This window comes from Amblyomma americanum, chromosome 5 (genome assembly GCF_052857255.1).
Source record: "Amblyomma americanum isolate KBUSLIRL-KWMA chromosome 5, ASM5285725v1, whole genome shotgun sequence".
NCBI lineage: Eukaryota > Metazoa > Arthropoda > Arachnida > Ixodida > Ixodidae > Amblyomma > Amblyomma americanum.
In genome coordinates, this window is record NC_135501.1 from 57,833,129 (window position 1) to 57,972,114 (window position 138,986).

At 46.4% G+C, this 138,986-nt stretch overlaps 1 pseudogene across 1 annotated transcript; it reads right to left on the reverse strand.

The window, feature by feature from the left end:
* Positions 1-15,536: 15,536 nt before the first annotated feature.
* On the reverse strand, positions 15,537-116,840 carry LOC144134719 (protein ced-11-like; annotated as a pseudogene). Its single transcript, XR_013315223.1, has 31 exons — positions 116,763-116,840; positions 115,335-115,427; positions 110,254-110,433; positions 107,793-108,015; positions 105,110-105,120; positions 100,550-100,736; positions 99,073-99,229; positions 97,895-97,991; positions 97,703-97,824; positions 95,129-95,220; positions 76,635-76,695; positions 76,443-76,559; positions 69,143-69,227; positions 69,024-69,072; positions 67,269-67,398; positions 66,761-66,904; positions 66,445-66,675; positions 64,672-64,846; positions 51,937-51,999; positions 51,214-51,322; positions 47,024-47,207; positions 43,280-43,428; positions 39,649-39,791; positions 31,485-31,704; positions 30,815-30,970; positions 28,400-28,486; positions 26,229-26,322; positions 24,097-24,195; positions 23,147-23,326; positions 19,638-19,758; positions 15,537-15,795 (listed from the first exon to the last, which is right to left on the reverse strand). The product of XR_013315223.1 is annotated as a protein ced-11-like (transcript).
* Positions 116,841-138,986: the final 22,146 nt, after the last annotated feature.

Below are 138,986 nucleotides of genomic sequence, written 5' to 3' on the forward strand. Positions count from 1 at the left end.
CCAAATACCCGTGGAACCGTCCGGTGTAGCCAGAATTGCCATCATTACACTCTTCGGCATCTTCGTATCCATCCGCTTGCCCATTGGCCTCCGTGACTGAGGCCAAAGATTTTAACGCCTTGTCACCGTGATTCGGGGTCCACCCTTCTGCATGGTGTTACGAGTGAACTTCCATCCCACCGCTGCCCACCAGTTGATACTACTCGCTGTGCTAGTATAGTGTGCTTCACGAGGCATCAGGTACAGGAGCAACGCCGCTGTGCCGATTGAGGAAGGAACGTGGGCCGGAGATGGGGAGTAGGAGAAGCGAGGTAAAACTGTATCCACATATTTAGCGTATTGTGGGGTTGTAGTCAGACAAATTAAAAGCTGAGGATATGGTTCAGGGAATCGCTGCTCGATGAATGTGTCGAGGCGCTTTTAATGGCCTCTCCTGTGATTTTTTCGCCTTTTTCTTCCAATCACAAGGTCTTGGGCGCTGCCTTTTGGTGGTGTCAACGACGCTCATTGGCTGGGTTTGCTAACTTGCCGAAGCCTGGCATTCTTCTTCTTCTTCTCCTTAGTAAGCATGGAACATACCCATGCAGGGGGATTGGCCAAGGTTCAGTGAATAATCCCAATGAGGTATTTGCGCGGGGAAAAATAGGCGTGAGAAGACTAAATCAATATAAAAATTGGAACAGTCAAATGAATTAAAGAAATATGAATCACCAGGAATAGAATCGTTGGACATGCGACAATATTTTGTAAACAGCTAACAAGGTAATCGATGAGTTGTGCTTATGTAATCATGAAGGTAGCCGCAGACACTGCTTAACGGAAATTCCTTTGCGCTCGCACCGAACGAAAGAATAATTGATGGAGACAATGGGAGTCCTAACCTCGAAAGAGGGACCTCCAAATACTGTTTTCTCTTCACTGCGAACCGCCGGCAAGAGAGGAGAAAATAATTTATTGCTTCTACTTGCCCACAAGATACAAAAATGTTTGTCGCAGTGAACCCACATCTGCATAAGGACAAACTTAAGTGAGGGATTCTGGATTGCAGAAGCGTCATTGACACCTCACAAAGCTTTTATTTACACCACCGGATATTCCATAGGAAATTTAAGTGGCTAAAATCCACGGTATTGAGCAATAGATCACTCAGGTTGGCTGAAATATGTTGGAAGCGCTGGAAACGTGAAGTTTCTATCAGAATGAGGTGAGGGACGGGATATAATAGAGGAGCGCTGAGAGCTGACTTTGACAATAAATCAGCCACCTCGTTAAAATAGACGCCCGAATGCCCAACAAAAAACCTAAGCGAACGATTCAATAAAGATTTTGCCGAATTTTGGGAAGAGACTAGAACTGAAAGGAAGTCTGCAAGAATAAGAAACTGGCATTCATTAATGGCGCTTCTCTCTCCTCTTCTTTCTCGGTTGAGTCACAGGGATAATTCTCCCGCAAGTATCATTTTCTCTGCTCATCCCCTCACCGACAAATGGGCGCGCTGTAGACCAAACGCAGTTGGCTTTCAGTTAATCAGGAGCAGACGGCTGGACATTAGGAAAATGCATCTGGTTTTCAGTTCATCAGAAGCAGAGGGCTGCAGAGGAAGCTAACCAGGGTCTTCCTGTGGCTTGGTACAAGGGCCGCCGAAGGCGAACACGTGTAACGGCGGCACCCGCGCCTTCGACAAAGAGCTAAGTCTTGGGCATAGTGGCAGCGCAAAAAAAAAAAACACAAAAGAAGAACTAGACACCGAGAGAGACAAGCAGACGCTGCATTACAACTGATACTATTTCAAGCTATCAAAGTGGAATATATAGGCTGCGTAGCGCATGCGCGTAAAAAGAGAAAGCAAGAAGGCATGCCATCACAACATCCTGATAATACATCTTATCTTGTAGCAGAAAGAAGTGCACGTTCCGAGATATACAGCATAATTGACGTATCGCTAATGCAATCACTGACCCTTTTCTTTATAAGGAAAGCTTCCAATAGCTGGCTTGTGGTCCGGTCTTTACCATCGCCTAGGACCATAGTACTTTCAAAATGAGGCGAACACTTGCAATATCTCCAGTGCTGAGCTAAGCGCACGTCCTCGCTGTACTGTAAATTTAGTTGGTGCTCCCTGAGTCGATCGTTCAGGCATCTGCCTGTTTGGCCTACATAGGCTTTCCCGCAAGACAGCGGTATCTCGTACACCACTCCTGTTTGGCAACAAACGCATGGCCTGGCATGCCTTTTCCCGCAACCTTTTTTTGCGGATTCCTTGCCGCAGATAAGAAGGCATAGCTTAGATAGTTTTCCGGAGCGGAAAAAACGGGAGGCACCCCAAACCTGCCCGCAACCTTCTTCAGGTTGTGCGAAATCGAAACTCAGCGTCTGTGCATGTCTCTCGGTGTCTAGTTCTTCTTTTGTGTGTGTGTGTGTTTTTTTGCGCTGCTACTCTGCCTAAGACAAGTAACCAACTAGCCCAAGAGCTCATTTTACTGAAGGAGCTAAGCGGGCATGAATGGCAGCAACTCGTCTCCATGCGCAGCGGCAGGCGTTGAGCGATGCATCCCTGACGGTGCTGCAATGTCATAGGGTCGTTGCGGCTGCAATGGGTACTGGTTAATGGGAACCACTTGTGGCTGGAACACATGGTGGCAGCTACGCAGCAGCGGAGGCGCTTGGGAGAATGGAGTCGGATAGACTCAGTGTCTTCGTTTGTGGTGTCGGGCGGCGCTTTTCTTTTCGGGTGACCGCATGGGAGCACGTACTCGGAGAAGAACCACTGTAGCAGCACCTCTCAATGTCTTTGGGATTGGGTTAATTGAAGACTGCCGTGGCGGAAACACAGATCCGAGGCTTGGGGGGGGGGGGGGGAGGGGGTTGCAGAGTCATTATTGTGGCTTACAGCGATGATATCCTCTTTCTTCAGCGGTGATACTGAGCAGCACTGGCAAAGCCTCCAGCACCTTTTCCAGCGTCTCTCTGAATATCTCCGGATCGTTAAGAGAATGAAGTGGGATTTCGGCAAGTCGTTGCTCGACTCTTCGGGTATCCCTCCTCTTCCGTTCAAACTGAAATCCATTTAAGAATTTCCGCACCATTCTTCAATCCGCAAACTCAGCGATTTTCTTGGCCTTGTCAATTTTTTATCGCCGCTTTATCTGTCATATTGCAGCGCCCTCAAACCATTGACGAACATACTTCAAGGCCAGGAAGCCAACTCTCCACAACTTAAATGGTCTTCCGCCGCTCTAGATTCTTTTGAAGCCGCCAAAGTAATGCTGCCCGATGTCGCTCTCTTTGCCGATCCGCGGCTTGATGCACCTCTACGCGTCATGACCGACGCTTCCGATACCGGCGTTGGAGGAGTACTTCACCAGCTCGTGGATAGTGCCTGGAGCCCTCTATCTTCTTTCTCCCAGAAGTTTTCTCCTGCCGAAGGCGGTACAGTGCAAGCGACCGTGAGCTTTTTGCCATCTATATGTCCGTTGAAGATTTCAAGCACGTCCTCGAAGTCCGGCAGTTACACGTTGCCACCTACACACTAAACACGAATGACACGAGATGGGAGGTTTATCGGTGTTCGTCCGCTTTAAAACACCGCATCGCCAGACGAGAACACCGGTAAAACAGTGCACATGATATCATAAACACCGTAGCAACACCAGCTAGAACTGACGGTGTGCTAACGAGGTCCGCAATCGTTCATCAGCCGTCTCTGACAGAGTGGTTGTCGCCATTCGGAACCTTCTGAACGGTGTAGAAAAAAACACCGTACGGCAACTGAGACGGAGCGAAGTCGAATTGCTGCTGCTTTTCAAAAGAACGCGCCAGTGGAACTGTGTACTGTTATCTGTTTCGCTTAGTTCCGGAACGAAGCAGCAAGTTTTGGTTTCGGTCGAGGTGCAATCGACAGCAGGCGGCGCAAAGGATCTGAAGACGGCGAGAGTCGTGAGTGAGGACGCTGAGACTGTGAGCGACGTAGGCGCTAGGCCTAGCAGCGCCAGCGGGGCCGTCTCGGATTGCGTCGCAGAATTGAGTACGGCGGGTTGTCTGCAGCCTCTCTTGAAACGGATATAGTGAGCGGCGACTTCGCGCTTGACACTGCTGCTTTTCGATACGCGACGGGGAAATGAAAGATGGATGCATAACCGAGTTCACTGAAGTGGATATCGTAAACGACGGCTGAGCTTGCCCCTCGATCTGGTTTGCGAATGGCGCTATGGCGCCGTTGTGAGCGAATTGAGACAAGCGCTGGCTTTGCCGCGCCCTTGGCCAGCGGGAGAGAAATTTCTTCCTCGACACTGCTGCCCGGAAGGATATTTTTGAATCCCTGCCGTCTCGCATCCGTCTCGCCATCATGGTAAGTGATTTTGCGTCTTAAATATCGTTGTACGATAAAGACGTGAGCAGGCTTGTGTGGAGCGCTGAAGCACTGTGCTGCGGAATGGAGCGAAACTTTAGCGGTTTTCTTAACGACGCGCTGCCAGTGCATGGGTTGTTTTATATTACTATGCGCCAGCGCTTGAGCACCTGCATTGTCAGTCAATCCCACTGCCTGCGTTATAAGTTCGCTTTTATTCCGCAAAGCACCGCACGAGCGCTCTGTATAAGTCTGCTTGCGTCTGCACTGAAGTACACCTCGCAAGCGGCTGTAGGTTTTCGGCATTTTTATTTTAGTGCCTTCCGAAGCATTTGTGTAATTTTAGTTTGGATATGTGCAGCATTTTTGGCCACTCTTAATTTCATGCATGTACGCAGAACGAGGTATGCGGCATCGCTATTAACATAAAAAAAATCAGGTTGCTTTTTCACGCACGTCCTCGAAGTCCGGCAGTTACACATTTCCACCTACACACTAAACACGAATGACACGAGTTGGAAGGTTTATCGGTGTTCGTCCGCTTTAAAACACCGCATCGCCAGACGAGAACACAGGTAAAACAGTGCACATGATATCATAGACACCGTAGCAACACCAGCTAGAACTGATGGTGTTATAAGTTCGCCTTCATTCCGCAAAGCACCGCACGAGCGCTCAAAGCTTCTGAAGTGCATACTTGTATTCTGCAGTCATAGATTCGGCCGCCACATTTAGAATTCCAAACTGATTATTTGTTGCTTTAAGACAAAGGCGCAATCTCTTTGTCACTGGAACACGAGTGAAAGCGAGAAAGCAACGGCTGTCAGTTCTTGCCTTATGTTCTGCGGTTCGTTGTGGCATAACTTCGATGGGTGCAGTATAAACGTGCTGTCGCTATTTGTGAAAATGTAACAGCTGCTTTAATTTAAAAGTATCACATACTTCATTGCCTTGCTCACCTATCATTATTGGAGCCAGTAATTCGAACGACATACATTTTATTCATAATGATTTGTTTGGTATCAAACCTGACTGGACATTGTTCTATACAGGTTCTAATCTATGAAGAACTCCAAGGTTGCATCAGTTTAATCTACAAGCTGTACCAAACAGTTCAGAGTTAAGTCGCAAAGAAAGATGCCCCCTGCAACATTTGTAGGTATTTTTGTGCAAATGATTGGTGGACATAGTAGGCAGGAACTGAAATTTTTGTACGAAAATAGCAGCTCAGTATTTATCTGAGCACCTGATGACTACCTTTTAGGCACAGAATTTACTCAAATGTAGGCATTGAAGTCACGAGCCTTAGCAAAGCTTGGGGTTTGTTATTTTTTTAGAATGCGGCTGGCACAAAGCCCTGGTATTTCGTTATCTTGCAAAGAGGCGGGATGCAAACAGTGACAGTAAGGAGCTGCGGACCCCCAAGTGATTTTCTTTGAAATTCAGGCATAGTTACTTGTGCAATTAAAAAAAAGACAATAGTAGGAATAAGGAGCAAGTGTGACTGCTGCAACTATGCTCAATTCTGAAAATAGAGTACTTGCATGACTAAACCAGATACAGCATACTGACACGCTGCTATTTTGGGATTTGCATTGCTACTGTCTTATTTTCACGCGTGTTCACTACCACTCTTTTCAAATAACCAATAATCCAATGTTGATATGGTAGTGGTTTCTTTAGACTTGCACCAAACTATGGAGAGGTGATCACCATTATTTGCTTTTGCGACTGTGGTTTTTTCATTTTATTGACAAATGGTAATGAGGTCTGGTTACGGTGCAGCTATCTTTTATTTTCGGTTGGAAAAGTGTTTTGTGTTGTAGTCTTCGGTGGCATCCAATCATTGTGGAGTGCTACTTCACAAGCTGTGTATAATGGCGATATACACATTGAACAACACCATACCAGTTTTGTATTTTTAGATCTTCATTATACACACGCAAATATGATTAATGGGGAGTACAGATTGTTGCTTCCCGGGCTGTTATAGGTGCTCAAAATGTGATTCCCTAGAGAACATTTGCTTCTTCGATGCTCAGCAAAAATTCCTGTAGCGCCATATGCATCAAAAGTCACGGATAAATCAAGAGTGGTAGCTTTCGTGTGCAGCTGTACCTTTCGAATACGCACTTTGTATCACGCTCCCTTATGAGCAGTGGCTCACCATTGTTTCTTTAGCGTCTAGTTCGATTAGTTAGGCTGTTGCTGCACTGGTTGCAATTAAATGAGATTGAGCAACTCAGTTGTCGTATAGCTGGAATATGGTTTTCAAATCTTTGGCAGGGAGGCCATTGAAGCATTTTGTTTAACTTTTGCATAGTTGTGGTGGCCCACTAAATGTGATCTTGGCTCTAATGGACAAATCATATGTAAAGTCGCACCTCTGTAATATGGATACTTTGCTTTCCGAGCAAAATTCTCCCAAAGTGATTCATCCATACTAACGAGTCATGAATGAAAAAGTTTTGATACAAAACTTGTCACCAAGGTCTCCTGCACATAGTGGTGGGCAATGAAGTTGAAGCTAGACAGTGTTGATAGCTCCGAGTAGATTAGCCTGGTTACCATTATCTTTAAAAATCGGTCAGTGACATGTTTGACCCTCGCATTTCTTTGACTTTATTCTTGAAAAAATTAGGTTGAGCATGGTTTTTCTATGTAAAATTTCTCACTTTGAGGAGGGGAGATCACCCCCTCATGAATTCGTCCCTAGGATAGTGTAGTCATAATGTGCATTATACTGAAATGCGACAGCATTTTTTTGCACTTCTACAAGTGTTAGAAATGTCAGTGATATTTCGTTTTTAATTTTGCAGGACCAAGCACTTACAGCATGTCTCCTCACCTATCAAGGCGCAGTTTTTCTGTTCATTGGCTATCACCGTGTAGTGAAAACCTCATCGCTTCTGTGGGGATTCTGCTTTTTGCAGCCTTCTAGGTGTTCCGTTTGGAAAATCTAAAAAAGGCACTCTGTCTGCTGACCTTTCTTGAGAGTGCTTTTAGATACTTGGCTTAAAATAAACCACGCTGCGATGGTTTTGGGCTCATCTGTTTTTTAAAACCACTTTGTCTTCCCTTCACAGCTGCCTCTTCTGCCTGTACATGTTTTACATGTCTAGTTTTTTAGTACTGTTCGGAATACTGGTAGTGGAACATAAACTGTGCTGCTATAACTTATCAATGTTAACATGATACAGTTGGCTAGAGCGGAGAAAAAGGAAAACAATATCAGCATGAATCTGTGAGAAAACTGATGTATAGCCTTTGTCAAAAAGTGCAGAGCCAAAGGGTTTGGCTTCTAAGCCGTGTAATAAGGCCTCTGAGCATCCATGAATGTCCAAGCTTCACGGTGGTCAGGGGAAGACTTTCTGTACCTTCAAGAGATCTAGAATACTAGTGGTGCCCAACAAGGCTCAGAAGCAAATTCCTTGGGCTCTAAACTTTGACAAAGGCTGTGGTTGCATTATGTTACAGCATGGAAAGACATGACAAACAGGAACAGCAACATTTTGTTGACCCTAAGAATCATCACCCCACTGGTTTCTTGTCCCTGCATGGGCTAATCATGGTTTTTATCTTTTTGCATCTAGCTCGGACAGCTTCCTGGGAGCACTGCCAGCATTTTGTAATTTTTTTATGTTTTTAATAGACTTCCCCTTCTGCCACATGACACATTTGCTAGCATTTATACATATCGTTTAATTAGAAAAGATGATGGTGATAATGGATTTGGTGAACAATTAGGTTTTCAAGCAAATATGTGCTTAGACACCGGTCTCCAGGAATTCAATTACTTACTTAATCGCAACGTTACTAGTCCTTAGTCTGATCAGTTGCCATAGGAACTTTTCTGGAATTTTTCTTCACTTCGTCCTAAAGTGAAGGTGATGAATGCCTTTCTCCCGATCAAACAATGCATGTGTCCTTAGCGCTTTGACCTTAGCCCATGCATTTTTGCTTTGCTTGTAGTGCGCACAGTCACATAATACCAGGTTGGCTAATTCCTTGTGTTTCAGCATTAGTCATTACTTTTTAGATAGATTGAAAAGCATGTGTGCATGTGTTTCTGTATGCTAATTTTTTCCATATAAGTTATCAGCGCTGCGTTTTATTTGCAACAGGCTCCTTCAAATGGGTGGCTAACATATCTTTCGGGGCACATAAACTTTCTCTAGAGCATAGACCTCTATATATTGAGTGTAAAGTTTTGTTTTGTGTTCCTTTTATGTGATTGTGTAAAATTGAATGTATGTATACGTTTTCTAAGGTTATGTTCATCCTATGTGTTTCTCAAGAACAAACACAAACATTAGAGGTTGGATACCTGTGATACTTTACTGTAGATTTAGTGGGCTGCTTTAGGATGTCTGTTTAGTATTTCTTTTACTGTAGTTTGTAATCTGCATCTTGAAGTTAGCCACTTGGAATTAGCCACTGGGAATTGTCTGGTGCATAATATAATATGGTAAACATTATTTGTCCAACGTGGAGCTGCCCGCAAGTGGCTTGTGCACCATTCAGGTTCTTAGGGATTCGATTTTTGGACCACAGTGAAGAGATGGTATACTTTTACGAGAAGAAAAATGTGTTGCAGGAATTTGGGACGTGAATCCGTTACCACGGGCTTGTTTTCAGTCTCATTGCCTGTCGTCTCCCCAACTCTGCTTTTCTTGCCCATTGCGAACCACCCCGTCAAGATACTTTCGGCTAGCGCCGGAGCCATGGTTTGTGTATTTTTCACAGAAGTGCCGTATACACAGCGGAGTCAGATTAAAGACGTTTCCTTGCCGCCGCCGCTGGTCTCGTTTTGTTTCCGCGATGTACGGCAGTACGCTGCGACGTGACTGCGACGTCGTGTGTATGCATGGCGCCACGATCGTGCAACGCAGGCATCCAGGAGGAGGTGAAGACAGCGGTCCGATGCACTTTGTATCCAGCGTTCTTGCCCTGTTCCTTACAGTACTACTTCGTAACGGCATGGACGGAACGGGGCTGGTTATTATATCTCAACGTTGAAGTTCGATTGGGCTTTGTTCATGATTACTAAGCGCATTCGAACCTGATTATTGGGATTAACGAACTAGCACCGTTCCGCCTATATAGTTAGCAGTTCTAGTAGCCCTGTAAGAAAGAGCAAAAATGCAATATAGAAAAACGGAGCGCTGTCATCACCTCCTCCTCCTAGATGCCGGCGTTGCGAAATCTTGGCGCCTGCATAAACACGACACCGCAGCCACCGCTCAGCCTATCGCCGCGGTTGAAACCTCCCATTGCTAACCGGAAGTGCATCGTATTTTTTTGTGTAAAAATCTACGCCAAATATACTTCCATTGTCAACCGCAAGTGCTTCGTATTTCTTGGTGTAAAAGTCTCCACCCAATCTGCTCCCATCGCCAACCGTAAGACATCCGTATTTTTTGGTGTTGAAATCTACCCCAAGTCTAACGGTGTATATCGAACCTCGATTTGGGAGGACGCTAGAGGACAAGCCAAAAACACCCATCTGGGTTGATTTGTGTTTAGTGTGTACCATAAGCCACTCACTTTTGCCATCAAGTCGGGGAGCAGCAAATCCTCGCCACCTTAAATCCGTCATCTCTCGTACGTGGCGGAATTCACGACAGAGAACAGACGAGTGCAAGGCCTTTACAACGCCCCAGGCGACGCACTGTCACCTGTGTCCGGTGCCCTCACGTCTGCCGCCTCGTCAGCCAACCTCGGCTTCGTTGCACTCGCCACAGTACAGCACCAGGCCGCGGAAATCAAGGACCTGTTCAAGGCACCCGGCTGGTTGTTTCTCCGTAAAGTTATCCCTTCGTGCACAATCTCCATCATTTGCGACACTGCGGCAGGAAATGCCCGCCCTCTTGTCCCCTCTGCGTTGTGTCGCCTTGTTTTCAACACCCTCCATGGTCTCTCTCTCATCCTGGTATACGCGCCACGCAGCATCTCAATACGCAACGTTACGTACGGACTGGTGTCAACAAAGACGTGCGCTCTTCAAGCTCCGAAGGTTAAATCCATTCGACGTGCCACCAGGTTTTCTCGGTCTACCTGAGCCTCTATCTGGAATTCAACACATTACCTGCTGCAGGTAATACCGGTATTAAAACCTGCACACTAGCTTCCTCTCCTCCATGAATTAACATAATTTTGTGAATACTAACTCTCTTTATGCAGAAATCATTGGTCACGCTATTTAACTTTCACATGGTGCTCGCACACAAATGTGCTCGTTTAAGCGCACATTAGCGTCAATCACTAAACAGCCGCTTATGCTGCCACTACAAATGGGACGCAACGGAGGATGAGAGCGCTTTTGCATTTTGAGGAAATAGCATAAACTCAGAAATAAAAAATAGAATAAGCCTTCGAGGCCTGTTCCACATGGTGAGGGAAAGTGCGGCACACCCCTTCCCACCCGTTTGCCACTCCCATAAAGTTTCGTTGGGGTAGTGATTGTCCCTTCACTTGAGCGGTCACCAGTTTCAGCTGGTCTACCGTGCGCAACACATGGCAACTAGCGCTGGGATTCTGAACCGTGAACACCGGCTCAGCGGGAAAAAACCTGCTTCCTCTCTTCTTGGAACCCAACTGCGACCGTCGGTACCCTCGAATTACTACCATTACCGTTCTTTCCTTACATCGGTGGGCACGAACGACGTCAAAAGTACAATAAACGCAAAAACAGATCAAAATATGTGCTCCTTGTAACATGCTATCGCACGGCAAGTTCACTTTCAGCAGGCCTAAGTTTAGGTTGGCGCACGCCTGCTCTTGGTCCTTACCTTTCGGCGGATTTGTTAAGCGCTTCTTGAAGACATCAAAGGCACGAAGTGTAGAAGTAGAATCTAGCTAGTTGCACTTACCTGAAAAGATTAACGGCACAGAAAATGCCAGGACGAAAGGACGTACTCTATGCCCTTGTTTTTTACTGTGGAAGCCCACCTAGTCTGTATACTTTACCTTCAGATATAAAAATACTGGAGTGCTGATTCATCAGTATCTTTGCATTATGCTCGTTGTTGAGCTTCGCGCTCTGTGCGTAAGCAGCACGGTATAGTGCGTAGTGGGAGGTGAATTGCGGGACTGTCCACAAGAACGGGATCCCACAGAGCTGTTGCGTAATATTCCCCTGGAAACGGGCGCAGCCCTAGGAGATGGCAGTCACCCGGTCGTGGCCGGTACGGGATCACGGGCGAGACGGTTGCAAGATTGTCGCTCTGCGCGAACGAACTATTTTCACTAGCAACAGTGTTTGACGCAAAGTTCAGGTTCTTGAAGTTGTATACCTTTGATTAAAACTTGTTTTAGCAAACAGGACAGAAAGAGAGCCATTATATTGACGGAGCGCATATCAAGCGCCCAGCAAATCTTTTGGCTTGCTGAATAAATTGAGATGGTCTTCGAAGTCTAGCAGTGGTAGAAACAATAAAAACCGGAAATAGGGCGCGTAGGTTGCCCTATAAAGAATTCCGCGGCGTCCTCCCTGCCTTTCCTCCTCCTTCCTCCTACTCCTCCGCGGCGTGTGTACATGAGTCCACGTCACACCAGATTGTTGAAAAACTGTTTAATATCATGCCAAAGCGTTGCAGTGCATCGAAGTTCACAGTCAGTCACCACAGAGAATGATCTTCGTGTCCATTAATTTTCAAACGCGAAAAAGTTATTTCTGATATATAAATAGTAGTGGTCACTCAATACTCCCTCTTCGTCAGCTACTGCCTTATGAGGGTCAGCAGGGAAGGAGTCGATTTACATATCTTTTCTACAACAGGAATATGCATGAAGGCGAAGTCATCGAAATGCCTCGTGAACTAGGCACATAATAACTGTGGGAAGTTTTCAAATGAACTTGGCTAGCATAATTCCGTACCAACTAGAGAGCACTTCATATAATGAGATCTTTAATTAAGGACACAACGTAACTTCACAAAACAAATCCTTTTGGTGAATTCAGTGGTGTAGAATAGACTAAAGGTCCGTTTATTTATGTGCATAAAGACGAGTTAGTTCCACACTAGCTCTTTTGTGTTTTCTGTACGTTATACATGTTTACCTTTGTATACTCTGGCCGTTCTCAAACATTATCGAATATTCCTTCCTCATGTGCTGATAATCATGGTATTTTTGGAGTACTTAGATGCGCAGAGCGCAACTTTCTCAATCTCAACGTCGAGTCCAAGCTTAGATATCTGACTGCCAACGGCATGTTGAAATATTTGTCCGTACGCACTTCCATGGGCTTCACCATGTTGGAACAGGGTCGCCATCTAGGGAATTGTTTGGGCACGAACTCCAGCGGCCCGCCGCAGCTGCGTTTGGCCGAGGAGCAGCAGTCGCTAGTTTCGCTGTGTAATCCTTTTCTTTTGAGCTTTTCCTTCCCAGGTGGCGGATTTTTTGACGGCAATATTGACGTCAGACTGCGTTTGCAGCGCTTGCAGCCCTTATATTCCACTGCTGTCACTGTTCCGGAGTGTCTCTGTCCATTAGAAATGCGCTTCGGACATGCAGTGCGTTCGCAGTGTGAATAAATGACATTAATGGAAAGAAAGATACGCCGTTTGGAGTATTGAAACGGGCGAAACTGTCATGCCACTTCCACATGGTCATACTTCATCATCATCATCAGCAGCAGTAGCCTGACCACGCCAACAGCAGAGCAAAGCCTTCTCCCATGTCTCTCCAATTAACCCTGTCCTTTGCCAGCTGCGGCCATCGTATCCCCACAATCTGCTTAATCTCATCCGCCCTCCCAAGTTCTCACTGCCCCCTGCTACGTCTGCCTTTTATTGGAATCCATTATCTTGCCGTGGCATTACATGCCTGCTCAAGCCCATTTCTTCAACTTGATTGCGAGTAGGATGTCACCTGCGTTCGTTCCCCGACCCGCCTCACGTTACTCCCTCACGTTACTCATATCACATTATTATTCCAAAAGCCTTGAATTCGGAACGCACCGGACATCGATTCCTAATAAATGCGAAAAATGCTATCTGTACTCTTGAGAATGCTCCTGCGTAATTTTTTAATTGCAACGTCTTATCAGCACCGAACTGGTTCTTAATATGATTTGCATTTTTGCCCTCCAATATTTCTTAGGCTGCTACGGTACTTGTGAAAAGTAACCAGACCAGAGCCGCACAATGGAGCCCTAGCAGCACACCTTAAGACAAATGGTCTCGAAAACTGAAGACCAGGGTTCTCCTTATTTAGAGAGGTTTGGAGCTTAATCAGTGCCGTCAGCACTTCGCTACTTATGGCTTCTCTACGCTAGAAACGAAACTCCTTTCTTCGTCGCAAGCGAACAGTTATCAGCAAAATTCAAATCTATACACAACTTTCCTGAATTCCTATGCTCAGCAAATAGAGATTTGGTCTAAATAATGTGGAGGCATGTACTGAATTTTTGTCGCACGTTCCGTAGAGAAAAAAACGAAGGGTTTTTGGAGTTATGCGCTCACCAGCAGCAGTTGGTGGTGCATTTATAAAGAATTTCCTAATTTCAGTAAGTTTAGGCATGAGAGAGAGAGAGAATCAAATTTATTCAAATCCTGCCGTCGGTATGGTTAGCCTAACATGGGCGCCGAGTTACCGCGACGCGGCCTGGACGTCGACACGTCAGCGCCTTTATGACTGCATCCGGGTACTACCCGCGGGTAGCGTAAGACTTGCGCCCTGCCCTGCTGAGTTCCCCGGTCGCCTAAGTTTAGGCATGGGAGGAGTTTTATCGCTAAAGCCTTCTCCGCATTTCCGTGCTCATGACACTACAGCTGGAATTTGTAATGTCCCCAACAAGAATCCCTTTATACTTCATCAAAAAAACACGTTCCGTAAAAAATGGTGACCGTACAGCATATTATTCCTTGGGATAGGAAAAATTCGGATGAAGCCAAAGTATGTTTTCTTTAATACTGACTCCGCGGCGCTGTCTAAATAAGCGGGCTAAACCAACAAAGCAGTAATGCTGCAGCAGCTACCTTAGAGCAACTTTTTATTGAGTTTCGTTCCTTCAAATTCGAATAGGTTGGCCATACTCTTGCGGAAAGCATTCATTAAGTTTCCCATTCTCAAAGATGGAGGCAGCCGAGGTAAAAGCTGCATGCAAGCAGCTTGAGGAACGCTCGACACTGATACAACAGAAGCGAAGGCATACACACACTATATGGAGCACTTTCACAATGTCACCGATCATATTGGGTATAATGTAATGAAAACATTCCATATAACGCAACGAAAAAAAACGCGATTTATTTACAAAAAAAAAGAAATAAAGCTAAATAGTAAAGCAAGTGTTGAACATATTGATTAGAGGTAACATTTCATGAGCAACTTGAATTTTGACGGAGTTTGGTCGAGAATTTCTGTGCCTCTATTGTGTTAACTATTTTCAAGTTTGGCTAGGCGAGACTGAAGCATTTGACCAATATAATTAGTACGGGACCTGGGAACTTTCCACACATCGGTGTGACTACTTAGTCGTGCAGACTGCTCCAAGTTTGCTATTCCAGTGAATGTCATGCAATGTTTTCGAGAATGGAAATAAAATTGTTTTAATGGACTTTGATCATAAATTTGCTGAATTTTAGGAAGATGATATGTTTCGAAGACAGGTTCAGTGTGCTCTGTACACGGTAGGTTTTCAATATTACGCAAGATTTTTTTGGCAATAACAGTTAATATTGGATTCCGTTGTCGAGCCCCATACAAATGGCAGTAGATCTGGAGCCGAAGTATGCTATCGGAGAACTCTTGTTCAGATGCGCTGGAAGTTCAAGAAAGAAACTGGTTTCCAAGCCCAGCGCAGCGTACGCAGACCTCGTAACTCGTCCGCTGCTCAAGCCAGTGAGAGGAGGAAAGGGCCCCTCGCCTGCACCGAGGCCCTTTTCCCCTCGGCCCCCGAAAATCACGACTGTTCGCGACGGCCGCTGTTCTCAGCAAGTGCTCTGCGAGCATTAGTTTACAGGCTACAACGAACAGATTTAGAGGAGAGTGCTCTCTGTAAAACTGTTTCCAGCTACCAGTGACTGCGCTCTTTCTGGCGTGCACACATAACTACCAGGACCAATCGTCTTAGGCCTATCTCACAAAATTATTACTGCCGATTTAACCACGTGGTTTGTAATTCGACAAGACTTTTAATGAGAATAGCGATACATGAGCCTTGTAGGTTTTGTTGGAAATTTTGGAATAACAAAAAAAGGCCCTGGCCAAAGATACAGATATTTCCAATGAGCCGAAGTCCTTGACAAATACAAAAGACACCTTTGAACTAGCATAAAGGCTGTGCGTGCAGCCTTGGTACAGTTATCGAGACGAATGAGTACAACGGAGATATCAGTACCGACGACTCAACGTCCGCTTTGAACACGATATAATTTTTGAGAGCATATCACAGCCCCGGATCTTCACGGCTCGTCAATGGCAGCAACCTGCAGGCAATTCTGAAAGATGAGAACAAAAATCAAACTCGCATTTTGGGGTCCCACTACAAGGATCACAAAAAAAAAGACGTTATACTAGTAGCAACCTGGCTGAAAATTTCTCCTCGCATCGACTTAGACCTCTTGTCATTACGCTTCTCCAAGAAGTAAGTAACTGAAAAGCCGCTTCTCCAGAACAATTAACTGTTTGATGAAAGGCGAGGAGGTTTGAAACAGCAGTTCTCCCGCTCAGAGAATGTCTGTATGCTGAAAGTGTCCCAAAGCAGTCTTCGCGCAGAAAAAGGAAACTGCGTACAACGCTGCATGCACTCACGTGACGCAGTGCCTGCCATAACCAAAAATTTATTGCGTGTAAATGTGTCCTCCAAGCTGAAAAGTTAATTCGCCTGAGTGCTGTGCAACACTGGGGTCAAGGCCTCGCCATTGTCGCATTCTGTTGCAACTTGAAAAAAACCAGTCACAAAAGACAATGGACAAGAGAAGGAGTGTACACGCCACAACGACTGGTGTGGCGTGTACACTCCTTCTCTTGTCCATTGTCTTTTGGGACTGTTTTTTTTTCCAAGTTACTATGAACCAACTGGCCCGCATTTCAACCCTTCTGTTGCAACGTTTCTCGAACAGAGTTGGGATTTTTTTTCTAGATAAACATGTGGCTAGATAAACAGCCATTTTAACAGATGCCAACAACAGCCGTCGCTACTTGAGGCCTTCTTATTGAAAAATAATATATGCACCCCATGCGTGTTCTATTATTTTTAATAAACCTAAAACAATCAAATGAATGTCCCGAAGAAATACGGGCTGTGAGGGACGCCGTAGTGGAGGGTTTAGGAATAATTTCGACCAGCTGGGATTCTTTAACGGGCAATGACATCGCGCAGTACTCGAGCGCCTTGAGTTGCGGCTCCATCGGTACGCGGCCTCCACGGCCAGGATCCAACACGCTTCGTAGGCTCAGCAGTAGATCGCCCTAAATAGAGAGTCACCGGGGCGGGGAGATAAATTTGGTACAGCTTAAATACACTGGTATGATGTGTTAGAGAACCGCTGCAATGCAGGTGCTGCGGCTGGGCTAAGTCGCTCTTTTAACTATTGTCGGCATCGCAGGCCACTTAAATCTCCTTCAAGCTGTGAGTTATCATGCTGATGCATACTGATCATTGCTCTCCTCACCGGTCAGTTCTACAGCACCCTCCTACAGGGACAGTTCTACAGAGGATTATTAGCAGCTTTGCTTTAAAAGTTGATCGCTGTACTTCTTAGAAATTTTATTTATATTCTTACACCATGTACCCAAAGGCAAATTACTGAGTACCACATTTGTCATTGTACCACGTATGCCTACTGTTCAAGAGAATAAAAAATACATCATTTTGGCCTAAAATGTTCACTTCACGTCTGTGGCGGAGGTATGTTCTTCAACACTGACCTCAGCGTTACAAGGCTTAATCATATGCACAAAGTGCTGAATGTCATAAAGCTTGAAATATTCGACATCGACACGCGTGTGACATTTCTCAACCCACGTAGTTATTTTCCCGCGACAATAAAAAATCATCTTTGTTTTTCCTGTGGAATAAAAATGTGGTCGATGCTGTCGAATCTGCTCACTGCTTACAGACAAGACAGGCGGCTCCTTCCAAGCGCACGCAACGCACACAAAAAAAAAAAAAAATCACTGCGCACAACGCAAAGCTTGCACGGAAAAAAAGGTTAAAACATTTTGAAGTTATGCAGGCGGGCGCTAGCTTCAATTAATATTTAGAGTTACTGCTTAAAAAGTGGTTTCCTACGTGTAAGGCAGTAGTGATGTGTAGGTTAACGATAGAATTTGTGCCAAGCACAGAGGCAATCTAACTGCACTTGCAAGCATCATGCCGACCCCATGACGTATTTTACGCACAACTCTCTGCATTCCATGCCTTCGAAGAATGCTATATTTCTAGCGATCTCCAATTCTTCTCGTTTTCATCGTTACTTCCTATCCCTGATAATACTGTTAGCCCATGCTGTCATTAATCAGGATGATAAGCTTCTTATTCCCTCGTTGCAAGTAGCTCCAAGTGGCGCTGGGATTGTTTATTGCAAGCCAGACCGCATTAATTAAAAATAAATATTCTTTTCTTGGTACTCGCAGGTTGTAAGCTATCATTCCGAAATTTTGACGATCTTCTCGATTGTCTTCCAGTAGACAAATATCAGCCGCCTAGAAGGCCACTATAGGCCCCTTAATTGTCTTGAACGCAAATATTCTACACGAAGATCGAAACGTACACTTTTATGCCTAATTTGTAATTCTAGGCTTGTCAGCACCCAATCATCGCTTGCGATATTTATCGTCCAGAAAACACTTTTAAAGTTTAGGGCTATCTGTGTCATAGAATTCATGCTTTTTTCCTGATGTTTGGACAATGAGGAAGCTATCTTTCAATAGCAGATCTGTGAGCTGTCACCCCACGTCAATCGTTTACTACGATTCCACTTTGCCAAAATACACCAGGGCTCTCCTTATTGTTTTGAATGCTTTTGGAAGATTTATTATAACCTTGCGGAAGATAACGATGTCGCATGTTCACGTCACCCAGAATGTACTCGCAGTCGACTAGGGCTACAGATCTGAGCGTCGTCGCTCCGTCGCCAGGCCGCTTTTTATGCGGTCACAACAGCCTGCTTGCATTTGGCAAAATCAAGACCAAAGACAAGAGAAGGCGAAAAAAAGACAACGATGGCGGTTAGAGTTTGTGCAATTGGCTTGTCCCGTCAGAAGTACCCCTTCTCCGGCCATTCACTAACTCCGGCCAGCACTGCTCTGAATCCTTCTCTACCGCCACTGAGTAAAAAACGGAGAGTGGGAATCGCCCAATATCTAAATCGCCGATCCCTCCAAGTTCATTTGATGAATTCTAGCGGGAAACAAGCATCACTCGTGCTATGAAGGTTTCGGGCGGCGGCAGTATGTATTATGCACCACACTATTATTTTTCGCCCCGTTAAGGCTTCGAGACAATAGCTGCAAAGGTCGTATGCAGGGCACTGGCAGCGGAAATTAATGGTTTTATTATCTTCACGTGTTGTGTTCAGTTTCGACTTCCTGGTGCTCTCCGGAAGTACTGGTGCGGACAGAGGTAAACAGGGGACGCGATTCCCGTCTAAGTGGAATCACGGCTCTCCTATCAGAAATGAATAAACATTATTTATCGAAGAAACCACCCTGGCGTTCCTAACACCATGCATACACTCTAGCTGGCGTTTACAATAAGGTAACGAGTAAGAAATTTTAGAAGGAGATAGCAATCTCCGTTTACTTTTCTACGCACCTTGACTGCTATGGACAAAAGCTTACCGAACTCGTATTCATGGAAACAAATTTTTTCTTTCGTTGGCTCACCAGCCGATAAGTTAATGTGTTCAATGGATGCATGCCCTCTCATGTGTCCAGGCTTTTGGAGCTTCTTTTGCATGACCCAGCAGAAATCACTGTTTTTTCACGAACTCTATCCGGAAAGCTTTCTTCCATGACTAAGTAGAGCGAATTATTATTCTAGAAGCCCGTGTCCTGTGCGATGTCAGTGCACGTTAAAGAACCCCACGTGGTCGAAATTACTGTAGCCTTTCCCTACGGCATCCCTCAAAGCATGAGTCGCTTTGGGACGTTAAACTCCGATAAACAATAAACTATGAACATATATACAGCGACTTTACCTTTGCCATGGCATCTGTTTCGATGACGGCGGTTGTGCACACTCTTAGATGTTCTCCACCGAAGCCTAGTCTCTGGTTTGAAAGTGTTAAGCTTCACAGAGAAGAGACTTAGAAAAGGAAATGAGAAGATTACTTACTGCTTCCCGGCTACATTCCTAGCGTTCCCTGGAAATTCCAGACCTCGTTGAACAGGTTACTGTGACCGGACGGCAACTTGAGAAACAGGTCGTCGGTGACCAGGCGCCATACAACGTTTGGCTGGAAAGAAAGTTCAAATTAAGCAGACACCAGTCTATCAACGTATGCTCATATTCGAGGTCATATCGTTGTGCTTATATTTCTAGCCACCTATTTCAGAAACATAACATGAATACAACAAAAATAAAGCATTCACATCTGACGCGCCCTTCCACGCTCACAGAATATAGGCCCTGTTCTTCATAAATACTGATTTATGCCCAGTTAATTATATCGTTATCATCCGAAGCAGCTTTGGGTACTAAAACCAGCTGCAGTGTCCTTTAGTGTAACGTTCTACCGCGCGACACGAAATTTTACGCCTCCTGAGAGCCCTTCCTAAAAGACACCATTGAATTTCTCGACGTTATACTATATTGTTCTTGAAAAGCGATCCGTATTTCTGGAAACAAACTGGCCCACCAGGAACTTCAGATGTTGCAAGCGTTACTGACTTCGTGTAAACGGCTCTGCGCGAATCGAAAAAAAAGTTTGAAAAGTCGTCTGCACGATCTTAAACGCCGTGCCCCAATGGGGTAAAATAGGCACACACCCGCTCCCAGTTCAGGCCGCTGTGCCGACAAGCCAGTGTTGCATTCTGAGGTAAGGAACCTGAAATGCCTCTCACCGGATAAATCTTGTTTACCAGATTCTTTGGTGCTTCGTTACTAAAGGTTGATTCTTTACACTTCGAAGTCACTTTTGGCGACTGCCCTGATCCGAAGTGTGCGCCATCAGAGTCGTGGCAATAAATGTTGCCCTGCCAGGCCACGGACTGATATGGGGCAGCTTGCCGAGGACCGTGTTTTACTGCGTTCTCTCCATAGATATTCGCTGGTTTGGAATTCAGATCTCTTCTTTGGCCGTTATTGCCAACGGGATGTCAAAATTCGCTTAAGAATTTTGCTCAACCCTTCAGATGCGTGGCCTATTCGCGACCTCCAGGAGCCGTGTAAACGTGGAGGCAGCTGTTATGCAAGAGTATCCCGTGAAAGAATTATATACCGACGACCACGATTCCTTGTGTAACTGTAACATATCAGTAAGGCTGCGATTACGGTTGCGGAACACTGCACATGAAGACCTCAGGTGGGCACTTGCTCTATATGGTGATGTACGCAATATGACAAGGGAAAAGTGACACATCGGTCACTGCAAGCAAAGCTGCAGTGTGACCTGGACGTCACAGTTCTGTTTTAACTTATGTTAAGGGGTAGCGGACTGTTCATGTCAGCGTCCAGTGAAACGCTCTTAGGAAAACAAAAACGTTGACACAGACATATCTAAGTCATCTGCTGGGCCGGAAATCTTTCGCTCTCAGCTATGATTTTCACGTTTTGGTGCTTCTGCTGCAAATGTACTGTCCGCACTTCATTTCTCGCGAACATTATCTCACCATATAGGTTTGCTAGTGGGAACACTTTTGTCCTGGTATCAGAACGGGCATTATTGCACCTATGGTGTCAAGAAAATGGACATATTAGTCGTGGTGTCTTGTTTCGAGATGCACCTCAGATTGCTTATTCTAGCACAGGGCTGGTGAATATGACATCACCTAAAAGACATCGGAGCTAACAATACACAAAACGGACGTAAATGCAGTAACCAAGCCATTATCTTAAGATGCGTGGTGCTCAGATCTGAACTATTGATTCATGCTGTATAGCCCAGCCAGACATCATAAGAATGAGCAGCCACCACTGTCGCATACATCGAGGAAACGAATGTGTCTTCGGTGGTTTTGCAGGTGAGTACAGAGAAAAAATAGGAACGCACCGAACACCGCCTGAACACTGATATGGAAGTCCAATAAGGGGTAGCAGCAGCTAGGCATCACGCCGCGAGCATGTTCGCAAAATGGCGCCGATCAAACCAGCTCTCACAGCCGCACCAAGCACATCAAGACTGTGCCCATTAAACATCGCAGTAAAGAAGTATTAGGGTGAGTTGTACGGAGCAATGCATTTCTATACCGTTCTGGGCATGGAGGACAGCAATTCGTGCCAGCTTTCTGAAAATAAAAAAAAAATCTCTTTTTCGTTTTACTTAAAGCTCTAAAGGCCAGATATCAACACGCCAAAGGGTTTGCAACGTCCTGAACGAAGCTGTAAATTCAATTTCAGGTATTCCTATAAAAGTCGGCCACACAATTCATGCGAGATGAAAAGTTCCAGCGTTATATTAAAAACACCCTGCCAGAGCTGTCGTATCACGTTTAGGTAAGCTCCTTAGGCGCTTAGGTGTCAGGACCGTCAATACCTTTGAGGCCTCGTAGTGCACATGTGCTGTCGAGGAATGCGCATCGCGCTAGGAGTACTTAGCCTTTTTCACAACAATATATGCGATGTTGAAGGCCTTGTACTCCTGTTTCGGGCCGCTCGAAAAATATGGCACACAGCCTTTTGGCTTCTGCTTGTGAAACTATTTGCGCGACGCATAGGTTGTTCGTTGGCTTTTATGTCGACTTCTATTCTCCTTGGCAAACATGGCTTGTTGTATCCGCCACTACGGCTAGACAATAAACCAAATTCATCCGTGACGCTCATCAGTGCCTACGCTGTTTAGGTGTGCGTTCTCTGTGCTTTTCATTTATTTAGCGATAATGAACAAAGCCTAACTTTATAAATGGCTTGATCAGAGTGACTTTACGGCTGTGTCCAATTTCGCCTTTCTCTCAGGAGTCCAAAACGGGTCAGGCCGCGCAAATTACAGATGTTCTGGTCGAACGGGTTCAAGTCATCATCAGCATTTTCCTAACATTGCCTTTCAAGCCGAAACTGAAAACATTTTTTTTTAAATTTTGAATGTGAACTATGCATTCGTTTCAGAAAGGCCTAATACCTTTCTAACGCGAAGAACATTTCCGTCTAGCCTTGTTTAAATTTTTTCGCGAAAATAGGCTGTTAGCGTCGTCTCCCTCTAAGGTTTGTACTTGGCAACAAAGGTACGCAATTTCTTTGAAGTAATCGCGGAAATGTCAATATTTGTTTCCATAAAAATATTATTTAAAACCGTTGACAATGAGTGCTTCAACATCTTTTTGCCGTTGTTAGTCTGGCATTTGGTGACATTCCAGGGTTCCAAATAACGTACGTTAAAGGTGGTGGCGTTTATCTGCAATCCTGCTAAGTTAGTTAATGCACCATTATTCTTTAGTATTCCCAGTTTATAAAGGCGGGATAGCTTGTAACTATATAGTGATGTAATAGAAACGATATTGTGTTTTTTAAATAGGTGTGCAGTATGGGAGCGATACGAAACATTGTATACCAGACGTAAGACCCGTTTGTGCAATATTAACAGTTTGCTAATGTTTGTTGCTGTTGTGGACCATACTAAAAAGGCATCGCTTAATGTAGAGGAAAATAAACAGTTATATAAAGGACGTTAACTAATTTCAGTGCCATACCTGGAATTTATCACCGAGAGACTCCTTGCCGCTATAGTGAACTTTCCAGAGCTCGACTTCGCGCCAGCAGTTGTCCGTGTTCATGGGGTCATCCATGTAACCACGGCGCGCGATGGAGCAGTCGACCGTCTGGTTGGGGTCGGCCGCGTCTGTCTGCTCCTGAAGACATCCTGAGAAGAACTGCAGCGAAGAGATGGTCGTTAGAAGTTATAAAACAAAGCAGATCACGTTTACAGCAAACGATTTATAGACAAAAGAAAAGACACCTTCAGATCTTTGCTGAAGAGGAAATCACACGCCTACATACTTTAAGAAATTTTTGTTCTGACGCAACTTCTAAATGTAAATGGAAAGGGGTAAGCAAGGTCGGCGTACAGTAGCATGGGTATTTTACGAGATACAATAGAAGATAGCATAAATTCTTAAGGTTATCGATATATACTCTAACCTATTGCAATGTTTATGGAGTATGCAATATAGTTCGGTTCAGTGTCGTCTTAACACATATCTACGGTGCTATTACATGATCCCGTCATACCGCTTTTGTTGGCGGTCATTCATTTATTTCACGAGCAGCGTTTAGAACCGTGGAGAACAGCAGTAGCAAGGGCTAAGTGTAATGACATTGTGAAAAATTTCAGTACCAAGAAATCCAGTTGGCATGAGTAGATAGATAGATAGACAGATAGATAAATGAAATGGAACGAGTGCCATTTCATTTATAGGCTGCCTCACCTGTAGCAATAAACCATTTGGTTGTTAGTCAGCGCTGGTGTTTTGTGCTTCTCTTGTGTCTTGTCTTTGATTGCGCTGTTTTTCCAATTCGTAATACAATAACTGTCAGTTTTCGGTAACTTAATTATATGGAGCGTAAATATAACAGGATTTGCGCCATTACTGCGGGAAAGTTACTTCGTTCTAAAAATGTTTTCTTGTTCGGCACAGCTTACCTCTTTGACCTGGTCTGCGGTCGTAATCGGTGCCCCTTCCGTGATCTTGAAGCAGACCCGCATTACACCATCATACTTCTGTTCCCCAGGTACGAAATCCTGATAAGGAAATAGCATACAACCTCACTTGCCTCTTTTAGTTAACCTCAAATGGATACGAATATATCAGTCACCGGCACAGCGATTCTGATAATCTGGCATCAGGCAAAATACGCAGATGAGGCCGATATTTCCAGCTTAGGCACTGATTGAGGCTCGAAATAAAAGCAAAATGAACGTTAAGTAAAGTTTGATTGCCTAGCATTTTTGTCCATGCCCTGAAGGCTTGTCTTACAATTTCAGATTAGCCTTTCTAAGTGGTTTTTATACGTTTCGATGTTTTGCGCAGAAACGTGCTCTAGAAAAAGCTGTCTCATTTCGCTATAAACACAATTCTATAAATAATGCATCCATATGAATATTGTTGATGAAATATAATGTGAACAGCGGCAGCACACTGTGTGAAAAGTGGTTCTCAAGCCTCATCAGACCAGCTACCTCGACAGCATTTGCTAAAGCTGCAATTATATCATTATTTTTGCCATGAAAGCGCCACTTTTTAATTTTTCTAAAAGGTAAGCGATTTTGCACAGCAATATAAAACGCTTCATCAGCTATTTTGTCGAAATGTGCGAACTCTAACAGGACACAACAAATTTCAGAAAAAAAAACACAAAAGTTTGAAGGAAGTGCAATTTGTTGCCAATTCGTACTTGGATTCTATACTGAGATGGCTGAAGTAAAAATACGAAATAAGGGTCGTTACATAACTGAAACGACTAATTTCGTTAAAAGAATTTGATCGTACAATTGAATTAGATATGTTTCAATTAGAACACCATCGCCTCCCCTTAGTCACTGCACTGCCCAGCAAAGCGGCTCCGCTGCTCAAAGTCCTAATCTGCCGTCGCTCACACTTTGTGTTCATGTTCCAACGACCTAATTGTAGCCGGCATCTGTGCTTCCTGAGGCGTGTTCTAGTGAAGGTGTTCGTAGCAAAATTCGCTCTATGCGACACGTTAAGCATTAGTTACATGCTCAACTTGGCCCAGTAAACAAAAGAGTTAATCCGTGGAATATAACGGTGTGAAAAACATAATAAATTTAGTACACTTTACGACGTATATACCAGTTAACGACTACAGATGTGAATGTACGTAGCGAAACGGCCGATTAATGCAATGAGTCTCAAGGCGTGGAAACCAATCTCCTTTGATAGACAAATTGCGCAACTTATGAAAGTCACTCTGCAGCCACTATCAAAGCTGCCAGTATCATGAACTGCTTGTGAACATTCTCACGTACGCCCATACAGATCTGCCTCCAAGAAGCCTTCCCTTACGTAATGCACCATTCTTATTCAGCTGATGCGAAGAAACCGACGCGACGTTAGTCATGGCTAAGCCAAACGATTTTTATTTTTCCGGCTAGCCAACTCATCTTTGATTGCTGAATCAGAGGTTGACTGTTTTTAGCTGTTAGATAATTACTACAACTTTACTTTCCATGCGCTGCCGCGCTCATAGCAAACTCCAAGATGTAAGTTATGTAAGCTGAAAATTGGGACTGTATTTGCTACAAAAATGCACAAACGCTTCGCCTGATTTCTATCGTGTCACCCAACCCCTATGGACCAGACTTAGAGCGTATACTGACATTGAACTCGTATCTTCACTTAATAAGGAAGGCAGCAAGTGGTGGCTGCAGCTGTCAACGTCCACTTGAAAAGAAGCGTAGAACATGGCAGACGTGTTACTCTTAGGAACGGGCGAGAGCGTGCCAGGCAGTGCAGTGGCAGTACGGGTCAAACACCAGCGGAAGTGATGTCGTTCAATTTAAAAAAAGTTTCGTCTAAAACAAAAGGGCTTCGATGAAAAATCGCCGAACAGTTATCTAAATAGGGCTTTTTTTTCTGCAACGCATTCTTTCTGTTCTATCGGAGTTGACACCTTTTTAACGACTAGTATACATGTTCCAGAGCGCCGAAGAAGGCTTTTATGTTGCACACAAATAGTGCGTGTGTTTTGTTTTTTGCGAAAATTGTAAAAACGGCCCTTTTTACGGTGGCGAGTAGTGGCCAGTCTGAGACTCACCCCCGGCAGCACAAACTGGTCTGTTCGAAATATCCTCATCAAGGCTATTTCTAGCCCCCTTCCTTGAGAAAACGACGACCGGGACTTCTGGTACCTGGATAATAATTTTCAGAAAAAGGTGCGCAGTGGAACAGTCTCAGTTCGTGTTATTCGCGAAGAAAAAATTTCTCTGTGCTCCACATAGGTGCGTGAGCCCTGTACCACGTGGCATCAGCAACGAGATGTTACAGGTTCATTACGTTAAGCCACTCAACAACCATGAGCGCTGCGCGCGATAGGCAAGATGCCATTGAATTGCGCACCACTGAAGAGTAAGCAGAAGTGAAAGACAAGCTCCAGCTTCAGCACAGCTATTTCATAAAAGTGAGCGACAGTGCGGTGTACGCCGATATAAAAGAGAGAAATCATCTCATTCTATGCCGATGAGGGGGGGGGGGAGCGTAAAAATTTAGCCACCTTTTTTATCCATAACTGGCCTCGAACCGAGGTTTTATTACTTTGAGAGGTAGTGTTGATAACTCGATAGACTACATCACATGTCGGTATGTAGTGGTCTTAAACTCACATAGGGTAACGTGACATAAATACCCTTGAAAAAGCATGTTTTTCCATTTGCCTACTCTTGGTTCTTATTAGTACTTCCCATAAATCGTGTTTTTAGAGTTGATTGGTAGCTAGTTAACAAGCAATTTTCCTCCTGTATCCATTACCGGCCTCCTGTGAAGTCGACCATACATAAGCTCTGAACCGGTACCTTTTTCTTCGTTATTATACCTGAAAAAAAAAACAGCATCGTAAATCTTCGTATCCAGCAAAGAGTGATGAAGCTTTATGGCATGTTGAGCCATGAGCGAAACTACTGTAAAGTTTACTAAAACTTGAAACTCGTCCGACTCTTCATCGATTCACGATATCGGTCTCTAACAAGGCCTCCAATAACAATAAATTGACATCGTATCGCCCCTTCCCCTCCCTCTTTGGACTATTGCTTGCAGTATGCTGCCTGCAGTCACAAGGTGCAGTGCCTTGACTGCATGCCCAACGGGCCATCGGAATACCTTGTTCGTTGGCTGTAACTTCATCGCAATATTACCCGAAAGGCACGCCAACAGCGAGACTTCAGAAAGTACACCTGTAGAGCGCTCAATGTAAAGTGCGCAGAAATCAATGTGTTTCTCTGAAATAGCGTGAACTGTGGTAAGACTCCAACCAGAGATCATGAAAATGGCGCTTCGCCTGGGGCTGACTTCGCGCAAGCGGTCTGAAGGAAATTAATTCTTTTTTACTTTCGGCAGTGAAACAGTTCAGTGTGAGCAAAGCTTTCAATGGGCGCTTGACGCCAGTTCGTACACCGAAAGAAATGTCTCGACGGCCACACGGGGTGTTGCTGGTCCGCCTCACTTGAGTGGTCATACACACAGGGTAAGCGCGAATGGCGCATTGGTAAATTTTGCTCTATGCCATACCATACAAGTCTCATTGGCGCGAAACACCAGCGAATCGCGTCGTCACACTGGCGGGCACCCGGATTGGCTGGTAGGCAGTAACGACAAATCTGACGAAAAACTACGGAAAGATTAGCAACACTGGGAATGTTGCCATTCTATTGCTACAATCTAAATTAAAGGCCTCAGTTGTAGAAAAAAAGTCACTGCGTTAGTATTCGGCAATGAAAAAATGGTTATCTAAATGAAGCTCATAAATGCTTGGTTTTTCGACTCGCAGAAAAAAAAAAGCGGCACTCAGTGTTATCGTGACCATCGAAGTAATTGAATAACTGAAATAAAAAAAAAATCAATCACATGCGCAGAAAATACGAAAGCTTTTCTCGTTTTTAGTACCTATCCAGAGAGGTATTGCAGGGTGTTTTGTTGTTATAACTTTTGGCAGTCGTTACTGATTACCCTATGCTTCATATTCTAGCAAATGAAGTAGTATTTTGCAGTCGTAAGTGTATGAGGGATTTCGCCTATTAAACGTTCATACCACCACCCCAAAGCTCACAATTAAACAATTGTGTACTAGGCAGATATAGAGCGTGTGGTCCACTGTCTCGTGAGGGCGAGTGGTGTGATAATATACGATTTTAACACTTCACTCCAGGAAGCAGCTGAATTAGAGGTGTATGAAGAACGGTTATGCTTTAACGAAGTACATGAGGTGCATAATACCTGCTGATGATGAACAGGACGTAGTGGTTTGGCCCCCAGCGGGGAAGGGCACCTTTCCCCTTCAGGCCGGTCCGTCCAGCAGGATTCCTGCCAACAATGAAACAGCACGTTAACTGCCTCGCGCTTATGACTTCACGGCTTAGGCGCCGCGAGACGTCAACTTGTTACTCGTGTTATGCCCACTGCCTCCCCTTTTGCGCACAGCAATTGCCGATTTACGCAATGAGTGCGAGGATGTAAAATATTGCGGCGAAATGTCGGTGAGGTCTGAATGCTGTTGGAAACATTTTCAACGTCAATAACTGCAACAAATTCGGATGGACATGGAGAAATCTGAAAATGTCAAGCTCTCTCAATAAAAACGGACGGACGCAACCTTTCATTTTTACCGCAATAAAAGAAATAACAAAAAAGGTATCTAAAATCACGCTTACAAGCAAAGCACTCTCCTAGAATGGAAATACATGTTAGTTGGTAAAGTATTCCAAACTTTTCGGCGTCCTGCATCCTCTTTTGATACTGTACGAGGCCATTTTAAATGCGCAGTGTTTTTTGATAACAATAAATTTTTCAGTTTTCTTTTGAAATTGCAGTTTCAATCCTCTATGAACTGCAACAAAAATTATGCTTCTAATGAGTATTGTTACAAAGACACACAACAAATTGTAACCACCTGCACATCTCGCGAAACTTCCACTAATAGATTTTCACTGAAATAAAAAATCTGGTTTTTCCATCAATAATTAATTGTGACTTGTCCCCTTTTAGTCCAGACTTATATCACCTGTTTCTTACCATCTATATCTACTGGTGCTTGCAATATTAACTAAGACGTTCACAAATGCGACGCGAGAAGTTTGGAACACATTAGATAGTTATATGAAGGCACCAGTACCGACGTATGGTATGTATGATGGCATGTGGCATTTCAGGAATGGTACCTGAAGCATGCTATATGTTTGGAAGCACATAGTGATCAGACCGTGTCTGAACACACAGAAACCGTGACTGACTGGAGACCATCAGCGTATATGAGCTACAAATGTGGAGCACTTTAACAGTCTACAGCATTGCTTTATGTCCTTTGTACTTATTCCTGATCTTCTTTCTAGTCTTTCTCGATACTCATTTTTTGCCTTTCCTTTTTAGGTGAGAGATACTACAGGATTATGGCAGAGGATGCATCTTGGAAAATTCAGCGCAACAAAAGGACGCAACAAAAGGCGCAACAAAGGAAGTAGACACAGACGAGACAGACAATATTGTTTTTTTTTCGTTTTTCTTCTGATATATTCTGTGGCCTGCCTAATAAAGATGGAGTTGTAAGACAGTGCTCGTCTGTGACTTCTTCTTTTGTACTCGTCCTTTTGTTGCGCGGAATTTTCCAAGAAATGCTAACTTTATTTCTGTGCAATATTTTTATTTGCGCACTTATTTCTAATATATCTAGCTGTTCGATGAACAGCTAGTAAGATCGCGAAATTTGTATTCTTACTGCTGCATATTTTCTCAAAAAGATGTCTATACGAAATCTATTGTTTTGGTCATTCATCTATTACACAATGATGATATCCTTATTTTGGTTCATTGCACAGCTCTTGTCTTTGCATGTATGGCAGCATAGGCAATTTGACCTGCGGTGAACTAACCTACAGCTATGACTGCTGGCTTCAGATGTATCCTTAGTACATTCTTGAAAAATCAACTTAGAATATTTTTTCATCTGCTTCAACGTTTTTATTATGATAGCTCACCGTCCTTATTAAGACAACAGAAAACTATTTTTCTGTTTATCTCCTGCTAAAAGTATTTCCAGAAAATTTACTTCACACTTTCAAGAATTATAGACATGGGACTTTGACGTCATGTTTCCTGCTTTCAGTGATGCGCGGGAGTTTAGTATACGTAGATCAGCAACTGATATTCGCCTACAACCGCTAATTCTCTCTCACGTTGTTTGGGCTCTCGTTTCCGCTGCACTGTGACGTCATAGAAAAGTATGTCACACTAGACATAAAAACTAAAATAAAATCGCTGCGTCTTCACTGTTTGTCATTCGGGTTCTTGAAGCAGATAGACCATAGCGTTGTAGCGAAATTAAAAGACGAAGCAGAGATTAAATCTGTTTTCTCATGCATTACGTCATTTATATGGACTTTTTACATCACAGACATCGTTCGGCTGTTGAATCCGAAAGACAACGCGAGAGAAATTCCATTATAAATTATTTAGCGCTCCTAGGCAACATGTCACGTGATAATAGATTAATACGAATGTCTTACGCTTTACTGGAAAGAAAACGCGCCACCAAAACATAGATATCTAAACCCCTTTAATGCTTCCCTGGCATGAAGATAAAAAGAGTTAAAAAGGACACACCGCCGGAAGACCGCCGAAAAGCACGCGGAGGCTTACCTCGGAACCCCCTCGTTTTCCAAAATGTAGATGATGATGGTGCCATCAGCGTCTTCGATCCACGATCTCCGATCTATGCTGACGCCCCCCGCTGAGGTAGACAGGCAGTTCCACTTGAGCGAAGGCAGACTTTGGGCGTTTTCGTTGGTGGTGATCCTGCACGGCCCAAACAGTAAGCAGGCCACGCTTCTATACCATGCATCAGATGCTACTCCTGAAACAATTAATCTTTATAATTACTAAGGACAACCAAGGAATTTCGGTGCCTATGCAGCTACCCGCATCAAGTACTACTAGGCACCAATGCTCCGTGCAGCACACGCATTATTTAGTAACTGCAAGAAACGCTGCTCGATGATCTGTCAAAATTTATGACAGTTATGCAAGTACACATGGATCACGTGACCGCGAACTGCGAACGCTAGGCAGTAAGGAGTATGATGCCCTGCACGCAATTGAGCTGAATGAATCGAGGCACGCTTTTCAGGTGCAGGTGCCAGCTAAGTAAAATTTAGTTGTAATTTCTAATATTGTTCATACACATGACACTCACTAGTCTGGTGAGAGCAACCAAATCAAACTGTTCGCGCGAAGAACCGCACTTTCTCCTGGCTGCTTTCAGCCACTGCGTTTCATGTGACACGCGCCGAACATCGCAGCCGCCGCTCACATGAGGATGTCTTCGTCGACATAGACCTGCAGAGGCGCCGGGAACTGTGTCCGGGGCCTCGTGTACGCCACCGGGTCGTAGTCGAGCCACATCACCTCCCATGGGACGAACTTGTCCGGCACGGGGAAGCGCTGTATCTTTGTTCCCGGGTACGGAGACTGCCGCGAGATGTAGTGGAGGGTAGTCTGCTGCTGCATGGACGTCCCCATTGACATAGGATCTGCAAACAAGATTTGAAGAAGCTTAACGCAGCGACCTGAAGGCAGATTTTTTTATAAACCTACGGTCACGTTATGCTGTTCAATATTCTATAGCAGATGCTTGAAAGTCTGGTTGGCTATACACATGGCTTGTCTTTCCCTCTTTGGAATGCAAAGGGCTGAAAATGAGTCTCTAACTCTGCTAGTGTGGTATATAATAAAAAATATCAGCCCTTTCTTTGAAGCGATGGCATGAAAACAACGTTTTTTTTTTTAAATGCGAGTGCAATGAACACCCAATAGCAGATTTTACTATCGCTATCAAAAGTTTGTGACGTCAGCATGCGGGAAAAAAATTTATGTCGGTGCAATGACGTTATCTATTTTCATGAAATACGGCAAATAAAACTACTTTTTTGGGCTAGTTGGTCTCGTTCTTGCATCAAAACTGCAGCGAAAAAGCACGTTCACATAAAAAGAAACACACAATACATGTACAAACGTTGTTCCTCGCTACTCCTATGATACAAAAATACCGCAAGGTATAAAGGAACGCGAAATTTTCTCTCTCTGCTGGTAACGATACCAACAAACTGGGCCTCGAGGTAGAGCTAGAATAATTTATTTCACACCTCTCGCGTGCCGTAATATTTTCATCGGGACAGTACATGCTAAACGCGCCCAAGAGGATTGTTTTTTCTATTTAAGCGCTATAAACAACTTTCTCGAAATTTACCTCTTTTTTCGTGCGCAGCAACGAGAAAAAGATCATTGTACTGGCTATGAACAATCCCCGACGATCGTGTACAGAGTGTTGAACGTAATTTGAGCCAAGGCTTTATAACCAAGCGGTGCACTAGGGTTCCGTGAAACTAACGGCATATTCTTTGTCGTCGTGGGCCGCGACTAAGGGCAGCTTTTTAAATTCTTCCTATTAAACTATAATTTTAAACACAATTTTGATTAACCACCGTGGTTCCGCATGTTTTTTTTATAATGTAGAGAGGTTAAAAAAACACTCGAAAAAATTTTCATACTAACGTAGCTGCTGAGTGCTACTTTTCCTCTGTTAATGAAATCCCACGAAGAATGTAAAAAAAAACTCGCCACTGCGCCATTAAGCGATGTATTTTAGCGCTCTCAACTATGTTTTGAGCAAATGAACCATGGCCGCTGCAACGGCCATTATCGTAAAAAGGCGACCGGCCCTCTCCACCTCTGGCCCCGCCGCGGTGGCTCAGTGGTTAGGGCGCTCGACTACTGATCCGGAGTTCCCGGGTTCGAACCCGACCGCGGCGGCTGCGTTTCTATGGAGGAAAAACGCTAAGGCGCCCGTGTGCTGTGCGATGTCAGTGCACGTTAAAGATCCCCAGGTGGTCGAAATTATTCCGGAGCCCTCCACTACGGCACCTCTTCTTCCTTTCTTCTTTCACTCCCTCCTTTATCCCTTCCCTTACGGAGCGGTTCAGGTGTCCAACGATATATGAGACAGATACTGCGCCAATTTCCTTTTCCCCCAAAAACCAATTATTATTATTATTCTCCACCTCCACTTCACTTTCCAGGGAGAGGAGACAGGGAAAAAATGTGGAAGAGAAAACAAGAAAGAAAGTGAGAGGGACACTGCCGTCGTTAGTCAGAGTCGCACTGTGATCAGAACGGAGGGATGTGGAGAATGGAGAGGGGTCACGCTTGTCACACTGGCATTTATAAACTGGATCATGCCGCCCGCTCGCACCGTCTCAAAACGGCACAGGCAGCAGGTGCTGAGTTTACGTATTGATTTATTTTTACTCCATGGGCCGTACAGGCTCTGCAGAGGGGAGTGGGTAGAAAAAGTTACAGCAAACGATGTTAGAAAAAAAAGGGTTCATGAAATATTAATACTTTATATACAATGTTATCTAAGAAAACAAATACATTAGTGCAGAAAAAAAACCGTCAGAGTTTATACCACGCTAGGCGAAGCTTTGCGAAAGTTCATTGTGTCAGTAATAGATACAATTTCGTTAGGAGGATTGTTTCATTCTTTAGAAGTACGGGGAACAAATGAGCGTAAGAAAGGAACTGCTTTGCATAAGGGGATGGCAACTTTGTGTATATGTAATATCGTATGTAATAGCGATATGTAATAGCGTCTATGAAAAACTTTTTGTGTGGACTGGAATAATACCATAACATGTCAAATAGGGTTAGCCGACAAACCTTTCGTTGCGAAGCCAATAACTGACGACTGAGACGAGCTTTCATTTCCCTTATACTTGCTTCTCGATTACAATTAGAAAGAATGGAACGAGCGGGGTTGTTTTGAACACGTTCAAGCGAAGTAATTAAGTAGTCATGGCGAGGATCCCAGAAAGCTGTCGAGCATTCTAGCTTTGGTCGTATTAATCTTTTATAAGGAACTTATTTCAAAGAAGATGATGCGCGAGAAAAATTACGCCGCAGATTACCTAATGTTTTGTTAGCGTTATTGGGTATGCAAAAATTGTGAATCCTCCAAGTTAGGTTAGATGTAATATGATGCCTAGGTACTTATAATAATTGACGATTTCAAGTCCACTGTGATTCAAATAGAATACTGGGGACGGATTAGCAGTACGGCATACACGCATTATCTATAATTAGTTAAAGTTTAGTTCCATTAGCCACTAAATGCACCAATAAATTATAGCCGTAAGGTCGCGTTATTATTATCGTTTATAATCTTGCGAAAAACAGCAGTGGTCGGCGAATAAATGTATGTTAGATCATATATAAGGAGGGAGGTCATTGATATCAGTTAGCTTTAGTAGTGGTCTGAGAACGGAACCCTGTGGAGCACCATAAAGTACATTAACAAAAGGTTGGTTGTAACCATTAGCGGTGGCAAATTCTGAAAGATTAATGAGAAAACTTTCAATTCATTTGAACAAGTTGTCAATTTTAGGGGACATAATTTATGAAGAAGCAAATGATGGCAAACTTTATCAAGTGCTTTTGGCATGTCTATAAAAATGCAATCAGCGACTGATAACCTGTGAAGTATATGATGTAAGCTATTTGTGAACGAAATTAGTTGAATGTCACATGAATAGGATTTGCGGAAACTATGTTGTACAGACGAGAAAAATGAATTGCTTTCGAGAAAAATGAATAGTGCAGTGCATATGATATGCTCAAGCAGTTTTCAATATGTACTAGTGATAGATATTGGGCTATAATTAGCAGCAGAAGTCTTGCTCCGAGGTTTCTAAAGGGAAGCAATCTTATCTTCCCACTTTTTCATTGTTCAGGTAGTGTGCCTCTGTCCAGGGACTGTTGAAATATATGAATTAAAATAACTTAGCTATAGACAAGTATTTTTTAAGAATTTAGCATTAACATTAACTGGAATAATCTTTTAGAGTATTAATTATCCCAGCAATACAAGCTGCGTCAACAGTCACTGGACGCATGCCCAAGTAATCATGATGATGTATATCAAGAGGACGGGTGCGGCTGTGAGATGAAAATTATTAACAAAAGTATCGTTTAATACAGTAGCACATATATTATAATGAACTGGATCACCACGCGAGTTTATCAAAGCGATAGGATTGCTAGGTGTGGGATTAATGACTCGCCAGAATTTTCTAGAATTTGTTTGTAGCATGTCCGGGAAAGTGTTAGATAGGGAATGGTCTGGCATTTTTTAGAGTCTTTATGCATGTTTTGGAGGCAGCTTTGCAAGAAGCCCAGCGCGAGTTAGTTGGTAAAATTTTGCGGTGCGATAAAATAATTTTTTCTTGTTTGATAATTCTTTGACATGAGAGTTCTACCATGGCGCGTGCAAGTTAGAGGCGATGTTGCGAACTGGAATACATTTTTTTCCTTATAACGGTCAACCTCAGCTGTAAAAATTTCTAGTTTTGATTCAATGCAGTGATCACCGGCGTTTGAAAAAAAAGATTGCATGAAAACCCAGAGTTCATTAATTATTGCTTTGAAATCTGCTCTCTTATAGTCGCATTTTTTTCCTTGGAAAGTTTGGGATGAGCTGCGTTAAGATGAAAAGTAATTAATGAATGATCACTAATACTTGGTAACTGAAGGATGCAGATACAAAATCAGGCCTAGTAGTAAGATGAGATGAAGAGCGCTTGAGGCAGTGGATGATACTCTAGTTTGGCTCCGTAATTAGCTGTCTCAGTGAAAATAGAGAACCTAAGTTAATGCATTCATAGCCCTGGACCGGAGGAACATAATGCTATACATGCTCGTCCTCATGAATCGCACTGATCATCTGTACATTTTGTTTGTTTAGCCTGCTGGATGACCGAATACAAGAATCGCCTCAACTGGCCTTTGGTTGCCTGTCTATTAGTTATTAGGCACCTTTAACATACTGTATAGCGTATGCTACCGTTACCAGAGTACAGGAAGCCCGCGCGTTGGCAATGCGCATGCGCAGATCGCCTTGACGGCGCCAGATGGCGCCAGGTACCGGGCAGCAGCACACGCGCCTGCCTTATCAGGACCAATAAGCGCACACGAACAGGCGGTGGGCGGGCTTCCTGTATTCCGGCAACTACAATGCTGGCAATGTATACGGTATGCTAAAGGTGTCTATTGAGAACATCAGTTTAAGAAAGAGCGTTGCTGGGCGAGTCGGCGAGACATTTTAACAAAGGGTACTGCGTACACACAAGGGCGAGAATGTCAACACAACAAGCGCAGATTCTCGACTGATTTGTGCAACAGAAAGAAAACACGCATTCTGTCGCTTTTCAAAACACATGCGGTTTGTTGCTGAAGTATTTTGTCTTTGCTTGAATTTTCTCTTCGCTCAACATTTGCATGTTTTAAAAAGTAGTTCTTTGTTCAGCGCACAGTTGTTTGTATAGGGACCTGTGTGGCACCCATACTAGCTGACATCTTCTTGGCCAGCATTGACCGTGAGCTGGCGCGCTGTTTTGACGTCGAAACGATTCTGAAAGTTCTTAATTTTAGATATGTCAATGATTATTTGGCTTTTTTAAAGCTCAACACACACTGTTGCCGTGGAAGAAATTATATCGATTTTTAGACTACACGGGAAAGGTCTAACCTTTACCCATGAATTACCTTATCATGACAGAGTTTTTAGATATTAAAATGACATTAACACCAGATCACGTCTGCTGCATGTACTTGCCACGAGCCCAGATAAACGTGCTTCCTTTGGGTCGGTACATTGCAAGAATTTAAAACGGGCCATCGCAACTTACTTCGTGCAAGCTGCCTTGGTTAAGTCTTGTGCGCACCTGGTAGATGTGAGCCCTAATAATCAGGCCAATAGGTTCACGAAAGCTGGTTACCTTATTACGGTCATTACTGCTGTGGCAGACAAGCTTCTACGAAAGCAGTAAGCAAGGCCGTGCAAGGATCCATGGTGGCCAGTCTAAGGAAATGAGGCCAGCTGTGCTATACCCTACATTCGCAGGGTTTCCCACAACTTGAAATATGTGGCGAAGCGTTACAGCGCGCCGGTGGTGTTTTCTGCCCCGTGCATGTTGGCATCATTGTGACCCCGGGCCATGTCCGAAGGGAAGAGTGCGCCAGACAACGTGAAGCGACATGCCACCCCTTACGTCAGGTGCCGGACAGAGGTTGTTTATGACGTCCTCTTAATTAACCTGTTAAGTGTATATATCAGTCAGGCGGGCTAATGTTTAGACGATCTTTTAAGGGAGCACCAGCTTTCGATGAAATCTGGAGCAGGGTCGACCTTACCTCTGCACTGTGTCACATGCCCGAGGCTACAAGAAAAAAGCCGTGCCTGCCTTATCTGGAAAAACAAAAAAAAAGTGAGGAGGAGCAAAGACAAGGTCGCACGTGAACTGGCCGAGGCGTTTTTCATGAGAAAATGAGACGATCACTGTGTCAGTGACCCGTCGATTATCTTGTACGAAACAGAAGGCAGATAAATTAACTTCGCGTGGTCGTAGATATGGCAGTTTAGAGCGCACAATGCGCGTTTTTTCTGTCGAACACATCAGTCGTGAGCCTGCGCTTGTTGTGTTAACTTTCTCGTCCTTGGCTGTGTGTGCGCAGTAGCCTTTGTTAAAAAGAGAACGTCAGAGACTTTGTGGGATGCGACGCTGCCTCTTTGTGCGCTCTCGGTGTTCAACCTGAAGGCGCTGACGCGTTTTCAGGTCCGTGCTGAAAGCAGCCTCATGCGCCGACTTTGGCCTGCCAGCACCGGCCATTCTTTCGTTAAAAACACGGTTGAGGTAGCTACAATAGGCCTGCGCAAGGGCGCAGTCCTACGTTCTTTCTTATATACTTCGCGGCATTACTTTAAGTGTCCAAAAAAGGCCCATCAAGGAGGTACGCTGCTGCGAAAAATTTATTGAATGCTTTTTAACTCCGTATATTGTCAACATGAAGCACTCGGGCAAAACAGAATTATTTGAAATCTTTTCAGTAATCTTAACAAAGTAACTAATTGGGCTACATAAAAAATTGTCTGGCGTGTGCCACAACGGCGAACAATTTGCCGCTAATTTCACCGCTCCGTGGTCTACAATCCTATGTAAGCCTTGGGCGAAGTCATGGGAAACACCCTGTATATTATAACATTCTTTCAAAGGCGTAGTGCCGCTACCCCTTACATTGACCCTACTCCAAATTAAGATAAAGCATGCGCTCTATTACACTTCCTACCTTATGATTACGTGTTCAAAAATTTTGACTCTCAAAATTTAATCTCGATATACGCAGTTAACAGTACCACCATTGCTTTCTTGTCAGTAGTAGCTATAGTAGAGGAAAGAGGATTGTCAGCTTGATTAGAAAGCTCTTTGAGATACTATAGAGCCAGGAAAGGCAGGCTTTCATATGTCCAAGCTGTAGTAATGCGCTTGTGCTTGATTCGTCACCATTGTTTCGTCGTGCTTGTTTCCTTATTACAACCACAGGTCAAAACGGGTGCACTGTACAAACACTGACAGCAAAACTAGAATGAGAGTAAGAAAATGGATGCATAATAAAGGTAGCCGCCGCGGTGGCTCAGTAGTTGCGGAGCTCAGCTGCTGACCCGAAAGACGCGGGTTTGATCCCGGCCGCGGCAGTCGAATTTCGATGGAGGCGCAATTACTGGGCGATGTCCGTGCACGTTAGAGAATCCCAGGTGGTCGAAACTTCCGGAGTCTTTCGTTACGGCGTTCCTCATAGCCCGAGTCGCTTTGGGACGTTAAACCCCCATAAGCCAAACCAAACCAAGCTCAATAAAGGTCTCCATGCCGCTTGGTTGTAGTTTTCAGATTATATATATTCGGTCCACTTGAGAAAAAAAAAACTTCAGCGGTTAGGGAGAATGGACACGCTCGATAAGAAATGTGTCGATGTAATCTCTATCACAGAGTTAATAGACAGGAATGCAAAGCAATTTGCTAAAAGTGCAGAAATGGAAACCCTAACCTGCGTTTTTTTTTCTGGCCATCCTTACTACAATGGCAGCAAACTATCAAGCTTCGTGCATTAAGCGCCTTTTCGTAAGCAGTTGAATTATGGCTAGCAACTACACTGTGTTACCGCTTCGCGAAGTTATTTTGGCACATTGCATTAAGCCTTAGGGCACCGAGATTTGTCTTGTTACAAAAGACGCCCCCGGAACTGTCCCTACCTTCAGGCGCAGTGACCACTCATTCACAACAATGCAGTCATTATGAACGGAGACGCTTTCTAGCTGCCACCAGCTACAACTGTGCCGAGTGAAATGTGTCCTGAACGCGAAGCAATAGGAAATCTGGAAAAGAATGTATTAAGAATTGTACTCCCATGTACGGAGGTAATCTAACGTGGAGGCAGCGAATACAATCGGGTCGACAACGCAGCCGAGGCTTATTTCGCTGAAGATTGCTGAAGCAGCTTAACGACTTGTTTTTTTTGTTTTAATCTGAAGCTTCTATAAATGTGTACCAGAAACTTGTGCCACAATACACGAAGAGGAGAATTATCACCTCCTTTCGACGAACACGCCTGCTTTAGTGTCTCCAAGTAGATCAAGGACAAGGACAGTTTCCGTTGGACTTCCTCAACTTGGCCTCGAAGCTGGTCCATAACGGTGCGTTGGTAGTCCACATCCTCCAGCATCAAGGTCAGGCTATTAGAAAGAAAAACATCATTTTAAGTGACCCATAGGGCATGCGCAAAAAAATTCTTCACGCTTTACTGGGCCTTAGACTTTTCAGCAATATTACCATCAAGGTTGAGGACTGGGCGAGTTGGTAAGTATTCATTTTAAACCAGCCAGAAGACGCGACACAAAGGAAGAAGCAAACAGGACGAGGCTGGACTAACAACTGAAGTTTTATTGAAAGGAAGAAAACAACGAAGACTCGCACTGAGATGCGCGCGCACATAAGCCGTATCAGTGAAAGGGCACACACACAAAAAAAAATTTTTTTCATTGACATTGAAAAAAATTTTTTTTTGTGTGCCCTTTCACTGATACGGCTTATGTGCGCGCGCATCTCAGTGCGAGTCTTCGTTGTTTCCTTCCTTTCAATATAACTTCAGTTGTTAGTCCAGCCTCGTCCTGTTTGCTTCTTCCTTTGTGTCGCGTCTTCTGGCTGGTTTAAAATGAATATTACCATTTTTGGACGGTTGTCCGATGCGTATACAACTGGGCGCAGCATCTTTTCGACTATCACACGCTGGTCTGTCTGCATATACTGGGAGCTCCAGCGCTTTTAATGTATTTGTGTCGCACCGAGAATGGCACGTAGACACTTCTTTTCCTCTATTCCCGATATATACTCAATGTACAGGTCCGGCCAGAATATTACGGAGCATGCTTCAGCGTTTGAAAATTTTCTCACGTGTTCTGTAGATGAGATATCAGTGTGGCTTCTGTCCATACGCGAACGCGACTTTGACGTGTGCTAAGCTGGGTAAGAAATACCTCCGAATTTTCTTTAGGTAAGGTGTGGCGAGACTTCGAATCACCGAAGCGTGCTCCGTAATATTATGGCCGGGACTGTGCATACACGAGCGCACAGTATATTATTCCTATACGTGTTCTCTGGCGAAGGTTGGCTCTGTAGACGTTTTTGCGTTATCAACGGCTGGTGCACGTGGCGATTTTGACCGTGCTGCAATCTGTAGGCGGTCTGGAAACGCTTCAGTCGCCCCTGTGGCATCGCTTGGAGTGGGCGGCACCTCTTGAAAGTGATTCCTGACCTAGAACCATTGCTAGCTTCAGTTTCTAGCAAACACTGGAGGTGTTTTAATACGTATGACTGAAGCCGCGGGTTCACTACAGGCTTGAATGCGAAGGCCAATACCTAATTGATGTTCATATCATTGAATTACTCCATGTGCTCATAAGGACAGGTGAGGGAAAGGCATTTGTATAAGTATTGGAAACAGTTTACAACGGCTGCACAGCCACCATTGTCTCCATAGAAGTAACAAAATATCAACCAGAAAGGGTGTGAGGCAAGCCAAAACTATCTCTCCGGTGCTATTCACCGCGTGTTTATATGACGTATTCAAAGATTTGGACTGGCAAGAGCTTGGGATAGCGGGAGACATTGTCGCAGGCGACAAATTACAAAGCATGATCGAGGACCTAGACAGGCAAAACACCGCGGTTGGTCTAAAATGAACCTCGAAGTACTAAAGCAATGTTCAGCAGTCTAGGAAGACAACAACAGTTTACAACAGGCAGCGAACCGCAGGAAATGGTTATGGTATGCATCTGCTTAGAAGAAATGGAAATGGGAAGGGCAGCTAATGCGAAGGCAAGATAACCGATGTCCGTTAAGGGTGAGGGTTCTTGATTACAGGAGAATGCAAGCGTAGCAGGGGCGGCAGAAAGTCAGGTGGGCTGATGAGATTAGGATGTTTACGGGTTTAAGACTGGCAAAAGTGGCATAGCATAGGCGGAACTGAAGGGACATGCGTGATACCTTTTTTTTTTACTGCAGTCGGCGTAATTAGGCTGATGGGAACAACTGCTTAGGGCAGGTGGTGACTATTTTGTCCTGCGGTGGGAGTGGTTAGGTTGATGCTGATGAAGTCCCCTCTTGCTTCCTTTTCTCTCAAATTTGACTCTAAGAGACGCTGTCGTGTGGAAGCACCATGAGTGAGTAAAGGACACGCGCTGGTCAGCTCAAGCACGCTTTAATGGCATAATCACCACAATTCAGCGCGTTTTTTTTTAAATTTAGGATGTTTTGTGCACACTCAGTGCGGATGTACATCATCATTACAAGTGACCAATAAAAAGACTAAATTTCACACGTTTATGGGTGGCACGTCGAGGGCTCTGCGGCGGTGCTTATGACCCATTTGCCTTATTTCGGAGATCAAAAACAGGTATCACGGCAAATCGCTTGATGAATCCAAAGACAGCGCGAGCGCTATGTGCCACATAAACTATGGAACTTATCTCCCACGTTCATAGTGCTCTGTTCCACCCGCTAAGTGTTTACTTTCCGCGTTCTACATGTGGTGGTCAACGACTTCTTTGAATACATACTTGTATCTGCCTTTCACAGTGTGCCGTTTCCCAGTCTTACGTCCATAATATCGCTGTTTGAATTCCAGCACTGAGTTTCAAGAGAAGCCAAATTGCAGCAGAAGACAGCCGAAATTGAGGCAGGCGAACGAGATTAGGAAGTTTTCGGGTATAAGGTTGCCGCAGCTGCCAAAGGTGCAGTGGAAATCGGAGAGATATGAAAGGCGTCTGAGTCCTTCAGTGGGCGAAGTTGGCCTGATGATGAAGCCCGTTTCCCTCCTTTTCTGCTCACTTTGACCCAATTAGATGATGTCGTGCGGAAGCATCATGAATGCGTTAAGGCGTGCCGGCAAGCTCAACCGCGCGTCGACAGACAACAATCGCCTTCTGAATGATGTAGTCATGAACAAAAATTTGCGGGATGCAGATTCGCGTTAAAAGAATACTATGTCTGCGTTGCCTAGCTAGCCATAGAGGTGGTGTTGTTCTAGTAGATGGAGACAGTATGTCTCGTCACGCTTCTATGCATTTCATTCACCTGCTGTGCCTTACCGCGCGGAAATAATTTGTTTTTGAGCAACCAGCATCCGGCTCTCTTTTGTTCCTGACCGTACACTGCCCAGTTTGAAACTTTTTCCTAATCAGCCAAGCAAAAATAATCCCGAAATTCAGCACATTTTCCCGATATTTAGGGTGTTAAGCACATTCAGCTCCTACATCATCCGCACAATTGACAAATCACAAGCTTAAATTTCAGACATACGCATGCAGCATCTCGAGGTCTTTGCGCAGGTGCCTATAATTTTGAGGATGAAAAACCACTATCACGGCAATCACTGGATGAAACGAAGAACCGCTTGAAACCTATGCGCCACGGAAAAAAACTGGATAGTTTGACACGCTCAGAATGGTGTGTTCTATCCACTCAAGGTGTTTATTCTCCGTGTTCGGCATGTGTTGTTCAACGGCTGCTCTGAATACATACTTGTCTCAGCGTTTCACGGGGTTTTGTTTCTCAGTCTTGCGTCCATAATATTGCGCTATGAATTATCTATAAATCATTTCTGGGACAATAATTTACGTCGCGTCGCGAATTGTTGTTAGAGAGCAAGCCGGCCGCATCGTACTTGTCGGACGTCTTCTGGGCGACGTTCTCGCTGGCAGAGTCAAGACTGTTGCTGTACTCCAGCGCCTTCTGCCTCCAGTAGTGGTAGTCCCTCTCGGACAACTTCTGCCCCTTGCTCATATCTTTCGGCAAGAAGTGCGCCGGCTGATGCTGCAGGAGACAAAATCGCCAAAGTCAAGATATAATTTACGCAAAAAACATACGTTGAACAAAGTCGCACGACGAGTACAGGATGCAAACCACTACTTGCAACTTTCTATTGCAGAAGAGCCTTGTTCTGCTTTGGTAACTATGCAGATAGCTAATATATAAAAAAAGCTCTTGTGCAAGGCGAAATCTCATAAAACCACGAGCACAAGAATGAAGCTACCCTGGAAGGCTAATCCTTTGCTTGGGAGCGGCAGAGGATGCACCAAAGAATGCCTCCCCGAAATGTTTATTTCATTCTGGCTTCACTTATCTCGCTCTTAAAATGTAGTCCACAAGTATATTCGATGACAACGTTACATGTTTATATACGTAGGCACGTCGACTAAGGAAAAAATCAAGTTCGGTCTTAACATTTTTCTTTCGGCGAACACTCTTTGAGACACGATACTGTCACGTCACGCAACACCGAACACTCACTCAAGCCACCTTCCTGAAAAATTAGTTTCGGAATAAAAAGTAACCGCGAGAATCAACAATTACAAGCCTTTACTAATGTCATAGTCAAAGAGAACAAGCAGTGTATATTGCGAAATACAACTCCCTTCAACGATTACTCTTCTGGTTTGATACCACAGAGATCAGCAGTTGAACATCATCAGCAAGAGCGCCAACCGCATTCGTAATTCGAGAGCATATCTTTAGAATTACTTCGCTCGTTGTGCGAAAACCCCGACGTCATCAGAAATCCCTGGCAAAAACGCGGCACGCGATGATGTCATCACACCTCCTGAAGTGTCATCGCCGCCGCCCTGGCAAGAGAGGTAAACAATCCACCTCGCACTACCTATTGCGACTCTCCCCCTCCGAAAATGACAGGTCGACTATTGCATGAATGGAAACAAGTTTTAGGGCGCCCCTCCTCCCGCCTAGCGTGGCTATTGTGATGTGTGCATGAAATCGTCGGGAGATATTTGAACGCGGTTAGTCGACAGTGGTGCGTCGGTCAGCAGAGCGCTGCGCGTGTCAGCCCAGCGTTGCGTGTGGGCACCTGCGAATGGTGTGTGCGAGGCGACGCCGACGAAGAGCGCCGCGAGCACGAGGAGCAGAGAGCAGACGTCTGAGAAAACCCAGTTGTAAAAGGAGACAGCGCCGCGGAGGTCATGTCATTCAAGCGTAGAGGTGGCAGTGGTCGGATGTTGGGTCCGTGCTGCCGTGGACCTCCCTTGGATTACCGACGCAAGCCTCCTGCGTTCTTTTGGAAGTGGCAGCCGATGGACCGAGGGTCCGTGTTGCCAACAGACTCACTTGGATAGCCTGTATTAGCTTACGGCGTTTTTTGGACGCCGTCGATGGGTTTTAGCTATGCTTCTCCTGCTGCTGCCAAGTTCCTAGGGTGGCTGACAGGAGTCCACTGGCGCCTTCCTGTGGTCCTCTCCACTCCTACTACGTCCTTGCTCTCTTCCGCCGCTTCCTTCGACGCAACGCCAACGATGCGTCGCAGTTCATCAACCCGCCTCCGTCCTGTCTGCAAGGCATCCCCGCTTCACCTGGGACGCTGAATATCTGGTGAAATCTTTCCATTTATCTGTTGTGTTGTACGCGTGTTCAGTGTGTGTTTTACTTGTTTTAGTTTCTCCGTCTTCGTTTTGTTTGATCTCATCTGATGTTTGATCAAACCTGCACTTAGTAGCGTTCTCCTTCGGAAAGTCGGGGACGCGTTACGAATTCGCGACAGCTATACTATACCCCGTAAGTCGCAGACCACACTCAAGATCGGAGCGACTTTCTGCGTTTCAGAGATCGGCGTTCATGTACAGGAATCTTCTTTCGATTCTACGCTGCGGCACGTCCATTCACGTCGTAGGAGACATGAGTCAGGACGCACGTTCAACGCTAACGTTCAACGGCGCAATGCGTGCCGATGTCAAATTTAAGGACTATATATGTCAAATTTTTGCCTGCGTGTTTTCTTGTTTAACATTATTCCTAAGACATTAATACGCATTGATCACCCCGCGATACAGCCAGCGATCGATGAATAGTTTATAATGGAATTTCTTCTGAATGATCTTATGGTTTCGGTTTCATCTACCGAAAGGTGTTGTTGGCAGCGGCTGTTTATTAATAAAATAACCATGGAATAAAAAGTTGTTGCTAGCCGCGACATCTGCCATCGAAACCTGAAGCACCTGGGCTGCGGCTAGCGGGAATAAAACCACAGGTTGAGGACAGAGCGAGGAAAAGAAAGGGGGAAGCGATAGGGAGAAAGGTTAGGGGTAGGGGTAATATACGCTATGTACAAATACAGAATAAGCAATAAATGGCGGAGTTCTGCGCCGCTATGTGCCGCAGTACCCCATGTTGATTGACCTACCTATCAACGTGCTGTTTATAGGTAGGTCGCGTGAGGCAAGAAAACCACGGCAGTATAACGGCTGATACGTCGTTTGTTGTCATTCCAGCTCTTCATGCAAGCTTGTTCAGGTGTAGTGCATGAAGACTATATATGAGCGTTTATGTTTGTTTTTATTGGTGCGACACGTGGCAAAAATGCCAACTACGCATCATACGCATCGGTCGGTTGGTGAAACCAAAATTGAAACAGCATGTGAGAAGAAATTGAATTATAAATGATTTATCGGGCGTAGGTGAATACAAAACGGTGATACATGTTCCAGTAAACACGCAACTAAAATCAGGTGCCCATAGTCCTTTAAGACTCGCCTCTCGAATTGATGCAATCACTATTTCGCGATGCACCAGAATCGACTTAGCGTTCGAGAAAATGCCTCGCACTGTGCTCAAAACACTGTACGCGTTGAGTTGTATTGGGTTTTATGGCACATAGGCAAGGCAACTGAGGCCATCATTCGTCAAGACCTAAGTACGGTGTGGATCGACATACTACACCGATCACAAGTCCATGCTACTGTCTATCAACTTTGGCCCGCGGACGCCGTCACCGCAGCCAATGGACGACGACGATGAAGAAGATGCAGCGCGCTTCAGGTCGGGCGGCGACTACGACAGCCCCCAGAGTATGAGGTGGAGTTCAAGTACGTACCTGGTGTCAACATCATGGTGCTGCTGGGAAAAACGCTGTCATCGTTCTGCAAAGTGGCGTCATCGTACTGAAAACTGGTGTCATCGAGAAAGAACACTCAGCGCTTTGAGGATGAAACACTACCTTAAAGAGAACTCCGCAAATAAAACTCTTCCGAGAGATGCCGGTATGGCCGGATTGCGGTCTTGCTTTCTCGCAACCTAGCTCATAAGCAACAACATTACACTCGGAAACATGCATAGCAGCACTACACTAAGCTGCATTTCGCCGCGTCACTAATCTCAGCGACGCACTCGGCGACAAGTAGTGCCCTCGCATTTACACATCGTAAGGATTGCTTATGTGTCTGGTTTCTTCAATGAAATGTGCGGACTGATCATGCTGCCTTCGACATCATCGGGACGCTATGTTCACTGCAGGAAAAAGCCCTCTATGAGTTTGCATAGATATTTGTGTACAAAGCGCTTTAAAAGGTTATAGACAACGGAGCCTCGTGTGACGGCCACGCTACTGATATAGGGGTTCACGTACTCGTTTCTTCCTCTTCAAGGCGCGAAAGCAGACCCTGAAGATAGCAGCCACAATGCACCACACGTAGGCGATCGCATTCAGCGGCGGAGGCAGGCAGCGCCGCATGGCGAAATCCATCACCAGCTCGTAGCGCTGGAACTTCCAGATGGCGTCCGATTCTGGTTGCACATCCGCTGCGGTGTTACTACAGCAAGGGATCCATGCAAGAGGCAGAGAGGAAAATGCTTTGATGGCATCATAGTGCCGAATTGTAATAGGAAAGGAAGATAATCGGACGGAGATAGGCTTATAAAAATTGGCCCGCGCACAAATAGCGCTGCACTGAATATCCTTTCTAGGACCGCTTGCTCAACACCAAAGAATGTTCGGAAAAAAAAGTCATTGCAATTACATTCCAGACAAGAAAGAAACACGACATGCGTGTTGAAGGTTACTGGAACACATCAGCTAACAGGGTAATACATCTTGACTGAGTACTTCGTTGTTTCTTGTTAACTGCCATAAGTTCATAGTACGCTAATGATGTATGCGTGTTTTTGTTTTTTATGCAAAAGGAAACAGTGCATTCCAGCTAGATCGAAACACTGGTAAAGTTTGATCACGTAGCATGTTTCATGAGCTGTTTCTGGATAGAAGAACATAGACGAGAAGAAATTTCAGTCCGTCGAAGACCATACTCCTCCTGTTATGCAAAAGATTCGGGAGTTTCTGAACATTGTGAGTTAACAGTAACATTAAAATCCTGCCACCCGCGCTGGCTTTAATTCTGGGCTTAACGTGTTTTGAAGATAGCAAGCTAAGTGATTTTAAAGCAGTGAACTAACTGAAAGCTGGCTGCACCGGCGAACAGAATCACTCGTGCTATGCATCGTCCTGATGGCGTAATAAGGTGGCCCCCTGCGGTGAGAGTTTGTGGGCCGTCCCAAGCCGTTGTGACTTTTCTCAGCTGCGCAGCGAATGTTCCATTCATCACCGAGTAATAGGCTCCTGTGTCGACTAGAGCGGTAACTTTCCGGCCGTCGATAGTCATTTCTAGGTCGGAGGTCCTGGCTCTTGCATTGCATGTCGCTCTTGGCGTCGGGTCACGGCTTCGTCGCGTATACGAGTCGCGGGTGGGGCGTGTGGTCGAAGCTCTTCTGGGTGGCGGCGTCGTTTTCAAGGCAGCCTGTGTCGTGGTCGGGGTTCTCATTGTGTGCGGCGTCGGTGCAGCGAGTGCCGGTTCTTCATGCGGCTTCGCGGGTGCAGCGTCTTCATGGGGTGTGGTCGGTGGAGGATCTTCGGCGTTTCGCTCTTGAGCAACCTCACCTCCAGAGGTTGCTGCCTTTAGTTTCCCCTACGGGGGATGGGAGACCTTCCTCGTACCGCGGCTGCGTAGCTGTGGCGTGGCGACGCAAAGTGCGAGGTTGACGGCGAAGGTGAGCACGTAAAGCGGTTCGGCGTGTACTCTTCTCGACGCAGGTACTCGTCGATTTCCTGCGGACGTTGTCCGAAGCGTGGTCGTGGGGCGTTAACGGCAAATCCTCGAAGACCGATACGTCGGTACGGGCAGTGACGAAGAATATGGCTGGTCTCACCGCAATGGAAGCCTTCAAGGAACTTCAGCGTCGATTACAGTCCCACCGATCCTTGCGCATTTTGATGAAAACGCCGATACTGAAGTTCATACCGACGCAAGCAGCGTGGGACTAGGCGCCTTCCTCGTTCAACAAAGCGACAGGCTGGAGAAAGTAATCGCATACGCTAGCCGTTCCCTTTCCAAGGCCGAGGCTAACTATTCGACCACTGAGAAGGAGTGCCTTGCCATCATCTGGGCTACGTCAAAATTCCGCCCCTACCTCTACGGACGGCCGTTCAAGGTGGTCAGCGACCACCACGCGCTCTGCTGGCTTGCCAATTTGAAGGACCCCTCAGGCCGACTCGCTCGATGGAGTCTGCGTCTCCAGGAGTTTGACGTCACCGTCGTTTACAAGTCCGGACGCAAGCACTCTGACGCCGATTGCCTCTCACGGGCCCCTGTAGATGCACCGCCGCCGGACGACGATGAGGACGCCTTCCTGAGACCCATCAGCCCCAGCTCTTTTGCTCAGCAGCAACGCTCGGACCCCGACCTAAAAGGCCTCATCGAGTACCTGGAAGGCAAGGTTTCTTAACCCCCCGCTTTATTCAAGCGAGGACTGTCTTCCTTCTGTGTGCAGAATGAGGTCCTTGTGAAGAAGAACTTTACAGCGGACAAAACAGCCTACCTCCTTGTTGTACCTACTTGTCTCCGCGAAGAAGTTCTACAGGCTTCACACGACGAGCCGACAGCTGGACATCTCGGGTTTACTCGCACCCTCCGCCGCATTCAAGACAAGTATTACTGGCCCCGACTGTCTGCCGATGTCGCACACTATGTGAAAACCTGCCGAGATTGTCAGCGACGAAGGCTCCTCCCACACGACCAGCAGGATTTCTGAGCCCCATTGAACCTCCCTCAAGGCCTTTCCAGCAGATTGGCATGGACTTGCTTGGCCCTTTTCCAACGTCAACATCTGGAAAAAAGTGGATCATCATAGCGACCGACTAACTGACCCGCTATGCGGAGGCGAAAGCCTTACCGAACGGAACAGCAGCAGAAGTAGCCAAATTTTTCGTGGAGTGCATTCTTCTTCGACACGGCGCCCCCGATGTGCTCATCACGGACAGAGGAACAGCATTCACGGCGGAACTAACGCAAGCCATCCTGCGCTACAACCAAACCAGCCACCGCAGAACAACTGCATACCATCCGCAGACCAACGGACTGACCGAGCGCCTGAACAAAACCATCGCCGATATGCTCGCTATGTATGTCGATGCCGAAAACAAAACCTGGGATGTCATCCTGCCTTACGTCGTCTTCGCCTACAACACCGCATTGCAGGAGACCACCCAGATTACGCCTTTTAGGCTCGTCCATGGCAGGGAGGCCACGACCACGCTAGACGCCATGCTGCCCAACGTTACAGAAGAAGAGAACGTGGACGTTTCCGCCTACCTTCAACACACAGAAGAAGCTCGAAGACTTGCCCGATTACGGATCAAAGATCAGCCGCGGTCCGACGCCAGACGCTACAACCTACGAAGACGCAATGCGGAATACAAGCCAGGAGACCAAGTCTGGGTGTGGACACCCATTCGCCGCCGTGGATTGAGTGAAAAGCTTTTGCGCCGCTATTTCGGCCCGTACAAGGTTCTTCGTCGGCTGGGTGAACTGGATTATGAAGTCATCCCTGACGCAATGCCTGCATCCCAGCGACGCCACGTACGACCAGAAGTTGCCCATGTAGTCCGTCTGAAGCCGTATTATGCGCGCTAAAGGCCGCTGCATTTCCATGCTCTATTTTCGCAAGATCCGTTTTTTTTTTTTCCTTACTAGTCGCATTATTTGTTTTAATGCATCGGGTCGATGCTTCTTTGAGAGGGGAGTAATGCCGCGAATATTTGCAGTGTGTTCGTTTTTCAAATCTGCCGCCACATCACTTTATCGCTTTGTTTGCTATGCAAGACGCGACTAGATTTATCTCGATTGATCGCAGCCAGGCAGAGCTGATTCTACGTTGTTCCGGAATGTTCTAGCAGCTTTGCGCTCTTTATCTCGAAAGTTGGCTATCAGCTTTAAATTGAGCACGGCCGACAGCGGCCGGCATTCTGTTCGACGACCGCCTAGCACGCTTGTCGCTTCGCCGCCGCCGAGTGATTCAGTCCATTTTGGGTGCAAGTCAGCCCAATAAACAGTTTTCTTTTAGAAGACCCTTTCGTCCGTCTTCATCGCTGCTTGGACTGCCGTCACCACTACGTGACAATATTCGTATCGTCCAAATGATGGGGTTACAGGCAGAAATCACCTGAACTGACAATACCATATCTGTAACTTTTTAAGTTATAACTGCGGAAATCAGGAATTATGTTAATCTTTGTGAGTGGTGGGACATAGAGTAAATGCGTAGTTAATGTTTCGAAGTATTCTGTGAAAGTTAAAGAATAACCGCATTGCCCTTGAAGAGAAAAAAATCGCGATCAGACGGCTGGCATGGGCGCACAAATATATCACGGCTACAAAGTGGAATACATCAAAATTGAGGTAACAATGGCTATTGAACGTGCTCTTATTCAATTTGAATGGAACTAGGCGATCGACAAAGAGCTTTGTCAAACTTGGGCCTACTTACAAGAATAGGGCGACCAGAACGGTAAGAAGTATGAGCTTCAGATGAACGAAGTACACTACAGCAAAAATGTATGGCCAGAGACCTGTATTCGGGCAACTCTCGTCCGAGTCTGTAATAAAAATTCAAACGAAATTTTCCGCATGAAGTACCTTTTCCCCCGAACAAAAGGAGGGTGCTGGTAACTGAGGTATTTCTATAGCTATAACCAAAAAGAAAAAGAAACGTTTTAAACAAAAGCATCTTATCAGCATGTCACTCATTGCCGCTAGATGGCGCGAGTAGTACGAAATAGCAATGCTGTTTTTTTATGTCCGTCCTTCTTTCCTTTAGAGGCGCTCGTTATCTTCGCTGCAATGCAGAAACAAGCCTTCGTCCTTTGTGCAAGTGCACCCTTGCAGAGCTTTATTAAGAAACAACCCCCCTCTTGAAAACATTCGTGACAGTCAGAGAGCTATAGACAGTGCACACTGCGTTCTTGAAAGTATGATGAATATGCTGTATTCAACAACTGTGCTCCACAAGTCAACAACATTTTTGAACAATAAAATTTCCAACGTGCTCTGTAAGATTCTCGCAAACGAAAGGAAGCCAGTGTTAGTATTGTGTGTTCTGCATCCTCACAAATGAATTTTGAAGGACCGAATTATGCTGACTACACAGCTTGCGCAACTATTCTACAATGTTAATTTTCGCTGTAACAGGAAAAAAGCAAGACATACATACATCGGCTGACAAAACATCCTTTGGTCGTGTCTGGAGGAGTGGTGTGAAAACACTGCTTGTCTCCTGGAAAGTGCAGGATTCGTAAAGGAATTAGCGCTCTGGCCTTGCGACAGGTTCTCCCCGAGTTCCTACTTACTAAGGCTAACAAAGTGGTGAATTCTCGCCTAGTTACTTCGGTGCCTGTCGACTTTCCACAAGAAGTAGCCCAGAATAAAGTTCTTGGAACCTTTAGGGCGAAAGCCTTCCTTATGAGTGGCGTGAACAGAAATTGTAGACAAAGTCTGTCCGAATACGTCTACGCACTTGTATGGTAATTAAAGTAATAAGGAAAAAAAATTAGGGCATAGGTAAGAATCGAACCTCGGCCGCCGGCGTGCGAGACGGGGATGCTGCCAGTCCGCCACGACACTTCGACGTTTGAAGCTGAATAAAGGCGCGCGTAGCGAATGTCCACTTCTTATAATCTTATCTTTGATATATGTACCGAGGCCTACATGAGTAGTTATTAGCATGTTAATTACAGATGTCGGAATCCAGCGAGTGCCAAACTTCCTGCTTCCGGTACATTTCCTTCGTGCTTGGACTGAAGTCGCAGCACCATCAATTGGCACCCACTGGAAACCCCCCTCGTAACGTACGGCGCCGGCCCAGCAGATGGCGCATGTGAAGGACAGTGCACATCTTTCGAATTTCTGCACGAAGGAGAATTAAGTGCACCTCAAATTTTTCTCTGACTCTTGGCACAATATAGTAATTGTTGCATTTGCAATCTTGCCGCCGCACTGAAGGTTAGCTAAACAATTGCGCCGGGCGAGTGGCTAAGCCAGTTTTATAATGTCATTCATATTTTTAGTTATTTCCCAAAACAGCGCGCAGCGTCGCTCCCCAGGCAGGAGAGGCTACAAGAGTAGCGTCATTACTGAGCTCAAACAAGAGACATGAGCGGATCCAACAACAGGTGAACGCAGATAGTTCATCGCTCGATGTGAAGTTGAAAGTTTGGAAGATCGATGTTTGAAGGAGTTTGGTCCTTTCAAGGTTCGAAAACATGCTTTAGAATTGTTTAGGTATGACGATCTTGTCTATGGGGGAAGCCAGTATTGTGTCTATGTAAACCATGTAAACAATTTATACCCGTCTAAAGAAAAGGGCGCCAGAAAGTTAGGTTGGCGGGTGCAATTAAGAAGCTTGCGGAAATAGGGTGGCCGCAGCTGCCACAGGACCGGGTTATTTGGAGTCCTGCAGTGGGCGTAAGTGAGGCTGATTAAATTTTAGATTAAATACAGAAATTTTTTTATTCACTATATCTCGTCGTGCTTGGAGCGGCTTGAGTCCAAGTTCCTTTAGGATTGCTAGCTGAAATAGCACAAGGGCATACATATAATGCCCGGGCAAATGATTAGGGCCCATTGTGACCTTAAGACGAAACCACGGCCCTTCACCTTTCATTTCCACACAGGTACAAAAGTCTTTATAAAGCCCAAGTTCATGCTGAAGGCTTTTGTAACAAAAAAGTAGGGAATGAACTTGAGCCGGCTGCTCTTGGTATCTGCGTGAATGCCGTTGTCGCACTCTCCATTTCTGTAGCTAGACGACGGCTGTTGCGACGCTACCTTTTTGGGACCATCTGTCGACCTTGACAACGACCCGATTTCGTTTGATGAGACTAGTAAGTATTTCGCCTTAAATAAGATACGAAGTCACCTGAACAACTTCAGAGCTTTGGTAGCGCTTTTTACTGGTACTACTTTCATAATAATAATAATAATATTAATAATAATAATAATAATAATAATAATAATAATAATAATAATAATAATAATAATAATAATAATAATAATAATAATAATAATAATAATAATAATAATAATAAATCAATCTTTATTTTTTTCGGTGCCCAGGAACAACCCAAAGGTCTTGGTGCTGGTACACCATTCACACGCACAAAATGTACATTTATTTCACTACAAAGGAAGACACTCAGGGGAGGTAATGATCACGCTTGTACAGGCGTTTGCAAAGGGAACGCAAGCGGCGAAATTCATCTGCCCATGTATCCAGCCCAGGGCGTTTCGCTTTATGGTGGGCCCGCTCCTTAAGTTTCAGCGCTGTTCTAAGTTCCTTGGAAAACCAGAACGGAAACTTGCTACGAGTAGGAGTGCGCACAGGTATGTACTGGCGCATACCATTGAGAACTATTTCAGTGAAGCGACTGACTTGTTCGTCAACATCGCTGATTTCGTTTAAGACGGACCAGTCGACACAAGAGAAAAAACTGAAGAGACCAAGATAGTCGCCAAGTGCATAAGCGAAACGGGGGGAATTCCCCGCACGATTTGAATTAGCAGAAGGTGGGACAGAAACCGAAGCCGTTATTAGAATTTGAGGATGAAATTTGTCACAGCGAGTAAGTGAGATGTCAGATGTCGAGACACGAACATTTTCAAAATTAGATAAACAAATGTCAAGAACATTACCACAATAGTTTTCAGTTAAATTGTGTTGCTGCAAGGTGTTAAAAGCTATGAAATCTAAAAGCCGGTTGCACTTACTAACTACATCATGATTGTTGTGTGAATATGTAAAGGTATTCCAGTTAATACCTGGAGTATTAAAATCCCCTAAAATGAGCAGTTTGTGCTTGCTATGAGAAGTGATAACATATTCAATAGAATGTAGTACATCATCGTAGGCAGGAGGAGGCAGATTAGGGGAAATATAGAAAGCTGCCAATAAGAGTTTTTGATGTCGAGTTAAAGTTAGCTCTAACCAGACAGATTCTTCGATGGTTTCCAGGTCGGAACGCCGAACGCACTGCACGGAACTGTCAATAGCAATGAGCACTCCTCCTCCCTTTTGTTTAGAAGCTGATTCAGGGCGGTCACTTCGAAAAACAGAATAGTTATTAGGAAAGAAGTCACCTGAGTTAACTTCGCTAGACAGCCAGGTCTCAGTAATTACTACAGCCAAATAACAAGAGGCTAAAACATTGGAAAAAAATACAGGTCCCTTAGTCCGAAGACCTCGGGCATTTTGGTAATATATATCCAAGTTAGGGTTGACTGCAATCAACCGTCAGCTCTGAACGATCTAACATACCATCCAGGAGTTTTCCACGAAAAGCCTTGAAGATGCAGCCCGTAGGCCACATCGAAGGGTCAACAAGTTGATCGTAGAATTCCGCGCTGACTGTGAGGTAGAAGGACGAGTAGGAGTCATATTTCGTTTTCAACCGCCGGCAGGAAAGGGGGGTGACGTTCACGGACTTCAGATGGTTCATAATAATAATAATAATAATAATAATAATAATAATAATAATAATAATAATAATAATAATAATAATAATAATAATAATAATAATAATAATAATAATAATTGGTTTTTGGGGAAAGAAATGCCGCAGTATCTGTCTCATATATCGGCGTACACCTGAACGGCGCTGTAAGGGAAGGAATTAAGGAGTGAGTGACAGAAGAAATGAAGAAAGAGGGGCCGTAGTGGAGGGCTCCGGAATAATTTCGACCACCTGGTGATTGTAAGGTTTCTGGCGACAGCCGGTGGTCTTATTCAGCTGCGTATTCGGCCCGGACACCTGCAACCGGGGTCACTGCACGGCGATAGGCCTCTTGGTTCCCACGGCCGGTCCTCGCGTGGTTTATTGGATTCGAGACGGAGGATTCCACTGCCGCTTGTAAACAACATTGTTCCGGGAAGATAGACCGTGCCGCACGGAGGCAGTTAGCGACCGCCAGAACCGAGCAGGGGTGACTCACCCCTTCAACTGTGCCTGCTCGCCGGCGCCTCGCCCATTCGGACTTCCCGGAAGACGTGTCCGACTTGACAGCGTGAGAGCTGTCGTTCGGACGCGAAGACAACGCTCTCTTTGGTGGGGGCGATTGTCCAGCGGCACCCTCTCTCTCCGGCGAGGCATGTGACGGGGGCGTGTCCCTATGTGAAGTGGTGTGTGTGTACGACAACGCAAGTTAGGCCATGCCCAACCTGGCGAAGACCTCCTCGAACCTGGGGAGTCCTAGGGACCGGACCCTTTTTAAACCGAACGACGAGTGCCGTGAAAAAGGAATCCTCGACCATCCTCAGATCTTCCCAGATCCTCCGACCTTCTCTAATCACCCTCAAATGGGTTCCAAAATCTTGTAAAATATTGCTACGGTTGTGCTTGTGCTTGGAACGCTCGTGCTTGGTGCGCTCGCGCTTGGAACGCGAACAGGACGAAGTGCGTTTCTGCTGCTGGGCTTCGCGTGCCCGGTTGTTCGGCTGCGTGGCTGTAAGCTGTTTCCCTGTAAATATATTTTTCCCTTTTGGTGTGCACATCTTCACGTTACATTATTGGTGGAGGTGCGGGGTAAACGTGGGCGAAAAAACCACAACATCGTCGAGGTAACATAGACATGTGGACCATTTAAAGCCGCGAAGCAAGGAGTCCATCATTCTTTCGAAGGTAGCTGGCGCATTACAGAGACCGAATGGCATAACTTTAAACTGATATAAGCCGTCCGGTGTGACGAATGCCGTCTTTTCGCGGTCATTGTCATCAACAGAGATTTGCCAATACCCGGACCGAAGGTCAATTGAAGAGAAAAATTTGGCTCCGTGAAGGCAGTCCAAAGCATCGTCTATTCTTGGGAGTGGATAGACGTCTTTTTTTGTTATGTTGTTTAGGTGCCGGTAATCAACGCAAAAGCGCCAGCTGCCGTCCTTCTTTTTAACCAGCACAACTGGTGAGGCCCAAGGGCTCGACGAGGGCTCTATGATGTCTCTACTGAGCATCTTGTCCACCTCTTGCTGTATGATGGTGCGTTCTGTACTGGACACTCTGTAGGGTCGTCTGTGAATAGGAGCTGCGTCACCGGTGTTGATGCGATGCGTGACCACAGATGTTCGAGCCAAAGGGCGGTCATCGAAGTCAAAGATGTCGCGAAAAGGCGACAGAAGATACCGAAGGTCGTGAGCTTGCCCTGGTAAGAGGTCAGCAGCAATCATTTTTGCATATTCATCAGGTGGTGGGACGTCAGAGTCGCGGCAGTTCGACGAGGGTGGGACGCTTCTCACCGCCGATACGACGCATTCGGCAGCAGGGCACAGCGTGGCGAGCGACATACCTTGTGGGAGCGGCTGAACGTAAGAGGCAAAGTTGAGAACCGGAAGGGACGCTTGATTTGCCGACATGGTGACAACTGTATGCGCAAGGGCAACACTGCGTGTAAAGGGCACATCAGGAACCGGAGTAATGATGTAGTCACCATCGGTAACATTTGCTTATAATTCGTCGCGGCATGATACCACCGGCTATTCTCCTTTCTACCTTCTGTTTGGTCGGCATCCTGCGCTGCCATTGCATACATTACTACCGAGTTCTACTGCCTCGACCACAGAGTATGCACGTGACGCCATCTCCCGAGCAACTATGGCCCGTGAAATCGCCCGAGACCGGCTCACCGCATCTCAGACCTACAGAAGTCAGTTTACGACCGCCGGCATCGCCCAGTACACTATCCGCCGGGCTCACTCGTCCTCCTTTGGTCTCCTTCTCGCCATGTCGGTCTCTCTGAGAAACTTCTACGTCAGTACAGTGGCCCTTATCGAGTTCTCCGTCAGGCGACCGACGTGACCTACGAGATTACACCTCTTCATGCTCCGACGTCGTCCACTAGCCCTTTGACTGACGTCGTTCATGTAGTCCGTCTCAAACCGTACCACACGCCTGCTACATCATCCACTTAGCACCGGGACGGTGCTTTTGCCGCCGGGAGTTATGCTACGGTTGTGCTTGTGCTTGGAACGCTCGTGCTTGGTGCGCTCGCGCTTGGAACGCGAAGAGGACGAAGTGCGTTTCTGCTGCTGGGCTTCGCGTGCCCGGTTGTTCGGCTGCGTGGCTGTAAGCTGTTTCCCTGTAAATATATTTTTCCCTTTTGGTGTGCACATCTTCACGTTACAATATGTAAAATAGACCCCCTGTACAGTTTCCTGCATAACCAAGTCCGACAACGTCATTCGGAGAAGGGACCTGCGGCGCTGAGTCAGCTCATTCAAGGACCCCTCGTCCCCAACAACTGGTTGGCAGCAGCTGGGATGGACCGTGCGACATCGTGCTTTCTCAACCGGTAAGCGTTTCGGCATTTTGCTATAGGATTCGCCAGGCTTCAGATTTTGAGAGAATGATCTAGAATCACTTGGAAGTGTATGTCAATTGAGAAAGAGTAATCTCACGACATTCTGCAGATAGCATTGCCAAAGCGGAGAAAGCGTTGTCATGGACCTTATGAAATTGTCAAAGTCGGACTTGCTGCTGTTATGCGAGGAACTGTCAATAGAAGTACAGGGCAAAATTACAAAACTTGAAATATGCAAGACAATTCAAAAACACGTAGAGGACGATCAGCTGGTAGATACGTGGAATTTGGTACAGGAAGAAAAAGAAAAAGGGAAGCGGAATGGGAAAAAGAGAAAGAACGGAAAAAGTGGGACGCTGAAAAAGAAGAAAGAAATCTAAAGCGATTGCAGCTTGAAAGCGAAAATCGAAAAAAAGGCGACATTACGAGAGCCGGGTCTCCTGAAAGAGCAAGCGATGTAGAATCATATAGAATGAACAGATTCATGCAGCCCTATGAAAGTGGAAGGGACATAGGATTGTACCTGGGAAACTTTGAGAGAACTTGGAAAGGGAGAACTTTGCTCGCAGTACATGGCCGCAACGGCTTCTGACACTGTTGCCAGGTGAAGTAGCTGAAGTCATAGCGAGACTTAGGACACAAGACGCAGCTGACTACGAAAAAGTCAAAGCCAGCCTGCTAAAAAGGTACCGGCTGTCAGCCGAAGCTTTCCGACAGCGCTTCAGGAACACAATGAAAAACGATAGCGAGGGCTATCCGGATTTCGCGTATGGCCTAAAAACGAATCTGCTAGAGTGGCTAAAAGGAGCCGAGGTTTATGAAAGCCGAGACGAAATAATCAAGTGTTTCTGCCTTGAGCAATTTTACCGAAGCATTCCCCAAGTGGTGAAACGGTGGGTTCAAGACAGGGAAAAAGTCGACACAGTTGAAAGGGCCGCTGAGCTAGCAGAGGAGTATGTTTCGCGCAGAAGGTTGAGCACTGAAGAGGGTGCGTCACACGCTCGAAACGCGATGCGAGATAAAGGGCCTAGCAGAAAGACGCGAAGTGCTAGAAGTTCGGAGCAATCGGAGGCAACGAAGGTAGCGCCAGAAAAGCGTGAAGAACAGGCGAAGAGACAGGGAGCAGACAAAGCCGCGAAAAAAGAGTTTGAGGCTAGTAGGCCATTTCGTTGCTACAACTGCAATGGTGTCGGGCACTTTGCAGCCAAGTGTACAAAGCAACGTTTGGTGTTCTCGTGCGTCGAGGATAACGACGAGAATCTAGAGCTCCATAAGCCACACCTGCACGAGCTGCACGTTAACGGGAAACCGTGCAGGGTGCTTCGTGATAGCGCCGCGACGATGGACGTTGTCCACCCGTCTTACGTTTCTGTGGACGATTTTACGGGAGAAGTCTCGTGGATAAAAGAGGCAGTAGAAGAACGCAGTGTATGCCTTCCCATAGCTAGAGTGAGAATTTGTGGACCGTTTGGAGAGCTAATCACTGAGGCCGCAGTTTCGAAGGCCGTGCCACTTCAATATCCTTACCTCTTCTCGAATCGATCAGACCAATTGCTACGCGAGAGAGGCCAGAAACTCGGAAGCGGGGTGATACAAGCTTTGAGAAGGTCGAAAACTCGTCAGCTCGCATCTCAACTAAGTCAGATTCCCGAACCTCAGGTAGCCAGAGACGCACCAGCCAGCATATCGTTACAATCAAATGAGGAGGGAAGGAAACCAACGAGGAATGAAAGCCAGACAGTGGACCGAGCAAATGAGCGACGAGGGACTTCAACCACTAAGTCGGTAGAGGAATCAGAAAACGCTGAAGGATCCGTTTTATCTCCAACATCGCGTAGTTTTGATCGCCTTCTGCAGGTGAACAGGGAGTCCGTAATAAAAGAACAGAAGCAGGATCCCACTTTGGAAGGACTGCACCTTACAGCTAAAGAGGGCATCGCGAGACGCAACATAACGATGCATGAGAAGGGAGGCTTACTATACCGACACTACCAGGACAGAAAAGGAAAAACATTTGATCAGCTGGTCGTGCCCGAAAAATACAGAGCGGACACTCTGAGTCTCTGCCACGGAAATGGCTGGGCAGGACATCTGGGAATCAATAAAACAAAGGAGCGGCTATTAATGGAATATTATTGGCCGGGTTGTTTCAAAGATGCAGAACGCTACGTAAAATCATGCGATGCGTGCCAGCGCGTGGGCAAGCCGGGAGAGACATGGAAGGCTCTACTGAAAATTGATCCATTGATCTCGGAACCCTTCCGCCGGCTTCTAATAGACACAGTGGGCCCTTTGCCTAACATGAAATCAGGCTATAAGTACTTGCTTACTATGCTATGTCCCGCCACAAAATTTCCCGAAGCAATTCCGTTGAAGGACTTGAGCTCCACAGAAATAGTTGACGCCCTTTTGTCAGTGTTTGCGAGAATAGGATTTCCGGCCGAAATCCAAGGCGATCAGGCGACAGTCTTTACAAGCGCCTTGACGACCACATTCCTAGAAAGATGCGGAATAAAATTGTTACACAGCTCGGTGTACTATCCGCAGTCCAACAGTGTAGAGAAATGGCATTCGGTGCTGAAGCGGGTGCTACGCGCTCTTTGTTATGAGCATAAAGCAGACTGGGAGGATTGTCTGCCGGCTACACTTTTCGCTTGACGAACAGTCCCCCAAGAAGCTACGGGGTTTACCCCAGCAGAACTCGTGTACGGAAGAGCCCTCCGCTCTCCCCTCCGAATGCTGAGAGAAATGTGGGAAGGGACAGGAGAGAACCAGACAGTGGTTGAGTACGTGCTTCAGCTACTGGACCGCCTTAAAAACACGAGGGAATTAGTAAACCGAAATATGAAAGCTGCCGAGGAGGCCGCCAAGGTCTATTACGACAAAAACGCGCGCCTTCGAGGCTTCACCGCGGGCGATCGCGTGATGATCCTCCGGCCATCGAGAAAAAACAAGCTAGAAGTTCACTGGGATGGTCCAGTAGAAGTGTTGCAAAAACTTTCGGAGACGAATTACGCACTAAGGGTTCCAGGCAAGTGAAAGCAGGTGAGAATGTATCATTGCAATCTGATGAAGCCGTTCGTGGAACGCAGCGGGATCGTCAATGTGACTCTAAATGAACCAGAAGAGCTGGACAGCGAGAGTAAGGGTTGGAAGGGAGCTGCGGACGCTAGTGACAACGTGAAGAACATTCTGGCTCACTCCGTGAATGCAGATTTCCTAAGCGGGACCGAGGTCGACACGCTAAAGCAGTTGTTGAGCGAATTCGCTGACCTATTTAGCAGTCGCCCGGGAAAGACACACCTCCTGACACACGAAATCGAGCTCACGTCTGATGAGCCGGTGCGGTCGAAACCCTACAGGGTATCACCGCGGCAAGAAGAAATAATGAACGCGGAAATTCAGCGCATGTTGGAGTTAGGGGTTGTAGAGCCAGCGGAAAGTGACTATACCTCACCGCTAATTCTTATTGAGGCCCCAGGGAAAGATCCTCGTCAATGCGTGGATTATAGAAAGCTGAATGCAATTACCAGGGATCAGCTATACCCGATTCCCAACATAGAGGAAAGGATAGAAAGGGTGAGCGGCGCGAAATTCTTTTCCACCCTCGATCTCGTACGGGGATATTGGCAAGTTCCCCTCTCAGAAAGCGCGAGCAGGTATGCCGCTTTCATCTCCTTAGCCCTTAATGCTTAGTTTTGGGTTGAAGAATGCCCCCTACAGCTTCTCGAAACTCATGGACATCGTACTGAAGGACATGCAGTGCTTTGCACTCCCTTATTTAGACGATGTGGCAATTTTTTCGGAAACCTGGCAAGAGCATCTAGAACACCTAAGGACCGTGTTTTCCAGTTTACGACAGGCTGGACTGACACTGAAGGCAGAAAAGTGTAGATTTGGTTGCGCACAGGTGACGTACTTGGGCCACGTTGTAGGCTAGGGAACTAGGAGCCCATCCAAGTTAAAGATTGCCCCGATCGCAGCATTTCCGCATCGACGGACGAAAACGGACATTCGCTCATTTTTGGGATTAGTTGGGTACTACCAGCGATATATTCCTAACTACTCACAGCGGGCTAGTCCCTTAATTGACGCCTTGCGAAAGGGAGCACCTACTAACGTAAGTTGGGATAACCAAAAAGAAAACGCCTTCAAAAGCCTGAAGGAAGAACTCGTGTCCCAACCCTTGCTCAGGACCCCTGACTATGGGAAAGAGTTCATAGTCCAGTGTGATGCCAGTGATAGAGGGCTGGGTGCTGTCTTAAGCCAAGTTGGCTACGACCATGAAGAACACCCAGTTCTGTACATCAGCCGCGAACTGGCCAGTAGAGAGGAAGCGTACAGCGCTTTCTAAAAAGAGTGCGCGTGTTTAGTTTGGGCAGCGCAGAAGTTGTCGTGTTACCTGTACGGAGCAAAGTTTGTATTTGAGACTGACCAGTGTCCTTTAACGTGGCTGCAACAGATGTCCCCCAAAAATGGTCGCTTGCTCAGATGGAGTCTGGCTCTCCAACAGTACAATTTCTCGGTGCGTTATAAGAAGGGGAAACTGCACGGAAATGCTGATGGCTTGACCAGACTGATGTAAGCGGGAGAACTAAGAGGAATCTCCTCCTGTGTGAGTTTTTTTTTACTTTGTTCCGAGTAATCCGGCTGTGGTAGTTTCAAAAGGGGATGTTTCGCGCTCAGTCGGCACAAAATTAACCCAAATTTGAATACAATTTTTTTAAAAGTGTATTGTTGTCAATGGAAGAAGCCTCGTGATTCTTTGGCGAAGTCCGAGCGCTTGCGGGTGGGGCAGTACTTTGCCGTTTGGAACGTCCCACCTGCGCTTTCCTTTGTTGGTGGTGCTTTGGGTTCTGCCTTGGGGGCGATGATATTGCAATCCAGGGGACCAACACGGACGCCATCTCATCTCTTCCTGCCCAGCGGTCGTCAACGCTGGAAATTCGAGATTTTTCGGGCCGCGGAGGAGCTGTAAGGTTTCTTGCGACAGCCGGTGGTCTGATTCAGCTGCGTATTCGGCCCGGATACCTGCAACTGGGGTCACTGCACGGCGATAGGCAAATTCGTTCCCACGGCCGGTCCTCTCGTGGTTTATTGGATTCGAGACGGAGGATTCCACTGCCGTTTGTAAACAACATTGTTCCCGGAAGATCGACCGTGCGGCACGGAGGCAGTTAGCGACCGCCAGAACCGAGCAGGGGTGACTCACCCCTTCAACTGTGCCTGCTCGCCGGCGCCGCGCCCATTCGGGCTTCCCGGAAGACGTGTCCGACTTGACAGCGTGAGAGCTGTCGTTCGGACGCGAAGACAACGCTCTCTTTGGTGGGGGAGATTGTCCAGCGGCACCCTCTCTCTCCGGCGAGGCATGTGACGGGGGCGTGTCCCTATGTGAAGTGGTGTGTGTGTGTGTGTGTGTGTGTGTGTGTGTGTGTGTGTGTGTGTGTGTGTGTGTGTGTGTGTGCGTATGTGCGTGTGTGTGCGTGCGTGTGTGTGTGTGTGTGTGTGTGTGTGTGTGTGTGTGTGTGTGTGTGTGTGTGTGTGTGTGTGTGCACAACGCAAGTTAGGCCACGCCTAACCTGGCGAAGACCTCCTCGAACCTGGGGAATCCTAGGGACCGTACCCTTTTTAAACCGGACGACGAGTGCCATGAAAAATGAATCCTCGATCATCCTCAGATCTTCTCAGATCCTCTGACCTTCCCCCATCACCCTCCAATTGGTTCCAAAATCTTGTAAAATATGTAAAATAAACCCCCTGTACAGTTTCCTTCATAACCAAGTCCGACAACGTCATTCGGAGAAGGGACCTGCGGCGCTGAAAGAGTCAGCTCACTCAAGGACCCCTCGTCCCCAACAGGATCTATAACGTGCACTGACATCACACAGCCCACGGGCGCCTTAGCGTTTTGCCTCCATAAAAACGCAGCCGCCGCGGTCGGGTTCGAACTCAACAGCGGCGGGTGCGTTCTTATGGAGGCAAATTTTCGTGAATCCAATTTTGACACAAAAAAACATATGATGTGGTGATTGTAATCACCGTTACCCCTTTTTATCCGGGAAAATACTCTACATGAGCGCTTCCAAAATATGAAGCCGTGCTATACTCCGCGACCACGTTTACGGCAATGGTGCGGCAGCTGGGTAGCCAGAACGTGCTACACTCACTTTCAACGTCAAATGCCGAGAAAGAAAAAAAAATTGGGGGTGGTTTAGCTGTGGTTAAACGTGGAGTGAGCTGGCCGAGTGCCAGTCGCCGGCAGCAGCAGCTGCTCCGCACGACGTGGCTGGTACGTGACCAACCACGTGATGAGCCACGGCGCCGAGCCACCGGCAGCGGCTACGCACCACGTGACCGACCACGTGACAGCGTGGCGGCGCAGCCACCGCCACGGCACCGCCACGCTATCACGTGGTTGGTCACGTGGTGCGGAGCAGCCACAAGGTGGCGGCGCCGCCACGGCGCCCCAAGCTGAAGGCGCGTAATGCTACCGTAATGTAGCTATCGCTATAAAGGATCTGTCCGCTTTATGACATAACGCTACATTCAAGATGCGTTCGAAATTCAACGCAACCAATAGCGAAACTAGAACGGACACCCTCACCTTCCAGGTCAGAGATGGGGGTGAGGTGTAGGGAGAACCAGGCCTTGTGGAATATCCTGCGGAAAAGCTCCACTGTGATTGGGTAGTCGGGGTAAAGGGTGGCGTGGGTCACGATGCCTCCGCATATGATCACCAGCAACGCCATGCGCATGAAGTTGGCAAAATCACGCAGAACCTGGAAAGAGAAAGTATGGAATTTGCAGAAACAGCTGCGAAACCTGGTGTTTGTAAAACGCATATGTTTATGTACCTGAACCATGTGCATTGCATGCGCGTTATTGTAAGTATGTTCAGTGTTTGCGTGCCTGTACAAGACTGGGTAAACAAATGCTACCCACATTCCAATAATCAAAGCACAATGTGCACTTCGTTTGCACCTCCTTATTCCTTGCTTAAAAACGGGATATTACATGCACTTTGTAGGCTGGTGCTGTAAATGCATTCCACATTTTATCGGGCTCGCTCTTGTACAGCATCAAAACATTTCATGGTTTTCGCTTACACTGGTTCGAAATTTGCGCTTCTTAATGCTAGTGCAACCAGTATATGTAGGGAGAGATCTGAAATGTCCCCAGAGATGGCTGGGAGTGCATGACCTGTAACACTCGCAACGTCGTCTCCACTTAAGTTACTCAGCTTTGGCCATAATGATCGGCCGGAGCGCTGTTATAAATCAGGATGCGAGGAATTTGGGATCCAATTAGTATTTACGCCCATTCAACAGTGACAACTGATTTATTTCAAGGTCCGCGACCACTGGTGCGGCGAGAATAACGCTATTGCAAATCACGTCGTATTTTAAAAGCTGAACGCCCCAGTGGCCCACCGCCACTGCCGGGATCTCGCTATGAGGGAACTTTGATTTTTCCATGATTTTTCCTTTGATTGCCCATTCTGAACGTATGTGAGCGCGTATAATATGGCCTGCAATTTGGAACAGTGAGTGTGGTAGCAGTGAGTTAGCGAGAAGATGTAATCCGTTTTGAAAGAGGGCACGCGCACTCAAACGCTTCTGGTAATATAGAAAAGAAAAAAGCAAGATGAGCTTATGTCCTTCGACAAAGCCTAAATCCTGTCGCGCCCCGCCGAGCCGCTTATATTTTTCTAAGCCGAGCGAATCTACTAGCCGCGCTGGGCGTCAGCTGACGCTGACGTAGATCGCTGTAGTAGAGGAATCGCTGCCGCAACGCCGGCGCGGCATTACAAAATGGCGCTGGCCAACAGTGCTGTGTGTGACTTTTTACAAATGAAAGTTTGCACGGGTTAATATGAAACACGAAGACGACGATTCGAGCGGTAATTTATCCGAGTGGGACAGGAAGACGGAATTCTATCTCGTGCATCTGATATTCACTGCCACAGGACAAAGATTGCTACCTTCCTTGATGTGTTCAAAGAACACGTTCGTACCTATCCTCTAGCAACTAGTGCTTTATTCTGGCCAAATTCACGAGTCATTTATCTTGTTCGGGGTTTCATTTGGCGCTGATAGTATGCTTGCACGTGTGAACGTAAATTATCGGGCAGATGGGTAAGTGCACAGGATGACGCGACACACAGGTAAAGATTGGCTTCAAATAAAACTTTTTTTTATTGCTGCACATATTGTAGTTTTAAAGCGATGAATTCAATCACATTCTGCAAAATCTCAAAAGGATGCGCAATGATGCTGGCATCACACGCTCTGGGCTCTAATACCTTAACTGGAAACACTCCTTGCTAACACAATTTTCTAATCTTCAGCTAGAAATGTGCAGAAAACAAACACAGTACCATGAGTTTAACTGTGTATAGAAGCGGCCCCAACTGCGGGGATATGGGCAGGTAGATGAGCGTCTGGCGGTAGTAGAAGTAAAGAAGTGCCACGCAGATGAGCACTTTCCCGTTGTACGGGTCCTCGAACAGGCCGATCCTGAGGAGCCTTGAGCACAAGTACGTGACACCGAAGAACGTGATGAGGAAGACTTCGATGCACTTTGAAAGCAGAGGGACGCTTGCGTTTGTCTGGAAAGAAAGTATTTTTTCGCAACGTTCATGACAACATTTTTTTAGCAGTCAGTGAGTGGTTTTGAAAGGATCAATGGCTTACGAGGTGCAGTCGGTAGGTGCGGTCGATCGTCTCTACGGCGATGAGAAAAATCCACGCGACGCTGATCGTGTCCAGCGTCGGATTTCCGCATGAGGGCCACAGTACAGCGATGCTCATTGTTCCCAAGAATAGCATGTAGAAAATCTGCAATAAAACGCGCGGAATATACATAGAAGTTTTGTAGGATCAACTAAAATGCCTGGTAGGAAGCGCTAATGTTTTCTTAGGCTTTGCTTTATAAAACGTAGTGCTGACTGTAAACAAAAGAACTAGCAAGATTTTTTGCTTTGATTCCGAATCCACTATCTGCACAGATATCTATGAGGATCCAAGCGCATTGCCCATTGCTTTGTTACCAATGGAGACAAGCAAATGTGCCGCTGAACACAGTTTACTGAAGGCATCTGCCTAATCTTTCATGAGCGCAAGTTTCACTGCAGAGCCTAACCCTCATTCGAAGATGAACCGAAACTCGCTGCAGACTAAGAGGTGCATTGATTAGAATTACCTGGTAGATCCAGAACTTGGTGATAGGGGCATTCCACATGACGTAGACCATCTTGTAAATAGGCGGGTTCTGTTGTATAAATATGCCTTCTTGGCCCATCGTGCCTCCGGTGTCGTAGCGGTCGCATTTCCTGCGGGGACCCACATGAACTTAGTCGAATCACAGTGTCGTTTAAAAACGAAGTTGTCAGCTATGACTAACGAGCAGCATCGCCTTATAAAAGCAGCTCCAGTATGAAAAGGAACGCAGCGTTCGGCCAATGATTACTTCTATGTTTGAGTGGTAACAGAATTCTTCTGTCTTTTAAGTGTTTTCTCTAGAGACGAATAATCTCGAAAAACTTCTGTAACTTTAGTGCGGAAATAGACAATTTCTCTCGGGAAGAGTGGCCGTTCATTTTATATTTCCGCTAGCATTACATAGCACATTGCTTGGAGCTCGATAATTTTACCGCCTTCTCTAAGTTACAAAATTGTTCTGCATGTTGTAATCGACATTTTAAGCCTAACAAGTCCAAGCCATTGTAAATATATATAACTCGAGTATTGTGAAACATCTCCGTAAAAGAATCAAAACGTCAATTATTTAGTAGCTACAAATTAAACGCGCAAAGCCTAAGGCACGCACCAAGAGTAGTGTCGCACATATACTTCAGTGAATGAGTTCACATGTCCTTAACAGCTCTCCCGTTTAAAGTAAGTTGCAGAGATTGCACGTCTATGTGCCGCTATGTAAAAAAAAAAAGCAGACAGTTGGTTACAGTCAATGTTGCAGTGCCATTGATGGAACATTTCCTCTTATAAAAGTTAAGATCATAGTTTTAATGATAGATATAATTATTTTCGCTCCAGTTCACCATGGCATGCAGTGTCATGAGTGCATACTTTCTCTACGAGGTATGTTTATAAGGTGTATTTGACTTTTTAAATGGCGCAGAATGGCGAATTGCAGCAATGCCTCAAAGCCACATTATTTCTTTATAACCGGCAATAATACCTAAAAGGACACACAGGGCCCAGGGAAGATAGCAAAAAATTCGCGTGTAGTTAGCTTTCAGGTGAAAAAAGCAGAAGGAAACAAATACACGACTGTGACTTCTATTGCTACCGCAGCGGTGGCCCTGTGGTTGAGCATCCGCCTGGCTTGCGGGAGGTGCGGAGTTCGATCCCCAGTGCCGCCGGGTACCCACCAGTGATACAATTGGCACAAGCTTCCCCTGGCCTTGTGCTCGTCTTAATCAGGGGGAAATGCTTGGGAAATGGGTCCTTGACCCCACCTTGAGCAAACTAAAATACCCTGTGCCATGGCGCTCTTTGGCCGCAGACGCCCTCGCGCTATAGAAATTCACTATCATCATTTCTATTGCTACCTTCCACGTCGAAAAGCAGTACTTATGTACCATCGCACAGCACCATTGACTTTCCCGTGCGTAGAATACTGCAATTCCACTTTCTCATGAACCTCACTTTTCCGGTACGCGGCACTGCTCAAGTCGAAGTTGTGATCCTCGGTTACTGAGAGACCGAATTGATGTCACTCCAGTAGATAAGTTGAGGTTAGACGAGTGATTTGAGCGCACAGATCCTGTAGACCGAAGGGCGACGTGCTGAGTCATGTTTAATGTGTATGCCTATCATTTGAACGAATTTTTTTCCGAATGAGGGACTGATTACCCGAACCATAATGTCTATCGCTTCAGATTACGGGTAGAGCAATCGCAAAAAAAAACAAGCAAGAGAAAATCCAATTACTTACACATTTTCTGTGATATTCTTGGAACTGTAGTCTTTGTCAAACTCTTCATCTAGAACAATAAATAATTGGCGCCTTTAAACAGGAACACTAAGGTATGAAGCCCACAGAAATCTCCTTACCCTCTCCGTACTCCATTTGATGGGGATCACTCTTGAAGCGCACCCAGATGTACATGGGCAAGACTGTGAACGCACAGAGGATGATCTGAAATCCAATGAAAACTTCTATAAATTGTGGCTTTTGTTTAAGTTGTCTGACGTGTACAGATTCTCTCTGTCAGCTCTAGTAGTCTACACAAAGCCCATGTAATGGACGTGCACTGCAGTAGTATAAATGTAAAATACCGGTGCAGACCCTCAACAGTGGGCGCGTTAGGTATGAATCGTGTAGAAGTAAAACTGAGACAAAGCAAATCAATCGTGAAGTCTTGCTCGTTGCTTAAGACCTGCAAATTATTGGTTAGCAAACCATAAAAATTTTATTAGAAATCAGCCACCTTCATATTGAACTCCCTGAATGAAACGAGCGCTGCCAATAAGAACTTCAGAATTAAATGCTTTTGCAGCCACGTGCTAATGTAGTCTAGGGCTTAGCTGAAACACGCCTGGTAGGAGATTGACATAAAGGTCGAGGCAAAACAGCGGCCTCTCAAGAAATATTGCCTTGTTCTCAGTGCGACGAAGATATGAGATGCTTGCTATATTTAGGCTTCAAGATAAGCTCCAGGCAACCGATATACGCACTAGAAAGGGCACCGTCACCATAATTAAGTGTGTTCTATATTCTTTGAATGATCTCGGATTCCGATTACAGACGACTTCAAAGATTCGTCTCCGTTGTTAGGGTGCGCGTGCTAGATAGATAAAGAGGAGGAGGGAAAGGCAGGGATGTTAACCAGAAATGGGTTCTGGTTGGCTACCCTGCACTGGGGAAGAGGAATTAAGGGACTAAAAGGAGGAAGAGAGAATGGAAAAAAAGGCATAACACACACACACACACACAACGCTGTCACAATTTGTCACTAAATCCACTCGCTCTCAAGTAGGCAAAGAGTGCCTTGTATGCCTTGAGGGCATTCGACTGCTGTGACCACGGACCGAGGATCTTTTGCTCTGTTAATGGGCGAGGATTGAGGCGGTCCAGGGCACAAAACAATGCATGTCTTGCACTCGCAAATGCAGGGCACTCACAGAGAAGATGAGCGATGGTCTCCTCACAACCACAGCTTTCACAGGCAGGGCTGTCGGCCATCCTCATCCGGAAAGCATAGTGGTTGGTAAAAGCAACACCGATTCATAAACGGCATAGCAATGTTGCTTCGCGACGTCCTAAGTTATGTGGAAGACGAAGGCGCAGTCCAGGGTCCAGTGCCTTGAGGCGGAGGTTCCAAAACTCTCCCGTGTTCCACGCTGAAAGTGTGAGCTCCAGCGCCAAAGGGCGAAGCCCACACGCAGCGTCAGGTATTGATATTGGGATCCTCTGCTCTGTTCAATGTTATGCCTTTTTGTTTTATAGTGTCCGGCGAATGGATCAGTCAAAATTTTGTTTTTAACAGCTTTCAATGGTACGTTTTCTATAGCAAACGTTAATGTACACTCCGCGTACTATTTGGCCACTTGACCTCGAGCTCATATGCTAACTAATGACGGACGTGGAATTTGGCCAGGATAGAGGGGAGAATCCGCATCGCACCGAACGACCTAATACTGCGATCCCCACGCTCGGCCGTGAGGGTTAATGAGGGCTTCCTTAATACGTTATGATTGGATAGTTGGCTGTGAATATGTAAGACTACAGCGCTGTAGCAGCACGCACAAGGCAAAAAAGGGCGAAAACACAGCGCCTGTGTGTGCATTCTTTTCTTGTCTTGTCCGTGCTGCTGCTGCGCTGCAGTCTCATTCGTTTACGAGGATCTTCCGTGTTCCACTGGCGCTGCCGTATCCTTCCTCGTCCTCTAACAAATGATTCGCGCTGTGAAGCTACCGTTTTAGCCGCAGTCATAAGTGATTAATCTTTTCTCTCTCCTTGAAGAAGGTGTTTTGTTTGTTCCATTTTTGCGACGCTTTTTAGAGCCGAATACGGCTGGTACCGCAAGTTTTTTTTTTGTGTTTGACGCATGTGGTAGCCTGCGAGTGCATTCCAGAGTTTCTAAAATGCAAAAAGCTTGGCGCTTAAAGGAATATGAGCGAAATTTATACCTTTATGAACCGTTCCTTATTCGCAAAACGGTGATAGGCCCCTAAACTTACCCTCCCTTCGCTTATACAAAAAGGCAGCCTTTTTAGAAATCGACCAGTGCGAGTGATGTTGTTGAGGCATTTGTTTCCTCTCAAACTTTCCGTATTTATTGCGACACCGCATGAAATGCAACCAGTTTTAAGCTCGTCGCTTTCTCCGTTGTTCCTTGTGCCATCTTTCTCGTCGTTTTTCTTGTGTTCGTCATAAAAACACTATCCCTCTGCAACCTTCGTTTATAGCCCTCAGTTATTTTGCGCGCTCTCTAACACTGCAAGCGGCACTGTTTCTTATTGAGCCCGCGTACACAGTCACTCGACCATATGAGATTTTAGCCACATTTGAACGAACGTGTGCGATGTGAGCGAGTCACCGACAGCGGTCAGCCACCCCGACGAGAGCACCACGCTCATGCTGCTGGAGTTGCTGGGATATTAACTTCAGGAACTGGCAGACATGAGTAACAATTATTTGATTTTACAAGCTGGAGTAGCATGCCAGCTCAACAACCAGGCAGACCTCTCCTGTTTTATTGAAATCTCTCTCGTTTCATCGTCCTCCTCCTCCTCCTCTGATTTTACCAGAGTATCTATAATGCGAACTCAGAAAAAGTGGTGCTTAAAGCAATGCGTGTGGATAGAGGCCGATCACTGCTTGGACACTTGAGAAAGTTTAACGCTTGGATGGCGCGGACGAGGACACTGCCGACAGACCGCATATAAGTGGGCGATATTAAACGTAATTGTTCACGCCACAATTTCTGCACTCTCTGTGTGGGTTTTCTGCATGCATCCTGTGGCGGAAAATTTCAGCCTTTTGTTTCGACAGACCAGTCCAGAAAAGTTGCGCGCAGGAATATCAGCAAAGCGCATACGTCGGGTCGCACTTCTACCTGGACAATGCGAAACATGAAGCCAACAGTCGGTTGGTAGGGTACTGTACGCGAAATGCGGAGGTCTTGAGTACGGATAGCAGTGGTCGCAGGTGGGTGGTGTTTCGTCTAGTTTCCGCTAAATTGTCTCCTATCTAAACAATAATTACGCCATTATATTCCCCATTTTGCTCTACATCATCACTAAAAAAGATACTCCAATAAGCCTTCTTCGGTTTGAATGATTGTTTGCTTCATCGGCGGGTAACAGATGGACAACGAAATATATATCCAGTTTAATTGCAGTGCAACTTAGTACTGTAATCAGAGAGGCAATACCGTGAGAAGCACTGTGTACCATGCATGGTACGTAGAGAAGGCAAATGATTATTTCTATGCCAGGTTTAAGGCAATAAAATTTTAAATCGTTTTCCCTGGTTTATTTACTTTTCCTGCCGATGGTACAGTCATGGACACAAGGACACGGATTACGCATCGGCGTTCCAGCCTCGCGAAAGAGAAATACAAAATGTTTGCTGCATCAAACAGCGTTTACATGCGCACTCTCCAACACGCATGATCTTTAACAAGATAATGCATCATTGGAGTTTCACCTCCAAAGTGCATCATTGTAACGAAGACAGCACACTGTAACGGGCCCCTCATTTCTACAACATTGCGTGCCCCTAACAGCAGATGTTGATGACAAGCTTCTCAAGCGTGCTGCCGTGGACCACGGAAGCTTACTAAATCCACTGATGCTGCATAAGGCTCTCTACGTGAATGGAAGGAGCAGAAAGTCGGAAGTGACACAAAGCACATTTGGGGCGTATTTATTCATGATGTTACCTACTAAAAGCTCATTCCTTAAACCGTGAGAAGCAGAGCCGGTATTCGGCAATGAAAAAAAAAATGTGCTAACTGCAGATCAGAAGTCGAACGTACAGGCATGGTGCCGACTGTCAACTTTTTAAAATTTTGATGGATATTTTCAGCTCAGTCAAGTTGCTAGCCTGGAACATTTTTGTTAAACTCGGTGACATAGCTTCATTGTAGGCACTGTTGGACAATAAAGTTTATTGTGTTTAAAAAAGAACATTCGCCTTAATCAGGGACGCGCCTTAATCAAGGATGCAAAAAGTGGAGAATTAACGCAAAAATAACTCTGTTTAACGGGCCGTACCCTTGACTGATAACGTACTAGTTTCTTTGAGCACTTTCACAAATGACGCACCAGTTTTTATGTTCACCATTTTTGTTTTTTTGCTTTTATCATGGCTGTGTATTTCTCAGGCGCAGCGCATTTAAGAGTAAAAAAAAAACAAGGTGTGAGTAACCACCTATTCTCTGTAGCTTCTGTTACCTCAACCGTGATTTCCCGCCCTACTTGCTGTGCTGCACAGCCTTGGTCAAAAGTCTTTAGGCGGCATGGTCTCGTTCTGAGTCCCATAGCGGAATTATAGCCTACGGTGGCCCCTAAGACCACGTAGTCTTGTAAGGCGCTTTTATTTCTAGACGGCTTTGGCGTTTCTACAGCCCTGTAAGTGTGCTGCTACACTGAAAAGATAACTACAGGGCACGAGGATCTTTTACGTAGCTAGCACATGAGTTTTGTTGAGGTAAAGGTGCCAGAGCTGAAGGGCACATCAAAAGCCGCAAAAGAAAAACGTGTTATGAATTTGGGTGGAGCAAGCACAGCAGGTTGTCAATACTTAGTTAACAGAGGCGCCGTTGTAGATTTTTAGTTAAATGACTTAGGATGACGTGCCCAAGCAGGGAGCAGAATGTATGCTTTCAGAGCCTTGCGAAATAGTATTTCAGTATAAGTGCGCTCTTGTACAGTAACAGGACGATGTGATGAATTAATTTTGGCCTTGGGAAACAACAGGAGCAGCGTGAATATAGGTGGACAGAAACCATAGCGGACCGAACCACTGTAACTACCATCGAATTTATTGCGAGCAAAGAGCAGCATTTTTGCATCTGCCATGACCCACTTGCTACGAGTAATCAACATGAAAAAAAACAGATCAAGAAAGAGGAAGGAAAACCCTCATGCTGGGCGTGTGGGTGCCAAACGTGGTCAGCACAAGCATACGATGTTATCTAAACCCAGAAGAAGACATGGAGGCACCGACATAACAAAGAGTGCTGAAAAAGAGCGTGAGCCTTTAGTTTAGCGTTTAGCATTATGAAAAGAAGCATTTAGCCTTGCTCATTGCAAATTTATGTGAGCAATCAGCAAGACTAAACGCAGCACAGCGAGGGTAGTATCCAAAAAAAAACGATGAAAAGCACAGTAAAAAGTAAAAATTCAATACCAATAAAAAATTGTCAAAAAGTATCAAACAAAAGCACAGTAAAAAGTTCAAATTCATCGGCAGAAAAAACATACCAAGCAAAAAAAACATTTTAAAGACAGTATATCAGTTTGCAGGGATGACTAAGTCAAATCAAGTCTTCATAAGAAAGTGGACGAAGTGATAGCTTGGGCGAGATGGTACACCATTACCGGGGCATTGCAAATACGTGGGCGTGAAGAAAAAAAATATACAGGGCGCTGAACCACATTTGTAAATCAGCGCTTTGTCTGTGCTCTCCTTTTACGACGACGGCTTTGCGCTGTTTCGATGATGAAAATATTTGTAAAAAAGAAACAGAGGCAGTCTTAAAACCAGAATAAAAATAACGTCAGGCAAAAGCAGTGTCAGTACATCAAAGCAAAAGCAGGGTAACATGATTGTCTTTCTTAAGAAGTGAGGTATTTGTCAGTCAATAAAATCGAAGCCTTGCCAATACACTGTTCTCTGGCCCTGGAAATTACTAGTGCCTCAATGGTAAAACTTTCTTTTCAGTTTGAGGAGGCGCTCTGATTTTGGTTCTTTCGTACAACTAGCCGAAATAAGAGTATGTGGCTACTCAGAGAGGTCAAAGACATACGCCAGCATTACTGCGTACAGGCAGAGGGCGTTTTATTTTTATTTTATTGAGGCATTCCTTGCCTTGGCTTACGTATACTCGTCCACACATGCCTCTTTGATGTCTATACGAGCATAGTGATGTATACATTTGAGTATAGTAGAGGTACAGCTGGATACCAATTTTTTATCACCGCTTCTGTTTTGGCGACTCAAGTTTTTACGCCAGCCTCAATCTCAAAGCATTCCCAGTAGTCCTCAAAGCCATACCCATCAAAGTGGCCTCGTTTTACCAAAGGTGAAAAAGTCAATGCACTTGAGAGCCGCTAGCGTTGCATAAAAGGGAAGAAGTTACAGCTTCGAAACAGAGGTGCAGTTGATTATTGTTTCGCTGAGCTCAGACATATATTTCATCACTTCCTTCATGAAAGCACTACTGATTGCTTGTCTTTTCAGCAACAACGTTTTTTTTTTTTTAGCGCTCAGACCGCCACGGGCGCTCGGTGCTTCTGCTCCATTAAACTTGCAAAATATATGCAAAAAAATTTTTAAACTATTTATAGCATGTTTTTGGTTTTAGATTTCCGAGCTCGATAGCGCTAGGATCGTATCCTCTGGAAGGCCGCTCCTTTGGACTGAAAAGGGCACCGAAGGCCGCCTTCGACTTCAAAGTGTTTTATGGCAAAGGCGTGACACGTGACATCTAGATGTGCACCGTGGGCTGTTGTATGGAAGGAATAGACTAGCTACGGCTTTCAGATTGCCATTTTACAGGGATATAACTCTGCTTCTGAAGTAAATGCTATTCTGGTTTTGGTTTCAAAACTGCGGCGCGTTGAAAACTGCTGTGTGTTCTTTATGCACATTGTTGTTTTCACTCTGCTCTCCCTCCGACCATACATATTTTTAAAATTTTCTGTTTGTGCCGCTCACACTGTTAGCTTTTACTTTTTGACGGGGCTTTTGCTTCACCGTTCGGTACTGCTCTCGCCTTTCTAGTTTTAGCCTTTATCAGTATTTGTCCCTTTTTTACTGTCACGTTCTAGCTTCTTTTCGCAACGCTGAGTTCATATTCCTCGGTGTGCGCCTGTTCACCGTGTTTTAGGTACACTTGGAGGACGAAGTTTTCCTTAACACCATCATTACGCTGCTGAGACACTGTACAGGTTTTACTTGGTTTCTCCCTATCACGTGTGCTACGACTGGTGCATAAATCTTGCTCTTCGCTCGCTATAAATTAGTTGGTAGCAACTGTTTTCGCATTTGGCCCCTCTATTTGTGCTGCTGCCCTTCACAAAGCGACACGATGGACATGTATCTTAGCAACGCGCCCACGTACACCAAGAGAAATCAAATAGGCTTCCATCTTTCGAACTGGATTGACAGTTGGCTTACCTTCACCCACAGGGGGACGCTAAAGAAACCCCACGTGATGTCGCGGACGCTGATTCTTCCGAGGAAGTGGTTGGTCAGCCACTTCTGGCAGCACGGGTGCGAGAGGAACTTGCGGTTCTTCGCCTCGGCAGCGATGTCCACGGCGGTTTTGTACTTCCAGTCCATGCTCTGAACGCTGAGGATGTCGTAAGCGCGACAGATGGAGTCTAGGTAGCATAAGTTGAGCACGCCATTGGCCATCCGAGCGAAATGCCTGCCAGGAGATTTTCATTGAAATTTGAGTCATACGGATGTTCAGAAAGACGAAGCACAGAGTGGCGCGCACTAAAAGCTGTAGCAGCAGCTATGACTAAGAGTGCGATAGAGAGCAGTGTCCACTGCCGTACGTTACGCGGGATTGTGGAGAGGAAGTTCAATAATTTTATGACGACGTTTAATCTCAAAATTGGTGATATCTCGTTCAAACGGCACCTACAGAGAAAACACTCGCAGGAAAGTAGTCGAGTTTTCTGGAAAGTTTCTACGTTACGAAGTTTAATGCATCTTTATGAATGAAGAACTGCAATGTGTTCCACACACAGCGCGGAAAGAAAAATAAACAGGAGCAGGAATATGAGCTTGATCGTCTCGCTCTCTGTAGCCCTCATTATGCCTCATCAACTAGATCGATAGCTTTGTTCTATCTCTGAAGCATAATAGTTGGTCAAGTGCAGCTGTCCTTAAGGTCTGTGCTTTGGCAACACAAGGAAGGCAATTTATTCCCAGGCCTCACGTGAGAACGACGTGGTGTTTCAAAGCCGCGCCTAACATTCAAGCTTGATGTTTCTACAGAATTGCATTTTGACGGAAGAGGCCGCAAGCATGGCATAGCGGAAGGAATAAATTCACGGCGGCATACAGCGTTTTCTTACTGCCTCCGTTTCTATATTGTTCTGTATTGTTTCAGTACGTGCTCCGTTCGGTGGTCTGATGATTAGTTTTAATGCTCTGGAGCATATGGTGATACTCCTTCACATCGTTGAGAAAGCATAGCGGTATCGCCTAGTAAACTTTGAGGAACTGAAGAAAACTGAGCTCATACCCAGCGAAATATTGTCGGATAAAGCGAAAAGTCCTGAGACACAGGTGAGCTCTAATCGGAGTGCAAAATTGACCAAAATTGCTTGTTTTTCAAAGTGTTGACAAAAGTTCCCCCCATTAAATAATGTTCCAGCTCATTTACATGCATGCATTGTTAATTTCTTCAAAACGTGTTTTTCCTGGAACATTCGCCGTCAGCATGAGTGAGTAGCTTTTTGTTTTCAATACAGCATGGCATCAGAAAAAAATTGCCCCTACGATACAAAACTACTCGATATAACGACCTCTCCGCAGATGTGTCTCGGGCGCTTATCCGCCGAGCTCAGCGTCATGGATTCTATCTCTACCGTGTCGGTAAAATCTCCATTTAGTTGCAATGCAGGAACGTCCGTGTATTGTCCTATGTAATCGCAACTTAAAGGACCCCCTACGTGATTTTCAATATTATGAAAACTTCCACTGCAATGTCCTTCATTGTTCGTGTGTCGCTACGGGACGTTAAACAGCCTAATTTGCACTCAGCAGTCTGTAACAAGCAATCTGAACTTAAATGGCTATGAAAATGAACTTTAGGAGTTCATAATTTTTATTTTTAAAAAGTGTTTGATCACCTAGTCTATTGCCACTATATCTCCAAATATTCAGCCTTTCATCTTGATTCCCTACGGTGATCGTGGCTTCGTACCATTCTTTCTCTGCGTGAACAGTTACCCTTACTACGGTGGCCGGAATGCAGCTGTTTCGGGATCGTTTTGTGCTGCGGCGTGCTTGTGTGCTTTGTTAAAAGCGGCAAGGCACAGAAGAATTGCAGCTGCTGTCGACACCAAAATATTTTGGGCTACTCCGAGTTTTATTTGCTGGCGCTACATGATTGAGCGAAAAGCAGTGAGGACGTGGCGCTGTGCTCCTTCTGAGCTCGTTATGGAAACACATTCTTTGTGAGGCTTTTCATTCATCCGCACAACTGACGAGAGCACGGTTTATTAAGTCACCGCGCAGCCTCCCCAACTTGTGCTAAAGAGCCTACATGCTTACAATCAAGCATTGCTTGGTCTGTGTTATCAGGCGACCTCGAGGCGACATGAGGCCCGTCATGCTGAGAAGATGGCTAACTTCGGTGAACTAGGTTCTTTAATGCGCACATAAATATCAAGGGCGCTCGCCTATTTCGCCTGCATCACAAATACGAAGCCGGGAATCGACCCCGTAATCTCGTGATGGGCAGCGGATAAGAACTCCGCCGCTATACGAGCGAGCGCAGGGAGCGAAAGGAAACCGTCAGTGCGACGCTTTAGAGGCCACGTCTGCGATTTTTTAGTGGCTAGCGCAGTGTGCTTGTAGATAAGCGACGCGAAAATTATTTGCGAAAATGCCTCTGGCGTTTCTTCGGCCGAGCTCACCTTTTCCGCCGATGCCGACGATGCTGAGCGACTGATGATCTAAAGGACAGCTACACCGCCATGCACGCGATACGATAAAACGCTTTGGGCTTTGTGGATATTGGTTCCGAGGAATTGATGTACGCCTGCAAAAGCGGCTATGCTGCCCTTAGTAATTCACTGCTAGAAAATGTCCCACCGACCATTCGAACGTCGGCGCAAATTATGCCCCCGCGTGTTATAAACTTTGCAGGCATGTTTTCTGCCTTTCATACCACGCTGTATTGTGGCATCGAAATTCAGAGTGGGTGCAAACTGCTGGAGACCATGAGAACGCTGACAAATTATTTGTTGCGCTACCATGTCATCTCGCATCTAGTCTGCCTACGTAGGAGGTTTTTCCGATAGTTTAAGAGTTACACACATACACTAGGGAGTACCCAGATCGCTTGCATGAATTGGTTTGTTTGCTGACATCGTCACCTCCATACTTTTGAACCGGGGATAGCTTGTGGCCCGAGCACTCGGCTGTTGTGCCGCATGACACGGACTCAATCCCTTCCGCGGCGAGGGCGTTTAGGAGGAGTCGAAACGCAAAAGGCACTCGTGTGCACTGTGCGATGTCAGCGCGCATTAAAGAATCTTAGGTGGTCTGAAGTAATCCGGAGTCATTCACTACGGCCTAACTCTGTAGCCCATGTGTTCCTTCCTGTTGGTAAACGGCTCAATTCTCATTTATTAACGCACTCTGGCCCGAACAGCTGTTATGTGCAACAAACAAATTTAGTAAAAAAACAGATCTGCTGGGAGACACGATTTCGTGTATTCACAGATTAGACACAAAACATTATTATTCGCGGCTTGGTGGGCAATTTTCGGGTACCCAAGGCTCCAGACTGAGGCAGCAGTTCTGACAGTCACTGCATCCGTCTCCTTGGGCAGTGACTGCGTAGACTTCTCAGAAACATGCATCCACTCATTAGGGAACTGACAACTACAGAGCAGACATGGTCTGTCGGTTTCAATACATTATATGCCCTGCGCCACATGTTTAGACAAAATCACAGCGGTGGCTCAGTGGTCATGGCGCTCGACTGCTCACCCGAAAAACGAGGTTTCAATCACGGCCGCGATGGTCGCATTTTCGTGGAGGCGAAATGCTAGATGCTCTTGTACTGTGTTACATGAGGGCACGTTAAAGAATCACAGATTGTGGAAATTGTCCGCAGCCTTGCCATACTGCATCCTCGTGGACGGAGTCGCTTTCGAACGTCAAAGTCAGCGTGCACGTAAGGAGGTTTAAAAACGCATTCGATCAGCGCAAGTCCGTTAGCCCGAACTGTAGTTAGGTACAAAGAACGCATTACCCATAATCGCGGCGTGCCTGCTTTCGAACCCGGGTAGGCTTCGCAGGTATGCCGCAACAACAACCAACACATCACATCCGCCAGGCGCATAGGCCGTAAGGACCGCCCACGGGCTCGGTACCAAACCACGCAGAAAAGCCTTCTTTCAGCAGAACTTATCAGTTCGCGGTGCCCAGAGCAGCGTAGAAGCAGGCACCCAAAAATTCTCGCATTGAGATGCACTCTCGCAGCACAAACCATCACAGCTTGGAAGAGCACCGAAAACTGTGGACGCCGCTCCGCAAGCGAGTGGCCACTCCACCGCAACGGCCCCGCACGGTCTCGGTCGGCGCATGTTCCAGAGCGGGAACAAAATTTTTGCGTGTTCTGCGCTACGGGGGGTGGTCAGTGTCAACAATTAAATATATTCTTGCAATGTGGTATCTGCAAACTAATGTATCATCCTGCGGGCGTCTGTTTAGCGACGACTGAGTAACTTGCGCGCAATAAAATCTACTCATGACCATTATGTTCATTAGGATCTCAATAATAATCGTCGGTGGCGTGAAAATTCAGCTCTGGACGCAAAATCTTTCAAAAACTAAACTGATAACTTTCAGACAAAAGCGTGAAAATTTCAAATTTACTTTTTTCCTGAGACTCCGTACTTTAAATCCTGGGCGTTCATTTAGCACCCAACTTTTCCAGAGGTCTCGGTGTCACATATATTAAGGAGCCTAAATTAAATTTTAATGGAAAGAGGTGTGAAGACTACAACGTGGATTAACCGAAGAATAAAGAAGAGGAAGAAGAAGCATTCGGTGAAGTGGAGAGAGATGATTGGTGGAGAAGAGAAGACGACGACGAGAAGGCTTACGTGGACTAACACCTGGGCTATAAAAGGGCGAGTGAGAGCGAGGCACTGGGGGGAACAGCAGAGAAGCGGAGGCTCCGGCGGGTCAGGGACACTTTGGCTGGAAGAGAGCGACGCCGGCTACTGCTCCGGTGAGTTCGCGTTCTACGGCATCGCATCGTGGACTTCCTGCTGTGCCTGAGCCCGTTCCGGGGAGTAAACGGAGGACGCTACAGCCTGCTACGGCCAGGGGTGTCCCCAGCGCTGTTGCCACCCATCCGGGTGGTGCCCCCAACGCCAACAACACCGGCATCACTTCCACGGGCGCTTGGACCGGGAGCGTGTACGACGCAGCCAGCAACGCCGCCAGCGAAGCCAGCCCAAGCGCGTCGAACGCCGCCAGCGACGCCAGCCCAAGCACGTCGAGCGCCGCCTCGACGCCGGATACTGGATCCATACAACGCCGCAGCCGCACCGAACCAACCGTGAGCACGAACGCCGACCGCTGACAGTAGAACGCTAGTAGTACACGCTGGTAGCAGTGTGCCCGGGTCGTGTGTATTTATAGTCTGTGTTTGGTGTTAGTTTTGTTAGTTTTGTGTTCTAGTGTGTGTGTCACGTAGGGTGTATTAAATGTGCGTTTGTGTGGGTACACCCGTCGCCTAGTCCATTTTTTCGGTCCGAGTGTTCTCCGGAGAGATCTGTGACAAAGATAAGTGGCGAGCCGGTGCCAGGATTCATTTCCTTTTTTATTTTTGCTTTGTCTCGGATCTTTCCGTTCTCTCGACTGCAGAAAGGATGGATTTGGCAAGAACGCAAGAGCTCAAGCTAGGGTTAAGCAAGGAAGAGGCGATGCATCTCTATGAGGAGGAGGGAAAGAGGCAGAGAGATGAAAGGGCGCAAGCACGCGTAGACGCTCGCGAAGCGGAAGAGCGCGAGGCGAAAAGAGCTAGCGAGGCAGAAGAGCGAGAAGAGAAAAGAGCTCGAGAGGCAGAGAGAAGAGCTCGCGAGGCGGAAGAGCGAGAAGAGAAAAGAGCTCGAGAGGCAGAGAGAAGAGCTCGCGAGGCGGAAGAGCGAGAAGAGAAGAGAGCTCGGGAGGCAGAAGAACAGGAGAAAAGGAGGATAGAACGGGAGAAGGAGTTTATTTTCTGGAAACAGGCGCATATCGCGGGAGGTTATGAGGCGATCACGGACAATGATCAGCGTTCCTTAGCGGGTACAGAATCTCCTAGGCCGGCCAGAGTTTGTCCAAGAAAGCTGATGGCTCCTTTCGATGACAAGAGAGATGATTTGGATGCATATCTGCAACGATTCGAGCGGATAGCTTTGGGGCAAGCCTGGGAGCGCAGGGAATTGGCCACGGCATTGAGCATGTGTTTAGTCTTAAAGGCGCTGAATGTGTTTGGAAGGATGCCTGCTGCTGATTCCATGGACTACGAGAAAGTCAAGAAGGCACTCCTCCAAAGATTCAGGCTTACGGCAGAGGGTTTTCGTGAGAGATTTCGCACCGCGAAAGCTGAGGATTCGGAAACCGCTAAGCAGTTTTCCTGCAGGCTATCCAACAATTTTCATAGGTTGCTTGATATGTCAAACACAGAAAAGAGTTTTGAAGGTGTGCGTGGCAAGCTGGTCACAGAGGAATTCTTAGCGTGCTGCAGCTCAAAGCTGGCGCGGTCCCTGAAAGAAAGTTGTGTTCCTGGAAGAGTTCGCCGGCACTGCAGACAAATTCCCCGAGGCTCAAGGGCTAAGAAATTTGAGTAAGGCAAAGGAGGAAACCCAAAAGACCCTAGAGACAGATGCGGCAAAACCAAGAGCATATGGCGGTGCATCTAAGGCGCCAGTAAGGTGTTTTCTCTGCGGCAAGGTGGGACACCGTGCAGCTGACTGTGGGACTAGTAGCGCTGCCCAGAAAACACAGGTTGTGTGTCAAGGTTGTAAGAGGAGGGGTCATGCTGTGGATGAGTGCCGATACAGAACGCAGGACCGAGCTTCATGCGTTGTCAACTCTAGAGTAGAACTTGTCACGCCACCCGAAGTTCCACAGCTGAAAGGAGAGCAAACGTCGCTGTAAAATGAGGCAGTGAGGGGAACACCCAAGTCGAAAGCAGCAATGTCTGTGGTGGTTGGGCAAATAGGGGACCGACCTATATTGGTGCTTAGAGACAGCGGAGCCAACACAGTCTTGGTTCGGAGAAGCCTGGTGAAGGACGAGGGTCTTGCAGGGGAAGCGTCGGCCGTCACTCTTGTAGATAGCACAGTAAGATACCTTCCTGAAGCAAGAATTCAAGTGTCCACGCCATATTATACTGGGCAGGTAGTGGCAAAATGCGTAGACCAACCCATCTACGATCTCATCTTGAGAAACATTACGGGTGCAAGAAGTATCGAAGACCCCGATCCAGAGAGGAGTATGCTCGACGTTGAAGAACATCCAAAGGAGGAAAGGCCTGCGACAGCTCAGACGGGTGCAGTCAGTTTCTCGTCGGCAGTGGAGACAAGAGCTCAAGCGACAGCCCGAGCAACGCAGCGTCCGCTCTCCAATCCCGTTACGATGTGCCTGAGCTTAACACCGGGCGAAAATGCAATTAGGAAAAAGGAAGACCCGAGCCTGAAGACCTGCTTCGAAAGAGCCGGGGAAAAAGTGAAAAGAAAGAAGAGTCGCAAGTCCTTCGAATATCAATTGGTAGATGGTCTTCTGCACAGGGAATGCATATTTAGTTCAGGAAGGCGGGTCCAACAGCTGGTGTTATTAAGAGATAAGCGAGAGACCGTGTTGCGCTTAGGACATGACGCCATTATGGCCGGACACCAGGGTGTTCAAAAAACGGTAACTAGAATCACCCAGGAGTTCTTTTGGCCGGGTGTTCAGAGTGACGTTAAGCGCTTTGTTCGCTCATGTGGCGTGTGCCAGCGCACAGTTCCGAAGGGAAGAGTTGGTCCCGTACCTCTGGGCAAGATGCCAGCCATCGACCAACCGTTTCAGCGAGTGACGATTGACATTGTGGGGCCAATCTCTCCAGTATCCGCCAAAAGCATTAGATATGTGCTTAATCTGGTTGACGTGGAAACTCGTTATCCTGACGCTATTCCACTCAGAACTATTGACAGTATCCAAGTGGCGGAGGGTCTTGTGGAAATGTTTTCGCGTTATGGGTTCCCGAGATAAATTTTGAGTGACCGGGGCTCGAACCTCAGATCGGAACTAATGAAGGAGGTTAACCGCCTTTTGTCAGTAAGGCAATTACTGACAACGCCTTACCATCCCATGTGTAATGGGCTTGTAGAGCGGTTCAAAGGCACCCTCAAAATCATGATCAAGAAAATGTGCCAGGAGAGACCTACTGATAGGGATAGATATCTCCAGCTCTTTTGTTCGCTTACTGCGAAGTACTGCAAACCAGTTTTGGATTATCGTCTTTCGAGATGTACGGGATAACCGTTAGAAGTCCACTTGCAATACTCAAGGAGCTGTGGGCTAATAAAGAGTTGGCATCAGATCTCCAGACAACATACACGTACGTTCTTTATTTGCGGGTGAGGTTGAAGGAAACATGCAAGCTTGAACATCAAGGCCTGGAAAAGGCGCGTGGACGCCATAAGGGATATTATGAAAAGAAAGTCATTCACAGGAATCTGAATCCGGGCGACAGGGTTTTCTTACTGCTACCAACTGATCATAATCAGTTAGTGGTGCAATGGAAGGGCCCATACCTTGTGACGCGGAAGAAAAAGGACATAGATTATGAGTTATTGATAGATGGCACTAAGAATGTTTTCCATGTAAAGATGTTGAAGAAATACGAAGAAAGGGGTCTCGTGCGGTACGATCCAAGGTAGCATGCTTGGTAGTAGCCGAGGAGACAGATGATGTTGTCGAGATGCGCACGTGCAGTGGGAAGAAAAATGCAGGAGGGGATGATGTACTAATGAAGCCCAGTGTGAATGAAGACATACGATTACAGCTCTACTCCAAATCAAAGGGGAGACGTTTTCGGATGGGCCAGGCAAAACGGAGGTCATGTGTTAGAAATTAGACTTGTATACAGATAGAGCTAACTGAACAGCTCTAGGTATATCTGGGATGTATTTTGTTGTTGCTATGTTAATGTATCTCTGTGATTTATCTTGTGGTTGCTGTTGTTGGTTTTATGTGATTATACAACGGAGTGTGTTGCGGAAACCAACATGTTTATTAAGGACTCTGTACGGACAACGGCAGTGGTGTGTTAGTATTCTGAAAACGCCGTTTGGTGTGCTGTTAGTGGTGCGCGTTTGGTGTGTGCTGGACATCTGTGGTGTGTTATGTGCTGGGTCCAATATTGCCACAGAAGATGGTCTGTTGGCTGGATGGCTTGGAGATGACGATGACGTGAGCAGTTTTTCATTGAAAAACTCTTGAGAGAGGGGGCCCTTGCCACATATATTAAGGAGCCTAAATTAAATTTTAAAGGAAAGAATAGTGAAGATGACGTGCATTAACCGAAGAATAAAGAAGAGGAAGAAGAAGCATTCGGTGAGGTGGAGAGAGATGATTGGTGGAGAAGAGAAGACGACGACGACAAGGCTTACGTTGACTAACACCGAGGCTATAAAAGGGCGAGTGAGAGCGAGGCACTGGGGGGAACAGCAGAGAAGCGGAGGCTCCGGCGGGTCAGGGTCACTTTGGCTGGAAGAAAGCGACGCCGGCTACTGCTCCGGTGAGTCTCATATATCGTTGGACACCTGAACCGCGCCGTAAGGGAAGGAATAAAGCAGGGAGTGAAAGAAGAAAGGAAGAATGAGGTCCCGTAGTGGAGGGCTCCGGAATAATTTCGACCATCTGGGGATCTTTAACGTGCACTGACATCGCACAGCATAGGGGCGCCTTGGCGTTTTTCCTCCATAAAAACGCAGCCGCCGCGGTCGGGTTCGAACCCGGGAACTCCGGATCAGTAGTCGAGCGCCCTAACCACTGAGCCACCACGGCAGGTCCTAGATTTTTCTAAAAGGCGGTTTCCGCGCTCGAGAAGGAGAAGGAGTTTGTGCAGTTGAAGCTTCGTGTATGTGCGCGCCTGCCTTGGCGCGAAGAACAAAGAGACGCAGTCTGCGCCTATAAATGAGGGGCTGCAACCGCTGTCTGTTAATCCGAGCCGCCGTTTAAGCTTCCGAGAAGCGCCCCGCTCGACTCCCGGCAGAACACCACTCGCCCAGCTCGGACCAGCGAGGCAACGTGCGCCCACCTGCGGGAAGGCCCCGTCGAGCTCCTCAGGTCGTTGGATTGCCGCAGTGCCCGGTGAACAAATCGTGTTTTGGTTGTTTGTCTCTCGATGTGTTATTGCACTTTAGGTGCAAAGGTTCTGTTAATTTGTAATCTCTCTCGATTGTTAATTTGCATGAGTTGCTTTGCATTTATAAATCACTCCGTATCTGCTCGTAAGAGTTATTGTAAAATCCTTTGTATCGTCTTTTCGCTGCATAAACTTTGTTTTGTTTTGTGAACCTTTGGCTCCGACCCATTCTCTGGCTTGCGACCGGCGAAAGCTGGGCACCAAACGACCAATCCCCTTGTCACCTGGTAGCTGGTCTCCGGCTGAGCTTGCCACGCTGAGTCGAGGGCATCTCCTCTGTGACCGAGACCGCTACCCCCACACGCTCTAAGGGTGTCCGGGAGCGCACGCAAAAGTGCGCGAAATGGTGACATATTTTGGCGTGCGCGACAGGACGTTTGGTGCTTTGTGAGCTGAGAGAACGGAGAAAGAGTCGGAAGGAGTTTACGAAGAGGTCGTAAACGAGTGTTTAGCAGCAGAGCGATATTGTGAGGTGCCGTGCAGAGTCGGTTGGATACGATTCCCCGAGTTGTGCTATGCTTGAGGCTTGAACAGATGGGACTCCAAAATGGATCTAAGAGATATTGTTCAGTTGGGTCGTCAGCTGGGCCTGGAAGAATCCTAGACTACGGATTGGGTGAACCAGGAAATAGAAGGGAGAGAGAGAGAACGAAAATAAAAACAGAGACAGAGAGAGATGGCTAGAGAAGCCGCCGAGAGAGCAAGAGAAATGGCTCCAGCACCTAAGAAAGCGGAAGAAGAATCGCACAGAGAAAGGAAGAAAGCACGTTTTGGCCCTTAGGAAAGGGAAAGTGCCCAAAAGAGGCAGTAAATTCGAAATGAAACTAGGAAGAGAATTTCAACGACGTAAATAGATTCCCGTTATGAGGGATAATGAAGAGAGAAGTAAGAGCTAGCTTCAGCTCATAGCTCAAGGCAAAAGAAGGGGCAGGAGCAGAAGAGTGCCACAGCCCTCAGTGAAATGCTACCAGTGCAAGAAGGTAGGCCACTACGCCTCGGGTTGCCGTAGCAACGTAGCCAGCAAACGAATGGCTTTTTGTTTCAAGTGTGGAGATAAGGGACACAAAGCTGTGGCGTGTCCAAGTCTAGGGAAACCACTCCAAAAGGTATCGCATGCCTGTGCATCTTCGTACGACAGAGAGGAGGAAAATGTTAGTGTCGACCACGTAGAACATGTGTACTGGGAGAAACCTCCAGTGTTATGCACCATTTCGGGCTTCAGATCAAGGTCTCTAACTGAGTGCATGCCGGTTCTCACCGGAAATATTCGGGTAAATTCGGTTTCTGTTCTGAGAAGCACAGAAAGCACCGGTGTTTTCATCAAAAGAGAATTGGTTACCAATGAAGAACTTACTGGAGAGATTAGCCCTGTGTATTTCGTGGATGGATCCGCTCAGCTGTTGCCTGAAGCCAGAGTACACGTGAACACTCCGTACTTTACCAGAAACGGGACCTCACTATGCATGGAGCGCCCGCTGTAAGACCTCATCCTGGGTAACATCAAGGGCGTGAGATCGCCGAACGATCCAGAGATAAGGGCGACCGATGTGGTTGACGAGTCGTCACTCCCAATACAGAAGAAAGGTCGGTAGGCGAGAGGTCTTCAGGAAAGCCGGCGGCACAAGCACAAGCGAAGGCTGGGAAGATGGAGCCTGATTCGTTAGCGTCTGTCGAGAACATGTGGAAGATTAACGAGCCTGATTCTCTAGCAGCCACAGAAGAGGTTGTAGCTAGCTACACAGGCCAGAGTGTGGTTGAGGAACAGCCAGTTCCCGCAGCTAAGATTGAAGAGGGTGAGGACCAGACCAGAGTGTCACTTTCCTCAGGAAAGTGATAGTGTAGCTACTACCGAGGCAGTAGGCACTGAAAAAAAGGCCAGCCTTGTGCTTCAGTCAGAGGTAACCTTATAGTAGTGGCCTGAAGTTCAGGAAGAAAGCAGGAGCTTCACCGAGAAGTCAGATTGCTGCACGCCTGAGAGTTGCAGTAGCAAGCGTGAGGAAGAGCAGTTAAGTGACAAAGAGCGCGAAAGCTCCTACATCACTACAGTTCAGGACAGCACTCTCAGTGCAAACCCGGAAACCGTTTCAAGAGAACCCTCTACAAGTGAGGAGGCCTTTCCCTCTGAGGAAGGCGAATTGCGGTACAAGCAATGAAGCACGACTGCACTGAAACAGACGAGCCCAAGAACTGATCACCGAAAGCTAAATTGAAAGCAATGGAGAATGCAACTCCAATGTTAAAAGAGTTGTGCTCCGAGCACTTGGCACGAGGAAAAGCCAACAAGAGGAAACAGAAGGAATCGGGAAGAGGAACTTCAGTCTATGAAGAACAAAAGGTGACTGAAATAGTGGCTTCATCACGAGAGCGTAGCTCGGATGATGCACCTGGAAACGAGTTTGTCTTGCCCCGAAAAATGTGGAAGAAAGTAAAAGGAAAGAGAAGTAAGTTGGACAGCACCGAAGCGGGTGAATCCGAACAGCGGAAGCCCAGGAGAAAATGCAGCAAGAAACTGCGGACAAAAGACAACCAAGCTCAAAACAGTTGAGCCGGGTGCAAGGAAGATGCACGAACATCGCAGCAAAATGAAAAGGAAGCTGCGGCGAACGAGCCCCTCTTTTAGAAGGGACTCAGTGTGGAAGCGGAAGCGCAGACAGAACAGCGCACGCCGAGAAGAAGAAACACACGAGAAGTGGAGCCGTTACGAGCGAACTGTCGTAAAATCTGTTCGCAGCGGACGCGCTAGCCGAAGGAAAAGAGAAAGAGCTCGAAGTCCGAGCAGAAACAAAGAGAGAAGCATGAGTAGGAAGCTCAGCCAGAACTGCGTTCGGTAGAGAAACCTCTGTAGAAAGAGGAAAATGAGCAGAACGCGCCACTGGAAGAAAACCCAGAGTCGCGTTAGAAAGCGAGTCACAAACGCTTCAAAAATCTCGAGTGGGGCAAGTTTATGTCGAACCGAATACATACGCCGAATATGGAAATGTAGGCACAGGAATGCCTTGAACTTGTGTGCTCCCTGTTTCTGTTAAGTTAATGTATTGCCGTGTGACAGCTTGTATTGAATTTTGCCAATTGTCAAGTGTTGTCTGCGCGCGGACATCATTGTATTGATGTGCGTATTTTGTCATTCGCCATTGATTTTGTGAGCGCAAGCATGTGCGCACGAATTTTGTGTTTTGTGAATACTGTTGCACAATATTCCTAAACGAAGGGGCAGTGCCAAAAAATTCGGCGCATGTTCGAAAAAACGGCGCTGCGCGTAAGCAATCAGGTCCGCGCACGCAAAAATAAAAAAAAAAACAGCGGGGAAGGACCCCAGGGGAGACGTAAACCTTGCGTGGGCTTTCCGCTCGGCTCGCCGGCGCGGCGCCGGGGTGGGAGTGGCAACGCGGGGCGTCGATTTCGCTAGAATGGCGGAGTTGTTTCTGCTCGTTGTCGATGGAAAGGGGGAACCTTGTCCGCGCTAAATTGGTACCCTCTCCCCTTCGCTCCTGCGCCGATGACTCAGCGTGCCGAAAATGACCTAGATTTTTCTGGAGGCGGTTTCCGCGCTCGACCAATGGGGTTGCGCGCCCGGCGCGAGAAGGAGGAGTTTGTGCAGTTGAAGGTGCGTGTATGTGCGTGCCTGCCTTGGCGCGAAGAACAAACAGACGCAGTATTGTTTGTTTTGTTTAGGGGGTTTAACTTCCCAAAGCGACTCAGGCTATGAGACGCCGTAGTGAATAGCTTCAGAAATTTCGACCACCTGGGGTTCTTTAACGTGCACTGACATCGCACAGTACACGGGCCTCTAGCATTTCGCCTCCATCGAAATTCGACCGCCGCGGCCGGGATCGAACCCGCGTCTTTCGGGCCGGCATCCGAGCGCCGTAACCACTCAGCCACCGCTGGCGGCTGACGCAGTATAAATGAGGGGCTGCGACAGCTATCTGTTAGCCCGAGCCGCCGTTTAAGTTTCCGAGAAGCGCGCCCGCTTGACTCCCGAGGGAACACCACTCGCCAAGCCCGGACCAGCGAGGCAACGTGCGCCAACCTGTGGGACGGCCCCGTCGAGCTCCTCAGATCGTCAGACTGTCGCATTGCCCGGTGAACAAATCGTGTTTTGGTTGTTTGTCTATGTGTTAGTGCACTCTAGGTGCAAAGGTTCTGTTATATTGTTATCTCTTCGATTGTTAATTTACATGAGTTGCATGGTATCTGTGAATCACTTTGTATGTGCTCGTACGAGTGACAGTGAAATCCTTTGTATCGTCTCTTCGCTGTATAAACTTTGTTTTGTTTTGTGAACCTTTGGCTTCGACCCATTCTCTGGCTTGCGACCGGCGAAAGTTGGGCACCAAACGACAAACTCCCTTGTCACCTGGTAGCTGATCTCCGGCTGTGCTTGCCACGCAGAGTCGAGGGCATCTCCTCTGTGAGCGATACCGCTAGGCCCACACACTTTAAGGGCGTCTGGGAGCGCACGCAGAAGTGCGCGATGTGGTGACATACGGCAAGCCAAACATAGTCAAATGTTTCTTAGTGCGCTCTCTGTCGCCGTTGCTCACGCCAGCGCAGCCGCCTCAGTCGTATCGCCGCTTACACTGCCGCCATTTTCTGTCAAACACGCAACGGTAAAATTCACCGCCTCGAGACTGTCACAAAAAGCTGTCAATTAGCACCTGCATAATTAGATTTGCAACGTCATAACTTCTGCCACATTCGGGACGTAATCTGCAGCCACCCATGACGCAAAAAAGCAAAATGGCCGCCGGCTATGACCTACCAATAGGAGCGAAGCTATTTGACACCTTTTGGACAAGTTTTTGACAACTTTGCTAATTGACAGTTGCGTAATCCGGCCCCTGGTGAACGTACGGGATTACTGAGACTTTCTGTCTATTCCTTTGTTCAAAGTTTTTGGGGTTCGGAGGATTTCGGCAGCTTTTCAATAACCCTTCAGCAACACTGTAAAAGACGGATTTTGGAAATCCAGCTGAGTCCAATCGTTCGATCTGCGCGAGGAAACTTTCCTGCACTCGGTGTTTGCACTACCTAGTGATGGCATTATTTATGGCTCCTGAGGCGGCCTGCCGTTTGACGGTCTTGGAGTGCGCGGAGGTGTACGAGGCACGAGGCTCAGCGCCAGTAGAGGTGCTCGCTACGAGTGATGAGCGTCACATCCAGGAAACGTAACCGCCCTTCATTCGGTAGTTCCTTGGTCAGTCGAATAGGGGAAAGGTGGGTTTCGAAAATTGCGAAAAGATTGTCCACACGAGTTGTCACGTCAATAGGTTCGTTCCTAAAATTATGAGATAATCGTCCACGTAGCGAGAAACCTTAATTACGTCCGAGTCGGTCAGCGCGTCCGGTAAACGTGTGTCGTAGTGAGCCAGCAGAATATCCCTGAGCAGGGGGGGGGGGGGGGTCGAGAGAGGCGCCTGTGCATATTTGCTCGTTCTGTACGAAGTAGTACTCGTTAAACTTGCCTCGCATGTTGGTCAGACGGGGCGCGGTATAAATGTTCGCCTCAGGGAGCACGCCTCATCCTTGGAGAACACTGTTCCTAAAAGCAACCTGGTCGCACACTATAAATCTTGCGACAACTGCGTCCCCCTTTTTAAACAGTGCAAAATTCTCAGATGCTAACCCGAACACACGAGGGAAATCTATGAAGCCCTTGTCATCGTGCGCAAGGGATCTTCATGTGCCTGCAAACCTTCTGTTTCATTATTACGTCACGAGCTGAACTATCTTAACTCAGAATGACGAGCTTGGCGCCCTTGCCATGACATTGTTGCTCTTTCCTTTTTTCCTTTTCCGCGCCTGCGCATCAGTCATTTTATCCATGTATTTATTTCGCTCTCGCACTAAATACACTCTGTTGTTAGTCAGCGCTTGAACCTGTCTGTCTTCGTTAGTTTTGTGCAGTGAGGTGTACAAAGATAGGCCTTCCCTACTTTCACTTTCCATTCCTCTGCTCTTGTTCAGAGCCATGCACAATTGCCTTTTCTTTTCTCGCATCTTCGGACGTACAAAGTCATTCATCTGCACTTCTTCGCATTATAGAACGAACTCCTCATTCAGTGGCGTCGATAACTAACCCACTTTATTTCCTTGTCCAAGCGTTTACATTTTATTACCACCACAATCTGCCTATATGTTTTGGTTACTAAGCTAGCTTTCCTTCTCGTACGTATTCTTGTATAATTTTTGTATGCATTCATATGTATTCTTGCCCATGACGGCTATGCATATTCCCATTAATTCTTAGTAATACAGTTGATCTTCTCTTAGCCTTGTGCACTTCCTAGTGTTTTCCAGCTTATTTACTGACACCTACTTTGATGCTAATGCTCAATTACATAATACCATTTGGGGCCTTCAGAGACGAACTTTGTATAAGAGAGTTTGTATTGTTTAGGCAGCAATCAATGGGGTACCAGCAACATAAATAGAAAAATAAACGCCACCACATGACAATTTCAGCAACGTTTTTTTATGTTAACAGGTTATTAATGCTAAATCCTTCCTTCACTTCCCGTCCCTCTGTTGCGGTACACGACCAGGCAACACGAAGCATTGCACTTGCCTGCTCGTGTCTAGCAGCTCCTGCTTGATGGTGCCCTCGTTGACGTACATGGTCAGTTTCTCGTAGGTCATAGACACGAGTAGAGCCAGATGAATCGGCTGGTCGCAGTTTTTCCACAGCACTTCGGCGGTCTTACGTCGGTTGGAAAACGCCGCCCACAGGGTGAGAATTACGAGGGCTTTTCTCTCAGCTGAGGCGGCATCCTGAATGCGGAATCAATTGTAAAAATAAGAGGGTACAAATGGGAAGGTGTGATCCTACAACTTGTGCTTAATTTAAAAAAATGGAGAATATTTCGTACGGGAACTGTACATCCAAATAACAACCTGCCATAAGTGTTCCTTCGTGCGTAAAATTTGTAGAAGGCGCATACAGACTTAAAGCATTATTTTCATCCATTGTTCTCTCAGCTTAGGTTCTTCAGTAAGGCCTTTGCGGCTGTAGGTGAAGAAATACTAGCCTAGTGTGTTTCTCCTCAATGTCATGCAAGTGACAGTAAACTGAACGACTACCCTACAAACCAAGGAATAAATTGAGACGACGAAGGCATTCATGCTGCATATATAGTAGGTGCCACCATTGATATAACATCAATCTACACGGAAAGCTTCCCGTTTGATGAAGCCGTAAATTGTTGAGGCAGTGTCTTGCCTTAGATCAAGTTTTCCTTCCATAGATATAAGTGAATGGTATATTTCACGCAAGCCAAGAGAATGCAACGCTTGAAACTTTATGGGGACTCTACGTTTTTGTTTCCGAGTTAGTAATTATATAGGTCTAAAAGCCACTAAGACGTTATAGGAACGCTTCATTAGCGCTCACTTATAGTTCGCATGAGAGTCGATGTTAGTTCACTGCTGCAGCCACAGTGTAATAGCATGTTTTAAGCAAGGCCCATTTTGTTCTACCTGTATATACATTCCCATTGCGGTATTCATTGACAGCTCGTCCGGGTCAATGAAGTCACGTAGACCGGTTGTCGTCTCTATTAGCCAGTTGAGGTCCACCTCGATGAAGTTTTTTCCAATCTTGGACAACTGCACACAAGAAGAAGGTTATTTTTTTAAAATAATACCTGTAAGAACTTCCACATTTTCGGTCACTCAGATTTTCAGTGCCCCCCCCCCCTCCCCCCCCCATACAGAATGCGTACTTAAGAAGTTTGACAGCCTCATATAAACACCCCAAAAAGACCCTGAATTTTAGGCCTTTGTTTATGCTGCATTGTGCAATACTGCGGCATGGTCAGGCATGATGCCAAAAACACTGGTTGGCATTTCTTTTCACTAAATCGCATAGATTGTCGGCACCTCCTTTACCAGCTGTTAAGTTACCCTTTTATGAACCATCGTTCAAGGCATATGAGCCATGCAGCTAACCTTGCGCACAGGTTTTTTTGTAGGCAAAATATAGGCACGAAGTGGTACAGCAGCAATAGATGGGATGCTTGAAAGAAATGAAATCTTGCCTTCGCTAAACAGCGCTAGCAGACTAACCCTAACACCAGTCTTGAGTCTCCGCTGTCGACTCCTTGAGATTTGAAGGGCGCGCTTTTTCAATTTTGGTAAGCTGTAAATGTAATCCAACGAACTAATAAATGCTAAGTTTACCTTCCATGAAAAGCCAGAAACCACGTTTGAACACATAGAGTGGTCATAGCGTGGCTAAGAAATGAAAACTCTTGCTCAAACATGCAAAAATCCGACACCGCAGTTGAGCGCTGCTTTGGGTACACCACTATCGCAACGACAGAAAATGCATGTAGCTTAGCGATATTGTTTCCAGCAGACCTTGAGGCTTTTTTCGCTAGAACAGTGTGTCTCGTTTGTACCTGTAATGGCTGACATGGAGAATTGGACAGGAAATGGAGGCTGGAACTATAAACAAACACAGGGGGGGGGGGGGGGGGGGGTGGCAGCAACGGCAGCAGTATAGAATTCAAGGGTAACTGAAACTATCAGTAATTTTTTCAAAATCACAAATATCAAAATTTGCCTACGCGACAATCTAACCAGCCAGACGTGCGCACATACCAGGCTATGCCCGAGGGCTCCTTCCCAGCAAACTGATCGGAAGAACTCTTCGTGCTGTATTTTTGCAAAGAGCTGCCGAAGTCGTTTGGGCGCCAAGTACTTATGAATCTGAAAACCCCGGTTGAGAAAGATATGGAGAAACTCTTCTCGCTTCGGCCTGAGCAAGGCGTACTCAAATTCTTCACGGTCGACCTGTGAATTAAACATCAAGATCATATTAGCGGAATTGTAGCTCAGAAGATGAAACACGTTCAGGATCAATGAGAATACGTAATAAAAAGTCAAACGCTACTCAGTACTTGGAGAATAGGTTCTAGTGGCGAAGTTTCGATTAGATCGCTGCGATTCTTGGTCGATGTGAGAAGGATATATTGGCTGAAAAGCACGAAGTGTGTCTATATAACCGTACTGTTCATTTCCCTCGATAAAAATAAAGTGAGACCACGTTACTGGAAACTCCGCTGCTCGTTACAAAAACTGGTTTCTGCAATCCCTGGAGCGTGGAGGAAAGCGTAACGTAAATCTATGTGCTGAGAGACGGGTGATTCTTTCATACTCTTCCGTGTCTCGGTGCAATGTACAGCTCTAACCTTTTCGCCACGAATGAAATAAAAATAACTGCAAGGCCTAAACATACTGTAGCCCATATTTTCTGTGATCTCTTTCTCTCGCATCCCAGCGTTTATTTCCACTAAATTTTAGCATCAGTGCAAGAAGTCAACAGAATCGGTGTATCGCGCGAGCAACTAATCTTGTGCAGTTATAATGCATTATGTCTTCGGAGCTATGAATTTACCGATGTCTCTGGTTAGTTCACGTTTCCACGGCGCAAGCTGCAGATTAACGGTTACCAACCGTTTGTGAACCGTCAAAGCTTAGGTACAGATAACTGGCCAGTGCTGGCACTCGTATTACATTGCTAGACCAAGCCACTCTAGACTACAACTGAAGTTCCTATACGTGTGTTAGTGATTAAGCAAAGAAGGCACCAGTCATGCAGCGCAGCTCTCTACAAGCTAGTTGAATTCGGCTTTACAAAAGCGGCACCATTAAAATCATTTCAAAGCATGCAGGTGGCTGACCTAAGCTTCACATTGAAGCAGCATACCGTGCAGGACATTCAAAGTGGCAAGCTGCTTAGTCTTTATTGGCCATACTTATTCGCCCGAAATTAGGACGAGAAATATCCGAGGTTTGAACAATATTTCCTCATCTTGCTGCACAGTGCAACGGGAGCTTAGCACATGGTAACAATTTATCGCTCGAAGTGTGAAAACGCTGGACATACTGACCTGAAATTTCAGCCACCTATTTAGCATAAGGTTATTGCCATTATCATATAACTCGTAAAGGAAACCTAATGCTTCGCCCACAACTAAACCCAATTTTTAATTCAGGATAAATGGTGCGTACCTGGGGAAAGTAACATGAACATTGTGGGGATTAACGTCTTCAATCGACATTTCGACTATCAAGGACGCCGTAGTGCAAATGCTGCGGGTCAAGTTAGATATCCTGGGGTTCATTAACTTGCAGTGCCATCTCACAGCAAACAGGTGTCTCTTGAGTATAGCCTCCAACGCATTGCGGGTGCAAAGGCCAGGATTTCTTACCGCGACTTTGGAATCAGTGGCCAAACGCAAGAGTCACTGAACCACCGCGGCGGGTGCTGGTTCAAAAAAAAATTAGCTGTGGTTTATCTTTGGTTAAACCTGGTAAGAAGCTAGAAAAAAATCTCCGTCTCTTCGTCGCTGGTTAGACGTGCCGCGTGAAGTACTTTATGTTGTTTCTTTGCAGTAGCATTCTTCCGTCGTTTCTCGACGCGTATCGCACGTTCTTCTTCTGTATCTTCGGCACGGCGTTTCTTCCTAGCTTCATTGAAGCGTTGAAGCTTCACTTTCCGGCGCGCTATCACTGATGTTGTTCTTCCTCCATTGCAAAACCGCTTTCTATCCCCACAGGCTCGCCGCTGGTACATATACACAGCTCTCCACTGACGTCACAGATGGTGGGTCTGCCCCCATTGTCAAGCAGAGTATCTATCTTCATGATTGATGTGCTTGTTTACTCAAATTACTCTTATATGACATTGCCGTCATACAGCATCGCAAGCTGCCCCAGCTCTTCAACCTTAGACCTTGACCTTCGAGCGATTTGGCGGTAGCCCACCGTCTTGGTTTGGCATTTATGCGGCACGATGGTCTACGGGACTATGTTCCATTGCTTACGTGACTGCTACACGGTTTGACCTCTAAAGCTTTTCAAGTTCATAAACAGAACTACTCTATCCTCTTGAAAATCTGGCGTCGTGTCCCAGCTCTTTAACCTTTGGCCTTGGCGTTGGAGATATTTGGAGGGTGGCCAACCATCTAGGTTTGGCATATATGCGCCACCATTTCTTACGTGAATTTGCTCCACGGTATGACCTCTAAAGCTTTTCAAGGTCATAAACGAAACTTTACTACCCTCTTGAAAACCTGGCTTAGTGAAGCTTTCGCTTCAAAAGTGTGTTCTGCGTCCAGTGAAAGGCTACTGTCTTCGCAATATACGTTGCTTCTAAACACAGCCAGGGTAGCTGCGTTGTTCCTGTGCTAAAGTTAGTTCATGATTTAAGCAGACTTGAGTTTGCAGGAAGTTTTGCTTCCTAATGACATTGTTCACGCATCGTGCTTACCAGGTACTGTTGAGCGAAATCCTTCGAAAACACTTTTGTCATGGTCATGTGCGGACAATTCCAATCCAAGGTCAGCATCAAATCCTTCTTCATCTGATGAGCTTGGTGGTGCCGCACTTGAGCTGAAGCGAAGCATTGCGAATATATATGAACACAGATGGAAATCCTGAATCATCCGTCGCAGGCACTTACATTTGAAGACTGCTTCCAGCAAGATTTCATCAAGATGCTTGAGGTTATTTCGGTGATGGTGAATATTTATCACCGTGAAAAACATCTGCTCTTGAGTCTGCGGAGAATATAGAATTGCGATACCTTTTTGAGCTGTCTTCAAGAATCCTGCACTTTCTAAATCAAGCAGATGGGAAACATATCAGACGCATAGCTTCGTCACTACTATCTGGCCCAGTTTTCTCAATCAGTGCTGCTAGCAAGAAGACTAAAATCCACAGATGGAGGAACAAAACTCAGGTTTAATCGAAATAAGCCCAGCGGATATTGTAAGGCTACTGACGTTCACCGTAATTACACGTGCATATCATTTAGGGGCACCAGAATATATAAACGAGGATTATCCACAGTGTGGCTCAACAAAGAAGTAGGCGCCACTTAAAGCTGTCAAACAAACCTCCTCTATTGCACCCATTTTCATTATATGAACATCTAGCCTATTACTGTACACTACCTTAGGTCTTTGTTTCACATCGCATTCGGACTATTATATGCTTAATTCTTTTCGACATTCTACAAATTTCCTGCTTTCAGTAAAATACGCAGCGCAGCGGTGGCCTAGTGGTTTGTGCATCCGCCTCGCGTGCGAAAGGAGCGGCGTTCGAACCCCAGTGCTGCCGGGTACCCACCGGTGGTACAATGGGCACAATCGTTCCCCTGCCTGGTGCTCGGCTTCTTTAGGGTGAAAAGCTGGGGAAATTGGTTTTTGACCCTACATTGTGCAATGAAAAACTACCTTGTGCCATGGCACATTCTGACCAAAGCTGCCCATGCGCCAAAAAAATTCATCATCATCATCATCATCATCATCATCATCAATAAAATACGGATACATGAGTTTGGGAAGTTAAAAGAACAAGAAAAGTGGCTGACTTCTGACTGAATCGGTTCCACTGAAGTTGATGTCCTCTTTCGATATTGCGTGCAACTTTATAAAACAGTTGAAAGATAGCATCAAATATACAATAAAGAACTTAAGACGAATTGTGATTGGTCAGAGAAGTATACGATTTTAACCCACATCGCCGAGATACTATTCAAACCGTTCCGAACCTGACTCAGTGAACAAAACAGCGAAATCGATCTTGTCTCTACCTTAATTGTGAGAGAATAGTCTGCCAGAAATGTAGCGCTACTACCTGGCAAGCCAGTCGCAGGCACTCGATAATTCTGTCCTTGAACACGTTCCTTGAGAGCGCGTTGTCACGAAACTTCGGGAACATCTGACAAATTCTCGAGCTTATTTCAGGCTTCAACACGGTTTCGATGAATTCCGGGTCCCATAGGGTTGAACCACTGTAGCGCACAAAGAAAGCAGCAAACGCATGTAGCAGATTCAGTAAGAGCTGACGTAGAAGTCTTACTCATAAGCAAACATTAGCACTCTTCCTTGACAAGGCATTGACAGAGAATACCGAACCAAACACTCATTACGCGCCCCCACAACTGCGCCGACTCCAATGCAGGCTCAAAGTGGTCACGTGACTACGCCGCTATTTCATAATATCTACTACTCCACTACCACATGCCTAACATTCTTGTTAACTTGCAGGTGAGAACATCATTTTTTGTTGTAATGACGCCAATCGAACGACTCCAGTCATGCGTTGGTGAAAGTCCCATTTATCGCTTACCTTGTGGAACTGAAGGAACTGGTGGTATGTTCTGAGATTTTGCTTCCGGGCTACAAAAGTTTTGAACATCCTGTCTTCTAGAGATGCATCATGTTTGGATACAGGGTTCATAAGCGATGGTGCAGTTGAATTATTAGTGCGCTTCTCAAATACCGTGCACAACAGCACGCAGCACCATTGAATACATCTTCGGTGAAAAACGCCTACTGCACATACGACACGTCAGCTTAGAAAGAGCAGCACGTCCCTTGGCACGAGAAGTCGGATGTAACTTTAGGGTTGCCTAAAGTGTCGGCGTCATCATGTGCGACGATATTGGTTTGGTTTATGGAGGTTTAACGTCCCAAAGCGACTCATGCTATGAGGGAGGCCGTAGTGAAGGGCTCCGGAGATTTCGACCACCTGGGGATTTTTAACGTGCACTGACATTGCGACAATGTGTACAAATTATGCTGCATAATTGAGTGACGTGTCTATGTTTTAATTATCGTGATCATGACAAAGAAGGGATTCGAGACCATGACTGTGATGGAGATGTGGCTGTGTTCCACACTTTTCTATTGTAGTGCTCAATTTCTAGTTAGCAAGAGATGTGCTACATTTGCGTCACATTTTGTCTTTAGCGCATTTCCGTCCTTTTTCTTTTGTGACCATCACTATTGTCTCTTTCTTGAATTCCGTGTTACCAAGACGCATAATTACTTCACAGTCGCCACTTTAGCATGAGACGTAGGGCAATTAAGACCACAAAAGTATGATCTTAAAGATCCCCCAAAAATACCATCCTCTCCTTCAGATGTAATCTGTACGAAATATAGCTAAAAAAAAGCTTAGACTTCGTTACAATGGGCACCTCCGTGCACACGTATCGTTTTAGTGGCGCCGACGCCATCCTGTCTTATGTAGCTTTGATTCAGAAATTTCTCCTTTAAATTTGAGCGTCCTTTTCCTATAGGGCCGGGGGCTGCTGAAGAACCCTCACCGCCTGTCGATCTCGTTGTAGGCGAGTGCCAGGAGGTCGGCGACTCCCCCGCTGCCTTGGATGACGAGGACGGGCAGCTGCTTCTTGAGGTGTTCGAGGACCATCTTGTTGCATCCTGTGCCCCCCTGGCACACGATGGCTATGAGCGGGATCTCGGCCGAGTAGAGGAGCGGGTGCACTGGGGCCTCTCCACCAGCCTGGTTTCCGAGCGCTGTCGGCCAGAAGCAGCAGACAAAAATGCTTAGTAGGGTGAAATACAACTTACAAATTGCTGGAAACGTTACGGTGAAGGCTGCTCAAAAGAAATGAACACACTGGAGCTCATTTTCATGAGCTCATGAAATTGTCATTTTTTTTAATGCGACAGCAGTTTTTCGCAAAAAAATGTTCGGCTTCTCTCACGAAATTTCCTTATTCCGCAAGAGGATTTTTGGAAACCTGAGAACCCCTAAATTTTGGAACTTCTCCCACCATAAAAACTTCAAAGGACACCCGAGATTTCGCAAGTAGGCGCACTCCAGAATTTGGATTAAGGTGTATAATTGGGTGGATCAAGGTGAACTGCCTGACACGATTAGTGCAATCCCATATGCTAATTCAATGGAATATACTCGAAAATTCTAGATGGTGATGACTCATACATACCATATAAAGGCAATAGTACCAACCAGAGTTTTGGCGGAAAAATTGGAACAACATTAGAAAATATTGTAGACACCAGAATAGGCAACCTAAATGCTATCGCATTTTCTTCTTTAAGAATGTGGTTAACAAGGCCCCCATGTTTTTTAAATGCATTTATTCCACACAACCGGAGCCTGACCTATGTGTCGCGTAATCTGTTTTAGGAACATTCAGTAACTATGTGCTCAAATGTGGCCTTAAATAGGGTCACCGGGATCGAGTAAAGAAAGTGGAATTAGTTGGAAAGAGCGATCAGAACAGCTGGTACCGGAGTACACAAAAAGAACTGCCTCGTCGTGTTTTCTTGCAGTTTTTTGAAAGATAAATTCGTAATCACCTGTTTCATAATTACTTTACACTAAAACAACTTTGCGGCCACAACGCTTCTGCGAACGTGCAGAGGTAAGGCACCTTGGAGCATATTTTTCAGCAGAAAGGTTCTTGGCGGCAGCCATAATCCTTCCAAATATGCGTAGTAATGCGGTTATCTGGGAAGCTGCAAATGACTGTACAGCTTTTCATCCGGTGTACGCAGATATCAACACTTTTATTGTACTCTTGCTAACAAATGTGAATAGCTGGGGCCAAATCGTTTTCACCGTGCCTACGCCAGCTGTATTAAATATTGAACCTAGCCATACGACGCCGCACAGGTAGTGTTTATTAGATATGTATATCAGAGACGAGGCATATGCGTATGTATTGAACCTCTCGAAAAGCCACCTGAATGGACATTCTGCAGGACGAGTGCCCGACATGGGTGGGCAGTTACGGCGCGTTTTTTTTTTGCTTCTCATGGAAGACTCCACCCGAGTTATCGAAGCATATACAAAAAAACTTGACGCAGTTGTTGTAGTGCACCTTCCCACGTGTCGCTCATTGGGCTCAAAATATGATGACGGAATCAGTTGCAATGCTATGAAATGTGTATTTCAAACGGCTCGCTTACAATAGATGGCAGCATCAAGATAAAACCTGAATTCTAGGCGCGGAAAAAGAATACTTTTAGCCACTGCTTCTAAAAAACTCTAGACAATACAGGTTAATTTTATAGCTCTTCTGAAGCAGTCTTTGTTGTGCGCCACTGAAGTTTTTTCCTTTTCCTGAATGGAAAAATACTGACGGTTCTCGTCATCCGCTGTCATGGAAAGATGCTGCTCGAGTTTCAGCATGAAGTAGTTGAGGCCGGTCTTGTTCACCGTGTCGTCTTTTACAATGATGAAGTGCGTATGGTCTGGATTCAGGTCAAACCTATTTTCTTCAGGGCGACTTCCACTATTTGTGATATAGATGGCTCCCTCCTGTGGAAAAAATTCAGGAAATAATTATTCAGTGACTGCTGTTGTGCTGCTGACTGGGCCCCATGAACGTAAGATACTCTATTAATTAACAGTAAACTACGTAGAAAAGCCTCCGGCTACTGGCTCTGGAAGAATGCTAACTGTTTTGCGTGTTCAGATGTCATCCATATTCAATGTAGCGAAAACAAACTTTTCTGCATGCCCTGCGCATCTAAGGCCAGCTTCTGTTTACTCTTTCTGCTGGTTCCGGTTGTGTTCCATCCAATAATAATTTTACTGTTGTGCTAGCAGCAGCGTCCCCAATCCACCGCCGACTAATGGATGCAGCCGAGCTTAGCTCGACGCTCGCGTCAGTGCCACGTACTGGACTGTCCCGCTCAACCGATAGATACATAACGCCCAGCGGGTATAAACCGAACGCACACTCTCTACACACGTCACACAACGTCATTTCAGCTGACGTCACACCTAAAAGTAAGTAAACGCGACACTGTGTCGTAGCGCAACAACAGTCTAAAGCTCTATTAATGCGTAGTTCTTATTGCCGCACTTACGAGTAATCAACAAATTCTTTTCAAGACAAGAGATAGGAAGGCGGAATCTCCCCCTCCTTTCCATTACCTTTTACTCCCACCTGAAAAGCCGGAGACACCAATGTTGTTTTCCGCATGTGAATTCACTAAAACAGTGTTATAATACAGCTTCTTTATTGTGAGAGGAAATGCAAGTTCAACACAGTAGGTTTTGATTCTTACCAGCACTCACTGCAGGCAATTAGAACGTACCTATGAAATGGCACAAGAGACCAACATAAGGTTTTGCTAAGGCAAGAAGAAAAAAAGACAAGAGACTTCGGGGTAGAACATTATGCATAAGCAAAATACGCACGAAGTACAGCCTGGTTCAATGACCGTGCACCCAAGACAAAATAAAATAAAATCTTGATGAAGCCATAACGAATGAGAGACTGAGTGAAAAGCTTTAGGAGAAAAAGCATAACTATTGTGTGTCATTCTGCACCATTCATTGTTTTATACCGATATTCGTTAATCCTTTTCCTGAATCCTGAAGTGAGCCACACAGTTAAGTATTCGAGCTACAGATAAATGGAACATGGTGCTTTTCGGCATAAGGAGCTATGAAAGGCTGTTTTATTCACACCCGAGAGGTGGTACTGGCACTTTCTTGGTGATGTTGCTGGCAGAAACACCCAGCAAGTCTCAACTAAATAACATTAGCGAAAGTCATAGTGAAAGTTTTGGACGCCACACGGCTAAGGTGCATTCATTTTAGATAAAAAATCTGCTTAACACTGTAATTCAGTGCAAAATGCGAATAATTTTAAATACTTGAATAACTAACATGCCTGCAGGAGCTGCGTTTTTAACACAATTAAAAGAAGCAAGGATGAAACTGTCAGGTGCCAGCGACTCAAGACGTGCGCTGAACTTTTATGCAATAGATAATCAAGAACAGAAAAGATCCTAAACATTCAGTGTTCGTACTGCTGTATACAGAGGGCCCTCCAGTTTACCCCATTCTTCCACCCTGAACAAAATTGTTAAAAATCGAGTTAAACTGGATTCCGTCTCCTGAAAGTCTCTTTTACGGAACACATTTTTCGTGCACAAGTCTCAAAGTGGCAAAAAAATTAGCGGATAACTTGTGCCTCCTCCTGAGGGCGTTTTCGAAAACTTAATTTAGGGTATTCTGCAGAAAAGTCTGAGGAGTGAGTTTTAGAACGCAACTGGCTGTAGCACAGGTACTGTTCACACATCTCAATAAAGTTATCAAAGCTTTAGCATAGCGCGATCCATATTCCGCTACCGCTATCTGTTCACGCGGTATCCAGCTGGGCCGCGTTGAGTGGCGACTGTACGCTCCTCGGTGTCGCCTGCGCGTGCGCGGATAGCTCCCAATGGAAGCGGATCGCGGTGGGCTAAGACTCTCTAGAGTATAGAGTGCGTCAGAGAGCTGCAGTATCTTATTTGCGCTTTACAGGATATAAGAAAGTTGCTGGGCTTTGCTGTAAAAACACAACAGCGAGTAACACCGGCTCTCTACAAGTGGCCACTGCTAGCCCCAGCCTCTGCCACTTCATCGAAGCAAATATTCGGATCTCCTCAATCGGCAAATATTTTGAAGCCTCCCTGTAGAGGGATATGCATAAATGCGCTGAGAATCGCAGAATGCTTCTGAAAAGAAATAACTATTAGTAGTCGAAATTTCTTTGGACACGCAGCTTACTCATTGAAGCGCACAAAGAGTGAGAAAGTTATTGCTTGGCTGGTCTCGTAAAAAATTGAAATAAATTATTTAACTGTTCAGGAATTACAGTTGTTGTGTATTTGTTTTTGAAACTCACGAAGTGATCGCATTCGTAGCCTATATCATTTTCTAGAATGCTCGCAAAGTACACCATTGCGCCAAGAGTCCCCCTTCAGATATCCGATTGAGCCCCCTTAAGTACTCTTGCAAGGCAGTGGCAACATGGGAGACACTCTTCCTCGTGCGAAGAATATTTGGCGGCTGACGTTTATTATGAGAACAGCGTAGACCATTAGGAGCAGCTAACAGCGGTCCCTCCTATGCATTCAGTGAACGAAATAGTATGAGCGCTACGAGCAGCAGCTGCGTAACACTAGCCAGGAGTTCCGTGCCGATGCTCACAGCTTTGCTGGTACATGAAAGAATTCAGCTGAAATTTGGAGCGCATACCGGGCATACGCGTGATGGTACGGCTGCGGTGGCATGAGCGGCTGCGGGGCCGCACCACATGGCTGCTATCTCGCGCTACTCGGCTGTGGGCATGCTGTTCGCTCTCGCGCTGGTGCTTGTCACGCTTATTAAATCTCTGGTGCGGCTTGTTGTGCAGCTGCGCTGCTATGTTGCGACAAAGGGATTACGCATCGCGATTAGTCAAACACCCGGCTAAACATAAGGGACCAAAGCGAAAGCTTGAAAGTTAATCCTGGTTTGGCTAGACTTGGTTGTTGCTTGGTGATAATGACTGACGGTTAGCCAAAGTTTACTAGGCTTAACTTTCAAGCTTTCGCTTTGGTGACTCTCTTCGTCTCTGTGCGGCAGCCTCTCGGCTAGCTACGCCCACTGGATGATCGGATTCGGCCTGTCGTCTACGCAACCTCTGAGATGCCGACAGTTGACGAGGCGTCTCGCCTGAATCATCCATGACGACTGCTGCCTTTAAATCGCCGAGAGTTGTTGCAGTTCGTTGGCACCGGCCGAGAGGCAGCGGAGGTTATCTGCACTGAGCGAGCGCACCGCTCTGGCGTAGCTTCGGTTGAGTGACGTCATGGTTGTAGCGTGACTAAGCAGAGGCGAACGCTCGGTTTCGGCGGCGGCGGCTTAGTGACGTCACAGATGTCACGTGGTTTCTCCTTGGTTCAAGGCCAAACTAGCGCTTAAGGCGTACATGGCGAAGAAGCTACGAGGAGGGTAGTAAAAGCTTTCGCTTCTAAAAATGGAGACACGATTACGATAGCCGGTAATGCAAATTTTGAGCGCAGCTATTCACTTGTCACGCCACGGCTGGCAGGTTGAAGTTGAAGTTGAAAGTTTATTAAGGAATCCAAGCAAAGTTACAAGCGCATACAGCGAGAGGTCCCAAGGTACAAGACCGCGGGTGGGGTCTCGGCGTGTTACACTGCTTGCCATCCTCCGGGATCTTTCCCTGGCAGCCACCTTCCGCGTCTGAATTCATCCGCTCTCGCTGTGGCAGGTAGCGTTTTGCTCTGCCACCTGCCACCTGTGAGGTGTCGTGTTACACTGACTGCGCCGACAACGCCGACGACTACGACAGTGAATGCAGGAACGGGTTCCAAGAGCTGCGCTCTTAACAGAAGCCGGCGCACCGTTTCTTGAAAGAGTAGCGGTTTACTGCCGTGCGACGAAGGGCAATTTGCTCCACTGCATTGCGACTGCGGGATGCGCTCCACTGCAACAATGGTGCTGTTCTTCGTTGCTGCCGTCTACAGGAAAGCAGCCGCACGCCGCACTAGGAATTTATCAGTCGTGAAAAACCACCGCGCCAGATCGAGGGTGAAGTTTGTCGTCACTCCGGGCACTCTGGCCATGATCGAGCGGCGCGACATAGTAGGCGATTTAATCTCACCGAAAGGGGCCACTGCGCATGCACAGACTGGCTTGAGGCTGCCAGATGGCGCCACGCTCTCTTCAACAGCGAGCTCGCCTGCCGCGTCAGGACCAATCAGCACGTGCGCAATGGCGGAGCGCGGTACGCAGTGAGCTAACATATCTCCTCGTAGCGCCATGATGCGGTATCGCAGCCATTTCTGCCGCCGGAGCCGTGGTGCATCGACTTTTCCGGCTGGTAGTACATTGACGACCGTCTCAGAAATGTGGCGTTAATTTCTTTTGCTCATTTCAGAATATTACCAACCACCTTTCAAAGGACAATGCAGGAGCTGGCTAAGTTCAACGTGCACAAGTGCCTGTGTTGTACACGTGCATTTGTAGCCACGTTTGCATGAACACGATAGCGGCGGGACGAGTCAGGGGATCGAGTTGAGGAAGGCCAGCCCACTTCGACGACTGCGCGTTTACATGAACACGATATTAGGGAATCGAGGCCGGTACAACAGCAGCGACACCAAGCTTACAGCAGGCAACGCGAGAGGGCAGTGGCAGTCCCAAGATCGCGGAATGGCCCCGCTGTCTCGGAGGCCATCCGCCGGAAGGGAAAAACAGGTTCGCATTTATCATCTTTCTTTCCACTAACCCCACATTTCGACTCAATCCGGCTTACATCGTTATCTGCCGTTGGAGTCGAGCGAGTGAACCTACCCCTGCAGCGGAGTTGACTGGACTCGCTCTCTCGGCTTCCGGACACGAATTTGTGGTGTTTAAATGAATCCAGTAAACCGTTTTCAACTCAACTCCTCAACTCAACCCCGTTATGCAAACGCCGCTTGTGAGGCAGAACAGAAGAAAAAGAAATTGATCAGATTCTGCCAGCTTTCAGGCCTGACTAAACCTCTAGAAACAATTTTGCATTGCCAAGGACAAAAACACTAGTCGCTAAGGTCTGCGCGTTTCACTTGGCTTTAGTTAGGAAAGATACTGACGACCGTTGATTGTTACGTTGTGAATGACGGCCTGCATGGGTTACATTGGAAACAAACTTTTGTCCTCAGTTCGCGGTTTGCTTTTAAAATCACCCTGAGCGCAATATTGAAGGTTCTGTAGAATGTTGTGTGCAGTCTATGACATGTGGGTGCTTACTTTGCTGGCCTCAAACTTGTCTGCGCACGTGAGGAGGTCTTCCCTCACAATACCCAGGAGGCAGAGGGGTGGCAGCTTCACGAAGTCGGTGTGCGGGTGTCGGTGGCAGCGCATGATGAGCCTCTGCACGAGCTCCTCGCTCACCCACGAACCGATGTCCTTAGCAATGCCTGTGTTGATCCCGTTCGTCAATATCCACATTGCCGTCGTGTTGGCCGCCTGCAGGCCAATCAAACCGAAATGCACTTCCACCGAAGTGTTTAGATTTTCTACTAAGCCCGCAGATACTGACAGGTTCCAGGCAGTAAAGAGTGGAAACAAAACTGCTGATTTTATTTATTATTTATTAAAAATTCCTACACCACCAATTAATAGCTAAGTTCACAAGGGAGGAGAAAGCTTCAGGAAAGCACCCGAAGGCTTTTCCCTCTCTTGCTCACTTTGTGATAAGCGAGAACCATCTGCCCACCCTCTCCGTACTGCTGCACCCATTTGGCATTATTTCATAGTTGTTCAAAAATAGAAACGTAAAAAGAAGAGCGCGAATATAGACACCAAATCAACCACACTTATATTGACTAAAGAGCAACAAAGGACGTATCTTTTAGATTTCGAATTAAAAGCGATTTACATGGATTTTCAGAGAGAAGAAAAATTCACAACGTTAAAGGCTTTGCGGTGTTGTTTGCACTAAAAAAAAACGCCTTGACATGAGACACCTGGGTAAAAAAAAAGAACAGATGCGTTCCTACATGCACAGCAACATAGTATCATGGATGGGCGGTTACAACAACACAGTGTCTGCTGAATATATGGATATACACACTGTAATGCGTAAATGGTTAGGCGTGTAGAAGAGCGTGCGAAAATATAGTGCGCCTAGTTTTATCGAACCTTTCTTAGCTATATTGTTAAGCCTTCGTCATTACGACACGGATAGTTGCACTATGAAGATGGGTCATTTTTGAGGGTCTAACACCAATAATGCCTGGTTTCGTATTTTAGCCGCAAGAAGTGAATACAGCCTCACCTCCTGGACGAAATATCTGTGACAAAGTATTTATTACATAATTAAGCTCTGCACGCGTACGCCGGCGCGCAGGGATACTACACTGAATTACAGCTTGAAGGAGTAGAGACACAATGTTTTTGGGCGTCCTTTTTTTCTGCTTTGAAAGACGCTTACGGGCCTAGTAATTATGTAAATGACCTCAAAACATTAAGGCACAGCGTTAAACAATTACAAGCGATTTGGTACTGTCAGTTTTTCTCTCGGTCGGCGACAGCGCTGGAGTGCACCTTGACGTCACGGCCTACCGGCAAACCTGGGCTACCAAATTCGTGATGACTACAGCGTCGTCGGAAAAAGGAAGTGCCGTAGTGAAGCCTCTTTCTTCCGACGACGCTGAAATCACCGCGCGCGGTTCAGGTGTCCGCCGTTATTTGAGACAGATACTGCGCCATTTCCTTTCTAATAATAATAATAATTGGTTTTTGGGAAAAGAAAATGGCGCAGTATCTGTCTCATATATAGTCGGACACCTCAACCGCGCCTTAAGGGAAGGTATAAAGGAGGGAGTGAAAGAAGGAAGAGAGGTGCCGTAGTGGTGGGCTCCGGAATAATTTAGACCGCCTGGGGATCTTTAACGTGCACTGACATCGCACAGCACACGGGCGCCTTGGCGTTTTTCCTCCATAAAAACACAGCCGCCGCGGTAAGATTCGAACCCGGGAACTCCGGATCAGTAGTCGAGCACCCTAACCACTGAGCCACCGCGGCGGGTTTTCCTTTCTCCAAAAACCAATTATTAGTATTCAGCGTCGTCGGCAGGCACAGGTTCATGTGCACAACCGCTGGGTTCGGTGACATCACAGTAATTTCGGCCAGTGCATCTTGACGTCACTCGATGGGGATTGAAATGCCGAGCGACTCCGCGGACAACATTAATTATGTTAAATTATGTTACACTCAACGCCTCTGATTGACACTTGCCAGAAGGCCTTTCTTTGCACCCATGATGCAAACCATGTGGTTCTTTTGCGCCCAAAATTTTGTGTCTGTACCTCTGTAAAGAAACTTCCAATTGTTACTATTGCTATTGCTAACTTATTATTATTGATATCATTTTTTTAGTGTTCTAACTCTTAAGACTAATTAGAGGATCCAAACTTTTTGTAATTTTTTTCTATGTACCTAATGAAGCTTTAACTATACATGTGACTTCCTTGTCGCGAAAGAAGCTTGCGTGACAGTGAAGAAGGCCTAAGTTCGACGGTACTAGACAGAAGGCAATGGTTCTTCCCATACATGTACTAGATTTACTCTCTCTGTATTAGATATGAACTAATTCATCTGAAGTGCTTTCATGAAGTCCACCGTCCATCTGGTGCGCGTACAGTTAGCGGCCCATGATGTCTCAGTTCCTACCGCACCAATCCATCAAAAATGAAAGATACCTTGATAAGCCCTTCCTTGAGGTTCTCCAGCTGTCGTGGGGCGCTCCACTCCTGCCAGGTAGCCAGGCTCGAGATGATGACAAGCACTATCCTGGGCAGCGTGAACTTCCAATCACGTGTGAAAATAGTGAGCACATCCTCGATGTTGATGTCGTGGGTGACGCGGATGTAAGGTCGGCCCTGCAAAAAGCCATGGGCATGTCATGCCTACCTCTCGGTCGGTAGAAAGCTCGAAAATATACAATACAAACGTATGTAAACATGTATGGCTTCACCATTGTTACATTGCGCATCCAAACACGAAATGTGTGGTTTTATTTTCATAAAAGAGCTGGTGCTTAAGGCTTACGCGGCAAGAGGTACAATGAATCGTCACTAGAGAGCAGACATGGGTACCCTCACATTAGCATAACACGATAAGAAGATTGGTGGCTCAAAAGCCGAGAGCTGAGGTAAGGTTAGAGGTGTAGGAAAACGTGTTTAAAGAACATGGCGAATCTTTATAACAATCCACAACACAGTTAAACAAAATAAAGAAAAAAAAGCTGAGCATCGTGGCAACTGCCACCACCCCGTTGAAAAGGAGATTCACCCACCCTCTAGCAATCCATTCACGAGGGCGAGCCCTCATGAGAGCACCCTCACCCTCGCTTCATGAGGGCTTCACTCGATGAGGAGAGGGTGAAGGAGGATTGCCACAAAATGTATGTGAATGCGAGGGTGAGGTTGGAGAGAGGTGGTGAGGGGAGCGTGGGGGTGTGAAAGATGCACGGCTTGAGGGTGAGGGTGTGCTCAAAGTTCGTGCCTGGCCTGGTCTTTCCTAAAAGCTTCCCGTCCGGGGCGAAGCGTATTTCAGAACGCACTTAGATGCGGGGATGATAGCTCAAGGAAAACGACTAAACAAGTAGGATAGTTTAAGGCGGGCTCAGTGATCCGCGGTCCCCATTCCGTCCAAGCTGCGTACTAACAAAACACGAGAAGGCGACCGAAAGCACGACGGAACTAAGAGAAGCAGGGAAAATGTCGGACGGGACAGTCAGGCTCCGCCTTAAGGCTATGACGCGATAGCTTTAATGGATTAACCGAAAACAGCAAAAACATAAATTTGAGGGGCACTTACGCTCTGCATGAAGGGTATGGCTCGATTGCGTTATTGGGTTAATGCATATATATGCGGAATTACTCATTCTCGACTGTCATATCTCCCTGTGAATCCTCATTCCATTCATGGCACAGTTGTGCAGCTGTTAAGCGATGCTCCACTGCCCTTCGATGGCAGGTGCTGCCAGCAGTGACGCTTGAGCGACGCAGGCCTCTCATGATAAATTATTCATTTAAATGCCACCTGCGATGGTGGTCAATTTGCTAACAATCCGGTGGGCAGGACAGGTGACCAAGGCGGCCCAATTCAGCTGCCTCTACGAGAATTGTTTGCTCACAACGTCGACCACGGCGAAGATTTTCGGCAGAACAGCAGCCGTAACGAAGCATCAAGAGGCAACGAAGTAAAGCGCCGTGTTACCAAGGCGAATTCACTATATATCTCGACAGGCAGTCATGTGCAACGCAAATTGCGCCGAATACACTGATAGCTATATATCGCCATGAGAAAGCTTCGCAACCAAAGACACTAAGTGTGGAACTCCCTCGGGCTCTTTCGAACATAGCGCTTCTACGAAGGAGTGGCGGCTACGATCAAGCTAAAGCGCTTTTCCGATACGAAACATGTCCAGTTAACAAGGATCCGTAACCTCAAACCAAAAACGATGAGGACGAGACAACCGACGTGTGAAAAAATTATGGCAGCACTTTGCGAATCTAAAGTGTGGCAAGCCGTTACGCGTGCCGTTACCATGACGACCTCGGGTGTGACGTCACCCTCCCCGTCGCTATATCGCCGTCTGCGCTATATCGACGCATTTGGTTGTTTTCTTTTTTCTCGCTATAATTGGCTATAATTACCTAATCACTCTAAAGTCATCAAACTTGGCATGGATGTTACATTTAGTCCCCTCTATCTGATGCTACCATTCGTTTTCTGCTACCCTGATTAGTTGCCGCTTTATTCGTGGAAGGCATTGTTACCCCGGACGCGCGACTAAGAGCCATTTAAGGCTTTCCCCCTTAAGTAAAAATACAAATAGAGGACGCATTAATCCGATAGCGCTTGGAGAAAAGGATGGCGAATGTTACGGACGGTTAGTTTCCGCCCTGTGCAGTGTTCGCCTTGTGTTTCCGCCCCTCATTCTACGACATAAGTGTTCAGTTGAAAGGCAGCGCTCAGCCGTACGCGTGGGTCTCATGCTTTCCTGTCTCTCACGTAATAGCTTGGACTTTGCGGACCTGGCGGCACAATAAGCAGGAGCCGGGCAGATTACTTCGATGAAGTCTGTGCGTGTCACACGCGCGAAGCTATCCAGGGATGTGGCCGGCAAGCGAGCCTCAGCCCTGAGACTAATACATGGAGTGCTGTGATGGCGTCCCCGGACATGCGCGGCGCAAGCTCAGAAGCAATCGGGCACCACATCGGCACAGCAGCGAATATTAGCAGCCCGGTGGAACTCCTTGCGACAGAATCATGCCAATCCGCAGATAAGCCTTTACTTCACTCCACTCTCTCAAAGTCATTTTTCGTCCGTGCAGCTCGATCTCTCTATCTTCTCTTGATATTTTGTAATGCATCGTTCAGCCATGGAATATTGCCTACGTTGGTGCATCTTTTTCTTCGATCATTATATCGGAACTACCCGCGTGGTGATCTTGCATACTCTGCATTTTGTGCTGTCATTTGTCTTACCCTTACTTTTCAATTCCTCAGTCGTGTATGCTTCAGTGGCTTGCATTTCGGATATCACATTCTGACTCTTAAGCTCTGCTTGTGATAGCGTTTTGTTGCAACCTGATTCGAGTAAAAATTATTCGTCCCTCAATCTGCCGTGTACGCCCCATGCCTTCGGTCAGCGACTGAAGAATGAATCCTGTCGCCGGTCAGCAGTCCCAATCTCCGTCCGCCCTTCGGGTGCAGTAATTTGTCGCTCCGCCCCCTATAAACTTACTGAGTTCGATGACATGAGTAGGTTGATCGGATTAATTTTTGCAGTATCTATTTCCCCTCTGTCGGCTGAATTTTATGGCTGAAGTTCTCCCGGTACTCGTGTCTTCTTGGCTGCTTACAGCGTCGTGAGAAGAATTTTCCTGTGCTTTTCACGGCGCCGATTCTGTCGACACAATTAATTTTAGATTTTGGTGGAATTACAATACTCACCAGGCTCTTACTACTGATGGCTACACGATGAGCGCAGTCCCTGTGTTATGTCCTGCATTGATTCTTGGTTACTAAGGACTTTGGACTGCTAAGCAAGTTCCATGCTTAGCAGAGTGGCTTGTTGGGCGAGTTGGTTTACCATATTGAAAATATACCTGCGCTCAAAAGACACGGACTGAAAGATAAAGACACACACACACAGCGCTGGACTTACAACTGAATTTTTTATTCGGGAAACACTGCTCTTTATACACATCAGCAGCTGATAAAAAAAGGAAGATGGTAACACCCGGATGAAAAAATCGACAAACTGTCTCGTCACATGTCCAGTCCTACCTTCCCTTTTGCAAAAATGCCTTTTCCTTTGATAGTAGCGAATTTGGTGGTTCATTGTCGAGAGTGTAAATGTGTACCTTCCTATAACGAGACGAAGATAGTAAGCAGGAACCGTGACCAAACGACGCGTGAAATAATTGAAGCCATGAGCATAGCGGACAGTGGGGTTGCATGCGTGAGTAGCACGTCCCTTTCACTACTATCAAAGGAAAAGGCATTTTTGCAAAAGGGAAGGTAGGACTGGACATGTGACGAGACAGTTTGTCGATTTTTTCATCCGGGTGTTACCATCTTCCTTTTTTTATCAGCTGCTGATGTGTATAAAGAGCAGTGTTTCCCGAATAAAAAATTCAGTTGTAAGTCCAGCGCTGTGTGTGTGTGTCTTTATCTTTCAGTCCGTGTCTTTTGAGCGCAGGTATATTTTCAAGATCCATGCGGCTGGGCATAGCCGAAAGCGTACGCTGTGAACAACAGTTGACACATATTTACAACAAGGAAACATAACTCGGATGCTAAAGTGCTGAATGTCAAGGTAATGGTGAGAGAGGGCCGCCGAGCTAAAGGTGAGGGCGAGGAAGGGAAAGGGAATTTTACGATGTTAACGAGAAAGCGGGCAAGGCCAGGTAATGTAACAAAATTTGGGTGAGGGAGGGCCAGGGATTTTCTGGCGAAGATGAGGGAGGAAAAGCAAATTGTGAGGGCATTTAGAAGAACTTCCATTTTGGAAAGATGCTGCATACTACCTGAGACAGGAAATGATGCCACCTATACAACGTCAGTTCAGACACACAACCGCGAGAATTAGCAGCAACTTTGTTTTTGCCTTTATTCGAGGACAAAAGTCAGTCTTGCGACAAAACCACAGCACTGAAATGCGGTAGCGTAGGATTTGTGCGCTGTGCTGTCGCTAAAAAAATACGTCGTTCGAGCGATTGCTAATATTAAGAGCAAAGCATCATGTATGGCCATCTGCTCAAAAGCATCCTAGGGCTGAGGACGGCACTTTTTTATGCGCTCGTTGTCTGGACTGTAGTCAAGAAATGACTGTCATCGCCTCTCCGTTCCTAAAAACTTGAACTCGCAAATCATGGCTTGCAAACTCGTGCCTTATTACAGAGCTTGCGTGCTAGGCGTTAAGAATTGTACAAAGTGCGTATATTCCCACTGAATTTAGCGCCTCCGCACTTTTAAAGAAGTGATCACTCTCTGAACGGACAAACAGTTAAATACTGAAATAGGAATTTATTTAATATAGCTGATTGGAATGTTGACGTTTTTCTCTAACGATATTATTATTTCTTTGCGCTCTAGAACTCTCATTATTAGAGGGTTTCACTGATATATATGATTTACCTCGTGAGTGTGTACGAGCAGCTCAGTGACAACTAACCAGATTAGTTTTGATAAAGGGTACATTTTTGTTCGCAATCAGTCCTGTTTACTACGTACGTTTGCACACATATGCATTTTGTGCCTTTACCTCTGGTTCGAAGGCAAAGTTCTTCCAGAAGTGGATCGTTCCCTTTCCGCAAAGGTACCGGGGCGCAGGTTCATCTCCGGTGGCCGACTGCACCTGGAAAATACGCGCGTATATATGAGTCGACTCATTTGAACGACAGAACATGACAGGGCATGCTTAGTGTAGGAGAACGAACGTGATGCGTATTTTGACCGCTTGTTCGGTACACACTAAGGGCAAGAATGACACCCGTCCCTCCCAGAGGCGCATGCCACATAGCTTCCAATGCTGTGATGCACCTCCCGATACACTTAATTATATTGCAACTAAACCAAGTTAATGGCGTGGAAACGGATGTAATGAAATGTCACAAAAATAAGCGCCATATAGAATAAGCAATAAAATCCTTCCACAATAATTGTCGTCTAAGGTTCCACTTTAAGACAGTATACACGCAACGCACATGCTAATCCTACCGCATATTTGAATTTTGGATGAGTATGATCACATTCTCTTTCAACGCGATATCCACGATGGCCCTACTTGAAAGCAGGCAAAATAACCGCATTGTACAGTTTAAAAAGTCACGCAACACCTCAGACCTGTATTCAGATTCTGAAAGGCCTTGAATGGAAGAAATGCTCTTGCTGGGATGACTTCTTTCAAAGAGCAGCGCAATTGTTTAAAAAAATAATTTCCTAAAGCGGTACGCTGCTAATTAAAAATAAAAAAGCCGGCTATTGCGGAAACTGCAGAGAACGGCAGCAGGCCTTTGTCGCATACATCAGCGCGGGTCACCGATACCTAAGAGGACGACAGTAATCGTAAACCGTACAGGACGCCACGCCTCTTAAAGCAATGCGAGTTAATTTGCCAGCTAAGAATTCATTCACTCCTCGAACCCTTTCTCCTCGACTTCTGCGCGAGATTGGTTGCTGACTTAAGGACTATAAGTAGATGCTTGAATGGGCGAGCGGTTGCTTTTCAACTAGGCCTCTTTAAACCGCAGGGCAAGACGTTTGATGGCTTTTAAATATCATACGAGAGTAGTGTCAGAACAACTGACGAAGCTCAACTGCAAACGCACAAAAGGGGTTCGCGGGTCGAAGCGTGCCGAAACAGGAAGCGCTACGCCCTGAAACGTCCGTGCGTCTCTCTCGTCGGCCTTGAGGACGCGATCATCTTCCGTGCGCGATTCCGAACTGTTCTTGAAACCTGCCTAGAAGTTCCTTTTCCTTGGAAACAGTGGAGAGGTAACAGTGTAGTGCTGTAAGTCAACTTGAAGCATGCGACGCCGCCTCGCACTGGTGGCTGTAGGGGCTGTAGGCTAGGTGCAGGTGCCAGAATTCAATCATCGCCTCAGAAACCAGCGCAGTGTTTAAGCGCTTTCTCTTGTCGCTTTTGGTGAGGCAGCTGAAGCACTTCGTAGTAAAAGGAGACTTCACTTACCGTGGGCTCAGCAACCGAATTCCTAGGGTTCTGGACGGTCGACGAAGACGCAGACTGAGCAGCCATCTTCAAAGGTAGCCGGGCACAAACGGTCAGAAGCACGTGCTGCTTCTTCCCTCTTTTCTATGCTTCCAACAAGGCCCGCTCGATACGTCGTCGTCTGTTCTGCAAGGTGTCAAATAAAAACAAATACTGAGAGAACAAAAACACAATTAACGTTCGCAAGAAAATCAAGACTCAAATTAGATCTCTGCTTAAGAACGCGGCATTGGCAGTGTCTGAACCACCAGTCACCAGGTACCCAACGAGCACTGGGTACCTCACACGCCAGTGTAGCCCGCTTGCAGCCTGCCTCTCTCTCACCTCCCAGCACCTCTCCAATACGACACGGAGGCTCCGAGGCCTCCGCCATAGCAGCCGAATGTTTAGAGCATCTACGCGTATATACCTCACACTAATATGTCTCCATTTATTTGCAATCGCTGGCAGGAAGACAGTTAAGATGACCACGGATGACTGAAGACGATACAGATTACCTCCAAAAATTGGCGCCTAAATTTTACGGCGCGGCGGGGTGCCATTCCCTTAGCTTAGCACTCACAAATAATATTGTACGTTTGGGCACCCACCGAAAGAAATTGAAAATGAAACCTAGCAAGCAATGTTGAAGTCACAGGTAGCAGAAGAGGTAACTCACAGATCCACCGCACATACCGTTCGATCCCGTACCATGTACTACTCGCGGTATTACAGGGGGTTGCATTTCCGCCGCTTCGGTTGAACTTAGCTCTGGTGAGCACTCTCATATTTAGGCTGTACGCAACATACACTCGAAAGCAGAGAGTTTAACCGTTGCAGCCATAGCTCAGTTGGTACAGAAGCTTGCGCTATATTCGGAGATTGTGAGTTCGAATCCTACCAGCAGCACATGATTGTGTTTTCTTCTGCGTCCTAATGAATTACATGTAAGAATAAAATTGGTGACGCTAATATTTTTCATTGGCCAAACCCGAAACGAAAGAAAAGTTCATTTGGTTGTTGTTGCTGTTAGCCTATCAAAAGATGGCACATACCCACACTGGGGGATCGGCCAAGAATCGGGTGGCTATTCACCTGAACGCAGGTGTTCGTTCACCAGTGCATTTCTTCTTCTTCTTCCTCCTCTTAAAACATAGCACATACCCGCATGGGGGAATTGGTGAAGGCGTAGTGGCATAAAAAAGGAAATTTCCATAGGAGGTTACGACAAAATTTTAGCACCAAGTGTGAGTTTTGAAAAATGCATCAATAAAAACGGCAGAAGAATATTTAAAGCAAAATAACAAGACAGCATTTTGGTGAAAAAAGAAGAGCTCGAAGAATTTTAAAACAATTAGCAAATCAACCTACCAGTTGCAATTATGTAAACACGGAGAATCGCACAAATGGAGCCCAATGGAAATCCTTTGGCGCTTGCACCGAACGATAATAACACTGGCAGAGATAACGGGAGCCCTAACATGGAGAGAGGGACATCCAGGTAAATATTTGCCTGAAGAGCGAACTTTGCACAGTTGAGGAGAAAATGGTCTACACGTTCAACTTGCCCGCATGCGTCACATAGGTTTGTCGGTGTCGACCCACACCTGCGTAGATATAAATTCAAACTGAGAATCCTGACCCGCAACCGCGTCATTGATACCTCACGCAGCCTGGTTTTACACGAACGGACGTTCCAATTATATGCTAAGTGCTGATAATCAGTGGTATTTAGTAAGGGATCACGTAACCTGGCGGATATGTGTTGGAACCGCTGAAACCTGAAAATCGCCAGCAGCGTGAAATTCGGGACTAAAAGTGACAAACAATCAGCGAATAACGTGAGACACATGACATGGAATTTTGTGCAGGGCCATTCCAAGAGCCGGAAATTCCGCCAAAAATATTGGAATAAAATCTGGAATGGGGACAGAATATCTCCGAGTCAAATCCTGCTAAAAATGCCAACTGCAGTTTTTTTTGGCGGCTGACGGAGGTATCGGTTGTAAGCACCGTATGATGGGGTGCAGCGCCCCGCGCGGCTGGCAGTGCGCCTGATACCGAAAAGGACGACGTTTTCCCAGCACGCGCTCCCCCGTGTGAGTATGTGCCATTTTTAAGAGGACGAAGAATAAAAAGAAGTACGCCTTGGGGAGCGTTGGCCCACTGTGCGCTTTTTGTGCCGAACCTGAGACAATAGATCATTTCCTGCTGTTCTGCCGCCGCTTCTCTCATTTGAGGAAGAGCCTTTTGCAAATTCCATTTCATCAACTGGGCTTGTCTGTGTCCTCCGCGGTTGTTCTTTCAATTGGCGATTCTTTGCTTGAACGAAGCGACAGGAGTGTGCGCTCTGCTGTGCAAAATTTTCTACAAGAAACGCAGCGACTCCCATTCTAACTTTTTTTTCCCGCTCTCAGTCAGTACGACATTGAAACATTACAGGCATGTATATTATTATGCACATTAAGCCATTGTCCCGTCTTCGATCTCCAAGTTTACAAGATCCCTGTCCTTGCGTCTTCCAATCTATCAGCCTACATACTATTACCAGTCCTTTTCCCGTAAAAACTTTCCTGTATTCATCAATTAACCGCCTGTGTCTTGGCCACTCCGCCGCGGTGGGTATGTGCCAGCAACGTCTCTGGCCTTCCTTCCTTCCGCCATGTGGGTTCGTGCCATGTCTTAAGAGGACGAAGAAGAAGGAGAAGAAGAACGTTCGATTATCTTGTTAGCTGTATACAAAATTTTGTCCCATGTCAAAATTTGCTCGATTCTACTCCAGGTAATTATTATTTCTTTAATTCATCTGACATTTTAATTTTTATATTGATTTAGTCTTCTCACGCCTATTTTTCCCCGCGCAAATACCTCATTGGGATTATCTACTGAACCTTGGCCAGTCCCCCTGCGTGGGTATGTGCCATGTGCACTAAGGAGAAGAAGAAGAAGAACGTTCGGCCCTCTCGGCGGCCGCGGAAGAAGAGGTGTTATTAGTGGAAGTGGAAGCCTTCTGTTAGGTTGAAGTCTGCGCCATCTCTTTGGGACTCACTGGGCGGTGACTGTTTGTTTTACCAGCTTCTGTCTGTTTGATTGTTTTTCGTTTTTGCAGGGCGCTTGCAGGTCGTTAGGGCCACCAATGTCGACGTCCTCTCCTGGCCAGGGGAACTCCCCCTGGTCGGCCAGCCTGCCCTCTAACCATCTCCCCCTGGACGCCTTCTTTCGGAGTTGCGTCAGCACTATTCCTGTGGCTCTGGCACCTTTGGATGGAGGCGCCATTAGGCTCAACAGCCCGGATGCGGTCCAGTCTGCGCTACAGGCAATTTCGCCTCTCTTTTTAAAAATCTGTGACGTCCAGCAGTACGGCATAGGAGGCGTGTTGTGCCGGTCAGCAGACCAGGCCTGCATCATGGATTTGCTAAAGTGCACCTCTTTTCGAAGTCAGTCGGTAAGCGCATTTATCCCGCCGCACTTGGCGTGCTCTAAAGGTCTGGTGCGAGGTGTTGACTCGCGACTTAGTCCTATGAAGACGCTGGAGAGACTCTCCCCCACAGGTGTGATTTCTGTACACCGTTGCACCCGGGTAGTTGAGGGAACGAAGATTCCAACGGAAACGGTAATTGCCACTTTTGCTGGTACCTCTTGTCCATATGAGCTGAAGGTGTGGCCCCTGGTTTTCAGGATGGACCAGTATACCTGAAGGCCACTTCAATGCCGCAAATGCTGGAGGTTTTGCTAGAGCGCGAACGTTTGTAAATCCAGCTCACGGTGCAGTGTGTGTGGAGGAAATCATGATCGCGAAGGAAGTTGCTCAAAAGATGAGATGTGTTGCTTGTGCAGCGGCAGCCACTCTGCAACATATTATAATTGTCCTGCGAGAGCTGAGGAGGTTAAGGTGTTGGAGGTGCTGGAAAAGCGCCGATGCTCAAGGCGCGAGGCCATGGCTATTGTTAAATCAGAGGACGTACGGTTACTCAAGTGTGGCAGCACGGCAGACGACTGCGGTGGTAGATTCAAGCCTGTCAGATGCAAGTGCTGCTGCGGTTGAAAAGGCTATAGCAAAGGTCATGGGTCGTTTAGTGGTTTCAGTAACAGAGTGCATCTCGCAAGTCATGGTGTCGCAAATGTCCTCTTTAATTCTGAACTCCAATGCTGCGATCATGTCACTGGTGGCTCCTGCTGTAGGTCCTGCACAGAGTGCGGAGATGCCTTCTCTTGTTTCAAAGAAGCCGCAAAAAGAGCGCACGTCTCCAACTCATTTACCTGAAGTCACGACCGGAGCAACTGATGGGTGTGTTGAGTTGATGGAGCTCGATGCTCGAGCTCAGAAACGTAGTCGGTCTCCTTTGGCCGTTGCTGGACCGTCTAGCCCCCTCAATCCAAAACAAAAAAGAGTAATTCAGGAAAATCTGGTAACCAAGAATTTTGGAAAAGGCAGTTGCTGCTGCAGATCTCTCGGCAGAATAGGGTCTCTGAGAGTGCTACTGTGGAACTGCCGTTCAATTCAGTCAACCTACACTGATTTAGGAAGTCTTTCAAATCGATTTTCACCACACGTAATTGCTCTTCAAGAAACCTAGTTGTCTAAAGAGTTTTCATTTCATATAAAAAATTATCGAGTTTTTAAAATTGACCGCTCATCAAGGGGAGGGGGGTTCGCTTCTGTTGGTTTCATCCAGATTTTGTCACAGGACAGGACTGGTGTTTCAGAGCGTGGACGCTCATTGCGAAGTTCAGGCAGTGGATCTTTCAATTCCTGGTTTTCATCTTATTACAGTCGCAAATGCATATTTTACATCTGGGGTTCACGACACATGTCCATTGGATTTCTTACTCTCTGTCAGCAGATCGCATGTGTTGCTGGTCGGTGATTTCAATTCGCATCACTTTACTTGGGGTTTTCGAACAGACCACTGCGGTTTTCGTTTATGGGATTGGCCCTGTGTGAATAACCTACACTGTAAGAACTCGGGCTTTCCGACCTTACTCCGTGCGCAATCAAGATCAGCATTAGATTTAAAGTTTTCAACCCCAGGGGTCACAGTTTCCTCCTGGACTCCTGTTCACTCTGCAACAAACACTGACCATTTTCCAATAACTTTTTGTCCGATGACTTCTATCGGCGGATTCAGTTGCACCTTAGTCGATTATAACAAGTTCGAAAGTTCACAAAGTTCAAAACTACAATCTTTGCCGAATTTGTCTCAGGAAAGCAGGGTGTTAGGATTATGCTCTGCTTTAGATCAGGTACGGAGGCAATCAGAATTTATAGTGCGCGATAGTATGGGGAATTCGGCGAGCCCTTGGTGGAACGCAGAATGTTCAAAGGATTATAGGCGGCGCAAGGCAGCCTGGAAGAAACTAATTCGTGATCAATGCCCCCGGAATTGGATCGATTAGAAATTTCTCGCAGGTACCTTTAAGCCCACAGTCGTTCGGGCAAAGTAAAAAGATGATGAGAATTATGAACATCTATCAAAATCGAAAAACAGACACTCCTTGTTTCGCTTCCTGAGGTCAAGGAACAGGCTGCCACCGGCTCACAACATTCTCTCTAATGTGCTGACCCCTGTAGAGCTTGCCAGGACATTAGAAGAAATTGGCAGAGGCCTGGAACACCGTTTTTCGGCTGTGCTCTCCCGCTCACATGAGCTGGGGAATCACTGTGATGATTTTGTTAATGTCTGTGTTTACGAGCTCTCCCAAGTTATAAATCGGTTACCTCCTGCAGCTCCTGGTCCTGACCGCGTCACCTTGGCGATGATTAAAATTCTGTTTGACGAATCCCCCAATGATCTATTGGAGCTGGTGAATTACTCTATTAGAACCCCATGGATCCCGGATGTATGGCGTGTTTCAAAAGTTATCTCGGTGTTTAAAAAGCAAGGCGAGGGGTTGGTCTTAGACAACATTCGACCAATTTTTTTGACATCGAATCTGGTGAAACTGGTTGAATAGCTAAAGCTATTATTAGTAATCGTAAAAGTAATAGCTATTGCTGTTACTCCGCAATGCCTGCTTGCCTCATTACATCCGCTTTCTCTAATTATTTCTCTCTTACGCATGCGCAAAGCTTCTCAGCAGAACTGTACATTCAAGCGTAAAGTTCAATCACCTTTTATAAAAAGCAGGTCAAAGTAAGTTATAGCTAAGATCCAAGCTGTAATGTTGATCTTCACGTGAGAAAATTGCACATGACATGGGGTATGCGTTTGTACGTGGCACCAGTAAACGCGTATAGCGTTCAAGCGAAGGTTGTTTCACGTTACGTCTTGCATGCGTATTGAGAAGGCGGTATGCAGCTGCTGCACCGACAGTGCCGTTGAGGGCCGAATGTGCAGGAAGCCCAGGAAGCAGCGTCTTTGGAGAGAGGGGATTGCGGGGCCATTTCTTAATTCTGACTCCTGAGTCCACCCCAGCTTCGGCCGACGCATATTGTTCGGACGTCTGCGTCGCGCACACTGACTTGTGACATTGAACTTAAGGATGGCGAGGAGATCGCGCCTTCTCGTACCCGCTTATCGCTGGCGCAATGCCTCGCAAGCCGTGTCTTCATAACTCTAACCGGTGAAACGACGAAGTAGTCGTGGTGTAGCAGTGAAAGAGGTATACGCTCGTACAAAGGGAGATGACGTCCCTGCTTGAGATACTGAGAAAGTTTTGTACTGAGTGCGAACGACGACATCAGCGTACAACGTACCTCTACGAGCTGATGCTGTTATTTTGAGACTGGTGGGAAAACATCTAGCTCTAATAAATTAACAACTCGTATAAACTAGTATTGGTGATGATAGATTTGCTTGGAGCAAAGCAGTTGTGCACAAATACTACAAGAGATTGGTAGATATTAAAGTTATAGGGTGAAGATTGCAAACGGTGTGTGGAGAATATTGCGCTACAATTTACACTGCTGTGACGAGGAAAAATATTAATTGCAGTGATATATTAGGACATACAAAATACATTCCAGCTTTTGGTAAAGTCAAGGCCCATTCTCTTCCAGGCATTTAGCCAGTAGTCAGTACAAATGCTTTAAAAGGAGGAATAAATATTGAACAAATAATATTTTGGAGTAAAATTATACAAGGGTGAAAGACAAGTGCTTCTTTGCTTCATATATAACTGAATTGATAATTTCTGCCGCGTAAGAAGCCTAATGTTTCTCAACATCTGTCTTCGAAAGACATGATTGTGCAGGTGCGAGAAAGAAATTCCAACTGCGCATAGCAGTGATTATTTAACTTATGTCAAACTCGTTAATGTGCGATCAACCATTTATTATAGCGCGCGCATCTCTATACTGACCCAGGAATCTAATTTTTGTGAATTGTTTTCACGTTCCTTGCGGGAAGTGCTGCATGAAATGTGGAAGTGTGCGAACTTTTCAATTTTAAGCGCACGCATACTAAGGGCTCCACAAGATAGAACTTGTCCGTACAGTCAAACCGTTTTAAAGAACTGAGCTTTAGAGAGGGAGATGCGATGTGGACTGCTAATATATCGGCCCGCAGCGTCGACAATGGTGAGATAAGGTACGTTCTTATGGTCTGCAAATGAACATCGGTTGAAAACAGGTGTGCGGCGCTGGTTGCACCGATGACTGGAGTCAAATGATTATAATGCAGCACGTGAACATTCCAAGAAGTGGCGCTATACTCAGCGTGCCTAACGTCTTCAGGCGTTATGAATCGTATCACGCCACGAGGGTGACTTTTCCGGCCGATTCCACCTGCGCACATGCAGAATGGAAAACGCGCCAGCATAGGGTCATTGGTTTAGTAAAAAAAACGTATTCGCGCCCTTCACTTCGTCCTTTGTCGTGCGAGCTGTAAGAACAAGGCGGGCTTAAACTAACTGGGGCTTATTGGACTGTACATCGCAGCCACCGGGACACCTGTCTTCTGCGTATCGGCGTCGGCCGTCAAGTCCCTTGCGCGTTCCGGCTGCTCGCGCATAGCAGCCGCAGACGCGGTGACTGAGTGGTTATGGCGCTCGGCTGCTGGCCCGAAAGACGCGGGTTCGATCCCGGCCGCGACGCTCGAACTTCGATGGAGGCAACATTTTCGAGGTCCGTGTACTGTGCGATGTCAGTGAGCGTTAAAGAAACCCAGCTGGTCGAAATTTCCGGAGCCCTTCCCTACGACGTCCCTCACAGCCTGAGTTGCTTTGGGACGTTAAACCCCCATAAACCTAACCAAACGCAGAGCAGCGCCAGCATAGGGTCATTGGTTTAGAAAAAAACTTATTCGCACCCTTCGCTTCGTCTTTGAACCTCTTTTTGTAGCGTAGGTTAACCTCGGGGTTGATTCGCTGTTTCCTGTATAATTGATGCAGGAAACGCGGAGCATCGCTTCGCGTGCCACTTTCGTCGCTGTAACGAAGCAACCTACACAGTTTCCGATGTTCTGGTCATCGCCTTGGGCTTATTAATCGGAGCGCCATTGAACTTTTATTTGCCTCTTCTTTTTAGATGTTGACGGCAGTTTGTTTGATCGCCTCTGCTTTTCTGCATCTACTAATGTTGCATTCATGTCTCAATGTACTCGTTGTCTTCGTACAGCTTCGCGGCCCTTTTTCGGTCGAGCCCATCTTGGGAAGGCATTGTAGCTAATACAATATCTTCATCCTGTTCTGCTGAGATTTTCATGACGTAACGCGGCGTTATACGGGGACATTTCTCTTAACAAGTAATGCATGATTTTGCAAAGCGATGATGTGATAGCTTTGAACATTCTGGGAATTGTGATCCAGTCATCCGCTCATATCCGGGGGAGACCCTCACGGTCGGAGTCACTAGTTGTTCCCATGGCGCATGCACATAAAAAGGACTTTTTAGTTGCCCTTAATTGCCGTGAATCACATGATTACCGTACGCATTCAGGGCTGGTAATAGAGTAGTTGATTTTAAAATGTTGCAATAAAAGATTGCGCACAGTGTATATTTACGAACGCCAGATATGCCACGCAAAGTGAACGAAAAAGCGCGCCTCACGCAGATATTATTGCAAAAAAAAACATAGTAACACATTCGCTAGGCAAGCCAAAACAATCTGGCTCGCACCTTGCATCCAGATCAAAATGTGGGCCTTTAAACCTAACATGAGCCCGTCAACCCTTCATGGCCACGCTTCAAGAAGCAGCCCCTACTCTGATTACAGCTCAAGAGAGACGAATTTTTGTAAGATTTACGCAAGTCCAATTCTAAATAGCATGTTTAATTACGTAGCCTCAGCTTCAGAAGTGGAAACGGTGAGGCTATCCCACTGGGGCTGAAGGAGAACCAGTGATCACAACTCCCAGAATGTTTTGATCCATCATCCGTCTTTCTAAACCAATGGGCCAGCTCAAAATCAGGACATGATTGTGGAAGCTGCAGCTGGGGGCAGAGAATTCGCTTTTACATCAAAAGTTTCAGTTTTTACCCAGCAACGCTTAGGGAGAAGTTAAATTTATTCTGAAATGGAGTCAATGTTGCTATGGGGTAGCATGGCGGCGGACAGGCGCAGCAGAGGAAGGAGCTGTCTTACGCTGATTCTGCGACACCATTTTCCAAGCGCGAGGCGGCTTCACAAACATTGACGTCAAGGCCTCTCCTGTAATTTTTTGCGACAGTCGTTATTCCCAGCCCGCTCTGCGCCTTCGTGTAACCGTGGTCCGTTGAATTTCGGGGGTGCCCGGATGTTCTCTCATCCGGACCGATACACTAGGGGTGCTATCACTGTCTAAGCACCCTGCTTCTCACCTTCATCCAGCTTGGCCGCTTGGATCGGTGCCATATTCTAAACACACACACGCACGCAGTCGACAACAACGGGTCGTACCTTGTATTGCCATCTAGGACGTGGTTAGTGTTTGGAGGGCCGTGCAGTAGTGAGAGTTAAGAACGAATTAGAGCCAAACAACCGGCGCCTCCAAATAAAACTGCCCAGCAGTGAGGGCTCACGCCCAATATTTGAACTCAACCGTAGCGTAGTTTCTCCTATTACTTTCTTCCTCCATAGTGCACTGTATACCACAAGAAACAAAGTAGAGTGAGACCTACAAAAGTGGTCTCTCCCGCGCCAGTGAAGGTCACAGTGAAGTCATAATCCTTCCCATTCGGGCAGCGTTAAGAGGGCAAATGTGGCTGAATAACTCGAAGCCTGTGCATGCTTACCGTAGCGCGGTGCAGCTGCGAAAATGATACACATCGCGCTACAGACTTACTTGGTTGAAACTCTCGCTATTACCATCATCCTTATTGCTTGGCGGACGGGAAGCGACTCCGCGCCCCTGCTCGCTGCTCCAGCCCAGGTGCCGTAGGATAGGGCACGCGAAACGAATGCCGGCGCCTGACGTGCTCTTGTGGACGTCGGTGCTGCAGCTGATTGGCCGCGTGGTTTTGGTGTGGTGCACCCGGAAAGCCAGAAACTCAAATGCCGCAGCATAAAGGATGGTTTTTTCTTTGCTGAAAGGCATAATCTTTTGTGCTGGAAGTGAAATTACTTACGCTTGCGTACAAATAACTTATCATATCTAAGCTGGTTTATGCCACTGCAATCTGGAGCCCTGACCAAATATATCTAACAGATTCCTTATGACCTGTTCAAGTCGATGCATCGATCGTTCAAACCATTGATATCATGTTAGAATATCCTCATTAAAAGCAGAACCGTGGCTCACCGGCGACGAATCGCAAGTACGTGTTCATTTCTTAATTTTTTTTTTTACAGCCCACCTTCATCTCACGCCCTACATCTGTCCTCCAGCACGCATTTCGCTTCACAGTGGTCATCGCCTTCGAATTTCCCGGCCACGTGCGCGCACTACTACATTTGCAACGTCATTCTCTTCCAGATCAGCATCGGTTTGAAACGGCCTTCCATATGACATTGTCACAATTACTTGCCCGTCCACATTATTTAATTGTATGGCTCCAACATTTAACAGCGAACATACGTGTATTGGACGTATTTTAATTGGGGTTTATGGTTTAAGGGGTTTAACGTCCCAAAGCGACTCAGGATATGAGGGACGCCGTATTGGAGGGCTTTCGAAAATTGCAATCACTTGGTATTGTTTGGTATTGTTTAACGCGCACTCCACTACGCATTTTCCTCCATCAAATTGTGATCGCAGGGGCCGGGTCAAACCCGCGTCTTTCGGGTCAACAGCCGAGTAGCTTAACCACGACAACCCGGACCGCGCCGCAAGGGAAGGAAAATGAAATGAAAATTGGTTTTAAAGAAAGGAAGTGAGGCCTGTCTCAAATATCTCTGTGGACACCCGAACCGCGTCGTAAGGAAAGGAAAATGAGATGAAAATTGATTTTAAGGAAAGAAAGTGACGCGTTTAACATATCTTTCTGCCGGGTGCAGTGGGGCCGTGCGGGCACTCAGAAATCGCGCGGTGAGCGACGAACAACGCAACACATATCCAAGACGCGTTAAATACGAAGCTTGTGGCTTGCTGCCTGTTCGTTCAGCGCGGAATGCTGGCGTTCGTAGCATCAAGTTCGTTGATGTGCATACGCACTACGACTGCAACTTGAGTACCGCGCGTTTCGGCAAGGCGCCTGGCAGCGCTTCTACGTGGTTTGCCGCTCCGCACGTCCGTTTCGCCGTAAGTAGCAGAGCGATGTGTCTAACGGGCAAGGCGTCGCGCCGAACGGGCGATGGCGTTCCGTGGACTCCCTGGCAGTGTTGAAACACGCTGTCGCGTTCCACTCTTAATGGCGAAGCTTAATAGTCCTCCAATTTTTTACTCGTGTGCATAATTTCTTCTACTTTAGGTTACCCACACCTTATCTAATACACCAATCGTGGGGGCTTTTAAAGTAACAATAAAGTGTTGTGAAGACTCACGTCGTTAAGGCGAAAGCCTTTAAAGGCTCATGACTTGCCAGCGGGGATGTTCGCAGAAAAGTGTCACACTATAGCTGCTAATCAAACGTGGATGATGTGTCCACCGAGATTTCGAGATCTCGGAGCTACTGCGTCCTTTCCTCAAAAACCTTTCGTTTCCTCCAAACACATGCTTTTGCATTTCTCCACGGAAGCAGACAAGTTTATTTTTTGGGGGGGCGGGGGGGGGGGGGGGGGGTTAATGTTCGAAAGCTACTCAGGCGATGAGAGACGCCGTACTTAAGGGCTCTGGAAATTTCGACCACCTGGGGTTCTTTAACGTGCACTGACATCGCACAATACACGGGCCTCTAGAACTTCGCTTCCATCGCAATTCGACCGCCGCGGCCGGGATCGAATTCGCGTCTTTCGGGCCAGCAGCCGAGCGCGATAACCACTCAGCCACCGCGGCGGCTAGTAAGCTGTGGATCTGCCCTGCAGTCCCCTGTGTAGACTCCCGCGACGCACCGTGCAGCAGCACCCTCGCCTCGAGGAGGAGCACATTCCCTTGTTAGTTACCTTAACTAACGAGAGAGAGCGCCAGCGTCGCAGCGCGAGAGCCTGCTCGCACGCGGGAGAGGGCAGAAGGTGGTTAGGCGGGGATCGTCGGCGCGAGCGGATGTGTCGCTCTAGGCTCCGCTCTTTGCCAGCGGGGTAAAGAAGCGCCAGGAAGACTGGCTCCCGTATCTCGTCCTGTCCGGCCTCGGAGTATATCCCCTTCCCTAGCGCGGGCGAACATTTGCTCGTAACCTTGTTGGTGAGTTGGACGACCTCGATTGGTTAGAATATTGTTTCTAGCTGGCGTTATTGTTGCTGTAGCAACAAATGCCTGTGCCAGCTAATGTGCCGTTCCTTTGTTCCGCCACAGCAAGGCCCGCCATGGCTGGCGTGCGCTCGGTTGCGTAAGCGATCAAGGGGTGGGGTCTGGCGGTTTTGAACTTTGTCAGCCGCGATTAAGTGGGGAGAACGTATTTATCTCTCCCCAGCAAACCCCACATCTGGCAGCCCAACGTGGGGCCTGCTCTTGGGAACATTGGACGACTGTCTGTTCGGTTCGAGGAACGCTCTTTGTCCGGACTTGACAAGTGCTAGGCCTAGAGGGAATATTGATCGCTAGGACCTGCGGCATGCTTTCTTGAGTGCCCGGTGTATTGCGCTGCAGTATGTTTGAACTTTTCGACATGCTCAGCACGTTTTTCGTCATGTTTTCCCTGGAGTTATTTCTCGAGAACCACTTGGTCCGCATCGAGGGAGCGCGAGGCCTATCGCCCGAGGAGTTGCCCAGCCCGAAGTGAGTGAGTACGGAAGCCGCCTCGGTGGTTCGTTTTCTGTATATATTTTTCTCTGCTGTCTCTTTTTCGACTCTGGGAGTCGCGGCTACGGGTGCCGCTACGAGCTCGCTGGTATTGCAGCTCGACACCGGGCGCTCCAACACCATCAAATACGGTGGGCGCCGACCGCTCAAAAGCTGCTTCGTGCAGTGAGCGGGGTAGGACCACCCTACAAACCTGATGTCTCCTCGCGGCTGCGTGCACGTAACCCTTGTCGGGTCTTTGCTGTGGTTACGATCGTTATCGGAGTGGTAGTTAGGCCTGAAGCTTTTCAGAGCTGCCTGCACAACGTCAGAAGAGACACGACCACCAGACCGTGCTGAGAGGGTGCGCACTTTGCTGCCCGCCCGTTTTTTTTTGTAACCCCGCACGAACTGAGCAGTCTCGTTCAACTCAAGAATGGGCTTTGTTCACTCCAACTTTGTATTTTACACAGCCGCCCGACACTTTTTGCTTGCGAGTTAGGCAGGCATTGTGCCACGAGGCCCTTGAGGATGCCGTTTCCCCTCCCATGACCAACGTTAAAGGCATTCAGAGAGCGTTTAGGCATTTTTCCAGATCCGGTGGAGCCACCCAGGCTTGCTGTCCGGTGCACATCGTCTCGCTGCCACCTGCTGCAATGAAGTTGCCTGTATTCTCTTCGCCGCATCCATCCGGGGCAACTGTGGCGAGGCCAGTCAGCAGTCATCTCCAGCTACTGCTGCCCTGGCAGCTGCTGCAGAATCCTCTCCTGCAGTTTTCACACGGGCGTTCTATTCGTGGACCTGCGGACAAGGCAGTCCGGGTCCCTTATGAGTCGTCCCTGCGGAGACCTTCACGCCGCCTTCGGAACACCGCGGAAGTCTGCATGGACGCTGACGGCGTGACCTCCGCTGCAAGACCTGCCTCAAGTGCATGAAGACCAGGAGTTAATAGCATGTACTTTCAGGCGCGTGGGTCCACTGAAGGTTGGGGGGATGTGGGGATCGGCCCTTCAGTCCCCTGTGTAGAATTTCCCGCGATGCACCGTGCAGCAGCAGCCTCGCCTCGAGGAGGGGCACATTCCCTTGTTAGTTACCTAAACTAACGTGAGAGGGCGCCAGAGTCGCAGCGCGAGAGCTTTCTCGCACGCGGGAGAGGGCAGAAGGTTATTCGGCGGGCATCGTCGGCGCGAGCGGACGTGTCGTTCGCGGCTCCGCTCTTTCCCAGTGCGGCGAGGAAGCGGCGGGAAGACTGGCTCCCGTATCTCGTCCTGTCCGGCCTCGGGGTATATTCCTTTCCCTAGCGCGGAAACATTCGCTCGTAACCTTGCTGGTGAGTCGGGCGACCTCGATTCATTAGCACATCTTGTTGCTAGCTGGCGTTATTGCTGTAGCATTAAATGCCTGATTTTGTCAGGCGATGTGGCGTTCCTTTGTTCTGTCAGAGGAATGTCCGGCGTGGTTGGCGTGCACTCGGTTGCTTATGTGATTACGGTGTGGGGTCTGGCGGTTTTGAACGGTCTAAGCCGCGATTAAGGAGGGGAGAACGTATTTATCTCTCCCCAGCAAACACCACACAGCAGACAAGTGTTCTCGCAGTTTAAAATAGTTAGTTTATCAGTAATTATAAAATCAGTAGTTAATTGGTAATTGGTTACTAAATGAATTAGTAATTAGTTAATTTGTAATACTAGTGGTTGTTCTAGTGTGTGTAACTGAGAACTCTGTACATGGTAAAGCACTCTGCATGCAAATGCACCTGTCCTTCGTCAGGCTACTGTGCATGCGTATGACGTCACTGAGTGGCGCCACTATCGTTCGAGAGGAGCGCTCTACAGGCAATCTTGTCAGAGCCCTCCTGAACACCGATCTGCAAGGATGCCGCCTTAACGCTCTCCTTTGTCTCCAGTAACCAAGCGTGCGCGCTCTAATGAATGTCAGCGAAAGTTTCGTGAAGTGAACAGTTGTGTAGTCCCGGAAGAAGTATACGTGGACATCGAGGCCTATGCCGACCCAGGCAAGTACGCGATTGCTGCGGTCGACAATGATAAGAGGCCAATCATGAGGGCTTCAATCTATGCCAAGAACCCTGCCGAAGCTGAATCATTGGCCGTGGCCATCACCATAAGAATTCAAGACCATAGGTGGGCAAATGCCCTCATTTTTACCTTTCCTCACACATCCCCCGTTTTGAATCCATGGCCCTCCCTATTCCTCGCTCTTATTTTGAAAAGTTACCCGGCCCTCCCACACCCTAACTTCGAAAAACTTGCTTGCCCTCGAAAAGTTACCCGGCCCATCCTCACCCTCACTTCGAAACATTTCCTGGCCCTCATTCGCCCTCACATCGTCGGCCCTCCCTCACCCTAGCAGTCGTTTTAGAAACCGAGTTCTAGTCTGTAACTTATGTCAGTATAACTTAGTAATAAACATATAAGACAAGCCCTCAAGGCACTGTTTAGTACGAGAGTCTTGTATATATGTATGACGAAAGACTTGCTTATATTGATGTATGTTTTCGTGTACGTGTGTGTGTTGTTTGAGCTAACACGTGAGACAAAACCGAGACAGGTACGAGTTGATCGCCAAAATATCACTCCGCCTTTACTTCTGGCACACACTGCGCGCATACATGGGCCCTGCACTCATAACCTTTTATTGTTGTCTATATGCATTGGCAAAATGAGTTAGCTTGTTGTTGTATGTGTGTGTACAAAAACAAAAGTACCCAACAATATTTAGAAACCGCAGTAGTGCTCACCATGACAATTACAATAAGTGCTAAGTACAGAATAGAGTAATATCAAGGAAAGTTTGTAGGCCGCCTAAGTATCAATACCCGATCACATTGTGACAGAACTCATTCTTATGAATTTCACTGCTTCTAATCTTCCGCCATTTCGTGCAGTCTGCTGCATGCTAATCTGATCACGCTTTCATGTGCACGGATGCAGACATGATGAAGACCACGCTTTCAAACTACAGTGTGAGAGACTGACAGTTTAACACGCGCGTACGTGACAATGACGACGGCATTACAAGTGCAGCTCCACAGCCTGGCAGTTCATAGAGGCAGGATGCTAAGCTTTCTCCGAACTGATTGTTCATATGAGCGAAGTATAAACCGACCAACTTGAAATCGAAGTGGCATTCCCTCTTTGTGATTTGCTCAGCCTTACCTGGCGTCTAGTACTCTCCTGCTCTGTCTTTTTACGATATGCTTCGTGACGTTTCCTGAAAGCTTTGTAAATAATTTAGTTAATGCAAATGGAATATATTTTCATATATATATGCCATGCTTAAAAAAGTTGTGGCGATTGCGTAGTGGTCTGAAGCTGCGGCCAGCGGAACTGATTTTTTAGCACCGCTGCGGGTTCGGATCTCGCTTCCTCAGCTATGAAGTTTCTTATGTCTTTTGTGTCTTCCCCCATTGCGACCTCGGCTTTCCGCCGCTGTAAGGCCCTTATGCGGTCGCTTAAAATGAAACATTATTCAGGCCACTTGAAAATGAAACGGGTAGCTAAATGCAGCATTTGGGCTGAATAATGATAATCACTAACTACCAGAGTCTGCAGTGAACGATTCCTGTGGTGACCATTTTAGTGCCCCAGCGCTTGTACTCCGCCGAAAAGCGGTTGTCAGTCTTTCCGAATCCTGCTTCTAGCACGTGGGTCACCTTAGTCACGTGATGTTGTGACGTCATCCCAAGCTGCCCACCGTGGCAGTTCAGTTAATGATTAGTCGCCAGAGATTTCTGAGGCATAAGATGGGTCTTATAAGCCCCACCGATCACATCACCTGTCATCGAAAGGCAGTGGCGCGTAGCTTAACCACTGTACCTCTGTGCCATGAGCGGAATCAGGATCCCATGGATCTGTAAATGGAGAGAATTGAGCAATTCGAGTGCAGTACAAGTCTAAAATGATGCAATATCACGCAAACTTACATATTATGATATATCAACCCAGGTAAGCCAGTGCAAGTCAAGGAAAAGCATAGGAATTCAAGATAAACCAATCGCAACCAGGGACAAAGGTGCCTCAAGCTAAACTACCCGCGATTTTTTTTTTTTGCTTGCACGTCTTCGCATTACCAAAACGCTTAGCGCCAATTTCCTACAGTGCGCGCAAGAAATTTGGCTCATAAAATCAGGCGCGCAATTACGTGGTCACACGTCTCAACAGGTACCGAAATAAACCAAGAGATGCTCCTGTTATTTGGAGAGCAGCGCCACTTCTTTTTTTTAGATCTTCGTACAATGCAAGACGGAGCGAGCGACGATTCAGACGAAGGTGGTTATGATTCTGTTCTGTGTCCATGGTAAGACTACAGTAGTTGGCTTTGCACACCACACTGTGGCACCGCTTTCCTATACCGCAATTCCTGCGAGAATATGAATATACGACTGCACTGAACTACTCACAGTGTGAATGAAAAACTTCCGCTCTAACGCCGCCAACAGGCTTTGATTTGACCGTGAAATTTGCGCTGCAGCGAGTACTCTGCAACCTTACTAAGCTGAAATCAAACTTCGTTCAATAGCCTTACTAGGCAAAATTTCTACATGATTTTCTCTACGCCCTAATCGTCTGACAGACTCAGGGCTGCTAAGCCTAACTGCGGTACCATGGTTCCCGTTGGACCGGCGGCCACCCGCACAGCCCGACCAGTACCTTCTTAGTGCACTATAGACAGCCTTTCACATGAAACTTTAAGCAATTTTTTTAAATAGGCTTTTTAGTTACAAGATCGCTTTTTTTTCGGCATAGCATTGTCAGCGGCGTAGTACATCCCGGCGGCGGAGAATGTGTCCTGCTCCCCGCTTTTTGATCACCTCGTGTACCACCATACTGCCAAAACTACGCTTCCCCGGGAACCTTCACCCTAAGAACGGGCGCTCCACAACGAAAATTGATAACGGGCTGCACAGAAAAGAACGTCAGCCGGACTACGGTTCGAGCCATCAACCTCGCCCTCAGACCGTGCATTTTGCACTCCCTCCCCTCACCTCATCATGTCTTCATTCCCACACCCTCACCTCATCATGTTTTTCCTACCTCGCTCTCGTCCTCACAAATTTTCATGCGCCCATCCTCTCTCAACCTCACCTCACCGGGATAATTCCTCATGAGGTGAGGGTGAGGACGCCCTCAAGAGGAATCGCCCTCGTGAGGATGCCCATCTCTTTTGAAGACCGACAGGGCAAGTCATCTCACATCGCGACGGACTCTCAACAAGCCTGCAGGGACTACCTTGATGTAAAATTTCACGGAAGGGTGAGAACACTATTAAGTACGCTCTCATACTCACTCAGAATAACATAGACAACTGGTGTAACCGGAAATGAGGTAGCTTATGATCAAGTCGGAGCTCTCACAAACCTGGCGGATCCCCATTCCTTCCCCTTCCTTCTCCTAGGACCATATGGTGACAGCCTAGAACACCTTAGGCTGGAAAGACGACATTCAGTTAAGCAATTCAGAATGAATGAAGCATGGTCAGTGGATGATCATGATAATAATGGATTTCTACGGCCAAAGAGCACCATGACACAAGGTATTTTCCATATCTCAAGGTGGGGTCAAAGACCCATTTCCCAAGCATTTCACCCTAAATAAGCCGAGCACCAGACCAGGGAAAAGCTTGTACCCACTGTATCGCCAGTGGGTACCCGGCGGCAATGGGGATAGAACCCCGCACCTCCCGCATGTGAGGCGAATGCTCAACCACCATGGTCAATGGAGGTTTTGTTTTTACCTAGAATGCTTTCAGTGAACTATTCAAGTGCACAGACAATCTATTAGTTGGAAAAGACAAAATTCCGGAGACAGAATTTGGAACAACAAAAGCAAAAGAAAACACCATTTGATGGAAATATTTGGGATGTCTTAATGAGTGTGCAGGTATGTGACGTGTTAAGTTTCGTTGACCCATAAATGAGCGGTTACCACTGCATTATCTGTTCAAAATTTCCGGTTGTTTGCTAAAACAGAAGACCGGGCTTCTTGGTAATTCATCTATGGAACCGGGCAGAAAAGGACACGGATGCAGAAAAGAACACGATGCCAAGTGTTTGAAACAGGTCATTTCTCAGCAATGTGCAAGAAGCAAGGAAGTTGCTAAATTTGGCACGCTTTCACATTGCTGGCCTGTGAATTTGTGGCATACCTTTTCCATTACTGTCCATGCAGCCTTCAGGGAACTGCACTATGTGCTACTGGTACCATATGAACAAATTGTCCATGTGAATGAGAACATGTGCGGTCATTCCGCAGTCACTAGAGTATTTGGCTGCTCCTCTTCCTCAGATGCACAGTCCTCTTCCCATGAGCACATCAATTCTCAATATAGCCCCTAGCAACAGGAGTATACTTCCACCACTTGTGCATTAGAAGGATAAGAGCACGTGCTTTGCTTCACCCACCCTATGCTCAGACCTTGGCCAATGGGCTTCTGTCTGCTTCCCCGGGATGAAGGAAAATTTGAAGGCTACGAACTTTTCATCTCATGTATAGGTCACCTATGCAGTGTGCACTTAGTGTAGTCAACAGATGCACTGGTAACAGTACTTACTACCACTAGTGGAGACTGTCGAAAAGTTGGGACTAAATTCATTGCAAACTTATTTTTAAATGTAACTTCCTTCAATTTTTTCAACTAGTAAGTTGCAAGGCAAGAAGCGAAATTTATTGATTACACCTTGTATTATCAACACGCCTTTAATTTGCAGTTAAAGATATTGCAGTTAAAAAGGCGTTTTCTACAAATGGCCAGTGGCTGATAAGGTCATAGCAAACATCCTTGTTCTGTCAAGACGCACAAAAGACTGACCTTTTCCATGGGCACAGTGAAGAACATGATGGGCTTTTGTGCTTTCTATGTTGCCAGAGAGCATCAGTTGGTGCCAGCATATGAACCACATCCGGGGTTTATGTAATCAGGGGTGGGTTCTGACTATTCCACAGAGAGCTTCCGCAGATATACACCTGTATCTTTTCACTTTGACATAAAGGTCCAGGTGCAATTTCACTTCTTTAAAAATGAAACTGTCAAGAACCACCCCCTTCCAGTTTCACTTCACTTGAATAATACGATAGCCAGCAAGCTCTGGTGTCCTTCTTTCAGGAATAGACTTGAATAGAATAGAAGCTTTATTGTCCGCAATTTTACATATAGATTTTTCTGCCGCACCTAAACACCTTGGTGCTTGTGGGTGGGCCGGCAGAAGCAGTGCACACCATACACCGGACAACGAAACGCTCACAAATTTACTCAGTTGACTCTTAAATCAACACTATTAAAAAAAAACGAGCGAGTATATCCTCAAAAAAGTGATGCCACACACTTGTACAGAGTTCAAAGACGTAACAATATGCAGTAGTACAGGAATAAACCACCACGAAAGTAGTGACAATTTTCACACGCAGTTCTGCTGAGTAATAGAGCCAGAAAGCAGAAAAGAACGATACACTGCCCCTTAAATGCAATCAATTCTATAAGTGCACTTTTCATTTTCTAAGTAACTGAAGACACAGTCATGCTCATGAGACTGATAAGAAAAATGAAATAAACGAATAAAATAAGTACAAAAGAACAACATATAAAGATTGGCAACGCTTTGAGAAACACGATTATGGCAAGCAGGAGTGAGAGAAAAAAAAGTAAAAGGAAAAATTCTATTATTAAAGTACCCAGTTTCTTAACGGGAATTTTGATTTTTTTTTGTCGCTGATACACAGGAGCTCGTCAGGTAAGCTGTTAAACTGTGGTGAATAATACCTACGAGTTCTTTTCCCATAATTAGTATAAACTCGTGGCAACATAAGTCTTTTCTTTGGCCTTAGTGTTCTTTGCTCACAGGTTCTTTGAAAACTTATGTCATAATAATTTGTTGCTAGAATTACATACTAATATCTGTCTTAAATTCAATAGGCCTAAATTATTCATGATATCTTCATATTGTCTATTATTGAGTTGTGTCACGTACACACTCTTCCTGGAAATCTTACGCAGCAGTTCATTAACATTTGTTTGCCGAGTAACAGAGTAGCTGCCGTAGATTGTTACAGCGGATCTTAGGATGCTTCCGCCTACAGACTGAAACACATTGTAACACATTTTGACAGTTGCTCCTCGTAATTTGTATATATATGCCTCAACTTGCCTTAACCTTTTACAAATGTATATGACATGTTCATCCCAGGTAAACAACTCATCTATGCGCAGACACAGATATTCGACAGAGTGGGTATAAGGAACTGGAATGCAACAATTGTCACATCACAGTCCATGAAGCCTTAATTCGCCATTAAGTTCAAAGCACTTGTGAGGATTCCTAATGCACTTGAATGCACATGTTGAAATCACCTGCTAGTACTAAATTGTCCCTATGGTCAAGTCTTCCCAGAAGTTTCTCAAACTCGCACAAGAACTCACCTATCAGCCCGCTAGGCAGATGGTAAACTGCACAGATGACAAAAGTGTGTTCATCAGGCGTTATATTTACAATCACTGTTTCCAAATGTTGTGTAGGTATGGCCATGCGTTCAGTATTCCATTCGTTTCTAATGTACAGCAGAATGCCGCCTCCTCGACCAGTTTCACGGCAAAAGTAATATGACTGATAAGCTGACAACTCATGTTTCACATGTGGGTTCATCCGCATTCATTTCTGTCAACGCTATTACATCTGTTTGCTCTGGCTTCTCCGATAAATGTAAAAGAAATTCGTTTCAATGCTTACGAATACTTCTTACATTGACATGAAGTAAATCGACGCATTTCTTATACCCATCTTTGAATGCAAACTGCTTTGCATACACGTGCCATGCGTATAGGTCTGTAAAATTTGTGCACCCATTACACTTCCTCTAAGTCATGAATGAATGAATTCAATTGACTTTGTCTCCCTCTTTCTTTCTCATGAAGACCTTGCCATTTCTTGTCGACGTGAATTTGAAATCTTTCCCGCGCTTTTGATTTTGCAGCCCACCACAACTGCTGAACATGGCGAGTCATGTTGTCGATGATGTAGAT